The 127,826-nt window shown below is 45.6% G+C and overlaps 5 protein-coding genes and 2 long non-coding RNA genes across 14 annotated transcripts; 3 read left to right on the top strand and 4 right to left on the bottom strand.

Annotated features, from left to right (window-relative positions):
- Positions 1-24,079: 24,079 nt before the first annotated feature.
- On the bottom strand, positions 24,080-48,814 carry Gckr (glucokinase regulator). 2 transcript variants are annotated; one of them, XM_021162281.3, is made up of 19 exons: positions 48,410-48,814; positions 47,723-47,878; positions 47,267-47,335; positions 46,421-46,489; positions 45,975-46,048; positions 45,421-45,487; positions 45,207-45,260; positions 43,988-44,082; positions 41,149-41,254; positions 39,613-39,731; positions 38,943-39,041; positions 38,689-38,786; positions 38,279-38,355; positions 37,829-37,925; positions 37,155-37,252; positions 36,986-37,069; positions 26,648-26,797; positions 24,903-25,037; positions 24,080-24,455 (listed from the first exon to the last, which is right to left on the bottom strand). In XM_021162281.3, exons 1-19 carry the CDS (start codon positions 48,467-48,469, stop codon positions 24,291-24,293), a joined length of 1,872 nt encoding a protein of 623 aa, XP_021017940.1. In that variant the 5' UTR covers positions 48,470-48,814; the 3' UTR covers positions 24,080-24,290. The 2 variants fall into 2 exon arrangements, with proteins under 2 accessions (XP_021017940.1, XP_029333276.1); XM_029477416.2 differs by lacking the exon at positions 45,207-45,260.
- A 1,392-nt stretch (positions 48,815-50,206) lies between these two features.
- Positions 50,207-53,171, top strand: Fndc4 (fibronectin type III domain containing 4). 2 transcript variants are annotated; one of them, XM_085836582.1, is made up of 8 exons: positions 50,207-50,587; positions 50,762-50,906; positions 50,997-51,112; positions 51,281-51,485; positions 51,880-51,969; positions 52,252-52,390; positions 52,564-52,636; positions 52,890-53,171. In XM_085836582.1, exons 2-8 carry the CDS (start codon positions 50,786-50,788, stop codon positions 53,121-53,123), a joined length of 978 nt encoding a protein of 325 aa, XP_085692708.1. In that variant the 5' UTR covers positions 50,207-50,587; positions 50,762-50,785; the 3' UTR covers positions 53,124-53,171. The 2 variants fall into 2 exon arrangements, with proteins under 2 accessions (XP_085692708.1, XP_021019451.1); XM_021163792.3 differs by lacking the exon at positions 52,890-53,171 and having other exon boundaries at positions 50,211-50,587; positions 52,252-52,376; positions 52,564-52,642.
- On the bottom strand, positions 52,235-54,872 carry LOC115031097 (uncharacterized). 2 transcript variants are annotated; one of them, XR_003836679.1, is made up of 2 exons: positions 54,590-54,872; positions 52,235-53,242 (listed from the first exon to the last, which is right to left on the bottom strand). It is a non-coding gene; the product is annotated as an uncharacterized LOC115031097 (long non-coding RNA). The 2 variants fall into 2 exon arrangements; XR_003836680.1 differs by having other exon boundaries at positions 54,622-54,872.
- Positions 54,873-54,914: 42 nt separating this feature from the next.
- Positions 54,915-95,263, top strand: LOC110294057 (intraflagellar transport protein 172 homolog). Of its 3 annotated transcripts, none has more exons than XM_085836581.1 (48): positions 54,915-55,086; positions 59,095-59,238; positions 59,436-59,548; positions 59,999-60,038; positions 60,288-60,353; positions 60,581-60,660; positions 60,781-60,868; positions 61,902-62,116; positions 63,025-63,148; positions 63,530-63,625; positions 64,669-64,830; positions 65,161-65,214; positions 65,425-65,528; positions 65,690-65,775; positions 69,432-69,544; positions 70,332-70,499; positions 76,092-76,228; positions 76,467-76,574; positions 80,114-80,198; positions 80,466-80,558; positions 81,107-81,184; positions 81,377-81,625; positions 81,808-81,886; positions 82,039-82,159; positions 82,341-82,485; positions 83,223-83,312; positions 83,800-83,897; positions 83,968-84,103; positions 84,192-84,308; positions 84,613-84,755; positions 85,794-85,887; positions 86,214-86,278; positions 86,600-86,780; positions 87,915-88,024; positions 88,115-88,244; positions 90,818-90,916; positions 91,104-91,213; positions 91,336-91,399; positions 91,599-91,685; positions 91,903-92,019; positions 92,889-92,999; positions 93,185-93,304; positions 93,806-93,901; positions 94,096-94,155; positions 94,240-94,308; positions 94,575-94,728; positions 94,899-94,990; positions 95,120-95,263. In XM_085836581.1, the coding sequence occupies exons 1-48, from the start codon at positions 55,048-55,050 to the stop codon at positions 95,207-95,209; spliced, it is 5,220 nt and encodes a 1,739-aa protein (XP_085692707.1). In that variant the 5' UTR covers positions 54,915-55,047; the 3' UTR covers positions 95,210-95,263. The 3 variants fall into 3 exon arrangements, 2 of the variants coding, with proteins under 2 accessions (XP_085692707.1, XP_085692706.1); XM_085836580.1 differs by having other exon boundaries at positions 94,240-94,338; XR_015046909.1 differs by lacking the exon at positions 94,575-94,728 and having other exon boundaries at positions 94,240-94,338.
- Positions 95,264-95,335: 72 nt separating this feature from the next.
- Krtcap3 (keratinocyte associated protein 3) lies at positions 95,336-96,889 on the bottom strand. Of its 2 annotated transcripts, none has more exons than XM_021162059.3 (7): positions 96,727-96,889; positions 96,438-96,622; positions 96,290-96,349; positions 95,969-96,175; positions 95,751-95,885; positions 95,538-95,645; positions 95,336-95,445 (listed from the first exon to the last, which is right to left on the bottom strand). In XM_021162059.3, exons 1-6 carry the CDS (start codon positions 96,842-96,844, stop codon positions 95,538-95,540), a joined length of 813 nt encoding a protein of 270 aa, XP_021017718.2. In that variant the 5' UTR covers positions 96,845-96,889; the 3' UTR covers positions 95,336-95,445. The 2 variants fall into 2 exon arrangements, with proteins under 2 accessions (XP_021017718.2, XP_021017719.2); XM_021162060.3 differs by having other exon boundaries at positions 95,336-95,441; positions 96,727-96,888.
- A 93-nt stretch (positions 96,890-96,982) lies between these two features.
- Positions 96,983-107,948, bottom strand: Nrbp1 (nuclear receptor binding protein 1). Of its 2 annotated transcripts, XM_029477104.2 has the most exons (19): positions 107,834-107,948; positions 104,855-105,083; positions 104,558-104,680; positions 104,286-104,387; positions 103,842-103,931; positions 103,392-103,432; positions 102,951-103,045; positions 102,451-102,474; positions 101,367-101,450; positions 100,958-101,016; positions 100,706-100,804; positions 98,847-98,979; positions 98,535-98,640; positions 98,389-98,439; positions 98,164-98,299; positions 97,932-97,985; positions 97,787-97,850; positions 97,596-97,651; positions 96,983-97,520 (listed from the first exon to the last, which is right to left on the bottom strand). In XM_029477104.2, exons 2-19 carry the CDS (start codon positions 105,062-105,064, stop codon positions 97,416-97,418), a joined length of 1,632 nt encoding a protein of 543 aa, XP_029332964.1. In that variant the 5' UTR covers positions 105,065-105,083; positions 107,834-107,948; the 3' UTR covers positions 96,983-97,415. The 2 variants fall into 2 exon arrangements, with proteins under 2 accessions (XP_029332964.1, XP_021018038.1); XM_021162379.3 differs by lacking the exon at positions 102,451-102,474 and having other exon boundaries at positions 107,834-107,947.
- Positions 107,949-108,150: 202 nt separating this feature from the next.
- Positions 108,151-125,820, top strand: LOC147005120 (uncharacterized). The gene is made up of 3 exons (XR_015046910.1): positions 108,151-108,634; positions 125,560-125,635; positions 125,761-125,820. It is a non-coding gene; the product is annotated as an uncharacterized LOC147005120 (long non-coding RNA).
- Positions 125,821-127,826: the final 2,006 nt, after the last annotated feature.

The raw sequence follows: 127,826 nt of genomic DNA, 5'->3' as shown, positions 1-127,826 counted from the left end.
ACATACCTCTGTCTTGGCTGCCACCTGTGTCCAGCTCCAATACCAAGAAAAAAAAAAAAAAAAACAGATGCTACCAACCAAGAAAGTAAGTAGAATAAGGCTGAAATTGTCTAGCAGTGGGATATATAATACACAAAATGGCTCCATTACTCAAGCCCAACTAAACTAACTGAGCTCAACTCAACTCAACTCAACTCAACTCAAGAGTCTCTGTCTCCAGTTTCTCCACATGACATCACCATAGGTACTTCAAGTTAAGGCCTGTCATTGGACATTGCAGCCAATGACCTTCCCTGGGGCTGCCCCTGACTCTCAGAGCCCTTATATCCCAAATCTCACAGAAGAATCTATCTATGAATCTCCTGAGGTCCAGCTTGACAAAGTGTCATTAAGGAAGAAGTGATGAGGCAAAGTTTCAAAGTCCTACAAAGTGGCTTGTTGAGAGTCACACCTTCTCTGGAGCTGGCCACTGTCCTAAATTTGGATTAGGTCCCGTACCATACATTTCAAACTGCAGGGTAGAAAGCAAAGTCAGAGAGAGTTAGAACAGTTGGAGTCGGAGTCCTCATGCACTATGAGGTGCCCGGTTTTCTTAGTTCACAGGTCTCCATTTTCCCTAGTTGCTGTTGATCTGGGATGAATCAAATCGATTAGTGTCCTTAGAGAAACACCTTAGCCTAGGAACTACTGATTTAATGCCAAGTTTATCTATACTTTTTATTTTGGAGTGACCACAGAAGCTGCAATAATATAACAGTAAATACCACTTAACCTTTCTCACCTAACCTGAACATCTTTTTTAAAAATGTATTTTATGTGTAAGTTTTGCCTGCATGTTTGTATATGTACCACATGCATTCCCAAGAGAGTCAGAAGACAGCATCAGATGCTCTGGAACTGGGGTTAGGGACAGTTGTGAGAGGCTATGTGGGTGCTGGAACTCAACTCAAGTCCTCTGCAAGAGCAGCCAGTGATCTAACCATTGAGCCATCTCCCCAGCCCCACTCTTCACATCTTGTATGAATCCAGTACACTTGTCAAGATCATGAGATTAAAATGGGAGGTGGAGGATCCAGAATCAAAGGGTATTCTTGGCTACATTGCAAATTCAAAGCCAGCTTGAGCTACATAAACATTCAATAAAATGAAAACATTGGTACATTAACTCCAGCTTTCCCTTGCATCTCATATTTTCCCTCCAGTGTTCAGGATCCAACCTGGAGCACCATGTTCCTGGAGACCCAACCCAGAGCCCTCTGACTCTTAAGCAAATGTTCTATCACTGCAACAACAAAGAAAAGAAATCCCTACATCTGAGTCTCTGTGGCGTTCTCTTTATGTTTAGACTGAGATTCTGTGTTTAGGGAGGAGTAGGAATGGAGAACTCACAGCAGTGGTCCACCCTCCTTATGCCAGCAGATCAAGAGGGACATCTTATCAGCTTGTAACACTAGTGTCAAGCCATTTACAGAGTCTGCATGCTGCATCTGTCTACCTGATGTTACTATATTTCTTTGTCATACTTTGCTTCTAGAGTGTCCTATAAATCTAACTCCTATTGGAGGTACGGGGTTAGCCTGATTAAGCCCCACCTTCTGAAGGAATAATAAATCACATACTACTTTAAATTCTTGAGTAAGAAAGATTTGCCACCCCCTTCACCACTTTCTATTTATTCATTTATATTTATTGGTATAGATGCATGTATATTTCTTCTGTACTTGGTGTTATGGCTCAATACTGTCTTTCATTTGTCTTGCACCATTTTTCCAGCTTTATCTGTGGGAAGCTCTTCTTACCTACTTGCTTTTGATAGACCTCATCATTGTAGGTATAAATTTTTTATGGACTGCAATTTTTATTAGATATTTTCTTCATTTACACTTCAAATGCTATCCCCAAAGTCCCCTATACCGTGCCTGTACCCTGCTCCCCTACTAAACCACACCTGCTTCCTGGCACGGGCATTCCCCTGTACTGGGGCATATGATCTTCACAACACCAAGGGCCTCTCCTCCCATTGATGGCCAACTGGGCCATCCTCTGCTACATATGCAACTAGAGACACAGCTCTGGGGGATACTGCTTAGGTCATATTGTTGATCCTCCTAAAGGGTTGCAGAGCCCTTTAGCTCCTTGGGTACTTTCTCTAGCTCCTTTAATTAGGGGCCCTGTGTTCCATCCAATAGATGACTGCGAGCATCCACTTCTGTATTTGCCAGGCACTGGCATAGCCTCACAAGAGAGAGCTATATCAGGGTCCTGTCAGCAAAATCTTCCTGGCATATGCAATAGTATTGGGGTTTGGTGGTTGTATATGGGATAGATCCCTGGGTGGGGCAGTCTCTGGATGGTCCTTCCTTTTGTCTCTGTAATTCCTTCCATGGGTATTTTGTTCCCTGTTCTAAGAAGGAATGAAGTATCCACACTTTGGTATTCCTTCTTGAGTTTCATGAGTCTTGCAAATTGTATCTTGTGTATTCTAAGTTTCTGGGCTAATATCCGCTAATCAGTGAGTGCAAATCATGTGTGTTCTTTTGTGATTGGGTTACCTCACTCAGGATGATATCCTCCAAATCCATTCATTTGGATCTCTAAAAAGTCTTTAATTTCTTTCTTTATTCCTTCCTTGACCAAGGTATCATTGATAAGAGTGTTGTTCAGTTTCCACGTGAATGTTGGCTTTCTATTATTTATGTTGTTATGGAAGATCAGCCTTAGTCCATGGTGATCTGATAGGATGCATGGGACAATTTCAATATTTTTGTTATCTGTTGAGGCCTCTTTCGTGACCAACTATATGGTCAATTTTGGAGAAGGTACCATGAGGTGCTGAGAAGAAGGTATATCCTTTTGTTTTAGGATAAAATGTTCTGTAGATATCTGTTAAATCCATTTGTTTCATAACTTCTGTTAGTTTCAATGTGTCCCTGTTTAGTTTCTGTTTCCACGATCTGTCCATTGATGAAAGTGGTGTGTTGAAGTCTCCTACTATTATTGTGTGAGGTACAATGTGTGCTTTGAGCTTTACTAAAGTTTCTTTAATAAATGTGGCTGCCCTTGCATTTGGAGCATAGATATTCAGAATTGATAGTTCCTCTTGGAGGATTTTACCTTTGATGGTATGAAGTGTACCTTCTTGTCTTTTTTGATAACTTTGGGGTGGAAGTCAATTTTATTCGATATTAGAATGGCTACTCCAGCTTGTTTCTTCAGACCATTTGATTGGAAAATTGTTTTCCAGTCTTTCATTCTGAGGTAGTGTCTGTCTTTTCCCTGAGATAGGTTTCCTGTAAGGAGCAAAATGTTGGGTCCTGTTTGTGTAGCTAGTCTGTTAGTCTATGTCTTTTTACTGGGGAATTGAGTCCATTGATATTAAGAGATATTAAGGAGAAGTAATGTTGTTGCTTCCTATTATTTTTGTTGTTAGAGTTGGCATTCTGTTCTTATGGCTGTCTTCTTTTAGGTTTGTTGAAGGATTACTTTCTTGCTTTTTCTAGGGCATGGATTCCGTCCTTGTATTGGTTTTTTTGGTTTTTTGTTTTTTTCTGTTACTATCCTTTGAAGGGCGGGATTCATGGAAAGATAATGTGTGAATTTGGTTTTGTCATGATACTTTGGTTTCTCCATCTATGGTAATTGAAAGTTTGGCTGGGTATAGTAGCCTGGGCTGGCATTTGTGTTCTCTTAGTGTCTGTATAACATTTGTCCAGGATCTTTTGGCTTTAGTAGTCTCTGGTGAAAAGTCTGGTGTAATTCTGAAAGGCCTGCCTCTATATGTTACTTGACCCTTACTGCTTTTAATATTCTATCTTTATTTAGTGTATTTGTTATTCTGATTATTATGTGTCGGGAGGAATTCCTTTTCTGGTCCAGTCTATTTGAGTTCTGTAGACTTCTTTTATGTTCATGGGTATCTCTTTCTTGAGGTTTGGGATGTTTTCTTCTATAATTTTGTTGAAGATATTTGCTGGCCCTTTAAGTTGAAAATCTTCATTCTCATCTACTCCTATATCCGTAGGTTTGGTCTTCTCATTGTGTCCTGGATTTCCTGGATGTTTTGAGTTAGGATATTTTTACATTTTTCATTTTCTTTGATTGTTGTGCTGATGTTCTCTATGGAATCTTCTGTACCTGAGATTCTCTGTTCCATCTCTTGTATTCTGTTGCTGATGCTGGCATCTATGGTTCCAGATTTCTTTCCTAGGGTTTCTATCTCCAGCGTTACCTCACTTTGGGTTTTCTTTATTATGTCTACTTCCCTTTTTAGGTCTAGTATGGTTTTGTTCATTTCCATCGCCTGTTTGGATGTGCTTTCCTGTTTTTCTTTAAGGACTTCTACCTGTTTGGTTGTGTTTTCCTGTTTTTCTTTAAGGACTTGTAACTCTTTAGCAGTGTTCTCCTGTATTTCTTTGAGTATTGAAGTCCTTCTTGATGTCCTCTACCATCATCATGAGATACGCTTTTAAATCCGTGTCTAGTTTTTCGGGTATGTTGGGATGTCCAGGACTTGGTGAGATGGGAGTGCTGCATTCTGATGATGGTGAGTGGTCTTGGTTTCTGTTAGTAAGATTCTTACGTTTGCCTTTTGCCATCTGGTAATCCCTGGAGTTAGTTGTTATAGTTGTCTCTGGTTAGAGCTTGTTCCTCTCGTGATTCTCTTAGCCTCTATCAGCACACCTGGGAGACTAGCTCTCTCCTGAGTTTCAGTGTTCAGAGTACTCTCTGCAGGCAAGCTCTCCTCTTGCAGGGAAGGTGCACAGATATCTGGTGTTTGGACCTGCCTCCGGTGGTCCTAAGATCGTGTGGAGAGTCTTCATGGGACCTTGTGGGTGTCCACCAACTCCACGCCCAAAGTAACCCAGTGCTGGCGCCGACCGGAAGGGACCTAATGTTGTTTATTTCTTCCGTGATCAAGGTATCATTGAGTAGAGAGTTGTTCAGCTTCCACGTGAATGTTGGCCTTCTATTATTTATGTTGTTGTTGAAGATCAGCCTTAGTTCATGGTGATCTGATAGGATGCATGGGATAATTTCAATATTTTTTAATTAGATGGTCAGTTTTGGAGAAGGTACCATGAGGTGCTGAGAAGAAGGTATATCCTTTTGTTTTAGGATAAAATGTTCTGTAGATATCTGTTAAATCCATTTGTTTCATAACTTCTGTTAATTTCAATGTGTCCCTGTTTAGTTTCTGTTTCCACGATCTGTCCATTGATGAAAGTGGTGTGTTGAAGTCTCCCACTATTATTGTGTGAGGTGCAGTGTGTGCTTTGAGCTTTACTAAAGTTTCTTTAATGAATGTGGCTGCCCTTGCATTTGGAGCATAGATATTCAGAATTGAGAGTTCATCTTGGAAAATTTTACCTTTGATGGTATGAAGTGCCCCTCTTTGTCTTTTTTGATAACTTTGAGTTGGAAGTCAATTTTATTTGATATTAGAATGGCTACTCCAGCTTGTTTCTTTGTACCATTTGCTTGGAAAATTGTTTTCCAGCCTTTCCCTCTGAAGTACTGTCTTTTTCCCTGATGTGGATTTCCTGTAAGCAGCAAAAAGTCGGGTCCTGTTTATGTAGCCAGTCTGTTAGTCTATGTCTTTTTATTGGGTAATTGAGTCCATTGATATTAAGAGATATTAAGGAAAAGTATTTGTTGCTTCCTGGTATTTTTGTTGTTAGAGTTTAGATTCTGTTCTTATGGCTGTCTTCTTTTAGGTTTGTTGAAGGATTACTTTCTTGCTTTTTCTAGTGCGTCATTTCCATCCTTGTGTTGGAGTTTTCCCTTTATTATCCTTTAAAGGGCTGGATTCGTGGAAAGATATTGTGTAAATTGGTTTTGTCATGGAATACTTTGGTTTCTCCATCTATGGCAATTGAGAGTTTTGCTGGGTATAGTAGCCTGGGCTGGCATTTGTGGTCTCTTAGGGTCTGTATAACATCTGTCCAGGATCTTCTGGCTTTAGTAGTCTCTGGTGAGAAGTCTGATGTAATTCTAATAGGTCTGCCTTTATATGTTACTTGACCTTTTTCCCTTACTGCTTTTAATATTCTATCTTTATTTAGTGCATTTGTTGTTCTGATTATTATGTGTCAGGAGGAATTTCTTTTCTGGTCCAGTCTATTTGGAGTTCTGTAGACTTCTTGTATGTTTATGGGCATCTCTTTCTTTAGGTTAGGGAAGTTTTCTTCTATAATTTTGTTGAAGATATTTACTGGCTCTTTAAATCGACAATCTTCATTCTCATCTATATCTATTATCCTTAGCTTTGGAATTCTCACTGTGTCCTGGATTTCCTGGATATTTTGGGTCAAGATCTTTTTCCATTTTGCATTTTCTTTGATTGTCTATGTTTTCTATGGAATCTTCTGCACCTGAGATTCTCTCTTCCATCTCTTGTATTCTGTTGCTGATGCTTGCATATATGGTTCCTGATTTCTTTTCTTGGGTTTCTATCTCCAGATTTGTCTCCTTTTGGGTTTTCTTCATTGTTTCTACTTCCATTTTTAGATCTTGGATGGTTTTGTTCAATTCCATCACCTGTTTAGTTGTGTTTTCCTGTAATTGTTTAAGAGGTTTTTGTGTTTCCTTTTTAAGGCCTTCTACCTGTTTAGCCATGTTCTTCTGTATTTCTTTGAGTTATTAATGCCCTTCTTAAAATCCTCTACCAGCATCATGAGATATTATTTTAAATCCAAATCTTGATTTTCAGGTGTGTTGGGGGTATCTAGGACTCGGCTGTGGTTGGTGTACTACGTTCTGATGGTGCCGAATGGTCTTGGTTTCTGTTAGTAAGATTCTTAGGTTTGCCTTTCACCATCTGGTAATCTCTGGTGTTAGATGTTTTAGCTGTCTCTGGTTGGAGCTTGTTCCTCCTGTGATTCTGTTAGCCTCTGTCAGCACTCCTGGGAGTCCAACTCTCTCCTGAGTACCAGTGGTCAGAACACTCTGCAGGCAAGCTCTCCTCTTGCAGGGAAGGTACACAGAAGTCTGGATCTCAGGTCCACCTCGTGAGTCCCAGGGTCAGAGCCCTCCCTGGAGGCCAACTCTACTCTGGCAGGGAAGGTTCCCAGGGGTCTAGGTCACAGCTCTGCCACTTGGCTGAGGATGAAGGCCCAAACAGACCCTGTCCAAGAAGCTCTATTGCTTCTGTGGCCCACTTGCTCTCCTATGCAGCCTGGTCTCATTGATCCCAAGATCCTGGGTGTGCTAGGGCCCACCGAGTTCATGCCCAAGATGGCGCAGGGCTGGCGCTGACCAGAAAGAACCCTAGATGCTGCTTGGGCAGATTTTCTTTGTCCCTGTTCCTGCTGGCACAAGACCCTCTGGGTTTTTTAGAACAGATGTTGCGTTCCACTCACCTGTGATCCCAAGATCCTGGGTTTTAGGGCACCGGCATCGTGGAGAGTCCTCTGGGAACCTTGGGACCCTCTGCATCCAAGATGGCGTGGGGCTTGCAGGTATAAATTTTTGCAGCCTATTTTAATAAGAGTTCAACCCCTCCTCTTGCCGACCACCCACCAGAAGTAGTGGAAGAGAAGATTAGAGATGGGGATGTGGACCTGTTTAGCAATAGTTCTTTGTGGGTGAGCTGAATCTTCTTTGTCAGCAGGTCAGTCCCATAGCAAACACCAGATACAAACCAGAAGCTTCAGTCCAGTCCTTTCAGCAGGCTGACACCAAACATGGACCAGCATCTGTAGTTCAATCCTGAAGAAACTGCAAGCTTTGCCAACTGGCCCATGGCAAGGCTGCAGAAGCAGCAAGAAGCCACAGGAACTTCAGGAGAAGTTCTTTGGCAAGTTTCTCTCTATGGCAGTATTACCACAAGGTGGGCTCAACAATGCTATGTGTACTGGCTGGTTTTGTGTTTCAACTTGACACAAGCTGGAGTTATCACAGAGAAAGGAGCCTCCCTTGAGGAAATGACTCTATGAGATCCAGCTGTAAGGCATTTTCTCAATTAGTGATCAAGGGGGAGGGCCCATTGTGGGTGGTGGCATCCCTTGGCTGGTAGTCTTAGGGTCTATAAGAGAGCAAGCTGAGCAAGCCAGGGAAAGCAAGCCAGTAAGTAGCATCCCTCTATGGCCTCTGCATCAGCTTCTGCTTCCTGTTCCACTTGAGTTCCAGTCCTGACTTCCTTTGGTGATGAACAACAAAGTGGAAGTGGAAGCTGAATAAACCCTTTCCTCCCCAACTTGCTTCTTGATCATGATGGTTGTACAGCAATAGAAACCCTGACTAAGATACTATGTAAGGCAAAAAAATATATGCCTATCGTTAGCAAAGAATAGTGAAGCAGAGCAAAACAAACCAATGCTCAATGCTCCTCTCCAACTCTCTGTGGGGGTCATATTTATACTCCATTATCCCGAGCTTTTGTCCCCACCGGCAAGAACACACTCAGGACAACCGGAATCTTCTGCAGCAAAGCTTTATTGCTTACTTCTCAGGAAGATCTCGACCCCAGAAAATGGAGTCCGTTATATAGCACTCAGCCATGACGTTTCAGCACCTGATGTGGCGTGACAGCTCTTGATTCGTTGCTCGCTCATCACACCACTATTACACCCCGAGAATGGGCAGTGACTAGGAGTGAGTTCACTCTCGCACTTGCGCACAAGGCTTGTTTACTAGTTTGTCACAGCGGAGGCCAGCGCCATCTTATAATGGTGATTGCTCGCGGCATGCGCACGGCTCTCCACAGCGATTGCTCGCTGCACGCTGCACGCTGCACGGCTTTCCACATCTCCCCCTTTTTATTTTATTAAATTGAGGCTGGACTAGGTCTGTGTAATTATGCCCATCCGCTGTGGCTCCTGTCTTAGGTCGTTCCTCCAATGTCACAGCCTTTTCCTGTCATAGGGTAACCCTATCGCCACTGGGCCCCGTGTCTTAGGATGATCTGTGCATGAGGAAAGTTGCCCGTCCCTGGATACCGCAGTGCTATGTGACAGTAACTACTAAATGACCTAGGGCGAACTCTACAAAAGAGGCCAGCCACCAATGTCAACTAATTTTTGAGCATAGATAGCCAGATTTCGGGGGAGGCGCCTTGCTCAATGGCAGCAAGTGCTTGAGCTATCACAACCTTGTCACGTGTTTGTTGGGTTCTGAGCTTGCAAACCAACCAGAGCATGAACACAAGTCCACAGCAGGTGGCAACGCCAAATAAACCCACCCCCACCCATTCCTTAAAATAAGAAAATGCAGATGAAATCCAGGAGGAGAGGCCCTCTGTCAATGACAGGTCCACTCGCGTTGAGTTGATCTTTAAAACTGCCACCCTCAGAGCCTCAAGAGTCTCATCGAATCCCTCAGACCAATTTCCTGCAAGATACAAGGAAAGCTGTCTAGACAGATTAGCTGCATAAGTAAAATTTTCATATTGGACACTGGTAATACACAGAGCTTCCAGTTTTCTTTCACAACCCAACTGGGCCATCTGGTATAGAACTCCTATCTGTTCTTCTGCCAAGTCAAGGCGCTGATTCAATATCATCAGCCCTCCCTTTAACTTGGTACTAGCAGAAGTTTGGACAGTGATGGCATCAGCCAGATCTGCTGAAAGCTGATTTAATTTTGTGCCTGATTGAACCTTACTAACCATAGCATACCCTGCAGCTGTAGCAGCAGCTGCACTGGCTGAAATTGCTATGATCATGGCAGCAGTAATTCCAAAATCTCTTTTTTGTCGAAACAGGGATAAGGTGGAGGGTGTTTCCACCGGAACCGGGATCCAACGTGGGATCCGTGCTACCATGGCACGGGTGTTCTTTGTTATGTCCCAACATTGAGAAATCCAACAAGAATCATTGGAACAGACTTCAAATGAATCATTTGAAAGAATAAACAAGAAAGGGGGGTAAACACAGACTGGGGTAGATGGATAATTAATCTGGTTTACCAAAGTTTTATTGAACCCAGTGATCTCTACACTGGTATTAGTATATCCATAAGAATCCTGGGAGGCAGCATGTATTCCCCAATACTGAGCAAATCTTGAGATGCCAGTAAAAGAAGCCTTTCCAACTGCTCCTCCCTGGATAAAGATCAAAGGATTGAGTTCTGTACAACTGCCATTGACTCCACAAAGCACCCACTTGTGAAAGGGATGCATTCTAAAGTCCTGTATGAAAAGTCCCTTTTTCATAACAAATTCCTTCTCTGGATCATCTATCATGTTGGGAGAAAAGGAAAAGGTTTTACTCTGATCTGCCCAACGAGTGATGGAGGATTGACAATCAGACCAAGGCAATATCAGCCCTTCATCTTCCAAGCTACAATGAGGGGCTATTTTTGGTTGGTGGGGACGTTCTTTGTCTGAAAAGTTAGGTGGTAGAAATGTACCATTAACCCAAATTGCCTCCTGCCAAAAGGTCCGATTTGTAAAGGTTATATCTGCATTGGAAGTATCTTGGGTTGTGCTTACCCAACCTCCTCGGTGCTCATTAAACTTCCCCAAAGCTCGAGCTGTGAGGTTGATACATTTTCCTGGTCCATTCATTTGAAAACATAAAGAACCCTGTTCTAATAAAGAGCGATTTTCCCCTAATGGTGCTCGGGTGGGATCATAGGGTAGATATGGCAAATCTAATGTTTTATTAGTAGTAAAGAATTTTGGAAAAACTATAGCATTATGGCGAACTGGCATTGGTTTAGGGAAAGTCGAAAGAATGGCCCATCTCTGTTCGCCCCTCATACTAGGAACCTGAGACAAGATCAGGAGCAGTCCTCGGGAGGTCAGCATCTTCTGCACCATCTTTGATGAATATCTTGCGGGTGAGTCGTTCTGGCAGCCAAAATGGGTTGTCTTCACTCTGTGGAAAAACACAAACAGCTCCCCTGGATCTTATCAAAATAGGATCCGGGCCTTTCCACAGACCAGTTAAGACATCCTTCCATTTGACCATTTCTTTTGGTCTATCAGGGTCTGAGCTATGTCGATCAGCTGCAGAGCAACCTTGCTCATCAAGATTCAAAAAATTGAGTGTAAAGAGTGCCATAGATACAGCTACTCTTGGCACTGAGGGCAGAGTCTCATCAACTCCCCTTTTTTGTTTTATGAGATAAGACTTAAGTGTACGGTGAGCACGTTCCACAATGCCTTGTCCTTGAGGATTATAAGGAAGGCCAGTCAAGTGAGTGACATCCATTTGATGACAAAATTGCTGAAATTTAGTAGAGGTATATGCTGGCCCATTATCAGTTTTAAGAATTGTGGGCTTGCCCCAAGCACTCCATGCTTCTAAACAGTGCTGTATAACATGAGAGGCTTTCTCACTTGTTAAAGGTGTAGCAAACATAACACCAGAGCAGGTGTCAATGGAAACATGTAAATATTGATTTCTTCCAAAGGAGGAAATATGAGTGACATCCATTTGCCAGACCTGTAATGGTCTGATGCCTCGGGGGTTTACCCCTACATGAGGAGTAGGCAGAAATTGACAACAGTTTTGACATTGGGTGACAATGTCACGAGCTTCTTTCCTAGTTAAAGTGAAACGGCGGCGTAATGTTTCAGCCGTCACGTGGAAGCGTTTATGAAACTCCCTTGCAGCCTCTGACTGCGAGGACAGAGCAGCAGCCACGATTCTAGTAGCTTTGTCTGCCAAGTCATTTCCATGAGACATGGGGCCAGGAAGGCCAGAATGAGCCCTAACATGAGTAATATACACAAGATGTCTTCTATGTAACAAGGCTGACTGAATTTGCTGAAAAATGTGAGCAAGCTTGCTAGAGGGTCTAATTAAGCCAGCAACTTCAAGCATATTAACTGCATTGACCACATATGAAGAATCAGATACAATATTGAGCGGTCCCGGAAAAGTTTCAAGGACTTCTAGAACTACCAAACACTCTACAATCTGGGGTGATGTCTCATTATATTGTTTAGATGTTACTTGGCCATTTACTACATATGCACCTATGCCAGATTTGGATCCATCTGTATACACTACTACCCCATCCGGAAGTGGGTGTTTGGCTGTTATTACTGGAAACACTATGGCTTGACTTAAGGCAAATTGTAAAATTGGATGTTTTGGATAATGATTATCAATTTGTCCTGAATAAGAGGCAACCAAGACTGCCCAATCATTAGTTGTTGCTGCCAGGGTTTGAACTTGAGCAGAAGTATAAGGTACAATTAGCATATGAGGTTCTTTCCCAAAATAAGTAATAGCTGCTTTTATCCTCCTAAGTGCAAGTTGAGCAATTGCATTAGGATACCACTCAATGATTTTTGCAGGGGAAGCATTAGGATGGACCCACAATAAGGGTCCTTTTTGCCATAAGACTGCTGTTGGTAACTGTGCAGTTTTTAATATGCACAATTCAAATGATTTTGACTCCTCAATGCGTTGTAATTGAGCATCTTGTAAGGCCTTTTCTATCATTTGTAAAGCTTGACATGCAGCTGGGGTAAGTGCTCTGTGGGAGGAGATGTGGGTATCTCCCTCTAATATGTCAAATAAGGGCTTTAATTCTGCTGATGGAATTTTCAAAAATGGTCTTAGCCAATTAATATCTCCTAGCAATTTTTGGAAATCATTCAAGGTATGTAGTTGATCTTTGCGAATCTCTAATTTTTGAGGAACAATTTTGTCAGGATAAATGAGTGACCCTAGGAAGGCTCCCATTCGAGCAACTTGCACCTTTTCAGTGGCCACCTGCAATCCCCATTGCCCTAACGTTTTTATTAATATAGGGTATGCATCTTGCAATAATTGTGAATTTTTATGGCAAATCAAAATGTCATCCATATAAATTATCACCTGTAATGATGGAAAATGCTCTCTAACTGACTTAAGTGCCAATTGCACATACAGTTGACACATGGTGGGGCTATTCGCCATCCCCTGAGGTAGGACCTTCCATTGGTATCTTTGATCCGGTTCTAAATGATTAATGGCTGGGATGGTAAATGCAAATCTTTGCCTATCTTGAGGGCATAAAGGTATAGAGAAAAAGCAATCTTTAATATCTATAATTATAATTTCCCAATTTTTGGGTAAGGCAGAAAGCAATGGTAGCCCTCGCTGAACTGGTCCAAATAGACGCATTTGTGCATTAATAGCTCTAAGATCATGTAATAAGCGCCATTTGCCAGATTTTTTCTTAATTACGAAAATAGGTGTATTCCAGGGTGAGGTAGAGGGCTCTAAATGACCCAAGCGTAGCTGTTCAGAAATTAGTTTTGTAGCTGCTTCTAACTTTTCAGAGGAGAGAGGCCATTGAGGAACCCATACAACTTCCTCTGTAAGCCATGGTATGGGCATGGAGCCCTCAACGGCCCCTAGAAAAAACCCAAACCTTGTCTCCCATTATTACCTTTTTGAGGGATAGGTTCAAGTTTACCCTGCTCTCCTTTCCCTAATCCCCTTCCTTCTTTATAGCCCATTTTCTTCATTATTTGAACAGCTTGTGGCGAGTATTCATTAGTCAAGGTCAATCCTAGTGCCTGTAAGATGTCTCTCCCCCAGAGATTTACTGGGAGTGGTAAAACATAGGGAGTGAATCGTCCTGTTTGACCTTCAGGAGCTGTCCAGCTCAAATAACAGGAACTAATAGTGGGACAGGACTGATAACCTAAACCTTGCAAAGAACGTGATGACTGAGTAACGGGCCAAGTTTTTGGCCACCATTGGGAAGACAGGATACTTTTATCTGCTCCTGTGTCTAAAATCCCTTTAAATTGTTTTCCTTCTATAACTAATTCTAAGAATGGCCTGGAGTCAAGAGGCATCACTAAGTAAGCAGAATCATTTCCAGTAGAACCAATCCCTCTGGTAGCTCGAGGGACACCAGAGGAAGGAAAACAGCCATGTAGGCTTGGCAAAATTATTAACTGAGCTATTCTATCCCCTTGTGAAATAGAAAAGACACCCTGAGGACAGGAACAGAGAACTTGAAGTTCCCCTTCATAGTCTTGATCTATGACTCCAGGGTGAACAATAAGACCTTGTAAGGTAAGGGAGGCCCGGCCCAATATTAGGCCAACACTCCCGGATGGCAGAGGTCCTTTATAGTCAGTAGGAATAGGCTGTACCCCCATTTGGGGCATTAGCATGAATCGGGTGGTGGTACGGAGGTCCAACCCAGCTGATCTTTCTGTTGCCCTGCCGACTATGGGGTCCACCTTTTGCCTGTCGAGGTCCCATATGTTTTCGGGCCCTGAGACCTGAGGGCCCTGTACTGGTTTTTTGGAATGGTCTCATTATCTACTGCTTGAGGGAATCCTGGCTGCAGGGGCCTGCCTCGAATGTCCCTGACTGAACGACAATCTCTAGCCCAATGATATCCTTTTCCACACTTAGTACACAGTCCTGGTGCTCTCCTTTTGACAAGGGCTCTACAGTCCTTTTTTAAGTGTCCCGGTTTGCCACAATTATAGCAGAGTTTGAGCTCAGCCATGTCAGGGTGTTTTTGCCCTTGTAGAATGGCAGCTGCTAAACCTGCATTAGTGAGTGGCCCTCCAAGCTCACGGCAAACCTTCAACCAATCCTGCAGTCCCTTGCTCTTTCTAGGTGTAATAGCCGCCCTGCATTCCTGGGTAGCCTGTTCATAGATCAACTGTTCAATTAAAGGCATAGCTGTTTCTGGATCCCCAAAAATTCTCCCTGCCGCTTCTGTCATTCTAGCCACAAAATCTGAGAATGACTCCTGTGCACCCTGGGTGATCTTGGTCAAATGCCCACTTGCCTCTCCCTTCTTAGAGAGTGCCTTCCATGCCTTAACTGCAGCAGCTGAGATCTGAGCATAAGCTCCCCAATGGTAATTTGTCTGGTTATTAGCGTGTTGTCCCTGACCTGTAAGCAACTCAAAAGTCCATGTTCCTTGGTCCCCTTCAACATTGGCATTGGCCCTTGCCTGTGCTTGGCAGGAGTCTTGCCACAAAGCTTTCCATTCTAAATACATTCCCATGTTAGGAGATGCGGCTTTTACTACGGTCATCCAATCGCCAGGGGTCATTGCCAGAGTCGCAAGCCTTTCGACTTGGGCTACAGTAAAGTTGGCATTGACTCCATAGTTACGAACTGACTCTGCTAATTCTTTAATCTGTATATACTCCACTGGGGCATGAACGCGTCCACCCTCTGCACCTTCGAAGACTGGGAACGCTTGCTGCACTTTTCTCTGTTCCTCTTTTGAAATGAATGAGTCTGATTGATACCTCTGCACGTAGGGCGGAGGTGTACTAGGACCCAGAGGTTGCGGATCTGAAGATCGCATAGTGATTTGACATTTGTCTCTAGCTACTTTTGCTTTCTTTATGTTATTCTGTGACTGATTAGTTCGTCTTTCATCTGGCTGGTATCTTTCTTCCTCTAAGTCTGTCTCCTCAGAGGAGCTAAGTTCCTTATCCAATTCTGAGCTACTGACAGCTAGTGCCTTAAACTCATCTAATGGCGGGTAGAGGCTCCTTTCCTTATGTGCCTCTCCAGTTCTTTCTCTCTTCTTCTCTCCCTTTCCATCCCTTTTTCTAATCTCTCCCAAGGCATTCTTTCCTTTATATCTCTTTTCCTCGGGCTCAAGGCCCGTGGAAAGGCCTAAATTCTTCGGTGCACCTTGTTTCGTCCCAACTTTCAGTCTCTCTCCCCACTCTGCCTCTGATAGACTGTCTTGAATTTCGTCCAAAATCTTCTGCCCTGCTTCTACCATCTGCTCACAATCCTCATCTGTTAAGCACGATCTGACCAATTTCCATAACGGCATGATCCCTGCTTTAAGTTTGCCGTTCTGCTGTTCCCTAACTAGATCTCCTTTCAGTTTATCCCAAGAAGTGACAGTTAACGAACCTGAGCAAGCATACCATGGTGCCACACGGTCTACCTCCCTGACAAATGCCTCTATACTCTTAGTGGCGATTTTTAGGCCACACTGCTTCAGGACCGACCTTAACGCCACTACTACAGAGTGAGAAATTCCCATACTGCCGCTATCCAGTCCTGACCGTGACTGAAACTAATCGCTGTCCAGGCACTGTCCAGGTGCTGTCCGAGCCTGACTGCGACTGGGAACCAGTCAGCAGTTCCATCGGTGGAAGCAAAACGAAACTGAAAGGGAAAGTGCGATCGCCGTGCAAACAATCAAAAGGGCATCTAACTCTGGAGAAATTTCAAGACAATACTTACCTTGCAGAGCTGTAGTGTCCCGCAGTTCTGATTCCGCCCCGCGAACGAGGGATCTTCCTTGCGCCAGTGTGATGGTAGTTCCCGGGTCTTCGGCGCCACTTATCCCGAGCTTTTGTCCCCACCGGCAAGAACACACTCAGGACAACCGGAATCTTCTGCAGCAAAGCTTTATTGCTTACTTCTCAGGAAGATCTCGACCCCAGAAAATGGAGTCCGTTATATAGCACTCAGCCATGACGTTTCAGCACCTGATGTGGCGTGACAGCTCTTGATTCGTTGCTCGCTCATCACACCACTATTACACCCCGAGAATGGGCAGTGACTAGGAGTGAGTTCACTCTCGCACTTGCGCACAAGGCTTGTTTACTAGTTTGTCACAGCGGAGGCCAGCGCCATCTTATAATGGTGATTGCTCGCGGCATGCGCACGGCTCTCCACAGCGATTGCTCGCTGCATGCTGCACGGCTTTCCACACTCCATCACGGGTCCTTTCACATCTCTGCTTCAAGAAAACATCCTCTCACCTGTCCACTTTAGCAAGACATCCTTGCACCTGTGTGGCTCAGGAAAACATTTGACAAAACTGACTTTCTAAATAGACCAGAGGTTTCCACCTCACGTCACTGTGGAGTCTGGGCACCCTATAAAAAAGAGCTTACCTTCTATGTCTCTCACTCTGTAGCCCTCAGTCACCATCTGAACAGAGAAACAATTCTTACCTCTATTGCAAAGGGAGTGTTTTATAATATATTCTATATGCAAAGTTTGTTCTTGAAACACTAAGATTTAATCCCTGTGTACAAACCTTTCCTTGAGTTTATATGGGACACTAGGCATTTTGCTGTGTTTGTTGAGTCCATGTATGGAATCCAGTTGATAACTTTCATGCTCTGTAACAGGCCAGAGCTCTCGCTGCTCAGCAGAACTTCTGCCATGCCCGTTATCTGTGCTGGCTGAGAGTGGTAGAACTAACGGCATCCCAGCCCTCAGCTTGTTGCTACAGGAATCTCAGGCTTCCACATGTGAACTGCTTCTGCCACGGGACATACGAACGAACCTCTACTATGTGAGCTGTGCCACCCTAGCCCATCTTGTGGGGCTGGCTTCTGCCAAGCCCACACCTAATCCACTCAGTTCCACTTTTCTATTTACCAGTTCGCTAGAATTCTCGCACAGACACCAGCATATTAATTGATAGGGTTGGTCAGCTAGAAGACCTCTAATTTCCCAGATAGGGCCTGGCCAGCTTTTTCAGGGGGCTAAGGGGTTGGCATTTTACAGCCACACCTCACAGCTGACATACAAATTAGGACATCAACCCTTTGGGTGATCATTCCCTCAGAAGTAGCTCTTGCTCCCCTCCCTTTCCTAGCTCTTGCAGCCATGTTAAGAAGCCTCTAGATCCAGGGTAGACCCCTTTCTACAGTAAGTCCATAACTTATTGGGTAGCCTGTAGGAGGCCCTCATGACAACTTGGGCCTCTAGACTGACTGATTTTTTTTTTTTTTTTGGTTGTTGAATTGTTCTCAGGACATCAGTACAATAATCCAATAACCCCACAATGGGTGCTGCGATGTCTTCGAACTTACCTCCAGTCACCCTACTGGGCTGTCTCCTGGAAAATCTCAAATCTTTGAAGTTAATGCCTGACTTGAAGACATCAAAATTAATATACCTCTGCAATAAGGAAAATCCATCTCAATTTTTAGAACACCTCACAAAGGCTTTGTTATACCTGGGACCCTGAAGACCCAGAAGGTAAGCAACTTCTGATGACCTTTTTCCCAGAGCTACTCCGACATAAGAGCTAAACATAAAAAGCTGGGGAGGGGACCCCTAACTCCACAGGCTGGCCTTCAAAGTGTACCATGAATGAGATGAGAAATTCCACAAACAAAAATACCATATGCTGGTGAAGGCTTTCCGACCAGCCCCAGTCACTGACCTGGAATCCTGGTCTCTAAAACTCAGAGACCACCAGGTACCTGTTACAAATGTGGTCAACAAGGCCACTGGACAAATGCCTGCCCTGACTTCTGTAAGCCAAGGGGGCCATGCCCTAGGTGCCATCAAGAGGGAAGTTGGGTTGTCGATTGCCCTCATGTTACACAGAACAGAGAGATATCACCCCCAGATAACCCTCCAACTGATCTCTTAGGCTTGGCTATGGCTGACTGAGGAGGCCCGACCTCCTCTGACCACTCCATTGCCATCACTAGCAGGAAGTCTTGGGTAGGAGGCCCAACTCCTTCCTCTTGGACACTGGGGCCACTTACTCAGTCTTGAAGGAGTTTTGGGGACCCAGTTCTCATTTTCCTATTGTCAAGATAGGAAGACTGCCTTACTTCCCTCACAAGTTGCATTTTTAGGGGTATAGCCCTCACCCATTCCTTTTTGGTAGTGCCTACATGTCCTGTCCTCTTATTGGGAAGGGATCTTCTAGCCAGACTGGGAGCCTCTATTTCCTTTGCTCCCCTCATTTGCCTAAACCCAAGCTAGCCAGCAGCTCCTCTGCTCCTTCTAGCCAGCCAACCTACTAATACTACCATGCTATTTCCTTTACCAGCTTCTGGGACAAGGTAGATCCCCAAGTCTGGGACGTCCAGAATCTGACTGTTACTAAACACCATTCTCCTTTTGTCATCTAATTACTTGACTCTACCAGGTACATCACCCAAGCTCAATACTTACTCTCTCTCTCTCTCTCTCTCTCTCTCTCTCTCTCTCTCTCTCTCTCTCTCTCTCTCTCTCCAGAGCCTCAGGGGACTTAAGCATATCATTTCTGATCTCTTGAGAAGAAAAACTCCTTCACCCCACCTCTCCCCCCTTTAACACCCCTATAATAGCAGTTAAGAAACCTAATGGTACCTATCGCCTGGTTCAAGACCTGAGGTGTATTAATTCTGCAGTGGTTCCTCTCCATCCTGCTGTGGCTAACCCTTACACACTTCGTTCCACTATCCCCTCAGGGACCTCCCATTTCTCAGTCCTAGATCTCAAGGATGCATTTTTCTCTATCCCTCCAGATGCCCAATCACAGAACATATTTGCCTTTACCTGGACAGATCCTGATACCCACTATTCTACCCAACTTACCTGGACTGTTCCTACTCAGGGATTCAGGGACAGCCCACACCTATTTGGTAAGACCCTGGCTTCTGACTCCTATCCCTATCCCCCCCTAAATCTAAGATTGTGCTTTATGTAGATAATGTCCTTCTCTGTAGCCCCGCTCTAGAGATTAGCCAAGCAGACACCTCTGCTCTTCTAACTTTCCTCTCCAGTTGAGGCTACAGGGCCTCACCTTCTAAAGCCCAACTGTCTGCCCATCAGGTCACCTATTTGGGACTAACAATTACCCTAACCCACAAGGGATAGAAAGAATCTGATTCAGTCTCTAACTGTTCCTTCTAAAAAGGAAGAGATGTTATCATTCCTAGGAATACTAATTTTTTACATTCATGAGTTCCTTCCTTTTCCCTCCTTTCTTGCGCCTTATATGAAGCAGTGTTAGGCCTCACCCACAAACCTCTCCTCAGTCCTGTTTCCAAGCCCATTCAGAGGCTCCAACAGGCTCTCCTTAAGGCCCCAGCCTTACATCTCCCTGACCTGACTTGTCCTTTTTCCCTCTACGTAACTGAAAAGGAGGGATTTGCCCTTGGAGTCTTAGGTCATCAACTGGGACCCTCTTTTGCACCTGTAGCACACTTGTTGAAAAAACTGGATCTAACCATCCAGGGATGGGCACCTTGTCTCTGTACCTTAGCAGCCACTGAACTCCTCATTTGAGAATCAATAAAACTAAACTTTTAGTCACCTATAATGGTCTTCTCCTCCCATAACTTGTCACAGCTCCTAACTTATAAAGGCTTACAGACTCTACCTCCCTCCAGGGTTCTGTCTCTTCAGGTAGTGCTAATAGAAGATGCCACACTCACCTTCCAATCATGCCTGTCTGTTAATATTTCCAATCTTCTACCTTGACCTAATACTGACCACTCCATATCTCACTCCTGATACTTCACAGGAACTATTTCCTTATCCTTCACACATACAGGAAGGCACATCGCCTCAAGCCATGTACACATGGTATGCAGATGGAAGCTCCATTTTACATGAAGGGGCCAGAAGAGCTTGGCTCTGCTATAGTGTCAGATACTGAGGTGGTGGAGGCACATACCACTAATCAACAGGCTGAACTAATAGCCCTTACCTGTGCCTTTCAACTGGCACAGAGACAATCCCTCAACATCTACACATTCCAAATATGCTTTCCATATCCTCCTGTCCTCCTGGAAGGAGCGTGGGTTACTTACCACAAAAGGAGGATCAGTAACTAATGCAAATCACATTATGGCCATGCTAAAGGCCTCCCATCTCCCCACAGCTATTGGGATTGTCCACTGTAGATCCCACCAGATGGATGACTCTATTGTCTCCAAGGAATACAACTGAGCTGACAAGGCAGCTAGAGCTGTGGTCCTTGGGGGCCTGGACTTGTCTTATCCTCCCCAGGACATTCTCACACTACAACCTACATCTCCACCTTCAGCCCCTGACACCTGCCAAACTCTGTCCTATCTTTACCAACTCTTTCATCCTAACAGCCAAGAGTTGTCTTCTTTTGTCAAAACCCACCTACAGCCCACTCCTGAGGACTTAAGTTTATTAAAATCTATCACTGCTTCTTGCAAAATCTGTCAGATTTCTGACTCCAACTCAAAGTATCATAGCATCCCTTTTTCTGCCCATCAGGCTAGAGGTTCTCTTCCTGGAACTGACTAGCACCTTGACTTTACCCACATGCACACTGTCAAACATGCCAAGTACCTCCTGGTCTTGGTGGACACCTTCTTGGTGTGGGTAGAGGCATTTCCCACAACTATCAAATGGGCTCAGACAATCTCTGATCTCCTCCTCCAGAGATCATCCCCCGTTTGGTGTCCCAGCCTCTCTGCAATCAGACCATGGTGCTGAATTTACTTCCCAAGGTTCTCAGATTCTATCTAAGGTCCTAGACATCCCCTGGCATTTTCACATTCCCTATACCCTCAGTCTTCATGTAAGGTAGAAAGAACTAACTGCTCTTTAAAAACTACTCTTGCTAAGCTGTTACAAGAACTTCACCTTAATTGGGTGAAACTCCTCCCTCTGGCTCTTTTCAGGCTACGAGCTCTTCCCGAGCAACCTCTACTCATCTCGCCCTTTGAACTCATGTATGGCATCCAGTCCTAACTCCTGGTCTTTCACCTAAGTGCTCTCCCCTCCCAGACCATCTACTCACCCCATTCATTACTTTGCCACCTCTGTTCTCTCCTATAGATCGTTGCTGGCCACCACCTACCATGGCCACACACTCTCTCCTGTCCACTGCCTGTCAACATTGGAGACCAAGGCCTTCTATCCCCTCCAGATCATCTGCCCTCACCACTCTCTCCCAATGGCAGGGCCCTTTTAAGGTAATTCTCATAGCCCCTACAGCTGCTAAACTTGAAGGACTCTCTCATTGGGTCCACCTGTTTCACCTTAAACCTTTCATACCTACACCTAAAAATGACTCTTCTTCATACGTGTAGACCCTAACAGGACCATGCTGTTAAGCTCCAGAGGACATCGAGACCACCCACCTTTTCCCCCATCCCAGAAAATGAGACTCTACTCCGGAAGCCGAGCTCGACCTCACTGGATTAGACATGGGTTTCTCGTCCTCCCCCTACTGTTCATTTCCATCCAGGGTAGCCCTTACATCTGGAAATTTGAGGCTCAAAAAACCCCATAGATAACAAACAGTCTTTCCAAATAGGGTCAGGAAACTGCTCCATAGCCGGATGCTAGGAACTGATTCAAATTGCTATCATCCCTGTATCTGTTGCCCCATCTAAATAATATGATCTCTATATTTCCTGTCTCTTTGACCAGACAAAATATTTTTGTAGAAAATGGTCAGATGAATTTGGGGACAGCCCATATTGGTCTTGTCAGATACATATACTAGGATCACGGACCAATCATTTCTTCTATCAACACCACAAGACACTCTTTTTCTACATACAAGATACATAGGATTCCAAGTGGGAGACAGTTGTTGATCGATTCTTTGGCAGCCATAGTGCTTCAAAACTAATGGAGGTTAGAGGTCCTGACAGCTAAAAAAGGTGGTCTTTGCCTGTTCCTTCAAAAATAATGTTTCTACATCAACCAATCCAGGATAGTGAGAAATAAAATCCAGGAGCTACAGTCAGGCATAAAGAACTTCGGAAGACTGTGAGACCTCCAGTTCTCGGATTTCTGAAAACCCTATGGAAGTGGATACTCCCTTTCATAACAGCTTTCCTAGTCATCCTCCTGGCGTTAGTATTTGCTCCCTGCCTCATTAATCTTGTTTCTACAGTCCTTCAACGACAAACACAACCAATGTCTAACCAAACTATTAATCAGCTCCTGTTACAGGATTACCAGCCACTGTCCGCAGAAGAGCCGCTGTCCACAAAGGAACCTGATGGGAATGCTTACCAAGTAGACCCCGAGGGTGAAAGCCAGCTACCCCCCAAAAGTAACAACGCCCCTAGACAACAGTAAGCAGCTTAAGAGACACAACGCCCTCATTCCCTTTCCGCTATCAGCTTCTCCCTTCCTTTTTCTTTCCTTCTCTTTATAATAACAAGAAAGGAGGTATGTTGGCATCAGGACCTTCCATACCTATGACATGACATAGGCGACAGCTTGACCTGCAGACCTCTTGCTAAGACAACAGGCACCATATTCCCAGAATCCACCTGGATCACCTCCCAACTTTACCTGTGTTATGTCATTTTTCCATATAAATAAGAGGAACGCCCCTCCCTCTCTCTCTCTTTCTCTCTCTCTCTCTCTTTCTCTCTCTCTCTCTTTCTCTCTCTCTCTCTTCCCCTCTTCTCTTTCTACTGTCACGTTCCCTCCCCCCAACAAACCTCTTACACACGGAACTCTTTGGGCCCAGTGTGCTGTGTTCAGATGCAAGCCACCATTTTAGCACATCAAGCACCAACACAGCCTATTCTCCAGTTGTTCTCATCCCCTCCTATCTTTGCTTTCTCCAAATAGTGCTAGCTATTTGCGAACTGTAGCCCATTTGTCTCTGAATAACTTTTTGAGAGGGAGACGATCTTGCTATGTAGCTTCCAATGCACATCCTGCTCCACAGCACACCTGCCGCGTCCTCCCACGTGAAGGAATTGCAGACATGCACTCCTCCCCTTGCTCAATTCTAACATGTTTCTCAACTTCTTTAGCTCTGCCTAGAGCCCAGAATCCCGGACAAAGCCCTAATTCTCTGTTACTCACCCTATGTAACACCCCTGCAAGCCTGAAGGAAGACATTCTCAGATTTCATTTGTCGCAGTTTAACTTCTTTTTTCCACAACCCTCCTTGATTCTTGACCTCCCCTGTCATATCCCAAAATAACTCTAGCCACTAAAAGTTCCCAGAACCTTATCCATGGAGGAGCTCCTGAGGGCAGCTATTAATTGGCTATTTCTCTGCCACAAGGGGGAGCCAGATCTCAACAGTGAGATCCTTGGCTGAAGGCACCTGGAGACCGGACCTGGGATGAATCCCGGTCCCTTTGATTTATCAAAACCGGTGACAGCTTCAGCCTAAAGCAGTGCAGCCAACTTTCTACTATTGGTTGGGTTCTACCACCAAAGGGTGCCCAGTCCCCCCTCCCCCCCCGAGTTCCTTATACTCTTTCTTGCAAGCATGGGGAGAGGATGTAGCCAACTTCCCTGCTCACTGGTCTCTGGGTGGGTGTAGCATTCATCCTAGTCCCCAAGGATCTTGTCTAATTTGCCTTGTCTTTCTCTCTCGAATGACGTCTGGAACACCGCTTCTCTCTAGCTGGGAGTACCTGAAGCCCCTGCTTTCCTTGATTGTGTGTAGTGAGTCTGATTAATGATTTTTTGCAAGGTTGGGTTCAAAACAAGACATTTAGTTTTATTCCTAAGATCAGAAGATGCCAGTAAAAATGGAAATGATCCAGCTGAGAACAGGACTCTTCCTCAATTCTGGGCTGTTAGTGCCCCACCCACCAGAACTGAGTCTGTCCTGCAACGTGTATTACTGGCACAAGTCCCCTCAGAAGTGGATGGAGACTTTTCCATGGTCACAGAAACATGAATTCAGGACACCACAGGGTCTCCAAAGGCTTGGATGCTGCGTTTCTGACCCGGCCCAGAGAGGGCACTCCTAACAACCTCACAGACTGAAGAAGCTGCAGCCAGGCGTTCCTTAGCCTCAGTGATGGAGCACCTGAGTAGGAGACTCAGCAAGGCTGTGGGGATCACCTGTGGGAAGGAGCAGGGAGAGCTGAAGAAAAGATTCGGATATTCCAGGAAGAACCCTGGAGTGGCTAGAGAATTGGGCACAGGGGTTAGGTTGGAAGCAAGTATAGGTGGTTGTTACCCAGACTAGAAAGAGGTGGGGGTCAAGAGCTGAGAAAAGCCTCCACCGAAGTTGGAAAACTCCTGTGCAAAGAGCCCTTCTCTTGCTCTTTCTTGATACCTCTCAGAAGCACAACAGAAGGCCCCTTGTTGGTATCTTTTTTGCTTCTGTAGCTTCTGTCACAGTCGTGCCTCCTCACCCCACCCCTACTCCGTCCAAACAAGCCTCCAAATGGGAGCTCCGAGTAGCAGGGTATCTCTGAGCTTTGTAAACTCGGTGTCACACAAAGTTCCGAAGATGCTTAAGATTCTCAGAAAGAGTTTGTTGACCAGCCAGCCGGGGAAGGGTACCTTTTCCTTCTCGTGGGCAACCTGGACATGGCAGGAGATGGGGGCCGCAAGGACATCATTCGACAGCGGTTGAGGGAAATGTATCACTTGAAGAAGGCTCTCAATGCAGCGAGCCTTGGACTGTCCTGAGAACCTCTGAGGAAGAAGCAATGAGGTAGATGCCTAGGAGAACTGAACATAGTGTCACAGGAAAGGACAGGGCATGAGAGAGTGGGGGCTGCAATCCTGAACACTGGCTGAAGACACTGTTCCTTCTGGCAGTATCAAAATCACGAGTTGTAAAGAAAAACTGGGTTTTAAGGAGTTGGAGGTAAACCATCACCTGCCCATAATGAATGGGAAATTGGTGAGATTTACAACTGAGTCCCAACAACCCCACAGGTCAATGATCAAGGAATAGCAACCTTCAAGGCCATCCACCATGCTCTCTGGCCAGCAGCCGTTCTCGCCCCTCTCTGGCATTAGCCCCTTTCTTTTCCTCTGGATAACTGTTAGTCTCCATTCTGGGGGCCATAAGATATAATCAAGCCCAACTCACATCCCATCCCAAAGTCAATTTGACAACACTCAAAGCAGGTGGACAGAGCACCCTTTCCCATGAAGGACAGTGATTGGGTCAAGGTTGTGCACATGACCCAAGACAAGCCAATAGGAGCCCTCTGCCAGGCACTCCTTAAGTCACGAGGGACAGAGAGACTCCTTCCCACTGGGGATGCTAATTGCCAGAATGTTAGACTAGCTAACTTTAACTTAGAGAGATACAAGTTGGGTTTCTTTTTTGCTTTATTTATTTTTTTTTTCTTTGTTTTGAGACAGATTTTCTCTGTGTAGTTCTGGCTGTCCTGGAGTTCAGAGATCTGCCTGTCTCTGCCTCTGGAGTTGAGATTAAAGGTGTGCACCACCACCACTTCTGTTGTATCCTTGAAACTTAAAGAAATCACCTGGCAGTTATAGTTTCACAGTCATGTATGGGTCAGGGGCATAGAGGTCCTTGTACTCACCCAAAGGCACTCAGGAAACCAGGATTGTTAACCATGCATCTTTATCTCCTCAATGAGGAAATAAAGATCAAATTCCTGCATTCCATCCAGAAAGTAGATAGTGGATTTTTTTAACAACCTGGTGACCATTTGCTGTCTGTGGAGGTTGACCTCCCTCACCATTTGATATAGAGACAGACCTCACCCAAATTCCCCAGAATGTTTATCCCAGACTCCTCCCTCCCTAGACTATTACCATCCTTAGGGAAGATGTCACATGTAGGTAATAGCCTACTGACCTCTGTGCTCAGAGACCACACTAGATTCTAGGCCCTTTAGCTATAGAACCCAGCCTCGTAGTCACAAGCACTTTGTAGAAGAGTTTCTATGTAGTCACACCTTAAGTTTTGTTGTGGACCTGGAATTGGACTGATTGGATTGATTATTGCCTGGAAACCTTTTCCAAAACTGTACTGTGTTTTAAATGTGCCCACAGTGAACCACTTGGCTTTAGACTCCCTGAAGTCTGACCCAGTTTGATACTGTCAACATACACTGGGTTTGCATTCTCATCTATTCCCATGGTCTGCTTCCCTATATGACCCCTGCAGGGACCCCTCAGTGTACCTGTGTGTGAATGCATGCAGACCAGAGGTTATGCCCGAGAAAGATGTGAGAAAATAGCCCTGGGCCTAAACCCTCCCTGAGTTTGCAAAAATACTTTCTGTGGCCATCTAGGTTTGGGGCCTCCCATCACACTCTGACCTGCAACATGGCCAGTGCCCGCCAGAAGAGTTTGGAGTTGGCGATGCGGAGGTCCAGCATGTGGTTCTGTAGGATCTTCCCCAGCAGCACATGGGCCCCAGTACTCACTGTATTCAACACCCACTTGGTGCTTAACTCACGCTGGAACTTCTAAAATGCAAACACACAGGAACATGGGAAGTTAGAGGCTGGGAAAAGACTCGGGATGAGAGAGTCGCCTGTGGTAATAAATCAGACACCAAAATGCAGATCATTTTTTGTTTGATGTGACCAGGCTTTAACAATCTTTTTGACTTTTTGTTCTATTCTTGTGAGGGCTAAACTTAACCCAGAAGCCCCAGTTGCCCAAGGTCAGATTACTTCTGAAATGCTAGAGCTGTTTTTGTAAGATAACAAGACACCTGTTTTCACTTCAGTAAACAAGACTGCTTGCCACAACTGCTTAGGATGTGCTTGATCACAGGTAGGTGGCAGGTGTGTAGGCAGGAAGTACATCAGAACGTGTGCTTGCCCCTGATTGGAAGAAGGCAGGATGTACAGAGCCACATGAGTTTGGCCTTTATAAGCACCGATTAATGTAACTCCAGGACACCTCTGGCAGCCCAGGGTATAGACAGAGCTAGAGTCCACCCTCCTGGCCGGTATTTAATAACTATTGCTTTGCTTAGACAGTCGTGGCCTTGATCTTTCTCCTAGACATTTTCAGGTTTAACATTCTACTTTATTTTTAAAAACAAGCTATTGTGTTTTAACACGGATGCGTGTATGTGTCTTTGTACCACATGCATGTTGTGAACTTGGAGGCCAGAAGAGGGCGCCAGATTATTTGGAGGTGGGTACTGACAGTTGTCCTCTGCCATGTGCACGCTTGCAGTTAAACCTGGGTCTTCTGGAAGAGCAAGAAGTGCTCATAACTGCTAGGGCATCACTCCAGCCCCCAGATTCTTATTTGACTCTTGGGGGATCCATAGATCCTATGATGTGGGAGGAGGAAATTACTGGGCACTTATCTACTAGTCACTCTGAAGGCAGAAGTGGTGCCTGATTCTCTTCCAGAGTCTCAGTCCTTCTGACAGTATGAAATTGTCATGAAAACCCTTAGAAGAGTATACGCTAGAAACGTGTTTGTTCATCTTTAAATGATTGTCTTTCTATTGTGTTTGTGTGTGTGTGCCTGTGGGACACAGAATGGCCGTGGACATAAGAGGACAACCAATCCGTTCAGTCTCTCCTTCTACCACTTAGGTCCTAGGGATTGAACTCAGATCATCATAAGATTTGGTAGCAAGCACCTTTACTCACTGAACCATTTTACCTCCCCGGCCTTTTGTTGTTGGTTTTTTTTTTTTTTTTGTTTTTGTTTTGTTTTGTTTTGTTTTCTGTTTGGTTTTGGGGTTTTGGGTTTTTTTGAGACAGAGGCTCACTGTGTGATCCAGTCTGGTCTCAGCCTCCCAAGTGCTGGGATTATAAGTATGCAGCAACACACCTAGATATACAAAGTCTATTAATATCATCATTATCATCATCATTACATGAATGGCAGGGATTGAACTTGATTTCCAGGCTCCTGCAGCAAGCGTTTTACCACTGAGCCATCTCACTGGCCCTTTACTGAAATGTTTAACAAGTACAAGACATGGATTGTTTGGTGCTTTGTCATCTAGGACAAAGGAGTGCCAGTTGAGGAATCGTTTTTCATCAGATTGAACTGTAGGCATGTCTGTGGGGCATGTTCTTGATTAATGATTGACATGAAAGGCTCCTCCTGTGTCAAGTGCCATCCCTGAGCAGGCAGTTCTGGGGCATAGAAGAAAGCAAATTTTGCAGACCATGGAGAGCAAGCCAGTGACCTGAATTCTCTTTGGCTTCTGCTTTAGTTTCTGTCCTGGCATCCTCACTGATGGAGTTTGAACTGTGAGTTGTGAGATTTGGTAAACACTTCTCTCTGATGCTGCTATGGTTATGGTGTTTTATCACAGCAATAGAAACCCTAACAGACAGATGCTACATGCCATTTATCACACTGCCTGTACGAAAGAAGTCAATTAAATCTGAATACTATTATTAGCCATTTATCCCATTAAGTATCACTAACAAAGTTGAAGTTTACATGATTGAATTTAAAGTTCAGGTAAAAAAAAATACATCTGCAATTATAGCTAAGAAAGTCCTTAATATTTAATGGAGGGCTGCACTTTCCAAATATTACCATGCCATAGTGCTCTATAATTAAGCTCATAGCAATAGCACATCAACAGATGAGTGGAACTAAACAGAAGATCCAGAATGTGTCCAGTGGCAATGGCACACACCTTTAATACCAGCATTTTGGAGGAAGCAGTAAGCAGATCTCTGAGTTCAAACCCAGCCTGGTTTACAGAGCAAATTCCAAGACAGCCAGGGCTACAAAGTTGTGGTGAAAGAAAGAAAGAAAGAAAGAAAGAAAGAAAGAAAGAAAGAAAGGAAGGAAGAAAGAAAGAGCCAGAATGCTTCTCACATTACAAAAATACATGCAAATTCACTGTATTATTATGAACCAGTGCACACAGATCTTGAGTATATGGCACACATAACATCTCAAGTCACTCAAGCTAGACTTAAAAATGAAACGGAGGCAACTGTTGTGGCTGTTTGAAGAGAATGACCCCAGAGACGCATATATCTGAATGTGGAACTGTTTGGGAAGGATTAGAAGGCGTGGCTTTGTTGGAGGAGATGTGTCCCTGTGAGTAGTATGGGCTTTGAGGTTTCAAAAGTCCACACCATTCCTAGTTAACTCTCTCTGTTTTTTAGTTGTTTCAACGTGTAATCTCTCAGCTACTTGTCCAACACCATGCCAGCCTGCCTGTTGCCATGCTCCATACTGTGATGGTCATGGACTCACCCTCTGAAACTGTAAACAGGCCTCCAATTGAATGCTGTCTTTTATAAGTTGCCTCAGTCAGAGCAATAGTAAATTAAATAAGGAAATTAGATAGCTGCTTGGGAAAATATAAATGGGTTCATGCCTTACTGCATACACAAGAGTAAACAAAATTCCTAAGAAACACACAGGTGCCATACCAGCCTCGGTGTGGGCAGTGTTCTGTACTTCAAACCCAAATGGTAACAAAGACTTAACAAATTCAACCTCAGACAAATTAAAGCAGACTTTGTTTTTTGCAGATTAAAGCCAAAAGAATATATTTACAACATATATGAGAAGTAGAACACTAATAGGTTTATAAAGAACTGAAGGTCAAGGTTCAGAAAAGATTTAAAAATCTGTTAGACAAAGGAGCAAAAGCTCGATGGTGGCTGACATAAGTATCCCAGCACTCTGGAGGCAGAAAGGATCATCATGGATTTGACACTCGTGGATTTACACAGGAAGTTGCTGGACAAGTGAGAGAAGGAGTGAAGCAGGAGGGGACGCAAAAGAGAGCAGGGAGGGGGTATAGGAGAGCAGAGGGACAGAGGGGAACTCTGCTTCTCACATAATAGAGATAGAGGCTGGGGTGTGGCTCAGTAGCAGAGCATTTGCCTAGTGTATGCGAAGACCTGGGTGCTATTCCACTGCTTCAAAATGTCAATATATACTGTAACATCCGTGAAAATTACACAGGAATTGAATGGCTCACTGATCAAAGTGAAAAAATCCAGAAGCTAGACAAAAGTCTCAGGGAGGCCACCTGATCAGAGGAGAAGGGGAGGGAGAAGGATTGGAGGAAGGGGAATGGGGGGGGGGCAGTGAGGGGATGTAAAGTGAATAAGGTAAAAAAAAATAAATTAAATTAAATTTTTTTTTTTTTTTTTTGGTTTTTCGAGACAGGGTTTCTCTGTGTAGTCCTGGCTGTCCTGGAACTCACTCTGTAGACCAGGCTGGCCTCGAACTCAGAAATCCGCCTGCCTCTGCCTCCCAAGTGCTGGGATTAAAGGCGTGCGCCACCACGCCCGGCTAAATTAAATTTTTAAAAAAGGAAATAAAAAACCTTTACTTTCCTGACATAGTAGCAGCGACACACATAAAAGAAAAATCAATAGATACAGCTTCACATTATTATCAATATGTCATTAATTTAAACCTCTGAGATACATTTAATATAGTTATACATTTTAGGATTTTAGAGTTATTACAAAAAACGTGAGAATTATTGATTTTCCAGCAATCTTAATGGCTTTAACAGACATCTTCATCTGCTAGGGGCGTATTCGTCATTAGGACCTTATTGCTTATGAAGTGCTTGATCTAAGTAATTTTTGTTTGAATTGGAGTAAATATGTACAATGTTGCAATTTCTATGCTCTGTAACCTTCCCCCCTCAGCCTGAAATCAGGCTGATCAGGCTTGACTGTTATCACCAGGAGATCATCGGGGGTGGAGCCTGCCACCCTATCGTTCTGCCACTCCCACTGCTGCTACCTGCCACCTAGCTGTTCCAGAGTATTCACGGAGTCATCTGCAGCTGGACTCCGAAGATGATTTGGCGGGAATGGGCCCCTCCCCCTTCTTTATAACCCCGTGTTTCCGAATATTAATATTGAGCTTTGATCAGGACCTTGTCTTAGCTCCATTCTTTCTCTCGTCTGTCTAGTTCCCTCTCTTTCAGCCCGAGTCTGCCACTTCAGCCATATCCCGTTCCTTTCAAGCTGCTGGACTGCCCGCTACAATGCTCTTTAAAATAAATTAGCACCTGCTAAAACCTGAAGGATAAGGGTTGCTTTGAATTTACAATGGAAAAAAAAAAAAGTCCTTGGGAAGCTGCATGGAGCCAGCAGCCTCTAAACTGCAGCTACGACAAAGGAAAGCGGGGCAGAGCCTATGGAAGAAAACTGAACAGGGACAGTGGCATTGCCCTTTGACAAGGATCTAACATTTCTCAGTATTTATCTCAAAGAAACACGTGGATGCATACATTCACATTGCATCTCTATTGCCAATAGCAAAAATGTTGAAAATAAGCCAATGTCCCAAATAAGAGAAGGTAAACTAGCACACTGGTGCATGCACAGTGAAGAAGAGATCTGGGCTCTGCCGTGATCTTAGTGATATTCAGAAGATGCTAAGCAAAGCACATGAGATGTAAATTGTCTGCCACCCTTTGCCCAGAAATAAGGAGTAGTTTTTCTTTGTTTGTTTATTTTTTCTGTTTTTTTATTTTGTTTTTTGTTTTTTTGTTTTTTTTAAAAAAAAGCCCAACACTGGAAGTATGTTTAAGTATGGCTATAACCAGGCCCGAGGAAGCCAACTTGAACAAGCTCTGATTCTGAGACTTACAATGAAAAATAAGTAGTAAGAGAATATATTCAACTCCATCCAGTAGGGGTGGGGCTGTCTCTGACTCTTTTCCTCTACTGAGCTGCCTTGTCTGGCTTTAATATGAGGACATGTGCCTAGTCTTATTGTAACTTGCTGTGCTGTGTTTGGTTCACACCCCTGGATGGCCTGCCCTTTTCTGAAGGGAAACAGACGAGGAATGGATCTGGTGGAGGGGGGAGGAACTGGATGGAGAAGAGGAAGGGGAAACTAAGGTTGGGATGCAATATATAAGGAAAGAATTTTTTAAATGTTAGCTTAAAAGAGAGAAGAGAGAGAGAGAGAGAGAGAAAGAGAGAGAGAAGAGAGAGAATGTATTATGGGAAACTGTGCATGTTGGAACAAGCCTTTGGTTCCAGCCTTCAGGAGGCAGAGGTGGACAGATCTCTGTGAGTCTGAGGCCAGCATGATCTACAAAGTGAATTCCAGGGCCGCCAAGGTGACCTAGAGAATCCCTGTCTCAAAAAAAGTTGGTGTCAAGGGACAGGGAATAAAGGGTAAGTAAAGAGGGGCTGAAGAGATGGCTGAGTGTGAAGAGCTCCTGCCCCTCCCCTCTGCCTCTAGATCTGAGCTAGAGTCCCAGCACCCACACTGGGAGGTCCACAATCACCTGCAACTTCAGTTCCAGGAGATCCAATGCCCTCCGCTGGCCCACAGCACTGCACACGCATGGTGTACATTCAGACAAGCAGGCACACACATGCATACATATAAAAAATAAAATGAAAATGAAATAAAAATGTAAAAATATATTAGAATACATCTAAGCCATGCACAGTGGTGAATGTCTGTTATCCCAGTATTATGGAGGCCAAGGTAGGAGGGTTATGAGTTCAAGGCCAGTCTGGGCTTTATAATAATTCTAGTCCAGCTATGCTATATTGAAACCCTGTCTAAAAAACATAAAACTAAGCATTTAACCACAAAAGAAAATTCATGAGTCCATAATGACATTAAACAAATACGGTTGGAGTGGGGAGTGAATCAGAAGCTCCTTAGCGGGGAGGGAACGCCAGTTAATGAATGTTTAAGAGGAAGAGAGCTAGAAATAGAAAACCACCAGTTGAGAGTCACCGAGGGGGAAACTGAGTCAAGCAGAAATCAGCAGCACGTGCAGAAACAGTGGGTATGGACCACTGGGTGACAGGATGTGGAGAGACATCAGCCATCACCAAAACTGAATGCCCCCCACTTCCCGTAGCCTCGCGAAGAAAGAGACACACATGGCAGGTGACTCCTGATGTGACATACTAGTCTCCTCCAAAAGGAATAAAAACCTTAAACTTGAACATGAGGAAAAGATAACACAGCACCTTTATACATTCTGGAACTGTGAGGTACATTCCGGGGAAAGATTTGCCTGAACTTCTAAAAATGTCCGTGTCATGAGAGACAAGGAAAAAAGAAAAAGACTGAAGATAAGGAAGAGGGCAGAGACCTGGTGACTATGGTTGGTAGGTTCTCCTTGATTGGGTTCAAGATCTGGAAAATAAAAACAACTTCCCAGGGATAACTCAGGAAATTTAGGTAATGGTATCAGGTTTACTGTCAGTCCCAGAGTGGATAATTATATCATACTTATAGTGGCAAATGTCTTTGCCCTTAAGGGACATATTCTAAAGTAATTGGTGTGAAGTTTTGGTTTTGGGTTTTTTGTTTGGTTCTTTTTTGGGGGAACAGGATCTCATGTAACCCAGAGTGACCTTGGATTCCTTATGTAGCTAGGGATGGCCTTGAACTCTTCCTGATCCTGCTTTTGCCTCTAGATGTTGGGATTACAGGATGTGCCACTCTGCCTGGCATAGTGTGAAGTATAAGACAGCCTCACTTATCAGTCCTGTGCTCTAGGGAAAAGAAAGGGATGAAGGAAATGTGACAGAGAAGGACCAATGAATAGGACACAATGTTTCAAATGAAGAGTGAAGACCATTATGGTATCAAAAATATTCTACAATTAAAGTAACAAGTCTGAGCTGGGTGTTGTCAACTTGACACAAACCAGAGTTGTGTGGGAACAGCCTCCATCACACTGTCAGTAGAACATTTTCCTAGTTGGTGATTGATGTGTGGGGCCTAGCCCACTCTGGGTGGTACCATCCCTGAGCAAGCGGTCGTGGGTTGTATAAGAAAGCAAGCTGAGGGCTAGTGAGATTGTTCAGTGGGTAGAGGTGCTGACAACTTAAAGTCAATCCCCTGGGTCCACAAGGTAGAAGAGAGCCCACTCCTTCAATACACACACACACACACACACACACACACACACTAAGAAAATGTAAAGAGCCAGGCGTGGTGGCACAGGCCTTTAATCCCAGCACTCGAGAGGTAGAGGCAGGCAGATTTCTGAGTTCAAGGCCAGCCTGGTCTAGGTCTACAAAGTGAGTTCCAGGACATCCAGGGCTATACAGAGAAACCCTGTCTTGAAAAACCAAAAAAAGAAAGAAAGAAAGAAAGAAAGAAAGAAAGAAAGAAAGAAAGAAAGAAAGAAAGAAAGAAAGAAAGAAAGAAAGAAAGAAAGAAAATGTAAAAAGAAGGGAAACTAAGCAAGCCGTGGAGAATAAGCCAGGAAGCAGCTTTCCTCCATGGTCCCTGCTTCTGCACCTGCTTCCTGCTTCAGCTCCTGTCCTGACTCTCTGAAATGATGGACTGTAAAGTGTCAGATGGAATAAACTTTCCTTTCCAAGCTGGTTATGGTCAGGGTTTTATCTCGGCAGCAGACGACAAAATAGGACAAAGTCCAATGGAAATTTTGTCGACCACTGCTGCTTGACAAAGTTCCAGCATGTGGGTATCACAAATCACAGATCCCCAGCATCCTTTAACTTTCATTTTGATGATTCTTGCTATGCATTATGGGAGTTTCCTTATGCCTTTTCCTTTGGGAAATTTTGTATGGGCTTTGGTAAAAGATATGAATGGATACAATAGCAGTCTTGTGAAACAAAGTAAATCTTTGGAAACAAATCTCTGCCACCGTGAACTCATATAGCATAACTCTGTCTACTCCGGCACAAGAATCACCTTTGTGTCCCCCTGTTTGCACCAAGAACAGAGAAGCTGCAGATTCGTTAACTGAAAGATGGTGCCAGAAACTCTTACATACATCTGGTCCTAACGATGAAAGCACAAAGACTAGAGAAACAATGTGCCCAGGTTCACAGGATGAGTGGCAAGACCAGGTACGACCCACAAGAAGCAGATTCTGTTAAGAAGCTAGACTGTCTTGATCCCACTCTGACATACACAGCAGCACACATTGAAGGAATTAGTATGTTAAGGCACAATGGAAAAAGTGTAAGATGTCAGACCTTCCCTTTGGGGAGCTCATGAGGAGAACAGACCTATACTGTAAGACCAAGGCACATAGGAACACAATTAGAAAAAGGCTCAATGCTTATTATGCTTCCTGGTGCAAACACTGCTTCATGCCCCTGGAGGGATGCAAATTGCTCTCATGGATTTGTTTCCCAGGACTGGATGTCTGGTGCCTGCTGACCACAAAGCAGGAGGAGGTGCAAAGGGCACATGCTGGGGTTGCTGAACCTTAGAGAACAATGGGGACTTAGATGCTTGCTGAACTTATTGCCTTTGCTACAAAGAAAAATAAAGTTGATAACTTCATTCATTCTGGATATTAAAAAATAGGAGTAAATTAGGTTAACAACAATCTGTGAAAAGATCATATATTTCTTGTTATCATTAAGTCTGCTTTCAAGATAGCTAGTGGCTAAGCGATTATCCAATCATAGACTGAAAAAGGTGTGTTAATTTGTTCAATAAACACCAGCTCTCCTGATTCATCCTCAGATAATGTCAGTCCCTTCTCTCCCCGACTCCACACCTCTTCTTTGGGACCTGAACCCCATTGGAGCCAGACTCCAGCAGAAACCTTCTTTCAGACAATTTCATGTGGAGAGATGAAACCAGTTCCAAGTGAAAGATTAAAAAACACCAAGGAAAAAAACCTAATAGATTGGACAAAAATCTAAATAACATGTCACTAAATTAAAAGCCGAAGTAGGGGCCAAGGAAATGGCAAAACTGAACAAAGACACTTTATGAGATTGCTATGAGAACTGAGATAAAAGACATAGAATATTCACCAGGCTATAAAGGGCTGTATTTGTAATAGAGATCATGATTGTATAAGTGTGGAGAAGAATGTAATATGGAGAGCCAAGACAATATAAAGTTAATCAGAAGATTTCTCAAAAAACAGGCATGGTCAGAGGAAACTGTGAATGTGAGAAGCATGCCAAAAGTAGAGACGTAACATTGAAACACAGAAACAGTATGTAGAACAAAAGTCAAAGGAGAGTGGACCTCCCACTGGGGAGAGACATTTCTGTAAGAGCTCTAGGTTCCATGAGACCTTGTGTTAGCTCTGTCTGGTTAAGTCTAGAAGCTTCCAAAAAGAAGCAGTTTGAATAAGGATGAAAGACCACACCTCTCCCAGACCCCTTCTGGCCCCTGCTTCTGCCCTGTAGAGGGTAGACAGGTTGTGTGTGAGAACAGTAAAGCACAGAGATATAAGTTTGTTTTCTTTCTTGGGCCACACAGCAGAGCTAGGCTGACACCTAGATTTCCCAGTGTGCTTTCCACACCAAACTGCAAAGTAGATACAAACTGCTCAGCATTTATGTGATTCCTATCAGTGTGACTCCTGGATTATAATTTCACTATTGAGGGAGAACTCCATCGGGGTAATACCTGAATTATGTTCAGCACAGTGTACCATGCAAAAGAAAGGGTCTCAAAATCTTTTGGGTGGTGATAACGACTTCAGTGTCAACAATAAACCTATCCCCCAAAACCCAATGAGTGTGTAACCACAGGTGGCCTGTCTTGCCCTTCCTGTATATTCCTAGACAGAACTGAACCCTGTTGCCTTGGCAACTCTCTTTAGAGACCTGACAAATCCAGTATTTGCCAGCTTGGGGAAGGAAGAAGACTAAACAAATGTTCAGGCTTTCCCCATCCATTAGATTTGGGGGCTTTGGACTCCTCCCCTTCTTAGGAAACATTTCCTTCTCATCCCCACCTACCTGAACGTAGCTCCCTTCATAATCGAAGAAAAGAAGTGGCCACGTGATGCTGATGAGCGAGGGAAAGAGCTTCTTTAGAGGAGCCTGAGGAGAACGAGATGAACAGTGTGGTTTGTTCAAGAAGGCCTGGCTGCACCACACCAGGTCTGCTCCCCAGTGCCAGACTCACTGGCAAGGACTGCCCCACTGTGCTGTGCACCAGGGCCTGGATGTTCCGACTCTTCTCCCTCACCCTTTCTGCCAGGGCCTGTACTTCTGTGAGGTTATCTGGATAGGATAGGAGACATGGTAGTTAAAAGACTGGGCTAGGAAATGGTTCTTCCTGTCACCCTGGGGTCCTGCCAGGACACTCATTTAGTCTCTCTGTGCTGGATAGTTAGTTTTATGTCAACTTGACACAAGCAAGAATCACTTGGGGAAAAGAAACTTCTAGTGAGAAAATGCCCCCACTAGACCAGTCTGTGGTCAAGCCTGTGGTGTGGTCAAGCCTGTGGTGCACTTTATTGATTAACTGATGGACCCTGCTCACAGTGGGTTGGTGCCACCCCTGGGCTGGTGGTCCTGAGTGACATAAGAGAGTAGACTGGCAAGCCATGGAGAATAACAGTAAGTTGCACTTGCCCATGGCTTCTGCTTAGGTTCATGCCCTAACTTCCTTCAGTGATAGACTTACACACTGTAAGATGAAAGAAACCCCTTCTTCCCCAAATTGCTTTTGGTTATGGTGTCTTTATCATGACAGTAGAATACCCTAAGATATCCTCCCTCTGACAAGGCACCCTGAGACTAGGAAAAATGGCAGTTCCTCTAAACCAACCCCACTGTTCCTATCCTCCTACTCACCATCCAGGGTAAAAATGAAGACCACAGTGTCAATTTCCGTAAGGGATGGCAGAACAGAAGTCAGGAAGTCATCCTGAGAGAAGGTGAACTGGGGACCCTGGGACAGGAGAAGATGGGAGAGTTCCTCCCAGCAGGATATTCAAGAGCAGATATTTGAAGACTAAAGGGGACCTTAGGGGACAGCTAATACAGCCCTTCTGGTTTTAGTTGAAGAGAATTGAGGTTCAAAATGGTAGCATTTTGCCAAAGATGATGTGGCAGGTGAGTGAATTAAAGCCATGCAAACCCAGAGCCTTCCATACCCCACTGCTTCCGATCTCCATATCCTCTGACCAGTCCTTCCTGGGATTGATTATCCCCTCATGTTCCCCCACCTCCCTGCCCCACTCCCCTACTGCCCTCTCCACATCAGTGAATTCCACAACTTCCCAAGTCCCATCCTCTTCCAACCTGATTGCTGAGCTCGTTCTTCTGGTTAAACATGTCATTGTGGTCACCAATAAGAAAGCCACGGATATCTCGGAAATCTGAGAAATTTAAGATCAGAGAGAAAAGAATGGGGGACTTTAGAAGAAAGAAAGGCTCTAGACTTCAAGGGCTGTGATGATGTCAGAAAGTGGGATATGGGGTGAGTGACAATCTATGAGAGAGACTATTATAAGCACTGGAATGGGAACAGAGAGCTCAAGGACCCACATGAAATTTGATGCTTCGAATGAAAGAAGTATTCGATGGAAGCGCCTCCTTATGTAGGACGGATAGACACTGGGGAATCTCAGGGGTCTGCAGAAAAATGTTTTAATAGTGGACCAATTGGCTGGGTACTTGGAATCGGGAGCACATAAGGACTCAGGACTCACCAGCACCAAAAGTGTGGATACACTCTACTCCATCCATAATGGCGATGATACCGAGGGTCTGCCAGCCAACCAAGTGCACGTGGCCTTTCTTCTCCAGGCTGAGAATGAGTCAGAGACAGGGCCATGATCACCATGAAAGAAGGTGACAGAGAAACACAGAAGTAAACAACCAAGACCTCCCATCACGTGGCCCCATCTTACTCCTGCCATGTTAACACACTCTCGATGTCCCCTACAAATGCACAGCCACATACCTGATGCCAACTTGCTTCGTCAGAGTGGCAATTTTGGAACTTTGACTGTAGGTTACCTGATGAGCCCGCTCGAATGTCCTCAGGATTTCCAGAAGGCATCTAGAAGAAAACTCATTAGCTCCCAGAGAGGATCTGCTGCTTCGCCCAAAAAAAGCCTAGGTCCTCCTACTCACACCTAAGACAAGTCAAAACTCCCATTCAAAAAAAAAAAAAAAAAAAAAAAAAAAAAAAAGCTTTGCTAGTCCCTGTTAGAGAGACATGGGGAAAGAAAGAGGGATAAAGATACCCAGACTGCCTTTCATAAGAGCAGAAAGGGTTCTATTTTAAAATGGCTTCATTGGGAAATAAAGAAAAGCCAAAAAGAGGGTGGGTCTGAGCATTCTGAAGCTAGGCTGAAAGCCCCAGTAAGGGAAGGAAGTTACAGCAAGACAGGTTCTAACCTGCATGAATGACCTAGGCCATTCTCAAGTCAAAGAACTCTTAAAAGCTTGCCTCTGAAATCAGAGCCTGCCACCTCATCTATGGAAGGCTCTGGGTTTGCATGGCTTTAATTCACTCACCTGCCACATCATCTTTGGCAAAATGCTACCATTTTGAACCTCAATTCTCTTCAACTAAAACCTCATCCTCTGCTTGGATCTGATTCCCCACTTGTCTGTTTCCTCCTTACCTTTGAGAGGACACAACACCCTGGTCCACAGTCTTATGGGCTGCTAGTAGCAGGGTTTCCAGTAGAATCTTGGTGGCGCTTCCACCTTTCATTCGGGAAGAGCCACTGAGTCCCTCGGGCTAAGGAGGCAACAACACTAGGAGGAATTGGTAGAAAGAGGACAACCCAGGACTCTACCAGTTCACCAGTTCATGACCCCCCCCTAAGCATAGAGTGGTGCTAGTAATCTTTGGGTGTGGAGTGTGATTGGTGATTCCTAGGTATGAGTGTGCTTGGTGGCCCCCACTAGATGTTCACTGTGGTTAATGATCTCTGAGTACATCTTTTACTGGTGGTCTTGAAGGTGTTGCTAGAGTGTGCTTAACTGAAAGGAGAAGAGAAAGAAAGGGCAACCCCTGACCATCTTCATGGCGTACTCAAGACTCTCTAGGAGGAAGCCAGTGACAAGGTCTCATCTCAGTTGGGTCAAAGGTTTTCAGAGAATACTCTTCTTTCTGAGAACCTTCTCCGCCATGTGTTATGGTAGTTTGTTGTTCCTAAATGCCAAGTTTCCCATGCTTTATATAGACACATGGAGCAGACACAAAATGGTACAGATTTATAACACAGTACATCAAACAAAGACTGCAGCAAAGATAATGGCATGACCAGTTATTAAAAACAGCAGACTGGGAGCTGGAGAGATGGCTCAGTGGTTAGCAATGCTTTACTGCTCTGGCAGAGGATCTGAGTTCTGTTCCCAGCACCCACATCTGGAAGCTCACAGTTGCCTGTAACTCAACTCCAGAGGAATTGATGCCCACTTCTGGCCTCTATGGGTACCTGAACTCACATGTACACATACGCACTCACCTAAGAATAACTTTAAAATAAATCTTTAAAGAAACAAACAAACCTGAAAGCCAACCAGTACATGAGGAGGAGAGAGACAGGAAACAAAAACAAGCTATACACTACAGAATTTCCCTTCCTCTCTCATATGAAGATCAAGAGGAAGGTCTCAGATGTATCCACTACTGACAAAGGGAGGCAAGAGGCAAAAGTTTTGGTTAGGGAAAAAGTAGGGCTAGATGGTTCTAGTGAGATGTGTGCAGAAGACTCAGATGAGAATAGAGAATAGGGATTTTGAAGCTAAGAAGGCCTGCAGTGGTGTGCAGAGGATATCATAAAGCATAGGAGTGAGACTTTTTAGGAACAGTTCCTAAAACCCTAGTTGGCATTTGAATCTCTAAAAGACTGAATGGGACCTAGCCGTGGCTAGTCAAGGCTGTCTATGCATACCTGGTAAAAGAGCTCCTCTAAACAAGACTGTTCTAGATCACAGAAGTGCTTCCTAGTTACTGATCTGAGAAACAAGGTTGAAATAAAGATTAAAGAAAAACATCCTGAGATGAGAAAGTAAAAGAAAAAATAGGACTTCTTTGAAAATGCTCGAGCTGACATGAAACACCTTGCGGATTTTCAAAGGTTCCCTGTATGTGACAAGCGGTTCCTATACGCTTGAAGAGGTGGGTAGAGAAAGGAGTCTGGCCCTACCCCAATGGCAGGATTAAGCACAAAGGCTTCCTGTTTCTCCTGCATCTTCTGCATCCGCTCTGCCACTTGTCGGAATGTTGATCTCCAGTCTTCAATGGGATCATTTCTGAGGTCCAGAGAAAGACAGAGGAAGAAGGACTGTGTGAATCTGAAGAAAAGACCTCAGCTAGTGGTTAGGTTCAGTGAGCGAGTGGAGTCAGTGGTCAACTACATCACAGAGAAATGTGCTTTGAGCACATGGGGATTGTGTGTCCCTGAACTCTAAGGATTGGGTTAATAATACCTTCAGCAAAGAAAGCCCACATCAAAGCCAACATCCAAGCTTAATGTTCTAGCTAGAAGTCAAACATCAAAACTACTGTGGTGGTGCACGCCTTTGATCCCAGCACTTGGGAAGCAGAGGCAGGCAGATTTCTGAGTTTGAGGCCAACCTGATCTGCAGAGTGAGTTACAGGACAGCCAGGGCTACACAGAGAAACCCTGTCTCAAAAAGTAAAACAAAGCCCTACCATCTTATATTCCATCTTAGAGTCCTTTGGAACCCCCTTCCCACTCTTGGAAACACATCTAAAACTCTCTCCAAACAGTGACCCTCACTACCTGAGGGAAGCATAGTGGCCCCTAATAAGGTATAAACTTTATACTATTAGCTGTAGCATCTGTTGATAAATAATCCACAATAAATTAACCATATTAAAGCCAGTAGTTAATGAGACAAGAGAGCCGGTACGAGCTTACTTGCATAGCTACAAATTGTGGAATCTCAGAAAATGAGAATCTTCTCAAGTGGGTGAATATGTGAATTTCTCAATGTGGCAGGACTTCGAAGACTGAGCTCACACATTCACTGCCCTTTAACATCCCACCCCTGACAGGATTTCATTCCTTTTGAAGTATTTGTTTTATTTTATTTACTTTGTTTTATTTTACTTGTGTGTGTATGTGTACGAGTTAATGTGTGTGTGCGTGCATGTATGCAGCTCTACACGCATATGTGTGTGGAAGTCAGAGGCCAACCCCAGTTATATTCTTTAGTTGCTCTCCACCTTGTTTTTTGAGGCAAGGCCACTCCCTAACCTTATCCTGACTGGCCAGCAAGCCCAAGGATCCAGCTGCCTCTGCTTCCCAGCTCTGAGACAACAGGCACATGGCTACCCCTTCTTGAATAGTTTTTATAGAATATTTTAAAAATATTATGTATTTATTATTATTTAGACGAGTACACTGTAGCTGTCTTCAGACACACCAGAAGAGGGAGTCAGATCTCATTACGGATGGTTGTGAGCCACCATGTGGTTGCTGGGAACTGAATTTAAGACCTTTCAGAAGAGCAATCAGTGCTCTTAACTGCTGAGCCATCTCTCCAGCCCTTTATAGAATATTTTACTGAAATTTTTATATGAATCCTGAGGCATTTTATATGAATCCTTTTACCTATTTCATACCTATTGTGTAAAGTGCCTCCCATGCCTATTGTCACGCTAATTTCCAATGCTTCCTAGAGACCAGAGAGGGAGGGAAAACACTGTGCAGTAAAATCAGAATTCCCAGACTTGACTTCGTTGAACATCAAAACCTCCCCGGGGAGTTCTGTTTTGCAGCAAACACCCACTTCTGGAAGCACACACACTCTGAGGTTCAGCCTCTGCAGGTGTGCATCAGAACCCCAAACTGCATTTTTATAAAGCTTCCAAGACAGTTTTGAAGATGAGCCAAGACAGGGAGCCACCACTTTAAGGAACAACTGGAAGATCTCCACGCCCACATTGTTTGAAAGTCTTCATTTCACTTAGTCACAGGGCCTGAAATTAGCACGCGCTGCTGCAGCTATATTTTGGGTGAAGAAGAGTCCTCCATGAAAAACATCAGGGTTAAGAGTATCGCAGACTCATTTACACATTAGTATGAGTTACACTACAAGCCTGGAATCTGGGACTTGGAAGAGTATCTCCAAAAGAACCAAGCTCCTTCGCTGCAATCCCCCATGGACAGGGTGCCATCAGGTGATCCAACCCAATGGCTTATTTAGCAGAGTTCCTCAAACCTAGCTGTGCATCACAATCGCCAGGGACACTTTAACAAAATAGACATCTCATGGTCTTATCCCAAATGGAACTATACCTGCACACTACTCGTCAGCTATGTGAAGTGTTAAGATCAGACCAAGTGGCCATTTGGATAGGGAATAAGAAGGAGGTTTGGAATATGGTGATTCATGCCTAAAATCTCAGCAAAGGCAGAAAAAGGAAGGTTACAGTTTGAGGCTAGCCTGGGCTACCTAGCAAGACTTTGTCTCTCTCCCCACAAAAGAAGGTGGTTCTGTAGCACAGGGCTTCAGGGTGGGAAGAGGGGCAGATGTGAGGAGCCAGAGAGAAGCCTAAGGGAGCCTGGAATGATGAAGGAAAGAACATGAAATAGGAGGCAGGGAAGGGGAGCGGGTGGTTTCTTGGGACCCACTACTTCTCTGAAAAGATGCTCAGAGCTCACCCCAGATAAAATAGACTCTCCTGACAGTTATTTTTTTCTTTTCTTTCTTTCTCTTTTTATTTTTTCTAGTTCTTGTCTCTCTACCTCTCCGATCCCTGTTTGAATCTGTGCAAGCTTGTGTTTTATGTGGCTTTTGAGGCTTGTTTTTGTACTTTTTTTTTTAAGGTGGGTTTTTTTTTTTTTTTTTGGTTTTTGTTTTTTTTTTTAAGACAGGGTTTCTTTATGTAGCCCTGGCTGTCCTTGAACTTGCTCTGTTGACCAGGCTAGCCTCAATCTCAGAGATTATACTACGGACTTTAACATGTCCCTTTCCCAGTCTTCCTAGGCCTAGTCAGTCTTAGAGAAGCCTCACCTGGCCATGCTCACCGGATTGAAGCCAACCAGGACCGGCAAGAAGACAGCTGTGTTATCCATGCAGTAGTCCATCTGGCCTGCCACAAAGGGCGCCTGAGAGTAGCAAGAAAGGAAGGGAGCTCCTCTGAGTGTTTCCCAAGACCCGCACGGAACCTGCCTCAGCTTGCTTGCTTGCTAGACATAGATTCCTCAACCAAGACTTAGTTAATCCACCACCAGCTGGTGGTGCAAACCTTTAATCCCAGCACTTGGGAGGCAGAGACAGATGGTTTTCCGTGAGTTCAAGGCCAGTCTGGTCTACAGAGCAAGTTCCAGGACAGCCAGGATCACAGAGAGAAACCCTATCTCAAACAAACAAACAAAACAAATTTGAAAATTTTTTTCAAACAAAATGCAAATTTGAAAAGCAGAGAGTACTTTAACAAGTTCTCCCCCACAAAAAAACTACTTTTTCTTTGAGCTACGACTTCCTTATATAGTCCATGCTGGCCTTGGACACACAGCCATCCTCCTGCCTCTCCCTCCTGGGTGCTGATATTATAACTATCACCAAGCTAGTGCTACATTTTTCTTCTGTTCTCTCACAGAAATCTCCCAAATGGTAAGGTTTGAGAACTACTGACTCAATTGTAAGCTCCTTGTGGTCAGTCTCCTGTTTTATCTCATGGTACAACTGGTGGGATCTAATTCTCTGCACCCTAAACTCTAAGAATGAAAACTGCTGTGAGTGATAGGAACCCCAGCCAAGTGGTTCTCATACAAACATGCTGAGGATCTTGTTAAAATGCAGACTGACACACTGGCACCTGAGATCCTATACTCCCAACCAGGCAGAATTGATGCGGATATTGCTGGTGGGGACGAGAGAAGTCAGGGGCCAGACTCTTGTCTGAAGAGCCAGAGAGAAAATACTTCAGGCTTTGTGGGCCCTGTGATCTCTGTTCAACTACTTAAGCCCAGCACAAAAGAGGCCATGAGTTCTGAGTAAGCACAAAGGTTGCATGCCAGTAAAACTACCCACAAATTCAGGCAGCTGGCTACACGGACTGCCAGAGTAGCTTGCTGACTCCTGGACTGGTCTGTCCATCTTGACTGTTGACATTGAATTACACAGCAGTCACCCACCTCATCACCTAGCATCCACCATCCATTGACAGCCTAGTCCTACCCGCTTCATCCTAGTAAACCCGACCCACTCCTCCTGACCTCACACTTACAGAGAGTCCCACGGAAATGCCTATAACGACCACTCTCTTTTTCCCAGCAGCCACCTAGGAATGAAGGGGGTGCATTAGGGTCTCCAGGGTACAAATCTAGTGTGTGAGAAAATCAGGACCAGAGCAGGAGCCAGCAGGCCTTGGCTGAAGGTTGGGGGTTTTCTAACCCTATGTAAAGGGTATCTCCAGGTAAGTAGTAACAGGAGACACAGACCTTCTTCAGCTCCTCGATTCCGTGTAGGGCGCTATCTTCTGTCCGTTCCCGAGAGGCTACAACAGACCTAAGGGTGCAAACTCAGCCGAGGTCAGTGGTATTAGGTAAGGAGCAGATACCTACTGGTGGTTAGGAAACGCACACTAAGAGAAAGGAATGGAGGAAAGCTATCATTGAACAGTACCTACTGTTTATCAGGCACTGTGATAGGCATGACACACAATAAACATCTGTGACAGGGCCAGATACAATACCACAAGGGATGATGGAGACTAAGGCAGGTTCAATATAATCCTTGACTAAATTCATTCAAATTAAGCCTCTAAAGACATTTGGGGGCTGGAGAGATGGCTCAGCAGTTAAGAGCACTGATTGTTCCTCCAAAGGTACTGAGTTCAATTTCCAGCAACCACATGGTGGCTCACAATCATCTGTAATGGGATCCAATGCCCTTTTCTGGTATGTCTGAAGACAGCTACAGTATACTTATATACAATTAAAAACAAAACAAAACAAAAACATTCAGGCCATGAGTACAGGTCGGGGTAACTTACCTGTCACCCCCTGCAATGAGGTATGTGTAAAGAGGTTTTTGTCCCAGACCTTTCATCAGCTGGTTGAAAGACACCTGTCCAGGAGGAGAGAATATGCCGACAGAGTGATTAAAAAGGACATAACACGGGTTCTCCGTTCCTAGAGGATCAAGGTGCATAATGGTCTTCTTAGGCCAATGCTTAACCCTAACTTATTTGGAGTCTACCACTTAAAGATGCGACTTGGAAATGATTACGTAGTGATGCACAAGATGTGAGGATGTTAACAAGAGAGTGCCGGGGCTCTAGTGGGGCCAGAGAAATCTGACTCCATCCTGGGCTCCAGGTTTTGGAGAGGAAGTGGGGAGAGAATACATCTATTGAGTGACCTTATTTCAGATGAGCCTTTTAGTTCTGGAGGCTATCCCCAGGCGGAGACGGGAGAAGCCGGGAATTAAGGTACTCACAGACATGAGGAATGCCATACGACCAGAGGTGCCCCCTCCACTCAGCACTACCAGGCCCCCATCTGGCTCCTGAGGATGGAAAGAAGCCCAGGTCAGAGGAAGACTTGGAACGCCTTCTTCTTCTCCTCATCATAACATAGGCCATGTGAGGTAGCAAAAAGAAGAGAGATCTGGAGGAAGAAACCCTCTTGACCATCTTCTCTGACTAAGCTACTCATCAAAATTCCAGAAGGGATTTGAGAGCAGCTTTGTCAATTAACTAAAAGTAAATAAGCAAAGCAGTGGTGCCAGCCAGCAGTTATTAGCTGGGTACATCCAAGCAAGTGACTACAATCAGCCTCTCTTTGTGTTCTGGTCTGGAAAGAGAATTAAAAAAAAAAAAGATAATAATGCCAACTTTACCAGGTTTTGTGGATGTATAGAGTGTGGAAGTGCATTGCTGAGGATGGAGAGATGGCTCCACCATTAACACACTGACTGCCCTTTCAGAGGACCCTTGTTTGATTCCCAGAACCCCATGGCAGCTCACACTGTAATCCTCTCCTGCCTTCCAAGGGCACCAGGTACACATGTGGTACACAGACATACATGCAGCCAAAGCAGCCATAAACATTTAAAAAATAATAATATTTTCCAAAGGAAATGCACTGCTGCTGATAAAGTATTATCCGTCTGGTAGCTGTCATAACTATTATCAGTGACTGAAACAACAAAAAAATATCCAAAGGGAAGACTGAAAGAATAAAGAACTGAGATTTATACAAACAAGAAGTGGAGACCCGGGAAGGAGGAAGTCGGAGGGAACAGAAGTGTTTGATGGATGAGAAGCAGGTGGAGAAATTGTACCTTCAGAACTTCCTGGACCTTGCCAGCCACTTGCAGCATGGTGCTCAGAACCGACTCACTGTACAGTCGCTGTAAAGAGTGGGCAGGAATCAGGATGGAGAAAGGGGGTAGAGGTGAGAGAAAGGCAGTGAGATGACTCAGTGAGTTAAGAGGATTGTGGCCAAGTCTGATGATCTGAGTTTAATCCCAGGGACCCACATGGTGGAAGGACAGACTGATCCCCAAAAGTTGTCCTCTGACTTCCACACATCTCCTCATGGAACAAATCCTTCCACATCACAAAACAGATAAATAAATTTTAAAAATGGGAATGGGGAAGGGAGGAAGAAATGGAAGATGATGGATTGAGATTGAAGGAGAGGGATCAGGATTTCCTGTATCAGGAGGGTAGAGGTGGAAGTGGGTGGCCTGCTTGACATCTTTGTTTGCAGTGTCTGGGATTTGACTGTGGGTCACCTGGTAGGTGGGCATGATTTGCCCCTCCTCCTGGAATATCTCAGCATCACACTGCCCCAGCAGTTGAACAATTTTCTCTGCATCTGCTTTGTCCAAGTTCCGGGTCAGTGGGTTGGACTTCTCTGTGATTGGCACAGCTGCTTCATACCCTGACAACTAGAGAGACGGGGACACAAGGGTAGGGACAGAAAGCCAAAGTCTGCCTTATGCCTGCTGGACTGGAGGTGGGAGTGGCAGTAGGCCCAGTGTTTGGCTTAGATTCACAAACTTCACACACACCGACTTGTGCACATACATGCACACATACAGGCACACACCATTCACATACTAAAAACTTAGTCTTCATGTGATGTCCTTAGCCTTCCTGTCCGATTCCACAGAAAGGAAGATCATAAGGGAAGATAAGGGGAAAGGGGCCTATCACGGTAAGTGTGCCTGCAATTCAGGCATTTGGACAGTGAAGCTGCAACAAAGGGATCAGGAGTTCAAGGCTATCCTCAGATACATAGCAAGTTTGAGGTCAGCCTGGGCTAGACCATGTAGCAAAAGAGAAGAAAAAAAAAAAAAAAAAAAAAACAAAAAAACAGAAGAAGAGGAAGGGAGTAGAAGTCCAGAGCTGAGGCCAGTCCAAACTTAACAGTATTTTAGGAATCAGAAGAGAAGGCTGAAATTGAGAAAGAACCTTACCTCCCATTCCCCAGGCTCAGGGGTCTCGATCACATGCTGATACCGCTTGGTGCTTGGCATGGTCCCACACTGCAGACTCTCCAACCCGCCTGCCTCTGCACTCACACAATCTCTTCTGGCCCCAATAATTTGCTTCCAGTTGGCAGGGTCTTATCTGAGCCATGGAGATGATTAACCTAAGAACCCTGCCTCTCAAAACACCACCCCCTACGCCCCTCTCTTCAACACCCGTTCTTGTCACCGGGCCTTCCAGCCCTCACAGGAGCTCTTTTGAGGGTCCTCTTTGCGTATACTCTGGCTTGCCAGCCTCTGGCCCTTGGAGAAGAGGACCAGAAGTTCTTTGCTTTTGCCCTTCAGGCACAGTGCCCTTAGGAAGGCTGGAAACCTGGATGTGCAGAACACCCAGGTCAGAAAGAATCCCTGAACAAATCTGTGGCCCAAATGCCTCCAAAGGCCAGAGATCAGGGTCAGTAGAAGTCAGAGGACTCAGGTCATGGCTTGATCACATGTCAGCGTGCAGTCCTTCCCTGCCCCACTGGCTCATTTTATCTGCTCCTCTCTGAAAGAAAAGCAATAGAAGCTTCTAGAGCCCAGGTGTGCGAACACTGAACTGGATATCACAGAGGGGATTTCACAGAAATAGAAATACGGCCAAGAACAACGAGGACCAAGAAATTGCCCTAAATACAGCAGTCCCTATTTCTCCTGACCCACTTTCTCCCAAATGGCAGACATCATTGGATACATGGACACATGGACACATAGATACATAGAAGCCATCGTTGGCATTGTTTTTAGATGAGGAAACAGCCTCAGGCAAGTGGTTGGCTATTTAGGATCACACAGATTTCATACTCAGCTAACATATGAAATAATTTAAGGACCTACCATGTTTACATGTTTACTGAATGAATGCAACAACTAACAAGTTGTTGAGTAATACTTATTCATACAGTGACAGAAGGTTTTTAAAGACCCTTGTTGCTGGGCAGTGGTGATGCACCCCTTTAATCCCAGCACTTGGGAGGCAGAAACAGGTGAATTTCTGAGTTTGAGGCCAGCCTGGTCTACAGAGTGAGTTCCAGGACAGCCAGGGCTTCACAGAGAAACCCTGGGGGGGGGGGGAGGGGAAGACCCTTGTCCAGTGGTTGACACTATTGATATTCTAACAATTGTTTCATGTTTCTATGCTTTAAGGATAGAAAACCTGAGGTGTGAGTTAACCGATTTCTCTCAAAGGAATGAGTTACACACACACCCACGGGGGGGGGGGGAGGGGGGGAGGGAGAGAGAGAGAGATCTGCTTTTAAATTGTTCTTATATGCCCAGCCCTCTTTTTAATCCTTTCTAGTTCTTATAATGATGCCAGGCACATAGAAGATGATCAGTAAATATTTGCTGAATAAACGAAAGAGTGAATGAGAAAACGAATGGAATCAAATCAGATCATGAATGGAAAAGAGACTTAAAAGCTGACGCAGTCTCCAAGAGGTTGTTAAAACAATAATTATCTCCATCATCCTCTGCTCGTGGCCCCCTCCTGCATTTGGGGATGGAATGCCTCTTTCTAACTTGGCTAATTTCATGCGGGGAAGGAGGTGCTTTCTCAGGTGCACAAGACCCTCACACCTGAGCCTGTCCTGGTGGCTCTAGTCAGTTAATCCGCTAGAGCAAGGAGGGTGAAGGAAGAGATAGGGGCCCCGGCAGGCCGCCATAGGGAGGGTCGTGGGAGGAGCCCAGGGAGAACGTGGCTGGGGGGAAGAGGGGGAGGGATGACGACGGCGAGACGGGCCAGCGCGTCCCAGCCCGGCTGCAGCGGAGCGCGCGGGGCCAGCTCTGCAGAAGGCGGCGGCTGGCTCGCCGGGACGGTCACATCCCGCTGCAGGAGACCAGCTTTGGCCGCCGCACTGTCCTCTGCACCGGGGACGCAGGCCAGCTGCCAGGCCTCGCTGGCAACGCCCCCCGCTCAGAGTCAGACCACGCGGGGCCCTTGGGAAGGCCGGGGGCCCCGCAGACCCGCCGCCCGCGGCCACTCCGCCTCTGCCCTCTCTGCCTGCCGCTGCCCGCCTTGGCGGGCCCGTGTCAGGATGGGGTAGGACCAGCGCCAGTCTGGCGATGGGCCGCCCTCTGGGCACCGCGCGGCCCCCCGAGGCCTGACCGACCACGAGGACCCGGGAGGTGGGTGTGGGCTGATGAGACCGCGCGGGTGGGGGCAGGGGTGGGCACCGGGGTTATGCGGAGGCGGGAAAGGCGTGGGGGAAATGGGCTGTGGCCCTGAGAAGCCTGGGAGAGCTGCTGCATCCCACTTGCGTGATGGGCAGCTCCTGACCCCTCAACTCCTGTCTCCTCTAGGATCCTCGTCTGGATGTCAAGCGAATGCCTCTGGCCCCTCCAGCGAACTCGGTGGAAACCATGGCTTCTTTGATGCCTCTTTCCCCATATCTGAGTCCCACGGTCCTCCTGCTGGTCAGCTGTGACCTGGGTTTTGTGCGAGCAGGTAAGTGAAGAGGATGCCCGCAGTGAGGGGTCCGTCAGAGCTAGTGTGGAGGTGAAACCTCTTAACCTGTTAACACTCGGGCACCCCCAGACCGACCTCCCTCTCCTGTGAATGTGACGGTCACTCATCTCAGAGCCAACTCAGCCACTGTGTCCTGGGACGTTCCAGAAGGCAACATCGTCATTGGCTACTCCATTTCCCAGCAAGTATGAATCACCCTGTTTCCCCAACCTGTGCCCTTGGATCTCTGAACATCCCTCCAGCTTCCTCTACACCATTCCTTTTGAGTTCTTGGATGTTACAGAGTCCTGAGTTAAGCCTGATGGCGAGGGACTGGGTCTAGGCTGTCCTCTTTTCTCTACATCTCCTTGCAGCGACAGAATGGCCCCGGGCAGCGCGTAATCAGAGAAGTGAACACCACCACCAGGGCCTGCGCTCTCTGGGGTCTGGCTGAAGACAGTGACTACACAGTGCAGGTCAGGAGCATCGGCCTCCGGGGAGAGAGCCCCCCAGGGCCCCGTGTGCACTTCCGCACACTCAAGGGTTCTGACAGGCTGCCCTCCAACAGCTCCAGTCCAGGTAAGAGCCTGTGTGAGTGGCCTTTTACCTGGCTTTAAACCTCTCATTTACTTGCTTAAGGCTAACAACTGTCTAGCTCACATGAATTGGATGATTTAATTCCTTCTACTGCCAGGGAAGGAAAGAAAAACAGGTGGGCAGGGGACCAGCATTAGAGACACTGCTAATGAATCCTTTGGGGGAAGGGCTTTGAAACATCCTTTTACACAAAGTCCCATCACATCAGCCATATCCTGATTTAAGCAAGTTCTATAATCACCCTTTGATCTCTAAATGCTCCAGGCTCGGTGCAATGATGGACCCAGCCTGACTTCAACCTCCAGCATTTCCCTTCTGTATGTGACAGAGCTCTCCAATGGGTCCTTTGTAACCCAGAGAATGGCTGTCTTCTTAGGTGATATTACAGTGGAGGGTCTGGATGGAGAGCGGCCATTGCAGACAGGGGAAGTCGTCATCATTGTAGTGGTATTGCTCATGTGGGCTGGTAAGTACTGGATGGGAAAGCAGGGACTTGGGTCTGATATAGTGGCAAGTGGTGAGGCGCCTGAGAAAGGGGAGAAAAAAGCAATGGTGAGGGTGGGTGGCTGGAGGGAGGTAATCGGGACAACTTTGAGGGGGAGAGAGGCTTCTGCAAGCCCAGAGATGAGGGTTGCATGGGCACCAGGAAGTCAAGGATTCTCTAGTTTCATTGATATCTCAGTACCCTGCAAGGCTTCAAGAACCCTGAATCAAGATCAAGGCTCAGATGGTATTGTTGTGTTTCCAGCTGTAATCGGGCTATTCTGCCGTCAGTATGACATCATCAAGGACAACGACTCCAACAACAACCCCAAGGAGAAGGGGAAGGGGCCTGAACAGAGTCCTCAGGGAAGGCCAGTGGGGACAAGACAGGTGATGTGGGACCAGTGAGTGTGAGAAGGGGGATTTGGGTGCAGAGGGATCATCACTGAAAGACAGAATAGGCGGTGTGTCTGTGTGTACACTGTGTGCATGGAATGTCTGGGATGAAGGAGTCCAGAAGGCAAGGGTGGCACATTTACCTTTCTGGAATTCAGGATGGGTAATTTTTCTCTTACAGAAAAAGTCTCCATCAATCAACACCATTGATGTTTGATCGGATGAAGAACCAGAACCAGAAGAGAGGATGCACTGTGAGGATGCACTGTATGAGTAAGGGGGGGGGGGGGCAGGGAAAGCCTAAGATGGTGACCTGCTTGAGACTCCCACAAGGCAGTATGCTCCCAGAATCCCAGGCTGCTACCCATCCTCTTTCCACTGTAAGCAGGGCCAGAATGTAGGTCTGGTAGATTCTGTATCCTGGACTTGGGAGTGGATATCAAATGGAACATCTCTCCCATCCCCCAGGTCCAGGGGAGAATCACTTATTCAACCCTATCCCACTAGGTCCTCGATAGGGGCCCCATGTCAACTGCATCAGGACTATTGGCACCCACTAGCTGCCCCTACAGCTTGCCTCTGGGCCTCAGAGAGGGGTGTTTCTGCCCGGGTTGCCCTCCTTCAGTGAGTCAGAAGAACCATGTGGGCCTAGAGGCAGACGCTGCATTGCACTATTCCAGTGTCTTCCACGGAGCCTCCGGTGCTCCTCCCGCATCTGGCAGCCCCTCCAGCTGCTGGTGATCTCACCCCTGGGACATTTTTCCAATAAAGGTTCTGGACAAACTGGAACTGACTGGTTCCTGTATGGTATGCTGAAGACATCTCTACACCTTTTCAGTTCTTCTCAGGCCTCCACCAACCTGAAAGGACAGAGTCATTATAAGATGTTTGCGTCAGTGTAACAATGTATTCATCTAAGATGGGCGGAGAAAGACAAAAGGGGAGGGGATGGAAAGCCGGAGGCCTCCCTTCGTTGTCTTTGCTGAATGAGAAGAGAGAAAATGAGAAGTCACAGTTTTCATACCAACAGAAACCAGGCCATGTCATATAAAAGGGCCAGTAGATTTTTTTTTTTTAATCTTTGTTCAGGACCTTGTGCATACTAAGCAAATGTTCTACAGTTGAGCTATCTAACCAATCCCTTCCCTGCACTTTTGACTCCAGCACTCACTTTGGGGAAATGGTCAGAAGGGCTGAGCTGTCTTAGGAGCTGACAGGAGAGCAGCCACCACTAATGTACCCTTGGTGCCATGTGTCCTCACCCCGGGGCACACCAGTGCCTCATCTTTGTTTTCTTTTTCATCTATGTCTTTGTTCATTCAAAGTTAATAATAATTGTAATCCATAAATGAGTTTATATTTATACTCTAACATATCCAGAGGATTCTAGAAATAAAGCTGAGGGGTCTGGATGCCCCTGTCGAAAAAAGTATAATTTGAGTTCTGGGACCTATTTGTTACCTGTGAAAAAAGGGAATCTGTCCCCCTACTGATTCTTAATTTTCAAGAGGGATGTGGTGGCAGGAAGAGAAATACTCGTTACCATTGGCAACTGCTGTGCATCAAGGCTTTGGGCCCAGCATTTGCGGGGGGGGGGGCGGGGGGGGCAATATGCTATGGTTTTAGGGGGTTATAGGGCTTGCCAACCTTGGGTCGTTTAGAGAAGGCCTATGACTAACGTTTCTGCATTTCATTCTGTCTCTTGATCTGTTGGGAGAAACGAGACCAAAAATTGTTGAAAGGATCCCAAAGAAGATGGTATCTTTTTTTTGCTTAACTAATCACAACCCCAGGTGTCATGCAGCTCTAAACTAGGAGGGAAACCAAGCTCTGGTCTGCCTCCTGCACTGACCCATAGAGTCATCAGGGTTTCAGGAATCTGGCTTGAACTCAGTGACCAAACAGGGTGCCTTTTCTTTCCCTAGCCAGTGCTTCCAATATATCCACCAAATCCTGGATAATTTCCTGAGGCTGTGTTTCAGAGTAGAGAAGTTGGGCATGGAAGACAATGAGATGAGGAGAGTTGAGCCTTCTTATGGGAATTAAAAAGTTATTAGCTGTGGGTTGAATCCCGGTTCCACCCTTTACTAGCTGTTTGAACTTTGGCGAGTAACTCCTTTAATCTGCCTCCTGTTGAGTAAAATGGGTCTGTACCGCTGCTGAATTCAAACACAGTGCCAAGTATATCCTTGAGCTTTCACTGTTACCTATCAGTATTGAGTGGCCTCCCGCAAGTCACCTAAGTTTTGGGAAGACGTGAAGGTTTCAGCTCCGCGAATTGTCTTTTGCCTCTCGTAGCACCTGCCTTGCTCTCCTCCAGAGTTTAAGCAACTAAAGCCCATCTGGCCGGGTAGGACAATAAGAAAACGTAAGGATATGGTGACGTAGAATCCGGAGAGGAATGAAGACTTGCGGGCGGAGGTTTGCGTTAGGTTTGCATGCAGCCACGGGATTGGTCGCGGAGAGAATTCCACAACCCCTCTTATGGGCCCGCCCTAGGACTCACTGCGCTTGCGTACGTCGCGAACCCACTACGTGACCTTATGACGTACCTCGCACTCACGTTGCCTGTGCGTCAGCGGTTAGCGCCGCCGATGCTTGGCGGGTTGTCCAGGTAACCGCGGGAGTTGTCTCGGTCAGCGAGCATCCGAGACTGGTGTACGTCATGCAGTTGAAGCACCTGAGGACCCTGCTGAGCCCTCAGGTGAGGAATCGCATGCCTCTTCCATTCCCCGGCCACCAGGGGTTCAAAAAAAAAAAAAGTAAGGGAACATAAGTTCATACTTTTTGAGCGTCTACTTTGTTCAGAAGACTGTGAAAGCTCTTTCAGCAGGCGACTTGCATCGCTAACGACTCTAAGCTTTCTTTGCATGACATTACATCAGTTGAGTGCCAGGCCCCAAGCTTAGGCTCCACGGGATCACCCGCATTACGCGTCAAGGCTCTTTTTGGAAGGAGAGACGCATATATAGGCAACCATCATAACTCTACACAGGATGAAATGAGCACTTTAGATATAAATCCTAAAAAAAAAAGGTAGAGCAGAAGCTGAACCCTCTTTTGGATTGTGAAAGTGTGTCACCTCAGAAGCAGAAGAGGCTGGGTGGGCGCTGGAGGAGGAGCCCAGAAACATAAACGAAGATTATGTTTGGTTTGGGCGTGAAGAGGACAGAGTCTCTGTCTTAGCTTAGCTCCAACACTGACTTGACCAAATGGAATTTCTGCCTTTAACCATCACCATACGCAATCATTCTCTCACTAGCTTCTTCATCTGGTAAAGAAAAGGCGCAGGGAGAGTAAGCGACTTAGGAGAATGTTAAAGTTCTACACAGAACAGAATCTTATAAGCCTTGGTGGCCCAGGCTAGTAATCTCGCAATTGTGGAGGTAGGGGAATCAGGAATGCAAGGCCATTCTTAGCTACCTGGAGAGTTCAAGGCCAGCCTGGGCTACTTGAGACTCTTAGGAGAGAGAGGGGGTAGGGGAAGAGAGAGAAGGGAAGGAAAGGGGAGGGGAGGGGAGGGAAGGGAAGGGAAGGGAAGAAGAGAAGAGGGAAGGGAAGGGAGGGGAGGAGAGAGGGGGAGAGGGGGGAGGGGAGAGGAAGAGGAAAAGGAAGAGGAAGAGGAAAGGCCGGTAAGCTGGCTCACTGACTAAGGTACTTGCCACTAAGCCCTGTGACCCACACAGAGGAAGGAAAGAGCCAGCTTGTGCAAGTTGTCCCACCCCACCCAAAATGTAAGGAAAAAGTTTTAAAGAGCATAAGAAAACTGGAAAGCCATAAGAAGGATGATTGACAAGAGAGAAAGACATTCCAAACTGAGGACAGGCTAACACAACACAGATAAGAAGGTTGGCTATGGGGGAAATGACTCATCACCAGCGTGGGAGACTGAGTTCAGATCTCCAGCATCCTCTTCAGAGCCAGGTGCACCTGTAATCTCAGTGTTGCAAAGGTAGGCAGGTGGTCCCTAGAGTTCTAGTCCTAGAACTGGAATTATGAGCTTTCAGTGCAATTAAAAAAGTAAGATGGAGAATGACTGTGAAAGCACTTGATGTTGACCTCTGGTCTCTACATGCACACATAGACAGGCCCACATAGCAACACCCCCACCCCAACACAGACAGACAGACAGACAGACAGACCTATATACAAAACAAGGATGCAGTTTCCAGGAGATGTTGCTAGTGGTAGAACACACACTTAGCATGTGTGAGTCCTTGCATTCATCCCTAGCACTAAAAAGACAACTCCCTTACCTGATTGTGCTGTTACAAGCCTGTAGTCTTAGAACTTAGGAGGCTGAGGCAGGAGGATGGCTGTGAGCTCAAAGCCAGTCTGAATACATAGCAAGAACTTCTTTTTAAAAAGTAAGAGTAGCGAGCATAATGGCTCATGCCTGTAGTATGAACACTCAGGAGCAGGAGGTGGATTTCTGTAAGTTCAATGCCAGTCTGCTCTACACAGCGAGTTCTAGGGCTACACAGAGAGATCCTGTCTCAAAAATTAATTCTAAGAATAATATATGGCAGAATTAAGTCATCAATACATATACCATTAAAGACGTTAGAATTACAGCTTATGTAGTCAGACATACATGGATTCAAATATTGCATCTGCCATCTAAAAACTGTCTATATAAACCTGAGCAAGTTTCTTAATTTTCAATGCCTCAGTTTCTCCGTATGTAAAATGGGAATAATAATAGCTTGTACTTCAGAGATATGAGATGTGGTACTTAATGGGTGTCGAGCATTTATGAAGATGCCTGCCTGGCTCCATTTCACTTAATCCACAAGGCAGATAGTCAGGGCACTTACTGTAGAGAGAGGAGAACTCACTGATTGTGGTACTCAGGAATGTTTGCAGACAGTAGCAGATAGAGCCCTAGCTCAGGGGTTGAATAATAGAGTTGTGCTCCTTGTGGGATGAACTGGTACTGTAAGCTGTAATTTCAAAATACCCTAATGGGAAAATTGGCAATAGAACCCTTTGGTCTCTTAAAAAAATAAAATAAAAAGGATGCTGTCACGGTGCAGCTGGGACGGATGCCCAGGATGGACTCAGCCCAGGAGGGAGGGTGAGCTGCCAAAGCTGACGAAGCACCTGCTCCCCCTTCTACCCTACTGTAGTGAGTGCTTGGAGCTTGACTGTGGTGATGGTGTGGCTGTTTTCTGGCTCTGGTTTGGGGCCTTGGGTGTGATGATCCTTTTCCATATGGGCTTTGGGGGGATTTGGGTTAGGTGTGGCAAGTAAAAGTGTGTTAAGCCAGGCCTCCAGTAGCCCAAGTAGCTAATCGGACATTTGGAATAGGAGCTAAGTTTTATTTCAAGAACAGAAACCTTTAGTGGGCGAGCCTAAGGTGACCACAGCTGGTGCCACCGGTGAGGAACAAACAGGAAGAATGATGTCACTGGGTAGTGGTCACTTATTTTCTCCTTTGATTTTTTTTTTAAGACAGGATCTCATATAGCCCAGGCTAGCTCCAAGCTTGCTGTGTAGCTGAGGAAAGACCTTACACATCTGATCCTCCTGCCTTCAGCTCCCGGGTGCTAGAATTATAGGCGTGTGCCACCACACCTGTCACTCCCATATTCTTTTGCCTGTTTACTTACTTAGCTTTTTAAGGTGCCGGGTATCAAACTCAGGGATTCACAAATGCAAACCGAGCACATCTCCAACTGAGCTGTCAGCCTTTGCAGAAGGCACTTTTAACTCCAGACTCTCAAACTGTGGGCATTTAAGCAGGGAAAGAGGCCTTGTTTCCATTATCAATTGAACAAGTCTCAGTTCTAGTTATGTCACTCCTTGTTCAGGACCCCCACTGTCTCTCCTCTCCCTCCCCCCCTCCCTTCAAAGACTCTCCCTGCAGCGGGCGGCCCCCTCCATGCTTCCCCTTCCCGCCCACCCTTCCTCTGCTCTTGTGTACAAACGCTCCCTTAAACTGCAGTTCCTTGACTTCCCTGTGCTCTCCACTGCGTCCAAAGTGATTCATCATTCACCAGTACTCATCCTTCAGAGTTTAGTTTTCATCATTTAAGCATAAAATTGTCTTGGGCTTCTCTAAATCATTACTGCACTCAGTACATTTTCTTCTTATGGGGCCTTTCCAATTTTGTAGCATCTTATTAGGTCCCAGGGTAGGTTCCATGGTTTGCTCGTTGTCTCTCTGTCAGCTCCTGGCCAAGTGCCTTTCTTGATGAAATGCTTGAAAACATTAATTGAATGAGTAGCTATAAAGATAAACATTTATCAGCTGAATTGATTTTTTTTTTCAGTAGCAGGCTTTAGAGCTGAGGGACAAGGAGGCCACTGCTTTTGGAACAGCTGATGCCTTACATGTGTGTCATGAGTCTCAGAAAGCTCATTAGGGGCTCAGGAGATGGGTTGGTAGGTAAAGTGTTTGGTTAGCTTGAGTTAAGCCCTGGGTTCCTTCCCCAGCATGCCTTGAATCCTAGCACTCAGAAGAGGAGGTCCTGGGGGTCAGAAGTTCATGTCACCCTTAGCTATAGAGTGAACCTAGCCAGTCTGGGTTACACAAAGTCCTAGAGAATATTGCTCATACATTCCAGGTATACAAACCATTTCTTCTATTTTGTTTAACCTGAGGAAAACACTATGTGCAGAAGAATGTAAAACCCACACTAGGGGCTGATGAGATTGGAGATGCTTCGTGTACCAGCACCGTGATAACATTAGCTCTTTATCTCTGCAGGATGGAGCTGCGAAGGTGACATGCATGGCCTGGTCCCAGAACAATGCTAAATTTGCTGTCTGCACAGTGGACCGAGTGGTACTTCTGTATGATGAACATGGGGAGCGGAGAGACAAGTTCTCCACCAAGCCAGCTGACATGAAGGTGGAGAGGACTCCCACATGGCACATGCACTGTGCCCTAAACTGTTACCCTAGGAAACTTTGTAGTCTGCCTTCTAGCCCTGGGCTTGGAAAATGGCTTACCCATTTTCTCAGTATGAATCTTCTGGGTCTGTCGGGACATGCGTATGTCTTCTTTTTTCTTTCATTTGTACTCATTAATTTTCTTTTGATTCCCAGTACGGCAGGAAAAGCTACATGGTGAAAGGCATGGCTTTCTCTCCTGATTCCACAAAAATTGCCATAGGACAGACTGACAACATCATCTATGTCTACAAGATTGGAGAAGATTGGTGAGGACAGATGTGGGAGTGGGTGGCCTGCAAAAGGAGTGAGAAATGCCTGGCTGGGGTAGGGATGGGGAATTGGTGCCAGGCATGAGAAATGCCTCACTGGGGTGGCAATAGGTGTCAGGGGGAGAGGCTTGATGCCAGGATCAGGTGTGGGAGGCAGAGACTTTCTAGAGTCTGCTGTATCCGTACCTTTGCCCACCCCACGTGTCCATCAGTCTCATCCCTGGAAAAATGAGTGGAAGGCCAATGGCAGGTCCTGAGAGCCAGTGTGGGGCTGTCTTTGATGTAGCTTCAGGGCTTCTTGGGCACCCACTCACATCTCCATTAGACCTCCCACAGAAGGATAGGAAATACCAGTGGGCCAGGAAAGGTGTCCTGTCTTGCCTGTCTCCATCACCATCAATGTGGGGCAGTGATTTTAAGCATGCTTCCTTTCCTTTTGTTTGGCAGGGGAGACAAGAAGGTCATCTGCAATAAGTTCATCCAGACGGTAAAGCTCAGAGTCTGTCTGCCTGTGACTGTAACCAGGAGCTACCTTTGCTAATGTCGAAAGCTGGTTTGACCTGCTAAAGGATGGCATTGCCTGGATGCTCATTGTCACCTACTAAAGAGAGCCTAGTTGTATTCCCTCCTCGCAGACCTCCCCTGTAGGAGACTAGGATGGCTGTGGTGGGTGTGGGGTTGGCCTAGAGCTGCTAATCCACACAGGTGGGTTGTCCCTTTACCCTTCTGCATACAGAGTGCTGTGACTTGTCTGCAGTGGCCTGCGGAATACATCATTGTCTTTGGACTGGCTGAAGGCAAGGTAAAGGCGGGGAGGAAGAAGGAAGGGAAGGTGTTAGGTGGAGATACTGGTCCTGGGTGGGGGTGGGAACAGCAGGGTTCCTCCTTTCCCCTGGAGCCCGAGTGGGCACTGCAGAGGACCAGCTTTGTTCATCTTGGGGTTTTGCCTTTGTTTCTCAGGGCCTGGGTGAGATTGAACGGAATCTAGCACGACTTGTGTGGATTCTTTCTTTTTTTTTTTTTTTTCAGGTTCGCTTAGCAAACACTAAAACTAACAAGTCATCTACTATCTATGGGACAGAGTCTTATGTGGTAGCACTGACAACCAAGTGAGTTCCAAAAGTAACACTTGGAACTGTCAGGCACAAATGCATCTGACAGAAAGCAGCCTTGGTCAGCGAGGTGATGGTCTCCCCCTCTGTGTCTCCCTTTCTGCCTTTGCTCTTCAGCTGCTCTGGAAAGGGGATCCTCTCAGGTCACGCAGACGGCACCATCGTCAGGTACTTCTTCGATGATGAAGGCTCTGGAGAGTCACAGGTATGCTTAAAGTATCCTGTGGGGCAGGGTGAACATTCCAGGACCCCCTCCGCCCAGGGGGAAGCTGTATGCCTAAGCACCTTGATGGAGCTATTGGGGGAGGAGGCTGGAAGAGTGTGATCTTAGAGAGAAGCATTTGGATGCCACCAGAGAGATGTATTTAGGAGTTTAGAGCTTACTATTTATAGCCAGGAGTAGGTGGAAGGGACCTTGAGAGAGGGGGAAATAAAGACTCAAAGGGGAACAAAAAGTGAAAATTATTTCCGTTTATGTAAATACATACATATACACAAATATGTGCGTGTATATATCCATATTTATATAACACATGTACATACAAATGCATAGGGAAAAAAACAGGCCAGCAAGAGAGGTCAGCAAATAAAGGTGCCTGGTGCCAAACCTGACAGGACCCACGGAGTGTAAGGAGAGAACAGACTTGTGCAAGCTATCCTTGTCCTTCACCCATGTATACACATGTGCAGTGCACACACACAATGCAGTCAGGCATGAATATACATACAAACACATACAAACAAATACAACAAAGAGTTAACTCTTTTCTTTGAAAAAGGAAAGATAGGCGTGAAGGGGAACGTTGATGTTTCCTCTGTATAACTCAGTACTGTATAAATAAATCATTTACATTGTAAGTCACCTGTATAACTAATTAGACAGCCCTCCTTGAAAAAGAAGCCATATGCTCTCTTGGACATAGTGTTGGTTACTGTGTGCTGTCTCACTAGAATAGACCCAAGATCGCTAACACACCACTATGTTGCAATTTCTTTAGAGTACAATGTCAACAAGTGTGTATAAATGGTATGTGTGTGTGTTCATGCTATGTACAAGGCATAATTTGCTAAGTCCTTAGGATTAGGGTGTGTTTGTGTGGGAAAATGTTGACAGGAAGATTGAAGATTTTTTTTTCTGTAGAGTGCTATGGTCAGTCAAGAATGTGTGGATCAGCCCCTAGGGCTGAAGAATTTCTAAGGTGGCATCCTCAAAGTAAAACTGAAATGTTGTGTCTCAGGGAAAGTTGGTTAACCATCCATGCCCACCCTATGCCTTGGCCTGGGCCACCAACAGCATTGTGGCCGCTGGCTGTGACCGGAGGATTGTGGCCTATGGAAAGGAAGGCCATGTGCTGCAGACTTTTGACTATAGCCGCGATCCTCAGGAGCGGGAGTTCACCACAGCTGCTGCAAGTCCTGGAGGCCAGTCTGTTGTGCTGGGAAGTTATGACAGGTAGGTCTCCTGTCTAGTCGCATCTTGTACCTTCCTTCTCTGTGAATTGTGCCAGGCAAGTCATTCTAAACTGTAATGGGAGCCTGGATCTGTGAATTGTGCCAGGCAAGTCATTCTAAACTGTAATGGGAGCCTGGACGGAGGCAATGTCTGTTGAAAAGGATTCGCAGATTGGCACGCATTGGCACGTTGGCAGCTTCAAAGTGCAGGATGCTTCCTCGGCCTGCGATTCCTGGCAGAATTCATCGCATTCTTCATGTCCCCATGAAGCCTCCTGCAGACTTTAAGTTTATCCTGCAGTACCATAGTTGTTGCTTCTGTGTTGAGGGGACCTTGAGGAGAAGGCTGAGCAGTCATCTTTTTTCCCTCCGGTGCCTATGTTGGCATCTGCTTTGTGATTGTAACCACTGTTTGGTGAGTGAATAAAGAATGAATGGGCAGATGAGCAACTAGGATCTCGTCCCCTGTGTGACGGTGCTTTGTGTCTCAGCCTTGTGCATCTGTTTGTTCCTCTCTGGGTTGTCCCGCTCTTCACTTGTCTCGCTTTCTCTACTTCTGTCCTTTTGTGTCGTTTTTATTTTTTGAGATGGAATCTCACTCTATAGCCCTGAAGAGCCTGGAACTCACTAGGTAGACCAGGCTGGCCTCAAACTTGGCAGTGATCCTCCTGCCTCTGTTCCCAAATGTTTGCATTACAGGTGTGCTCTGTTTTCTTTTGCCTTGACTTTCCAAACTCCCTTTGAACCATCTAGCTCTCTCCTGCTGGGCTACCTTTGAGGCCTGCCTCGATGGATTGTTGGGTGGCATTAGCTTCCCTTTCTTGTAGAATGAGACTGCTCTCCTTTAGTTACTTATCTTCACCCTTTTGCTCCGCCCCCATCTCGTCTAAAAGCCACAAACCTTTCTAGACTTCGGGTGTTCAACTGGAGTCCTCGAAGAAGCATCTGGGAAGAGGCGAAACCCAAGGAGATTGCTAACTTATACACCGTCACCGCCTTGGCCTGGAAGCGGGATGGCTCACGACTCTGTGCGGTGTGTTTGTAACCCCTTTCTGTATTGGTGATGGTCTCCAAACTAGAATACTGTGACACTAGAGCAGTCCAAACTGCCTTGTGACTTCAACCTAAAAATCTGCTGTCAAAGGCAAGAAAGAGAAATGCACACCATTGGAGGCCCCAAGGGACAGTTTTTCAATCCAGCCTGATGTCTCCCTCTTTGTCCAATCCACATGTGATACCTATAAGTCCTAGGGTCGCCACCTTTTGGATTCTGATAGGTCCAAAACCTGCCTGCCCTTCTGCTGGCCACTTGTCACTAGACTGTGTCACTGAGGTTTGGGGTCTTGAGGGCATATGATACCTTCCCTATGCCAGTGCACCATGTGTTGCCTCTCATGCTGTCCCTCTCCCTCAGGGAACACTCTGTGGTGGGGTGGAACAGTTTGACTGCTGCCTCCGAAGGAGCATTTACAAGAACAAGTTCGAGCTGACGTACGTGGGCCCTAGCCAGGTGAGCAGCGGAGATCTCCTGGGCTCATTCATCTGTGTAACATTTTCCCACCTGCTGGCTGCAGCCAGTCTCAACTTTAGCCTTCATCCCGGTGGCAGAGCTGTTTTGGGGAACAGAATGTATCAGGGGAACTCCCTGGCAACTTTGTTGCTACTCAGCTGTTCCAGCACTAGGTTCTTTCTTCCAGGGACTGGGTTATCTTTCTGGTGTAAAACTGTCTACCCAGTGCTGACCACAAGAAGCATTGATCAGCAGGTTTACAAATGAGCCACAAAGGCCTAGGTGCGCTTCTCACACTCCCTCTGCCCTTCCCTTCCTTTCCTGTTGATTTGTTCCTTTATCTTTGCATGCTCTCACCTTTATCCATATCCATACACATAATTAACAATCTTAAACAAATAAACAAAAAAAGACAATGTGACCCATGAGTCTCAGGCCAGCCTGATCTACATATAGCAAGTTCCAGGCCAATCGGAGTTACATAGTAACACCTTGTATCAAAAACAAAAACAAAGCAGAAGTTGAATGTTGTAGGTTGCTCTGCAACTTACTTCAACAGTTGAAGAAAAAGAAAATCTTAGGAGGCTGAGGCAGGAGAATGGCCAGTTGGAGGTCATCTTTGGCACATAGGGAGACTCTCTTAAAACCCAAAATAATAATAAATAATAACTATTTATTATTATGTTTACTTACATTACCAATTAATATTGTAAAATATTATTATTTATTATTACTATATAGTAGTCTTAATAGATAGAGAGACTTGTACTAAGAACTGGAAACAATGTGAGAGATTGGTGTGATTCAGTAGAACTTTTAGAATCAAATGTATCGTGAACAGCAGAAGCAGGACTGTGGAAGTATTTCCTAAGCAGCAAATCCCATGTGAGTGTAAGGCATGGCCAGCAGCAGCAGCATCCCAGGCCAAGTGTGGATGCAGGCATTAGCCGTGTTCAGCATCCTGGAGTTGTGTGAAAGGCAAGCACCTTCGCTCCTCTTCTGTGCTGGGAAAGGCTGAAGGGCTCAGACTTGTCCCTTACCAGGTGATTGTGAAGAACCTGTCTTCAGGGACCAGGGTGGTGCTCAAGTCACACTATGGCTATGAAGTAGAAGAGGTGAAAATCCTGGGAAAGGAACGTTACTTGGTGGCTCACACATCAGACACGCTGCTGCTGGGAGACCTGAACACGAACCGCCTCAGCGAGGTAGGGACCAAGGATGCAAGATTGGGTAACGGGATGTCTCGGCTAATTCTGGGGACCAGGACCCCAAGAAGTAAGATTCCCCAAAAGAGGCCCTGACATTCTGATGTTGGTGACTTTGTTTCAAGAAATGAGAGGTGTAAAATCCTAGAGTATGAATTTCTTTAGTCAGGCTGTTTTTACACAGCCATCTCTTGAAAGTGTAGGAAGCAAGGCAAGGATCTGATACAGAGCATCTTCTGTGTAGTACTGAAACCTCCCCGATTGAGGTCTCCCAGCCTTGTCTTGGGTAATTCTCTACATTGTCTCTGGTGTTTTCTCCTTACTTTGCAGATAGCCTGGCAGGGATCTGGTGGCAATGAGAAATATTTCTTTGAAAATGAGAATGTAAGTAGAACTCAGCCCCTGCCAGCATGTCCGTAAACCTCATTCCAGCTCCTAGTCAGAAGGCTGAGTGGGAGGGCCAGGAGCCAGCAGGTAGACGGGGGTGTGGGGGGGAGATCAGGGTGTCGAGCAGGAAAAGAGAAGAAGTAGTCACCCTAAACTGCACTACCCCTCCCACTGTTTTTCTCCTCGCCCCTCTCCCATTCTCCCCAGGTGTGCATGATCTTCAATGCTGGAGAGCTGACCCTGGTGGAATATGGGAGTAACGACTCCTTGGGTTCTGTGCGCACTGAATTCATGAACCCTCACCTCATCAGGTAACCTTACAAGGTTCTCTGAACCCTTGAAGGCCAGGAGAATTCCTTTTGAACTTCTAAACCATGCTCAGATTGCCCCCAGATCAGTCTGAAACTTCATCCCTACGGTACTCAGAACCTTCAATACAAGCCTTTACCTTACCAAGTCCTTTATATTTCAGCGTCCGTATCAATGAGCGCTGCCAGCGAGGAATGGAAGATAATAAGAAATTGGCTTATCTTGTTGATATTAAGACGATTGCTATAGGTAAGACACTCTTGTAACTTTAATATCAGAGCAGATACCTGTGCTGCACTCTGTATCACAGGATTGTGTCAGTGAAGAATCTGAGAAACTGAAAGACACCAGGTACCATAACCATTTTTACAGTGGTTATCCAAAGTGTCCCTGTGGGCCATGCCTCCAGGTAACTACCTAGCTGTGGATGCAGATATACAGGCCTGTCCATATAATTACCATGTTCTCTGGGCATAGAGCTCGGGGCCAGCCAGTCGTGAACAGGAGAGAACTGTGAGCATTTGCAGGAATTTTCCTGCTTAGACATCATCAAGTCGTAGACTTTTTAGAACTAGAAGGGCCATCATTTTTAAAGATCCTTTACTAGTGACTAATATCAATAAAAATTTAATTTACATTCCATAAGGATTCCATTTATAAATCTTTATCATTTTTACCACCAAATGTTGCAGGCATCAAGAATAGCATAGCACCCTCCAGAAAGTATAGCCATGCGAATACAGCATGGCTGTAAGAGCGGGACTGTGGTCAGCCAGCCACCCCGCCTGCACTTGCTGCGTGTGAGTCTACCAAACTTCCTTAGTCTTTCTCACACAGCGGGAACAAAGTCAGTACCTGCGTCAGATGGAAGCACGGAGATCCTCGCCTGACGCAGAGTCGTTCAGTAAATTCCGACTGTTGATAGTCATGACATACTATCAAAACTTGCTTACCCATGCCTAGTTCTGCTGAATCGTAACAGTTTGTCATATTTACACGGAGTCTATTGCTTCATATCTTACTCATGACATTTAAAGTGTTAAGTTTTAAAAGATTTACTTTTATTTGATTATGTATGGCTATTTTTGCCTGCACGTGAGTGTGTGTGTACCATGTGCGTGTCAGGTGTTCTTGGAGGTAATGACACTCTCTGAGTCTGTCCTTAGAGTAGAATCTCTGTATTTTCACCTTCACTAAGTATTTCCCGCTGCTCTCCACAGAGGCTGACCAGCTTCCTTCCGTTTCTCTCACACTCTCTCGAGTCGTGATTGCCTGGTGTGTGTGAAAGCTCCTGCATTTCATATTGTCACTCAGATGCCTTCTTCTGTGAATTGCAGTTCTCATCCCGGACACATTGTAAAAGTCAAGTCGTCTCTGTTAGAGATGTGAAGGCCTTCACATATATATGTGTATGAGCATGTGTGTGTGCATGTGTGTGCATGTGTATGTTTGTAGCCTCTGATGGTTACTTACATTGCAGATTTTTAGTGTCTTTAGTATTCCAACATTTAAAAATGTTCCTATACTTACTTGTACACTGGGCTTGGGGGAGGGAGGCGTGTACGCATAGCACTCAAGTGGGGGTAAAAGGGCAACCTGAAGCAGTGGGTTCTTTCCTTCCTCCATGTGGACCTGAGGGGTCAAACCTCAGCCCTACATCGGCACCTTTAAAAACTAGATAGGGGGGCTGGTGAGATGGCTCAGTGGGTAAGAGCACCCGACTGCTCTTCCGAAGGTCCAGAGTTCAAATCCCAGCAACCACATGGTGGCTCACAACCATCCGTAACGAGATCTGGCGCCCTCTTCTGGAGTGTCTGAAGACAGCTACAGTGTACTTACATATAATAAATAAATCTTTAAAAAAAAAAAAAAAAAAAAAAAAAAAACCCTAGATAGGGGCCAGCAAGGTGACTCACATCTGCAGGTGCTCAACTCCATGCCTGATTTGAGAGGGAGAGAACTGACTCCTGCAAGCTGTCTTCCGACTCCCAAATGTGCTCCTCAAAAATTAAAAAAAAAAAAAAGTAAATAACGGTAATTAGATGTTGTTCTTGTTTTTGTTTTTTGAGACAGCATTTCTCTGTGTAACCTTGGCTGTCCTAGAACTCATTCTGTTGACTAGGCTGGAAAAAACTTTTTTAATTAAAAGACAATTGAGGTTGGGATGTAGCTTGGTGGTAGAGAGTGGGGCAGGCCCTGGGTTCAGGCACCAGTACTGCCAATATGACAGTAACACGGTTGCTGATTCTGAGGTCTTGTTTAAGAATGTTTCCCCTATGCCCTCCTATATTTTAACATTCTTAACTTCTGCTTTCCACCTGGTCTTTATTTTTGTATTTGATGTGGGTTTTAACTTTATTTCTTCCATCTGTTTAACCATTTACCCACTGGTTTGTTATGCCATCCCTGTCATAAATGATGCTTTCATACACATATGGGCCTCTTCTTAAGATAGTTTCATATTTCATGAATATCCATTTCACATCTGAGCTCAGAAATCCTGGTATCTGCAGTGAAAATTATATATAGGCCAAGAAGCCTAAGACTCGAGTGGCAATGACAAACTATGAGACTTCAGACTAGTCCATTCAGTACAGACACACACAGACACACACACACAGAGTTTGTCAATTTTCCAAGTCACTAGTCCCTTAAGTATAATGAAAATTATTGACATTCCCCCCCAAAAGTGCATATACATAAAATTTTGTGTGTAATTTCAGGGTTCACGAAGCCCTTACTTTTTTTTTTTTTTTTTTTTTGGTTTTGGTTTTTTGAGACAGGGTTTCTCTGTGTAGCCCTGGCTAACCTGTAACTCACTCTGTAGACCAAACTGACCTCAAACTCAGAAATCCACCTGCCTTTGCCTCCCAAGTCCTGGGACTAAAGGCGTGCCCCACCACGCCTGACACCCATGCTATTATAACATGGCTTGGTTTGGCTTAGTTTGGTTGTTGTTTTGTTTTGTGGTTTGGTGTTTTAAGACAGGGTCTCATGTAGCCCAGATTTACTTTGAATTCCTGATCCTCCTGCCTCAGAGCCTTGAGTATTGGGATTACAGATAGAAGTCGCAATGCCCAGTGTCATAATCTCTATGTCTCCAAAGTTAAGACTAGCATAACTAGCTTGCACACTGGCTGGCCTCCAGTTGGTCGCCTTCCTGACTCGGCCTTTCTGCCTTTGTCCAAAGTCTGATTGTGAGCCACTGAGCTCGCTGACCCTGGCTGACTCCAGGCTTCCTTCTCCTGCTCTGTCTGTGTGCCCCTCCACTCTTCGCTGCTAATTTCACCTTGAGCACTCCATCACTCAGGTGGTTCCTTGGAGTATGACATCACCAAGGCCATTTCAGTCATCAGTTATCTCTGGAACTCAGGACCATTGAGTTTTCAACTGATTGTTTCAAGTCAGGGTCAGATGAGGTAGCTGGAGCTGACCTACATAGAAGGGGCTGACTACAAACTCCCTCTCTTTGTGCCTTAGCTTTCTGGGGGCTGGGATGATAGCCATGTACCTCCATAAGACCTTTTAGTTAGCTGCAAAGTCAAGTAAAACTATCTGTAATTCTAGATAAGTTTCTAACTTTCTTGTATGTGTCTTTGTGTCTGCGGCTGCATCTAGCCTGGGCTAGACTCAAACTTGCTCTGTGACTGACTTTGAACTGATCTTCCAGCCTTCACCTCCTAAGTTCTGGGACTATAGACATGGAATAAATACCATGTGGCAAGACCTAGTTTTTGAAGCATTCTAGAAAAATTGTTCTGTATCGGTTTTTCGAAGTCCTCACTGATACCCCTGGACTGATGAAATGTTCTTAAAGTCCAGCCTGATTTAAGACCAGAGTTGTACAGACCAACTGTAGCCTTCTACATGGCTGGAGTCACCTTCTTACCCTGTCTTCTTTGCAGTGGATCTGATTGGTGGCTACAACATTGGTACTATCAGTCACGAAAGCCGGGTGGATTGGCTAGAACTTAACGAGACTGGACACAAGCTTCTCTTTAGAGACCGGAAACTTCGGGTGAGAAGGGTTACTCGGGCCTTAGGCATAGGATGGTTTTTGGTTCTGTGTGCCATTAGCATAGCAGAGGAACAAAGGACAGTCTGTATTCTATCACCACCTGTCCTGTGTACTGAACAAGGGTAAGGAGATCGTCTTATGATGTGAACAGAGTCAAGAAGGGCGTTTGAGAATTGGCTTCTCTCTTATTGTACACAAGTCTGTGTCCTCATGAAGCTATGTCCCCCTTCCTCAGGTCTGGCTGACCTTTGCCCAGCCCCTCTCCACCAGTGCAGTTCAGCCACACTTAGCTCAAAGCATGGAGGCTGGCTTGAGTAGTCCCTTGAGTAACCCTTACATAGTCTTTTCTCAGTATGGCATCACTGAAGAGGTTAGCCTTTCTTGTGATTGTCTGTGGGACATTAGGCTATGCACAGAGAGAGCATAGGTGGAACTCTGGCAGGACGTGGGCTGTTCTCCCTACCCCCTTCCCCTAGGCCCTTTTTAGTTTCCTCAATTGTCCATTGCAGTGAATGAACCTCTGTGAATTGTCCACTCATTTAGTTTTGTTTGGCAGCCTCTTTAGTCTGGTCCAGGCTTACTCTAAGAATGAAAGTCTGACCTTCACCTACCAATGCCTTGACTGTAGGTCTTAGCTCATTTGGTCTTCTCATCCTTGACCAAAGTTAGGATATACCAATCTAGAGTAAACTCCAGGGGCTGCAAACTCATTTTGCCACTGGGGAATGGGCAAAATCAGATGATGTCATCACACCCCCTTTAAACTGCTGTCTCTCTCCTCTTCCAGCTGCATCTATATGATATTGAAAGCTGCTCTAAGACAATGATCCTCAACTTCTGCTCCTACGTGCAGTGGGTTCCAGGGAGTGATGTGCTGGTAGCTCAGAACCGAAACAGCTTATGTGTATGGTACAATATTGAGGCCCCTGAGAGAGTCACCATGTCCTCTATCAGGGTATGTTGATACCAGGAGACCCCAGACATGTGTCAGTCTAATTAATTAGAACCCTGAGGAGAAGACTGTGCAGGCTGCTTTGTTTTCTCTGTGTACCACCCCTAATCTCTTTGAGAAAACTACAAGCACAGCCTGTCTCCCCTCCCCACTGGTGGCCCAGCCTCCACAGTCATCTTTGCTTAGGTTTCCTGACCTTGTATTAGATTCCTAGAGGGAAGCCCACATTGCAGTGACCCGGAGACTGTATGAAGTCACCATGTGCAGTTCTCTCTAATCTAAATGAGAGATCCAGTGGGAGGGGATGGTTCCATGTATTCACCCTTGTACCTGTTCACTGTTATAGGCCATTCAAATTCTTCCTTCCTCAAATTACACATAAAACACTCCACTGTTCCATCCCAACATCACACTGTTACACATAAAACACTCCACTGTCCCATCCCAACATCACACTGTCACACACACACACACACATCCTCCTCCTCCTCCTCATCATCATCCTGTTAGGGATATCCTTGAAAGCTTAACAAGTACTTTAAAGGCTCAAGTTAGCCAACCTGTAACCGTCTCTCCCCTGTTGTGTCCGGCCAGTAGATCACAGTCTGGGTTTTAGCCTGGAAAGGCATTTTGGAAACCTGGAAGAGAAGAGGGGCTAGGCGGCGAGAGAAAGAAATGTAGCTAAGACAACATTCTGATCAAAGCTCAATTTTACTATTTCCAGACACTCAGTTATAAAGGAAGGGGGAGGAAACCCGATTTCCCGCCAAACAATCTCGGGGTCCAGTAGCAGGACGAACACGTGTGTGCCTCCAAGCAGCAAAGCGACAGGGTTCAGCAGTAGGCGTGCCAGGACGAATGAGCAGGAAGCTCCACCCTTGAGCAAGCAGGTTCAAGCAGGTGGGGGAAGGGAGACCACATCTCCTCCCATTAGTTAACAAAAAAATAAAATAAATAAAAAAAGAAAAGGCTGGCCTGAGGCAGAAAAATTATCTATGTTTAATAGTTCTGCCTGAGTTCTTAGGGCTAAAGAAAAAAAACCTGTTTTCGTGGGATTCCCTAACTTTTTTAATGGTAAACTGTATCTGGCTAAGACTGTCTTTATTATCCTAGTAAACCACTAACAGAATAGTGCTGAGCTGTAGGCTCTGACTTTATAATGTTAATTAGTGCTGAATAGGTAACTTCCTGGTTGCATTTTAAGTAGGGCGTTGGAACCCTGGCTAAGTTTGACTGAACAAATTTGAAATACGCTTTATTAAGAATAACACTGAGTTGATATTCCTCCGCAATTTTGGATGACAGGCAGGGAAACAGGGAGAAGGGGTAAGACCAGCTCCTTAGTACAAGTCCAATTGGCTTTTTTATTCGGGTGGGAGGCAGTGAAGGGCTTGCCCTTTCGACAGTACAGGTCTCCAACCTCTCTCCCCCGTATTAATTAAGTTTAAATAAGGCAACGCTTAACTGAGGTGATCAAATGATGTTTTCATCCGTAGATGAGTGGGCCTTTAACCTTGGCTTGGGTGGACATTGACCCAATTTCTCCCGTGGGTGTTGTCATGACCCACATTTGTGGCTCTTGGTAAGAAACTAAGAGGCTGTGCACTCGCTGCTTTTTCTTAAAACGAACATTTTTTCCAGCAGGGGCCCTCCTGCCACGTGTCTGGTTCTTGGCTGAAACACGTGGCAGCTCTTGGCTTTGCAGATAAAGTTTTTTCTTTTTATACCATCTTTATTATCTAACATAAAACATATAACATTTATTCATACAGACTGGACACGAACATACATGAATTGAACACGAGAACAGATTGGTGCACCAGACATTAAACAAGACACAAAAAGGGGACAGAGTACTCCTGCTTTTTGGGACAATTTCCTCCCTCATGATGCAGTTTTTATAACTGCGGCAATCCGTCTGATTATTAATTTCCTTTTAATAAACCCTTTTTTTTTCTCACACCTAACAATGTAGCTTTTGCGAGCCACGGCCTACCGCCTGTGCCTAGCTCTTTTTAAGCTTTACTATTGAACCTAAGTGAACCAGCGCTCGGGTTTAACGCTGTCTCAGCTTAGCCCATACCTTCTCTGGTATGAATTTCCTTTATTTTTTAATTATTCCATGGAGCTCTAAACCAGCAGTGTTTCTTTTAAAAATCTTTTGTCGTTTTTTTTTTTTTTCAGCCCCACGTTGGGCGCCAAATGTTGTGTCCGGCCAGTAGATCACAGTCTGAGTTTTAGCCTGGAAAGGCATTTTGGAAACCTGGAAGAGAAGAGGGGCTAGGCGGCGAGAGAAAAAAATATAGCTAAGACAACATTCTGATCAAAGCTCAATTTTACTATTTCCAGACACTCAGTTATAAAGGAAGGGAGAGGGAACCCGATTTCCCGCCAAACAATCTCGGGGTCCAGTAGCAGGATGAACACGTGTGTGCCTCCAAGCAGCAAAGCGACAAGGTTCAGCAGTAGGCATGCCAGGACAAATGAGCAAGAAGCTCCACCCTTGAGCAAACAGGTTCAAGCAGGTGGGAGAAGGGAGACCACACTCCCCTACAATAATAGGCCTTGGAAGTCTTTAATTTTGACTACCTCCCTTTTTCATTTATTGTCCGGTATTTTAATTCTAACTTTAAAAATTTTTAATTACATTTATTTACTTGTGTGTATGTACACACACACACACATTCACAGATACCATGGCATGCATGTGGAGGTCAGAAGACAACTTATGTGATTTGACTCTCTCCTTCCACCATGTGGGTACTGGCATTGAGTACAGGCCATTAAGTGCCTTTACCCCTTGAGCCATCTCTCTAGCTTTTAGTTCTAATCGTTGCTGCTGCTGCTGCTGTGCTGGGACCAAACCCACGGCACTAGGCATAATGTGCAAGCAAGCATTTACCACTGTGCTTTTAAATTACATGCAGTGGGGTTCTAGAAGTAAGCCTTTAGTTTAGTTTTGTTTTTTTTTTTTAAGAAAAGATTTATTTATCTTATGTGTATGTTTGTTTTACCTACATGTATGTCTGTGTACCACATGCATGCCTGGTACCTGTGGAAACCAGAAAAAGGTTGGGTCCCCTGGAACTAGAGTTACAGATAGTTATGAGCTGCTGTGTGAGGGCTGATAACCAAACCCAAGTCCTTTGTAAGAGCTAACCAGTGAGCTCTCTCTCCAGCTTCAGCTTTGAGTCTTTCAGTCTATAGTCCAGCTGCAAGCCCTTGATAGTCTTGAACTGTCTACACTCCTGCCTTTGCTAAGTGCCTCCATGCTGAAATTACAGCCACCATGCCTGGCTCATACACTTTTTTTTTTAATTCCCAAAATAAGCATCATTCATGTTCGTTTTCTTGCTCTTTCTCCCCGCCTCCACCCAATAACCTAGAACTGGGACTTGTTATGTAGCTCAGGCTAACCTCCTGCCTCTCTCTCCCTCCCTAAGTGCTGGTATCACAAGCCTGGGCCACCAGACATGGCTTGTGCATTGCATTGTTATTTTTTATGGACAGAACTTGGATTCATCACCAGCATGTTTGCTTCCTACCTTTCCTTCCTACGCTGTCGTCTCCCCTCGGAAATGACTTTTCTTCTTGAGAAATCAATTAGCAATCCCTTAGGTGAGAGTCTCATTAGCAGAAAATGAAAACCTTTCAGTTTTTGATGATCTGAACATGCTTTTGTTCTAAAAACAGTTTTAGACTCAGTACCTAAGTTTAGACCAACAGCTAACTTTTCCTAGTGTTTTGTAACATGTTATCCCAATAATTCATGGGCTTGTTCTGAGAGACTTATTAGCAGCTTTTTTCTCTTTACCTGCTTTGAAGATTTTTTTTTTAAATTTCTAATTGTGTGTGTGTGTGTGTGTGTGTGTGCATATACATGCACACAAATGAGGGCAGGTACCTGCTGAGACCAGAGGAAAGCATCAGATCTCCTAAGCTAGAATTACAGGAAGCCCTGAGCTGCCCGTCTTAGGTTCAGGGAACCAAACTCAGGTCCTCTGCCAGAACGGTGCACACTCTGAGCCCTCTTCTCAAGCCCTCTTTGGTTGCTTTTAAAACTAGTTTTCTTAGGTGTTTTGACACTATACTATATCTTTTCTACATAGTATTTTTTCCTTGTGATGGCTTCTTGCTATATAGGACAGAGTGGCCTCAAATTCCTGGGCTCAGGCAATCCCTGCCCTGGCCATCTGAGCGTCAGGGACTGTAGGCACAGGCCACTTCATCAGATTAGAGGTTTGGGGTCTATCTAGTGGATGGCTAGCAACTGCTCCTATGCATTGGAAGTAAAATCTCTAGTGCTGAGATGTACCTCTTGCCTTTATATATACATTTAAATGTTATTCCATTCGCCATATGCTGTGTTTCCTGTAACTGTGAACACAAATAGCCTCCACAGTCTTGGGAACTTGTCAGCCATCCTCTCCCAGCATTCTAACCAGGCGTATGGAGCACTTCTCCTTCTGTCTCGTTTGCCTTTTCAACCTCTTTTGTGTTTCTTTCTTCTTGCCCGTGAACATTCTGGGTGATATCTTTAGCTCCATCCTTCAGTCAGTTCAGTCTTTACACTTGTGTGCTACTCCAGCCACCACTGAGGCTTTACTCCAGGAGCTAAAGCTAGGCTGGGAACTTGTCCATGCTCAACACCACAGGTTTCACTTTATAAAATTTCGTTTGATTCTTTTCCCAATATGCCCAGCCACTCCACAGTGTTTCCTTACTTAATTTCCCATGTCATCTCCATATCTTTAAACACGTAATATGTAATCTTACAGCAACACATTGCTTATTCTTTTTTTAAAAAGATTTATTATTTAAATTTAGATATTTATTTTATGTATACGATAGGTGCTCTGTCTTCATGCACACCAGAAGAATTAGATCCCATTACATATGATTGTGAGCTAACATGTGCTTGCTGGGAATTGAACTCAGGACCTCTGGAAAAGCAGTCAAGTGCTTTTAACTGAGCCATCTCTCCAAACCCCATAACTGCTATTCTTAATACCTAAAATTCTTAAAACTCTAAAATTGCTTATAGTTAAAATTTATCCTTTCATACTGGTTGTAGTGTGTGTGTGTGTGGGCGCACATGCATGTTCACACTCCTGTTACTCTGACTGCATCTTCTGATATGATTTTAGAGCCCCTGAGAAATGACACTCAAGCTTGTCTTCTGGCCTTCTCATGTGGACATGCAGTCACCTGTGTACATATGCAGTCCACAGTCACACGAGTGTACACACACACACACATACATACACACACACACACACACATACACACACACACACACACACACACACACACACACACACACACACACATCTTAGTCATGTAGTACTGCTGAAGAGCTGGATGCCACTCTGTTAGTATCCCTCCAGGCACTAGAGCTGACATCCATTAACTTTAGCCCAAGGATACTGCACAGCTCAGGCATTTTTATCAGCCTGGGAGACATACAGTGATAGGACACACTGTCACTGTCATTCCCTCGGTATGAAACCCAGGCTAGGTGAGAGCAGGCCTGCTCAGTAGCTGGGGGCATGGAAGTGCTAATCTGGAATTGGGTGGTGGGGTGGCCTGTTTCAGGGTGATGTTGTCGGTCTGGAGCGAGGTGGTGGGAAGACAGAGGTCATGGTGACAGAAGGCGTGACTACTGTGGCCTACACCCTGGACGAGGGCCTGATTGAGTTTGGAACAGCCATCGATGATGGCAACTACACCCGGTGAGAAGCTGCTGACAGCCAAATGGTGGTGAGCGAGTGTGGGTCTAGGGGACACCTGCAGTGACCCCTTAAACTGCCATGGCTCATGGGGTCATGTGATTCTAGGAAGACCCTAGACAAGAAGGGCAAATACCTGTGGCCTTTGTTCCTCCCCTCTTCCTACCCAGCACCAGTGTGCCCTGGCTTCTCTCTGTCAGATCCACCTTCACCCCTGCACTTTGCTTGCCTTCTTCTCCAGGGCTACAGCCTTCTTGGAGACCCTGGAGATGACTCCCGAAACAGAGGCAATGTGGAAAACCTTGAGCAAACTGGCCCTGGAGGCAAGGCAGCTTCACACTGCTGAGAGGTAAGAGCGGTGTGCATCTGAGATGCTGATAGCTAGGAGGCTTCTGAGTGCTCATCTGTGGGCTGTTCCTGCCCCGTGTGCAGGCACTGCCCCACCCCACCCCACCCCACCCCAGCCCCACTGCAATGCTATGAGCCCTCCTTGGTGTGCCCACCCTAGATTTGAAGACTATATCTTTTAAAAAATAGTTTTAAATTTTGTGTATAAGAATGTCAGGGTGTTGGTCTGTGCACAGGAGTGCAGGTGCCCACCAAGGTCAGAAGAGACTGTTGGATCCCCTGGAGCTGGAGGCTCAGGAGGTTGTGAGCTGCCTTGATGAGGTCCTGGGAATCAAACACCAGTCCTCTACAAGAGCTCCACACTTTGTTATCTGCAGAGCCATCCGTCTAGCTTTGAATATGCCTTAATATTTTTTCTTACTTTTCTTTGCAAGGTTCCCCTTTAAGAGGTTGGTTGTTAGCTGGGCAGTGGTGATGCACACCTTTAATCTCAGCACTCAGGAGGCAGAGGCTGAAGAATCTCTGAGTTCAAGGCCAACCTGGTCTACACAACCAGGGCTATACAGAGAAACCTTGTCTCCCAAACAAACAAACAATCCCAAGTACTGAGACTAAAGCCCTGTGCTGCCACTACCACCTAGCTAGTTACTCTTAATTGGGTCTGCATTAGTCACTTTTGTATTGCTATGATAAAACATCATGACCAAGGCAGCTTATAAAAGATAGCATAAAATATGCTTATAGTTCCAGGGGGTTAGACTCCATGATGGTAGAGTGAAATCCTGGTGGAACCAGCAAGCAGAGAGCACTGGAGTTGGCTAAAAGCTTTTGAAACTTCAAAGCTTCACCCCTAGTGACAACACCTCCTAATCCTTCCCAAACAGTTCCACCAACTGGGGACCAAGTCTTCAAGCCTCTGAACCTGTGGGAGGCATTCTCATCCAAAGCACCACAGTGTGTGTGAGGGCCTGTGTGTACGTCTTTCCACATGAGTGCTGGTTCCTGCAAAGGTCTGAGGTATAGGTTCTCCTAGAGCTAGAGTTAAGGGCAGTTGTGAGCCTCCTGATGTAGGTAGTGAGAATTGAACTTAGGTCATTGAAAAAGCAGTATACCCTCCTAACCAACTATTAAGCCATCTCTCCAGCCTGCCCAAGAATTCCTATCATGCCTTCCATGTCTGTCCTGGTTGTGGTACACAGGTAATAGACAGGTTTATGACTTCAGAGTCCTTCAGACAGACCTTGGCTCCACTTCCCAGCAGTGATGATGTCATTACCATGTAGCATGTAGCATAAGGAAGTGTGGCAGTGGTGATGGTGATGAAGAACAATAAGAGAATTAGTCCAAACAGCTTATGGGGATGTAAGTGCTCAGCACATATCAGCTGCTTCTAGAAAGTGACCTCCAGCTTTCCCATCCTCTCCCGTCCCCCCTTGCAACCACACAGGCCATCAGCAAGTCCTAAGGGCCCCATCTTATCTGTTCACTTTTTACTTTTTAAGGTGTATTTATTTTTATGTGTATGTCTGGTTTGCTTGCATATATATATATATATATATATATATATATATATAATGTGCCTGGTACACATGGAGGCGGCATCAGGTCTCCTAAAACTGGATTTACAGATGGTCGTGAACCTCCTTATGGGTCCTGGGAACCAAACCCTAGTCCTATACAAGAGCAACAAGTGCTCTTAACTGCCAAACCATTGTTCCAGCCCTGATTTTGTTTTTATAGCTCAGGCTAGCCTAAATTGCATATGTAGCCATGAGTGACCATAGAATTCTGATCCTCCTGCCTCTACCTCTTAGAGCTAAGATTACAGGCTTGCACCACCACACCCTGTTTATGCAGTACTGGGTGATGTGTGCCACCAACACCTGGCAAAAACTTTCTTAAGATCATCAGTTAGAAGGCTAGAGATGTCCCTCAGCCAGTAGAGTACTTGCCTAGCATGCCTAAAGCCCAGGATTTGATTTCGAGTCCCACCTGTACCAGTCATTGTAGCACATGCCTATAATTTCAGCACTTGGGAGGTGGAGGCAGGAGGATCAGAAGTTCAAAGTTATCCTTTGACTATATAATGAGTTCAAGACCAGCCTGGGTTCCATGAGACCCTGTTTATAAAACAACAACAACAAAACATTGGTTTTTTTGCCCAGAATTTTCCAATAGCTTACTGTTATATTCAATATAAAATCCAGACTGCTTGCCATGGCCAGTGGCCCTGCAGGTATTTGCCTCAGCTTCTTTCTTAGTCCCGTTATCTGCTTGGTCTCTAGCCACACTGTAACCTTTGGCTCTGAGCATGCCCTACTCATCCTTGCTGGGAGTACTGCATGACCATCCCTTCCATCCCATCTTGCCAAGACTAATTCTCTTAAAAATGTTTCTATTTGCGTATATTAACCATGCGTGCTGATGGGTTTCCTTATGGTGCTGTAATGTGCTTTTTCATAGTCACCCCATCCCCGTCTTGTCTCTCCCTCGCACTCTGTCTGATCCCCTTCTTCTGAGATAGTCCCTCTTCTACCTTAATCTCTCTTTTTAATGATTCAGTGAGTTTCACTAGTGTCTCTTACAGGAGCACAGGCACCTTACCAGTGGCTAAAACCATGAAGAAATTGTCTCCTCCCCTAACCCCCACCCCCACCATTAACGGCCCAAAGATCCTGAGGGAGGGGCAGGGTCTTTTGAGTGTCTATATCCCCATAACAGGATATTAATGGTCCCCACATGCCACAGCCATGTGGCCTGGAAGACAGCATCCCACAGCACACTGCGCTTTCCTCCAACTTTTGCATTCTTTCCAGTCCCTCCCCCAAGATGTTCCCTGACCTTAGTGGGGTGCGTGTGTCCCATTCAGCGCCACACAGCAGCAGTCCCATCCTCGGCACCCTGCCCAGTTCTGCTTCCGCACTTATGTCTGCCCACTTCACGAAGCTGCTTCCCGACTAACGCTGATGGCAAGTGCTGATTGGTGGGCATAGCCTCAAGTATTTAGAAAGAGATCGAATGATAAATCATATCCATTTTGCAAAAATAACAGCAGTGGCTTCCCCACTAGGGCCTGTGACTTCCCCAGTCAAGGACTTGGCCAGGTTTGCAGCCCCTGATGTGGATTCCCTGTTGTGGAGCAGGCCTGAAATCTAGTGAGAAAGTTCCTGGCCACCCCCTTAACAGAGTTCCACTTTGTAGCAATGGCCATATTTTTGTCTGGCCAGGGAGGAGCTTCTCTTTGTGGTCAGATGCCAGCCAATGTCAGGGGCCTCCTCAGCCACTGGTGGCAGTGTCACCATTGCTCGTTTCACTTTTCATTCTCCCCCTCTTTGTCCGTTTACAATTATCTATCTCAACTGGAGTGGAAAATCCCAGAGAACAAGGCTTTCCTCTCCCTTGTCCCTCTCTGGGCTTTCTGTGACTGTAGCAGTGCGGGTGATGGTGACACACGAGATGCTCCTTACATGTTTGTCCAACGATGTTGCAATGGCAGTCCTGTGATACTATAACTGCTGTATTATTGCCTCCCTGCTGTAGGTGCTTCTCTGCTTTAGGTCATGTGGCCAAAGCACGGTTCCTGCATGAGACCAATGAGATTGCAGATCAGGTGTCCAGGGAATATGCAAGTATCATTTCTTGACTCCTTCAGTCTCCCAAGTTGTAACTTTGTTAGTTTTAGTCCCATGAGTTCTTGGTTTGTAGCCTCCCTACCTTCTTCTGCCCTGCCCACCCCTCATCCCTAAAGTTGGACCACTTTGGAATTGCGTGAAACCTCAGGCTGCTAAGTCCCTTAAAATCTTTAGCTTCCCAAGTCTGTTAGCCTCCATGTCCTCCTGGCCTTCCTGTGTCTGCCTGTACTGAGTGAACAAACCTCGTTTTTTCCCTGCAGGGTGGAGAAGGAACGGACTTCTATCAGGTCCGAGCTCGTCTCGCCATGCTGGAGAAGAACTACAAACTTGCTGAAATGATCTTCTTGGAACAGGTAATGGGAGAAAGGGGACCAGATGGAGGAGGGGCTCCTGGGAGGAAAAAACAAAGAAAGACTGCTAGTCTGTGAGTCTAGGGAGAACTTTTAAGCTTAGAGAGTTTATCCCATGCCTTTCTTAGGTTCCTCCTCTGTGTTATCTTTATCTAGGCAAACATCTTCCTTTGGACTTCAATTTTTTTCTTCTTTTCAGAATGATGTCTCAGCTTCTCTCTACTCCAGAATCTGTCTTTGCAATCCTTGTACATAGGGTAGATCCAAGTTTTTATGAAACTCCAAACTTATATAGTCTGAGGAGCCTTTAAGCTTCTTATAGTTTATAGTAAATCCATCACTGGAGCCAGGAGTGTAGCTCAGTGGTTGAGCATGGGCTTAACATGTGCAAGGCACTCAATGCAAGCATGAGTGCGCATACGCACACACATATACGCGCGCACACACACACACACGCATGCACACACATCTTAGCCAGGCTGAGCAGGCTAAGACTATTATTATTGACCCTCTGCCTTCCTGGTCTCCTTCCTGCTGCGTGGCACCCCTAGAATGCTGTTGAGGAGGCCATGGACATGTACCAGGAGTTGCACCGCTGGGAGGAATGCATCGCTGTGGCTGAGGCCAAGGTGCTGTTTGTGTCCTCTCATCATAAGGGTTCAGAATTAGGCCTCACCAATCCCAGAAATCTTCCCAAGGAAGCCATGGGATCTGGAATGGGGTTGGGGCTGGCTGATATGGTGCCATCAGAGGAACCAGGAGAAATGAAAGTGGGAGAGCTAGGCAGGATGGGATTCCTAGCTCTCTCTGCTTATGTTCAGGGACACCCAGCCCTGGAGAAGCTACGCAGAGACTACTATCAATGGTTAATGGACACACAGCAAGAGGAACGAGCAGGTGAACTGCAGGAGAGCCAAGGGGATGGGCTGGCAGCCATCAGCCTCTACCTCAAAGCTGGGCTCCCTGCCAAAGCTGCGCGGCTGGTGCTGACCCGAGAGGAGCTGCTGGCCAACACAGAACTAGTAGAACACATCACCACAGCCCTCATCAAGGGAGAGCTCTATGAAAGGGTATGCTGACTGCCTTGTCCTGGCTCTGGTCTCCAGGACCTGAACCCCTCTCCCACCCAAAGGAAGCGTGGGGAGGGACACATAACTGTGACTGACTGCAAGCATTCCTTCCTTGGGGAGCTGATTCTTGATTGTTTGTGTTCTGTGGGTTTCACTCATTGTAGCCATATATGTATCGACAGGCAGGTGACCTCTTTGAGAAGATTCGAAATCCACAGCGGGCCCTTGAGTGCTACTGTAAAGGCAATGCATTCATGAAAGGTACCAGCCACTCATGACCCTGTACACTGTTGCCTGTCCAGCACCCAGCATCTCCCTGGGGACATCTTGCTTTTTTTTTATGCCTCGCCTATTGCCCATGCTTCATCCCTGCCCTGTTTTCCTGAGCCAAGTGCCTCTTCTATCCCTGGTAGCCGTTGAGCTGGCTCGACTGGCCTTCCCAGTGGAGGTGGTGAGGCTAGAAGAGGCCTGGGGGGACCACTTGGTACAGCAAAAGCAGCTGGATGCGGCCATCAACCACTATATTGAAGCCAGGTATGGTGGCACAGGGACAGAATGAAGATTTGGGCATGAAGTGAGATTCTGAACCAAGGAGGAGGCCACAGTCTGAGAGGAATCTCGGAGCGTGGGTTAGAATGTGCCCGGGGGGTCTCTTTGCTTCCTCTCACCCTCCTCTTTCCTCATACATATTTAATGCTCTTCCTGACTGTGCCAGGTGCTCCATCAAAGCAATTGAGGCTGCCCTGGGTGCCCGCCAGTGGAAGAAGGCAATTTATATATTAGATCTCCAGGATCGAAACACTGCATCTAAATACTATCCTCGTGTGGCTCAACACTATGCGTCTCTGCAGGAGTATGAGGTAAGGAAAAGTCCCTTTCTGCAGCATTGAAGCAGTGCAGTGCAAGGGAGTAAGAGGTCTCCTAGAACAAGATGTGGGGGCAGCCCACCCAGCCCTTCTTGCATCACAGTGAATGAGGAGGTGCACTCCCAGCTGCCATCCCAGCCAGCTCAAGTGATTCTTCATGAATGGCTTCAGCATAGCAAGTGTAGACCACCCTCCATGGCAGCAGCGAGGCCCTTAAATCCCACCAGATTAGATAGATGCCCCCAGTGGTTAAGACAACTAGCTATGCACCTAGGGGAGCTAAGTTTAGATCCCAGCACCCACATGGTCTTGCACACACCTGTCCACAGAGCTGTGGGGTAAAAGCAAGAGGATTCCCTGCCTGGGCCTTCCTGGGTGCCAGCCCAGCTAAACATTACAAGCTCCAACTTCAGAGAACGAGACCCTGCCTCAAAGAAATAAGGCAGAGGGTGATAGAATAACACTCTCTTCTAACACACACTCACACGGACTCACACACATGAACACAGACACAGCATACACACACACAGACATACCACATATACCATACACAACCCATATACACCACACACACACACACTATACAACACAGACATGTGCGCACGCACATGCCCTGCCTTGATCTAGTCTGTCTCCTGGGGACGCATTCCACTTGTTCTCACCTTTCCTTCAGCACACTACAAGGTGCTGTGTCAGGCTCTGACATCCCAGCTGAATCTTTTCCATTTCAGATTGCCGAGGAGCTCTACACCAAAGGAGACCGGACGAAAGATGCCATAGACATGTACACCCAGGCCGGCCGCTGGGAGCAAGCCCACAAGGTAGAACATGGGCAGTATCCACGAGGAAAGAACTCTGCGTCCGTGGCCATGTTGCCACAGTCCTTGATCTCCAATACCTCTCCTTTACTGGTTCCCTGGAAGCTAAGAAAGACTACTGAAATACACCCAAGACAATGTGGAGCCCTAGCAACAGGCAAAAAATGAGGAGAGGTCCCTGTTCCTTAGCCTGCAGCTCTGAAGAGAGCTGAGGGACTTGGGATCCAGGCATTCTAAACGACTGCTCCAGAGCCCCTGGTCACTTGATCACTGTCCTCTCCCCTGCATTGAAGAGCTCAGTGAGTAGGGGGGTGGGGGTGATGCAGCCTGTGCGGCCTCACAGTCTAGATCATGCCTTAGCAGAATATAGTTTTTTGTCGGCTCCCAGTGGGCTGGCTCAGTAGAGCGGCAGTAACTAAATACCAGTGGCTGCTGGGAGAACTGGGGAGTCCACAAGCTGACAAGTTCCCTTGTGCTTCCATGTTCACAGCTGGCCATGAAATGCATGCGACCCGAGGACGTGTCCGTGCTTTACATCACACAAGCCCAGGAGATGGAGAAGCAGGGCAAGTACCGAGAGGCTGAGAGGTGAGTGCCGGAGAAGGGGTGGCCTCGAGGGTGTGAAGCAGTAGCCGCAGGGCACCTTTCCTGTCTGCAGGCTGTACGTGACGGTGGAGGAGCCTGATCTCGCCATCACCATGTTCAAAAAGCACAAGTTGTATGACGACATGATTCGCCTGGTGGGGAAGCACCATCCAGACCTCCTCAGTGACACACACCTTCACCTGGGCAAGGTGAGCCCTTTCCAGCCCTGCCCACCCCACCCTGCCCATCCCAGCCATTGCCCAGCCACTCCTTCCATCCTGACACCCCACCCTACAGGAGCTGGAGGCAGAAGGCCGACTGCAGGAGGCTGAGTATCACTACCTTGAGGCCCAGGAATGGAAGGCAACTGTGAACATGTACCGCTCCAACGGGCTTTGGGAGGAGGCCTACAGGGTACGGAGTTCATGCATCCCTTGTCCGTTCCCACAGGACTAATTTTAACTAAAGAGTATTTTTGTCAGAAGCATGGCCACACTTGTATAGACAAATTTTTACTTAAAATTGTAAGGGCTTAATGGATTTTCTGAAAGCCATCCTCTGTCCTTAAACACTGACCTAAGTTTAGAGACCTGACACTTGGCCCTCTCCAGTGATGATTTGGAGCACGGTCCTGACCTCGTCATGGTTGAGGCAGGAGGCCAGAGTTGACAAGGGGCAGCTCTGCTGTGGGCGATGCTCAATCAGCTTTGCTTTACAGGTGGCCAAAGCCCATGGAGGAGCCAATGCCCACAAACACGTGGCCTATCTGTGGGCCAAGAGCCTGGGAGGAGAGGCTGCAGTTAGACTGCTTAACAAGCTGGGACTTCTGGAGGCCGCCATTGACCATGCTGCTGACAACTGGTGGGTCTTGGATGGAGTTTCCTCTCCACTGGCTCCATCCCTCCCAGAGCATCCCATATACAGAGAAAGAAAACTGACATGATGCAAATGAAAAATAATCCAAAAGCTGAGGCAAAAGTAAAGACATGTGAGCCAGGCACGGTGGGGCAGCCTATAATCCTGGCATTTTGGGGTGGAGACAGAAGGATCAGAGTTCAAGGCCAGCTTTACCTACATAGTGAGTTTGAAGCCAGCCTAGGCTACATGATACCATGCACCAACTAAACAAAGATAGAGTGAAAAGTTGGCCAGGCATGACAGTGCACACTTTAATCCCAGCATGGGAAACATAGGCAGGCAGATCTCTGTAAATTCAAGGCAGCAATGGTCTACTCAGCATGTCCCAGGTGAGCCAGAGGAGTTAAATAGCAAAACCCCATCTCAAAAAAAGGGGAGGGGGGAGAATATAGTAGAAGGAAGGTGTTTGTCGATGGTTCTGAAGAGAAGGGTTGAGCAGGGGCAGCTTGGAAAGCTAGGACTGTGCTAAGTCAGTGACCCTTCTGGTCCATCATTTATACACAGTGTGCCAAGATCATGTCGCCCCAGCACCCTGTTTTATCTTCCGCTTCTGCTGCCCCCTTCTTATTCACAGCTAGTCTCTCCCTACTGAGATAGCGATTGTTTGTCTATGGCCCAGTGTGTTTACTTAGGATGCCTGTATGAATGTGGGGAGGGGTTATTTACTGCAGCACAGGTCAGCAGCCCATCAGTGAACTGTCAGCACAACCCAGCAGCCCATCAGTGAACTGCCTGCATTTCTTGAGCTTATGTCACAAAGACCAGGAGCAGAATTGGAGGCTGGGGCTCTGTAGTGCTTGGGGAGCAGGGATGGGAGCTCAGGAGCTTTTGATCGCCTCAGGAAAGCACAGGGTTGCCCTGCCCCTTCTGTCTGCCATCTTTAAATCTGCCTTCTTCTTCCCCCAGGGACTGTCTTCCCTCTATTTTCTCTTGCCTTCTGTTAAGTATGAAGTACAAACTAATCCAAATCGTCCATTTCAGCTCCTTTGAGTTTGCCTTTGAACTCTCTCGGCTAGCCCTCAAGCACAAAACCCCAGAGATTCATCTCAAATACGCCATGTACCTGGAAGATGAGGTGCGGATGTGATTTTGTCCAGCTCTATCCCTAACATGGTGGTTCTCAACCTATGGCTCATGAGCCCTTTAGGGGTGGTATTAAATGTCTGTAGATCAGATATTTACATTAGGAACCATAACAGTAGCAAAATAATAATTAGGAAGTAGCAATGAGAATAACTTTATGGTTGGGGGTCATCACAACATGAGGAACTGTATTAAAGGGCTACAACATGAGAGGGTTGAGAACTGCTGCAGACCACAGTGACCAGTTCAAACCCCTGTCTCCTACTTGCTTGGAATACTAGGCTCCTTCTCACCATATGTGACTGTCCTTCTGTCTAGGGCAAATTTGAAGAGGCTGAAGCTGAATTCATCCGAGCTGGTAAACCCAAAGAGGCAGTCCTCATGTGAGTTTCCCCGTATCCTTTTTTTTTTTTTCAATTATTTATGCATATGGAACTCAGATGACAACCTACAGGAGTTGGTTCTCTCCTATCATGTGGTTCTAGGATTTGAATGAGGTCATCAATTTTTGTGGCAAGCACCTCTACCCACTGAGCTGTCCATCTCTCCAGCCTGTCCTAAGACAGGATAGAGATACTGCCCTGGGATCTTTCATGGTCATTTACTTTCAAACCTAGTAACTCCTCAGTTATACGACTATTTGCTTCCACTATTAAGGCTTCAGTCCTGGACTCAACAGCTCCTATGTCCCCCATCTTGGGCAGGTTTGTCCACAACCAGGACTGGGAGGCAGCTCAGCGCGTGGCTGAGGCCCACGATCCTGACAGCGTTGCTGAGGTACTTGTAGGTCAAGCCCGTGGCGCCTTGGAGGAGAAGGACTTTCAGAAGGCAGAAGGGTTACTACTTCGGGCCCAGAGACCAGGTCTGGCTCTCAATTATTATAAGGTGAGTAATACTATAAGGTATAGTGATACTATAAGGTATAGTGATACTATAAGGTATAGTGATACTATAAGGTGAGTGATACTATAAGGTATAGTGATACTATAAGGTATAGTGATACTATAAGGTATAGTGATACTATAAGGTATAGTGATACTATAAGGTATAGTGATACTATAAGGTATAGTGATACTATAAGGTATAGTGATACTATAAGGTATAGTGATACTATAAGGTATAGTGATACTATAAGGTATAATGATACTATAAGGTATAGTAATACTATAAGGTGAGTGATACTATAAGGTATAGTGATACTATAAGGTATAGTGATACTATAAGGTATAGTGATACTATAAGGTATAGTGATACTATAAGGTATAGTGATACTATAAGGTATAGTGATACTATAAGGTGAGTGATACTATAAGGTATAGTGATACTATAAGGTATAGTGATACTATAAGGTATAATGATACTATAAGGTATAGTGATACTATAAGGTATAGTGATACTATAAGGTGAGTGATACTATAAGGTATAGTGATACTATAAGGTATAGTGATACTATAAGGTATAATGATACTATAAGGTATAGTGATACTATAAGGTATAATGATACTATAAGGTGAGTGATACTATAAGATGAGTAATACTATAAGGTATAGTGATACTATAAGGTATAGTGATACTATAAGGTATAGTGATACTATAAGGTATAGTGATACTATAAGGTATAATGATACTATAAGGTGAGTGATACTATAAGATGAGTAATACTATAAGGTATAGTGATACTATAAGGTATAGTGATACTATAAGGTATAGTGATACTATAAGGTATAGTGATACTATAAGGTATAGTAATACTATAAGGTGAGTGATACTATAAGATGAGTGATACTATAAGGTATAGTGATACTATAAGGTATAATGATATTTGGGCCACAAAGGATGAGAGGCCACAGAGCTCCACACTGATTCCTGGTGATGTAAAAGGCAGGAGAGGGGAAGGACAGGCAAGAAGAGGGACAGGGAGGTCTAAGAAGTCTGTAGTCAGGCCAGAGGAACCTGTGTAGTAGTAGGAAGCTTTCGAGCCCCCACCTCTGCCCTTCTGATACCTGAAAATCTGAGCAGGAGGCTGGACTCTGGAGCGACGCTCTGAGAATCTGCAAGGACTATGTGCCTGGCCAGCTAGAGGCCCTACAGGAAGAGTATGAGCGAGAAGCTACCAAGAAGGGAGGCAGGTAAGAATCCTTATGCCCAGGCAGTGTAATCAGGAGTCGGTGGGATGGACTCTCCCCAGTCCTGATCATTAAACATTCTCCTCCTCACAGAGGGGTGGAGGGACTTGTAGAGCAAGCACGGCAGTGGGAACAGGCTGGAGAGTATAGCCGTGCAGTGGACTGCTACCTCAAAGTTCGCGACTCAGGAAGCAGTGGCCTGATGGAGAAGTGCTGGATGAAGGTGAGGAGTCGTGCATCCCAACTCCTGTCCCCAATTCCCTGAAGTCCATTCCCACATGGCTGCCTCTACAAACCCTCATCCTGCTCTTCCAGTGACTTTACTTCAAGTAGCAGATGTCTACTAAGTACCTGCAGTGTACGCTAGAGCCCAGACATCTGAAGGCTAGACGAGATGTAAGATACACAGCCTGCAGCCAGGGTTAGGGACTAATTACTACCAAATCCGAGTAAAGACTGCGGTGTATGAAGTGCAGCACAGAGATGCCTGAGCGCTCTGTGGGCTGGAGTAGTCCAGGAAGTTCTCTGAAGAAGGAAGGAGAGCTTGAACAGTCGCTAGAAGGGCAGCTCCAGACCCAGGGCATAGGTGAAGGCCGTGACAAACATGGGCTCCTCTTCACACCTCCACATAACAGCCAGCTCCTGCAAAGAAGCCTCCCCTACAGTGGACTAAGCAAACCCAGTCCTCTTCATCAATCCTAACACAGGTTATCAGTCAAGGACACAAAACTGATAGTGTGTGTATATGCCTGAGATGAGAAATCGGCTCAAACAGTTACCAAAGTAGGCAAGTCCCAGGATTTGCATGGAGACTGGGAAGCAGGAAGCCCTGGGGCAGAAAGTGATGTCTTTCCTGTGTGAAGGCCAGAGCCCCAAGAAGAGCTACCATTTCAGTTCCAGAGTGAGGGCAGGAAAAAGCCAGTGTCCTAGTTTAGACAGCATTTGGGCAGGAAGAGGTTTCCTTTACTCAGGGTAAGATAAGCCTTGTGTTCAGTTCAAAGTCTTAGCTGATTGGACAAAGCCCATCTGCATTGGGAAGGTCCATCTGCCTTACCGTGTAAACACCTCAACCAGATACATCCACAGAAACACCCAAAGTGTTTGACCACTTCCTGCATTCCAGGTATTTCGGCCATGACGAAGAACTAAGCGGTAGGTCAGCCCATCTATTACCTTTGCACTTGGCTGTGCACGTGCGGTGTAAATGATGGACCTTGGGTACCTAAGGGGCTGGGCAGCAGGCTGGCTTTCTAAGCTAAACATTGTTGTATTGCTGCCCTTACACTTCTGGGATCGTTGAATGGGTCCCAGGAAGTGAAGCAAAAGAAGTAGAGGGGCTGAGGGTTTGTTGTGAGATCTGAGACTTTAATCAGCAACCACTAAGCATCCGATACTTTTTATGCTGTTTACTGACATCTGGATGGGGCTGTACTTTCAGATTGGTCATAGGATGGCTCTCAGGATGGGGAGAAAGCATGCTTTAAGCCTTGCAGAGTTTGGCAGGCCAAGAAAGGAAAGGGGAATTAATCTAGACTATAGATAAACTGGGTCACATGGAAATGAAAATCAGTGAAGATGTGGACATCCCAGTGGAAACAGTTAAGCAAAGCTGTTGAAACTGTCCAGGTCAGCCCTGCCTGCTGGGAACATAAAGTACAAATGTGTTATTTCAGGTCAGGTTTTGTTTTTTTTTTGTGGGTTTTTTTTTGGGGGGGAGTATTTATATATGTGAGTATACTGTAGCTATCTTCAGACACACCAGAAGAGGGCATCAGACCCCATTACAGATGGTTGTGAGCCACCATGTGGTTGCTGGAAATTGAACTCGGGACCTCTGGAAGAGCAGTCAGTGCTCTTAACCACTGAGCCATCTCTCCAGCCCATTATTTCAGCTTTTTAATACCTGTTTTTGATTAAGATTAAAAAGAGACAGAGAGTTGGGCTGGAGGTCCTAAGTTCGATTCCCAGCAACCACATGGTGGCTCACAACCATCTGCAATGGGAACTGGTGCCCTTTGTTGGTGTGCAGGTGTGCATGTAGGCAGAACACTGTACACAGTAAATAAATCTTAAGAGAGAGATTGTGTGAGAGTGAGTCAGAGTTAAAGTAATTGCAATACACCTAACTGAACATTTAAAACTTGACATCTTGGGCTGGAGAGATGGCTCTGCGGTTACGAGCACGTGCTGGTCCCCCAGAGGACTCAGACCATGTCCCCAGCATCCATATGGCAGCTCAAGCCATATGAAACCCCAGTTCTAGAGGATCCGTCGCCCACCCACTTCTAGCCTCCATGGGCACCAGATACACAGACAAAAATAGTCAAAACACCCATACACATAACATAAAAATAAATAAAATCTTTAAAACCTAGACATTTCAACCTAATACTCATTGAACTTAATATTATTGGTATTTGCCATTTTTTTTTTGTACTGTTTTCAAAACCCAGTGAACATGAACAGTCTTAGGCTCACAAATAGCTGCAGGTTCTCTGCAGTTCTCATTCCTGTTTTCTCTATACTTTGGTACTGAGATTTTATCTTTGACAAAGAAAATGCAGTGACCTCAGATGGCAAGCGAAGCATCTGAAGAGCTGTGTGAGCCAGATGGAAGGAACGTCGGCTAGGTCCAGGGTGCTCAGCCAAACGACCACGAGCCAGGCTTCCATAGGGAAGCAGGGAGATGAGGAAGGAGCCCAAGGAAGGGAACTGGAGGAGAGCAACAGGAAGGTCATGCAGCCTTGACACACTTTGTTTCTTCCACCCATTTCCAATCTCTGTTCATCCACTCAGGCGGCTGAACTGTCCATCAAGTTCCTGCCTCCCCAGCGCAGTCTGGAAGTCGTCCGGGTTGTAGGGCCCCAGATGATTGGGATTGGAAAGCACAGTGCTGTAAGTAGGCCCTGACCGGATCCCACATGCACGGGTGGAACGATGACGCATCACTCAGGTGTGGGACTGGGCCCGGTGGCAGCTGTTGCAGTGTTCTGGGCAGAGGGAGGGTGGGAGTTCACCAAGTGGGGGAAGACCACTGCATCACATGGAAAGATCATTTTTACTCTGATATCCCACTGTGCAGGCTGCAGAACTCTATCTGAACCTGGACCTTGTCAAAGAAGCAATCGATGCTTTCATTGAGGGTGAAGAGTGGAACAAGGCCAAGCGCGTGGCCAAAGAGCTAGATCCCCGGTAACCGTTAGGAGCTTCACTTTTTAGTTCCTTTTATAAACACCGGAGTTGAGGGAGAAAGTTCTGGGGAGGGTGTGGCGTCCCAAGACCATGAAGTTAACAGTCTCTGTATATCTTCCCAGGTATGAGGACTATGTGGACCAGCACTATAAGGAGTTCCTCAAGAACCAGGGCAAAGTGGATTCGGTAAGGCTCTCAAATTAGGAGGCTGAGCTCTGCCTAGCATATATATGGCACTGGGTTCAGCCCCAGCAGCACAAGAACTGAAACAAGAAGAGTAAATGCCAAATTCCTGAAGAGGTACTAGAGATCCTCTGTCCCCTCAGCTCACCATTTTTTTTTTTGTTTTTTGTTTTTTGTTTTTTTTTTTTTTTTTGCTCTACAGCTGGTGGGTGTGGACGTAGTAGCTGCCTTGGACCTGTATGTGGAGCAGGGCCAGTGGGATAAATGCATTGAAACAGCTACCAAGCAGGTACTGCGTTCCCTCCCTGCTTCTGAGCTTCCCACCTCTTAACTCCACCAGTGGCCAATCTGCAAAGGCCCCTACTGAAGATCAGTCTTTGGTAACTCCGATACCATGGTCAGAACTATACGTGCCCTTTACTCCCTGAACAAATCCCTGGTCGCTTGCCCCCAGTTCTTATTGATCTGAACCTTGTCCATGCCCTCCCTCCCAAACTCCCAAACAGAACTACAAGATTCTGCACAAGTATGTGGCTCTGTATGCAACTCATCTGATCCGAGAAGGTGGCTATGCCCAGGCACTGGCCCTCTACGTGCAACACGGAGCCCCTGCAAACCCACAGGTACAGCCTTCTTGGGAATTCATTCTGCAACCATCCTTTCAGTCATCTCTAAGACTCCTGTCCTGGAACACACAGGCTCCTTGGAGGATTTATCCCTTGAAGAAGTTACTCAGTAGCCGTCCATGCTCTTATTAAAAACACACTGCGCCAGGCGTAGTGGCGCACGCCTTTAATCCCAGCACTTGGGAGGCAGAGGCAGGTGGATTTCTGAGTTCGAGGCAAGCCTGGTCTACAGAGTGAGTTCCAGGATAGCCAGGGCTACACAGAGAAACCCTGTCTCGAAAAAAACTAAAAGCTAAAACACACTGACTTGTCTGTCCAAGAGGAAGTGTGGATACCCTTTAAGGGTCATTACTCTCTTTGTTCTCCTATGGAGAATCAGTGTTCTCTAAACTATCAGCCTGGTAACACGGTGGCTGTTCTCACATTTATAGATCCACCCACACTGACTTTATTTTTTGTTGTGGGTTTTGTCTGTTATTCTAAGTCATAACTCATTTAGGCCAGGCCAGCCTGGAACTCACTATGGAGCCTAGGATAACCTTGAGATCCTGGTCTTCCTGCCAAAAAAAAAAAAATTCTGTTTAAAAAAAAAAAAAAAGATTTATTTATTTTAAGTATATGAGTCCGCTGTAGCTTTCTTCAGACACACCAGAAGAGGGCATCAGATCCTATTACAGATGGTTGTGAGCCACCATGTGGTTGCTGGAAATTGAACTCAAGACCTCTGGAAGGGCAGCCTTTACTGTTGAGCCATCTCTCCAGCCCTAAAATAGTTTTCTTAACACCTCTGCCTTCTCCATCAATCTAGGCTCAGCTCCTATACACACAGCTCGCTCACTCAGGTGCCCTTCCCCCTTAACCTCTAGAATTTCAACATCTACAAAAGGATCTTCACTGACATGGTTAGCTCTCCTGGGACCAACAATGCTGAGGCCTACCATAGCTGGGCTGATCTTCGGGATGTCCTCTTCAACCTGGTAAGGAAGAAGGGTCAGCAATGAAATAACAGGGTTCCTTCTTCTGTCCCTGTCCTGGTCTCAGTCCAAATGGGCAGCAGTGACCACTGTACAACCCTCCATGGCTTTGCCCTCACCCCACAGCAGCCTAGCTGTGCTCTCATGCTGTCTCTCCTCCCCCCCCCCCACGCCCCCTTCTCTCTCAGTGTGAAAACCTGGTGAAGTCCAGCGAGGCAAACTCTGCAGCGCATGAGGAGTTTGAGATGATGCTGCTGATCTCTCATTACTACGCTACACGATCTGCAGCCCAGAGTATCAAACAGCTGGTAAGATACAGCCAGGGAGATTCATAGAGCCCTCAGTCACAAGGACACACATTCACAGCTATGAAGCTACACAAGTCTCAGTTCTGGATCTACGAGCCTAGGCCCTTAAACTGCCACATCTCCCTCTGTGCTTCTCAGTCTAATCAGTCTTGAACACTTGCCAGTCTCTTCCCATACTGCTCTGACCCTAGGGCTCTATGCCCACACAGCCTTACCACCCTCATCTACTGAAACATTCAGATGTCTTGATAGTTTTTATGTACCTCCTAGAAGCACACACAGTTTGACTTATTTGATTGTAGCTATGTATACATTTCCTGTACTTGGTCAAATTCTAGAAGGGGAAGGAACCTGTACATAATCTGGAGCCAGTTACACTGTGCTGATGAAAGACTGGAATAGCCTGAGATCTAGAGTGCTTCAGAACTGGTTCTGCCTTAGTTACAGGCTCACTGGTCTGCTCACTCAGTCAGGAGCATAAACTTCGCCTTAAATCCACAGGAAACCGTAGCTGCCAGGCTTTCTGTTTCGCTCTTGCGCCACACCCAGTTACTCCCTGCAGACAAGGCCTTTTATGAAGCAGGCACTGCTGCCAAGGTGAGCTGGAACAAGGGAAGGGTGGGGCTGAAGAAACAAGGAAATCTAAAGTGGGAAGAAGGAGACTCCCTTGAGCAAAGCTGAGTATGGGACCGACATTGAGGAGGACACAGTCTCTGTCTCTTCCTGGAGTGTCCTAACACCCGGACAAGTAGTACCCACGCTCACAGCCATCTGCAACTTTTCTGTTACAGGAAGTTGGCTGGGAGAACATGGCTTTCATTTTCCTCAACCGATTTTTGGATCTGACTGATGTAAGTGGGGAAACTGCCCAGAGATGAGGAGCCTTTGCTTGTCACACGCTGTGCCTATCTCATGGGTGGCTGCTCTGCCCACAGGCAATCGAAGAAGGGACCCTGGATGCCCTGGACCATTCAGATTTTCAGGATACGGACATTCCCTTTGAGGTGCCACTCCCAGCCAAGCAGCACGTCCCGGTAAGGGGGCAGGACAGGAGAAGAGAAAGGCGTCACCAGTGGGTTGGCACTGAGAAGGATGGCTCCGGGCTGCTATCCTCCAGTGACACCAGCCCTCACTACTACTCAGGAAAAGCAGAGGCAGTGACTGTGCCCCTCAGATCCCAGGGGGACTATTTATAGCTGGTGTGTGGCCAAAGGCTTAGGAAGGCCCTGTCCTCACCCCATATAAAGCTAGCACTAGCTCTCTTCCCCAGGAGGCCCAGAGAGAAGAGGTTCGAGACTGGGTGCTCACAGTCTCGATGGACCAGAGGCTGGAGCAGGTTCTGCCCCGGGATGAGCGAGGGGTCTATGAGGCTTCCCTAGTTGCAGCGAGCACTGGAGTTCGGGCACTGCCCTGCCTCATCACAGGTACAGAACCCCACATCGCCCCAGAATCCCATGGCAAGGAGAAAGGCGGGAAAAGCAGAAGTGTCAAAATTTCCTTTTGGTGCCAGAGCTACCCCTCCCCACCCTACTCTCAGCTGCCTAGTCCCCCGTCCGCTCTCTTACAAATGCTGCCTTTTCACCTTCTACCACAGGTTACCCCATTTTGAGGAACAAAATTGAGTTTAAGCGGCCTGGGAAGGCTGCTAACAAAGACAACTGGAACAAGTTTCTTATGGCCATCAAGGTTAGAGAAGGAGTCTTAAAGACAAAGGAGGCAGTCGGGGTGGGGTAGGGGGCGCTGCAAATAGGAATCTCAGAACACTGCTCAGCCAGGAGCTGACTGCTCCTCTCCTGTTCTCCACTTTGCTCACAGACCTCCCACAGCCCAGTGTGCCAGGACGTGCTCAAGTTCATCAGCCAGTGGTGCGGCGGCCTCCCTAGCACCAGCTTTTCCTTCCAGTGATTGCGCAGCCAGACGCTGACATCTGTCCCTCATTAAAGTTCTCTGAGTAGTGCAGACTGCTGCATGCTTTGCTCAACGTCTCTCCACCACAGCACACTGCCCTCTACAAGTAACTGTAATCAGGCAGAAAACAAAATACAAGTTCTTTTATTACAATTGTTTATACCACCCTAAGGTCAGGGCCCCGTGCGTGCGTAGTAGAAAACACCTGGACTGCGCCTCAGAAGAACACCTGCCTGACAAAGAAAAGAGCCAACCTGAGTCAGAAAGCAAGCAGCATAGCCCCCAGTCCCCAAGAATGCATCCCACCCCAGAGCCTTCACCTGACCTAAACCCAGGTCTTCTGTAAGGCCTGGAAGTCCTGACGGCCATGGAGCAGCTGCACGTTCTCCTGCCTTTTACACTCAGGAAGTTCAAGCTCTGTCAGTTCCTGCAGCTGCCGAAAGGAGGGAGTTCAGTAATTGGGACTTAAATTGACACACCAGCTCCTTTTCAACACAACCGGGGTATGGAACGAGCCCTCCCTGTTCCTCTTCCTTACCTGTTCCTGCAACCCTTCCTTCCTGCAGGGCCCAATTCCCCGTAGCGTGAGTGCAGCCACACAACAGTAACCAGAAAGAGCAGCCTCAGCTGCAGACATGAACACAGAAGGGATCCAGAGAGCCAAAGCTGTATCCTAAAACCCAAAGTAACAAAGAGGACTAGACCTTGGAGCAAAGGTGAGGACCAGAGTTTCTCGAATAGCAAGAATAAGCTCACATAAATTCTTGTGGGATCAAAGGAGCAGTCAGTGTGTCCAGGCCCCTGGTCTAGCGGTATGGAAGGATCCATCAGTCCTGGGTGGCAATCAGCAATAAGACGGCGGCCACCATTGGCAACAGTGAGCGATACAGCCAGGAGGAGGCCCATGGAGCAGGCAGCAGATAAGAGCAGGTTCACCAAGGCCAGCGTCAGCAGGGCCCAGTGCTAGTGGGGTAGAAGACCTGGGTAAACAGCCTGTTTGTTTCTCCGTGATACTTCTCTATTTGAGGCTCCTGTCCATTGGTAGTGTGCTTGAGACACCTCCTCCACCCCTCTCACCAGTCGTGGGCGAAGAAGGTTCCTGGATGCCAAGAGGGCCACAAGTCCCACGGAAACGCTCTGCGGAAGCAACAAGCCTAATAGGGCTTACTGGCTCTCAGCGCCCAGCCCAACCCGCCTTGCCTGTCCACCCTCCCGCGACGCTCACCAGTAGTCCCGAACCCACAGAAATGACATTGGCTGTGGTGTACTCAGGAGTGACCGCGCCACGGGGGTTGGCCACGTGCCGCAGGACAGTACCATGCAACACAGCTCCCACCAGGAGGTTCACGTGGCCCACCAGGATCAGCGCGAGTCCCACGCGCATCAGCCGCCTGGGCCCTCGGGTGGCATCTGCAAGGTAGGGGGAGGGGCGGACAGTAGCCGTGCAGGGCGGGGCCCCAGGCCCAGCGTCGGCCTGTGGGACCACAGGTGCGGATGAAAGCCGTACAACTTACCGAAGGCGCAGACGCCACAGCACCTCATCGTGGCCGCTCTACTCCCTCCGCCCATGGGCTCTACCTGGACCTGGCTTTGTCCCGACGCTGACCTGAAGCGCGGCTTCCGCGCCGCCATAGGCGGCTCCACCTGGCCCCGCCCCGCCCCGCCCCTGACCTAAGGCCCTGCCTCCAAAGGGCCACCCTACCTGGGCCCGCCCCGCCCCAACCGAAGCGGCGGTGCCACCCACTGAGCCGCAAGCACAACACAAGATGCTTTAGCAAAAAGTAGACTTTATTACAGCAGCAACTGAGGTGATTCGAATGCCCCCCCGGGGGCCCACCCCTGCAGCACCACCTTTCTCTCCTGCCCATGCGCCCCAGCGGGATTGTAGAACTCAGCTTCCCCAGTGCCCGTGGGCCTCCTGTCCACACAAGTAGGGCAGGAGCCAGCAGGTCAGATACTAGCCCCCAGCTAGAAGGTGGCTGCTGAGAAGGCCCAGGCCCACATCTGTGCAAAACAAGTAAACAAAGTGCAGAGGGGAGGAAGAGAGGGGAAGGGGCAGGGTGATACTCAACCAGGGAGCCCCTAAAGCCCTCCTGAATAATACGGGCACGAAGGGTAATACTGAATGGGGAGAAGGGACAGGAGGACTGCAGCATGCCCAGGGACAGCCACAGCCTGGCTAGGGGCCTGGCTCAAGTGAGCTCTACGAGGAGACGGTGACAGTGGCTGTGTTGAGTGTGCTGTTCCTGGCGAAGTTGAACTTGTTGAGCGTCTCCTCCAGCAGAGAAGTCAGGCGGCTCTGATCAGCCTGGGGAAGCAGCTCAGTAAGGCAGGGCTGAGAGAGAGGACAGGGAGGCACCCAGAACACAGGCAGGACCCTCACCTCACTAATGAAGCCCAGCTGCACCAGCTCAGCTGCCAAGTCCGGGATGCTCTCATCTGACAGAGAGACAGGAGAGGTGCTTGAGTACAGTCTGGGAGGATCAGAGCCCTGTCAAGTACTGTCCCTGACATGTCCCCTCAAGGGATATGGCTCATAGATCCTCCCTCCTCCAAAAGAAAGGAGAGGCTCACTTGGCATCAGGTCACAGCTCAGGTGCCGGTTCAATTTGTCCTCCAGCTTCAGCAGAAGTGTTAGCTAGAAAAAGGACAAGGAATGAGGCTCCTTCTCCCCAGCAGGCCGAGTGGTCAGCCCTCTGAAGCCCCGCCCTGAGCTTACATGGTGTTTGACTCCCTCCTCCACAGATTCGATGTTGCACTGCATCAGCACCACCTGAACAGGACAGACATGGAGGACAGTCTAGAGACTGCTCAGTGACACCCCTGAGACTTTCCGGCCCACGGAAGAAAACGGTGGCCAGCAGGCACAAATGCATTCCATACAGGACAGTGCCTTAGTTAAGATGTCTCTATTCCCATGGCCAAAAATATAATCATACCAGAGTCCCCACCTTTCGTGTCTCCACTTCAGCTGGCTCAGGAGTTGGAGTCTTGACAGAGGGGGGCACAACAGGTGATGTCACCTCCTCCTGCTGTGGCTGCTGAGGTCGAGGTAGCCCAAAGGCTGTCAGAGGGTAGATCCCATTCCTGGTGGGAGATGATATAAGTCACACAGACTCTGTGAAAGCTTCAAGACACGGGTCCCTACTTCCTCCCAGAAGCCCACCCTCTCTCACCTGACATCTTCAAGGAATTTGTCTAATTCCAGGGCTGGTGACTGAGAGTACCTGGAAGAAAAAGTAAATAACATGAGACTCACTCTACAGAGCCTTGGATGGTAGTGACCAATCTATCCCTTTCAGACCCTCAGCTGGTTACTCACAAAGTCTGAACTGGTTCTCGTCCTGGCCCTGCAGGGATTTCAGCTAGTACAGCACTGGTATCCATGTTTTTGGTGATCTCCTCTAGAGCGTTCTCTGGGATCATGTCTGGTGGGTATAATGGGGTGAAATATTATGTGAAGACACACCTGTTTCACACTAGGCAGAGGACAGGAGTAAAAGAATCCCTTTGGTAACAGAAAACTAAAGACACCATGCCAGTGATGCCCCACACTGAATGGAAACTCCTGGTAATTTTGTATAGCATGGACTCAGTCCCAGGACCAATTCCTAGCAGTATCAAGGCGACTCACGTTGGTGCCCCACGATACAGTGAGCAGCAAGAAGCTTGAGTGAGGGCACTTCAAACAGTGCTGGGTGGAACAGAAGTTCTCTGGCTGTTGGTCTCCGAGCAGGCTCAGACTGCAGGCACTTTTGAATAAACTCCTGTTAAGAGAACAAGAAACTGGAACAGGCATCTGGCAAGACTATTACATCTGTATGACTTACATTAGATCTAGCAAAATGTTCCCTACATGCTTGGAATTCAAATTTATTGGGGAAACATTGATGTATTTCCTGATAGGGCTTTATATCTATATGGTAATGTATAAACTTATCTTAAGTCTTTCTGGTTTTTCTTTCTAGACATTTTGTTCCTCTAAGACAGAGTCTCATTCCAAGCCTTAAGCTGGCTTGGAACTCACTATATAGCCCAGGTTGTCTCTGAACTTGCAATCCTCCTGTATTAGCCTCTGAAGTGCTGAGATTACAGGCATGTGCTGCCTTGCCTGGCTTTGGTATTACTTTTCTACTCTCTAACCACATTGTGTTTGTTTTTGGAGACAAGGTCTGTCTATGTAGCCCTGGCTGTCCTGGCCCTCACTCTGTAGACCAGGCTGGCCTTGAACTCACAGAGCTCTGCCTTCCAAGTGCTGGGATTAAGAGGTACACAATTGGGGCTGGTGAGATGGCTCAGTGGGTAAGAGCACCCGACTGCTCTTCCAAAGGTCCAGAGTTCAAATCCCAGCAACCACATGGTGGCTCACAACCATCCTTAACGAGATCTGGTACCCTCTTCTGGAGTGTCTGAAGACAGCTACAGTGTACTTACATATAATAAATAAATAAATCTTTAAAAAAAAAAAAAAAAAAAAAAGAGGTACACAATTACTGCCCACATTATTTTTTTTTCTTTAATGTTGAAACTTAAATTTCTTTTGTTTTTGTTTTTACTAGCTCATTCATGGTCAACTTTTCTTGGATCTTTGCCAAATTTAGTTTTTCCTTTCCCAGACTTTTACCAAATTATTATGGTCAGTGCTATTCACCATCTTGTCTCCAAGCCTATTATCACAACTTCCTTTGTCTACAACTCCTGCTTGCCCACGTTTCCTCTAATCATTCCACCTCCCTTTCTGCCTCTGGTCAAATCCCATGCCAGACAGGGTTTCTCTGTGTAGCCCTGACAGTCCTGGAACTCACTTTGTAGGCCAGGCTGGCCTCGAACTCTTACTTTCAGTTTTAAAAGACAAGAAAGTTACACACCTTATCTTTCACCTAATAATCCCACCCTAGTGTGAACTGGAACCTGGATTGTTCCTCACTACTGTCTCTGACTAACATTAACTGTTTTTGAGACAGGGTCTAATATAGCCCAGGCTAGCCTTGAACCCTCTATGTAGGGGAGGATTACCTTAAACTCAGATCCTTCTATCTCTACCTCTTAAGTGCTAGGCTTATAGATGAATTGCCTCCATGCCTGACCTGAGTTAACTGTTCTTGTTCAGACTGTCCTGTTCACTATAGTTAAGCTACATAGTGATTCATAATTCCTTCATCCTTTAAACCTAAGCTCATTAAACATAAAATCCCAAATGACTACTTTGATATTTAAATGCCAAGATATTGTATAAGAGTGTATAGCAACTGCCTGAGGTAACCACCCAATCAGCTCACCTTTATGTAGAGACACTGAACTAGCAAATAATTTTTAACTTCTATACTACCTACCTGTGTGCCTAGAATCAAAAGTTTCTCAGAGGAAAAGTGTAGTTTAGTCTTTTCTATTTTGATTCTCTTCTTTTGCTCTTACACCATTTGGGACCTCTTAGAAAGTACAATAAACCTGAAAGTCAGTTAAGGAGGAACACTGGTCCTGATTGAGTCTTACCCTCTGTAATGAGTCTTCTAGTAGCTGGATGGCACTGCTGATGGCTTCCTGTGGCACATATGAGGACTCACCATTGCCCTGAATCTCCAGCACTGCCATCTATAGTGAGGAATATCCCAAAGGAACAACTGAGATCTAAGACACAAACCCACAGACCCAGTGCTCCCACAGTCCCTTCCCCACGAACAGCATTTCCCTTTCCATGTTCTGATCCCATGCTCTCTCTCTCCCTTCCCTCACAGGTCTCCTCACCTCCAGTGCACACATGCCAAAGGAGTAGATGTCCACTGCTGTTGTCACGTTTGTGACTTCTAGAGAAAACAGATGGTTATTAGGAGGGAGAATGGACTGGGGGAACAAGTGGCAGGGATACTTTTTAAAAAAACACAATGTATGCAAGTCCAGAGAGCTGACCTTTTTGTTGTATTATCCCTGCATTTCACTCATGAGCTATCACTTTCCCAATCCTCAGCTATAGACGACATATAAACACCACCTAGATTCCCTTTCTGCAGCCTCCATTTTCATCTAAGGTCCCTTAACTCAGGTTATAAAGTATAAAACCAAGATTTGGGGTGGCTCTGGCAAGGGTTGATCTTTCAGTGAGGGAGTAGGTGGAGGGGTACAATCTGAATGGGACAGAGAGACAAGGCTACCTCACCTCCATACTCTGGTGCAAAAAAGTGTAGGTTCTTCTGTTCTTCCCGGCAAGTCTTCACGTGATTGTTGATAGTGTCAGGAGCCACTAGGAATAGGGAGACACCCACAATCTAACCACCACCACCACCAAAGCATGATTTCACTCTACAGAGTCTCCAAAAGCCATTTTTCTCTTGAAGCCTCCTTTCTAATACTCAATAGACATGAACTATCACATTCCCAATCCTCAGCTATAGACGACATATAAACACCACCTAGATTCCCTTTCTGCAGCCTCTATTTTCACCTAAGGTCCCTTAACTCAGAAACAACAAAGTCTATGCACTCTACAAACAGACACTGAAGGCTGTAGGCGTATCAGGTAACACAGTCAAAGGACAACCTTTCATTTGGAACATGCTCATCTCAAAGTCCCAGATCTAGGAAATCCACAGCCCCACAAAAATGCTAGTTTTAACTCACTCATCCACCTGCAATTAACATAATACAGGCAACCCTTTCCTACTATGAGACAACTGGAGACCTCATGAACCAGGATAAGAAAGGCGAAGTTGTATTAACATAGATCCAAGGAGCTAGCCTCTTCCTTACTCATCTGTGATGAATGAAACTTAAAACAAAAAACCCAAAAAGCTCTAAAGTGAACCAATACCCTAAAATCAGTTTTACTTTTTAATCTACCAAAACGTTTAGACCCTTGTCTAAAACCTTATCATTCCTCAACAACACCTACTGCAAGGCTGAATGAGGAACCAGGGCCAGGCCCAAGCTGGACTCACTCTGATCGTAACAATGACTACAAATCACAGAGAATCTAGGAGCACAGTGTGATTTAGGAGCCAGCCTGATGATGAGGGGATATGATTCTTAAGAGGAAGTGTCCAGCCAGGCAGAATCCACAGGAAACAAGCAGGTTACAAAGGGGCAAGCAGGTGGAGGGCTGGCAGGGCAAAAGCTAAGCAGGAATAGTTAGGCACAGGAAGCAGGGAACAGGCCTTGCTCCCACGACTGCATGCACTGGGCAGCCGCAGAGGGAGCAAAGGGAGCACAAACAGAGCCCCAAATGGGGCAGAGGGAGCTCTCACCATTAGCAAAAATCCTATGAAAGACTGTTGGGAACAGAGCAGCCCGTAAGCGGGAGGGAGGAAAACAGAGAAAAGTTGTGAGCGATGGAGCAGCCAAGCCCCAGACAAATGGTAACCACACACAGACACGGCACACAGAAATGTCACTGCACACAAATACACAGCAAATGAAAACACTCACAGCAGGCAGAGTCTGGGACCTCTTTGGTAGGGTTTGGCCCGAAGGGCTAGAGTCAGACCTCATATCCATCTCTTGCCCTTTCCCAGCCTCTTATCAACTTCTCTGTATTATTCCAATGTTCTCTCCAACAAGTACAAGATTGTATACCCTAACCCATTTCCACTAATTGGTCTCTCCCTATGAATTACCTCTACTAAAAGCCTCTCTGTTATTACCAGCTCATACCTCAAAATTTGCTGTTCTCCCATGCCTTTTATCTTACCCCCATGGTTCCCAAATTCCCGAGGCTCCCCTGCCCAGAATCTCTCCCTCCCCTCACCAGAGCCAATCTTGATGAGTCCGTTGTGCTGGATGAAGATGGTGTCACAGGTCAGGTTCCCATGGATGATGGGAGGGTCACAGGAGTGCAGGTAGCTGTGGGGGCACTGGGCTGTTAGAGGGGCCACTAGGAAATTAAGGGCAGGGGGAACCCAAGGGTTAAGAGGAGTAAGGGCCAGCTCTCCTCATCATCATAAAAATAATCCCTATACTCTGACTCTCCATTATGCCAGATATCTTAAGTAGGATAAGCACTTGGAAAAAAGGCTGGGATACTGGTGGTTAGGACATCAGGAGGACCCCATAAGGGGGCCTAATCTTGTCAGCATGTGACTCAAAGAAACTGGGGATAACAGAATAGAAAAGCAGAGTAGTGCCTTACAATGTGTGTAAGGAACTAAACCAGGAGAGACTGGGAAAAAAACTAACCGATATTACCTACCTTAGGGCAGAGAGGATCTGTGTACACCAGCGTTTCCAAGCCTGGAAAAGTTTGGTCCCAGGATCAACAGTCAGTCAGTCTGTGTCTGTCTGTCTGTCTATCTATCTATCTCTCTCTGTCCCTCTTCCTCCTCCCCTCTCTACCCACCCTCCTTCTCCATGGTTTCACCATACATACACACACACACACACACACACACACACACACACACACACACACACACACACAGTGTGCCTTAGGTGTCCTGAAACTATGTAGACCACACTGGCCTCAAACTCTCTACCTTCTGAACTAAAGGCTTGCAACAAACACCACACCACAACTCATGATACTTTCTCTCTTAGCCTTCCCACTAGTCCTTGCTATCCCTCCCTAATTGGCTTCATAATTTGCACCATCTTTTTAAACCCCTAAACAAAGCCTAAAACTATGTCTAGCTTCTCTAGGTACCTTTTCATTCATAGTCTTGTGGTTCTTTTTGGTCTTCTTCAGAAACTGCTTAAGGCTCCCAGAGGACATGTATTCTGTGATGAAAATCACCTAGGGAAGGAAGCAGAGCAGTTACTATTAAGGCTTTATAACAGAAAGACCTCTAACCTGGTGATGTTTTTACCAGATACATACTAAATTGTGTTTTTCAACTTTCCTTTCTTTAGTATCACTTTCTTAGGCTTAAGAGCACAGTGAGAACAAAGAAGCAAGCAAATGTCCACTTACTTCCCCCATCTTTACTGGGAAACGCTACAAATATCAGATGAAACCCTACTCTCCCTGTCACAGCAGATTTCAGATCTTGTGTCAAAATTACCTAGTTTCAACCTCTGAATGCGAAATGGACAATATATGCACCTGCTCTCTGGAAAATTCAAGAAACACTAAGCAAAAAAATCTTACCCTAGCCTTGTTCTCTTTAACATCAGCCCAATATTTGTGAAACTTAACAATGTTAAGATGTTCCAGCTGAATCAGATTATCAAACACTGCACGGACCTTTTCCTGGAGCAAGGGAGGCAGAGGGACAACAGAGTTCACAAATCACTGTAATAATATGAAAAGCCATTCCCTACCCATCCCCATGGATGATCTAATCATGAAGCTTTCTTCACAGTCACATTCCCAACAACAACAACAGCTGCTTAAATAGGCCCCCAGGCCTCATCACCTACCTCCTGCAGTTTGTAGTTCTTGCGTTCAGAGAACTGTACCTCATTCCACACAACCTCCACACCTTCCTCTGTATCCATGGCCAGGTATGCACTGTCAATGCCTGGTACATTACGCTGATTCACCTGAGAAGCAGTTCAAGTGGAATTAAGGCACTTCAAGAAGCTGCCATTGTAGTATTCCATATGATCATCTTCCAGTCCTGCCCCACTCATGTCTGTTCTGCTCTTCTGGACAGCTACTCTAGGTCTCACCGCTTACAATTTACTCTCCCAGGAACTCCATCACCACCACCTCACCTCTTCTCGCCTCTTCTGCCAGCGCCCACAGGGTGACTCTTCCAAGATCTCAGACTCATCTTCACTTTCTTCTTCTTCCTCGGGAGAAGCAGCTGAAGTTGTAGAGGTCACAGGAGGTGACACAGAAGTCAGGCCAGGAGCTAAAGATGAGGATTCTACCTTTGGGTCTGAGCCACTGCTGACTACTGTTTGGGACTCCCCTTCCGACATGCTGGAATAAACACTCAGCCTGCATTTGTTGGGCAGAGTCAGAAAACAAAGGTCAAAAACAGATGTATAAAACTTTAATAGTCTTAACTTCTTCATCTTCATCCTTAAAAATACATCTTCCTTGTTTCCTTTAAATCTAAAATCAAATTTACTCTTACCTAAATACTGATGTGAATGACTCTCTGGCTTCTAGAAGATGAGTTACTTTGGTTGAAGACCACCCAGAAGTACCATACCCGAGAATAATGACGATATAGTCCACTTTAGTCAAACTCAAATATACAGTAAAATCTGGTGCCCCATAGCCTCTCAGCCAATAGTGTTACAATTAATATACTTCCCATTGGCTCTCAGTGAGCCTCAATTCTAACTGTGCTCAAGAACTAGGGCGTACATTACAGACAAATGACTCTACACTCTAAAATGTCCCACTGAGACAGACAGCCCTATGAGTCTATACCATCTTTTTTTTTTTTTTTTTTTGGTTTTTTGAGACAGGGTTTCTCTGTATAGCCCTGGCTGTCCTGGAACTCACTTTGTACACCAGGCTGGCTTCGAACTCAGAAATCGGCCTGCCTCTGCCTCCGGAGTGCTGGGATTAAAGTCGTAAAACATCCTTGCCTGGCTTGGTCTATACACATCCTTAACCAACTAGCCAAAACTCCCAAGGGTGACTTATCCTACTAGACCAACAGTGGCATTATTCATCTTTCCTATACATAGGTAGAAGCTGCCTTTGGGCCAAGTGACCGACAGGCGTGACTTCCATCTGTAAGTGTGGCAAGCGGGTATTGTTTAACAACATTTCTTTTCATTTACTCACTGAAATGTTTAGTAACATTTGTAGGTTATTGTACGCCACACACTGGGAGGGAGCTTGAGATAGATCAGTGAATTAAAATAAATGAAATGCCTACACTTACCTAAGCACAAATTAAAAAAAAAAAAAATCAAAGACCTTGTTTCCAGCTTTCCTTTCATTTACATTGCTCAAAGGCTCTGACTTTTCCAATCTCTGAGGCACTAGATCTGATACCAGTTACCTCCTTCAGAAACAAATAATTCAAGCTATAGTTTTTATAGGAAAAGTATTAAAAATAACATTTCTATAGGCGCAGAGTTGCTTTAAGAAAAACCTAAGTTTCTAATTAACCCATACCAAAAAAAAAAAAAAGGAAAATCAAATGAACACAGACTGTAAAAAAAACTGAAACCTGTGTGTGATTAACTCAAGGAAGTGCAGTCTAGTAAGAAAGCGATACCCTGGAAAGTAAACTTGCACTCCAGAGTCAGTTCAGAATACCTAAGACCTGCAATCAACACCAGCATGGCCATACAACTGTCTTGCGACCCTTTCTATGCATCTCTCTCCAGCCTATACTGTTTGATCTGAATCGGGGGACTTGTATTAACGCTCTAGTAATCGCAAAGAACAACACAGCACTAGGCGGGGGAGGGGAATCTGGTAGGATACTTCCCCACTTTAATTTCTAAGGAAAGTCCTTGAAAGCCTCCTCAGTCTGCCAAGACAGGTATTAGTTGCGTGCATGTCTTAATAAACCACTAAAAAAGATGAGTTAAGGATCACTTTTTCCTCCGTCCCCTATCAAAGAGCTAAGAAAATAATAAAGTCTGTTTCAGCTACATTCACACAATGTGCATCCAATCTGAACGGATAAGTGAAATTCTAGCGAGATACAGAAGATACTCTAGAATGTCAAAGCCCATGGAATCTAAAACTACAGGACCAGGAAACAGGCAGCCCCTCCACGGGGCAGTTGGACAGAAGATGAACTGTCATCAGAGACAAACATCCAGAAGGTACATTGCCCTCCCCAATCATGTCCCAGAAGGTAAAATAAGAGCAGTGCCTAAAGATCTCCAAGCACTCCCGCCAGAGACGCAGAAACGTGTGCAATACTGGGGGTTCTGCCTCCAAGCTGCTGGCAGTTTTAACAGGGATCACTGTGGAAAAGCTCATTTGCATCGGTGAGGGTATCTCCTCGAAGCCTCTAGCTACCCTGAGGACACACAGTACATTCACTACAGGGCATTGTCTGTCATCTCGCAAAGTTGTTCTCCCGGCTTCCATTATTAGTTGAAAGCCCTCTGCACATCATCCCGCATAGCTCGCAGCCACAGGCCGCTCTGAGGAAACCCAGAAAGCCTCTGAGGTCAACAGAACTGCTCAGTCGGAGAGAATGCAAGCTCGGAGGGAGGAGGCCCTCAGCTTGTCAACACTCCAACAGGTCGCCCGGCCAGTATCTGGAAGGAAGCGGAGGCGGACAGACAGTGGCCCGCCAGGAGACCGAGCACCACAGCCACCTCATCAAAGGCCAGCCCTGCCCCGCCGTCAGGCCGCAGACCACGCCCCCGCGCTCGGCGCGCCGCCCCGCGAGCAGGCCTGGCCCGGACGCCGCGCTTCCTTCCGCAGGCCCTCGGGCCCGGGCCCCCGCCCCGCCCCCGCCCGCGCCGCCTGCCCCGCCTCTCGCGGCCAGAGTTCCAAGAGAACGCCGGGGCCCCCCGACCCGCGCCCGCAGAATTCCGGGCCGCCGCGGCCACGCCGGAGACACCAGGAGGGCGGGCGGCGCCCTGGGGCCAAGGTGGCCCCTCAGCTGCGACGGGCCGGGCTAGGTCGGGCCTGACTCCCGAGAGAGCAGGGCCGCCCGACAGCACCCGCCGGCCGCGGCCCGCCGGCCCGCGGCTCGGGGTGATCCTGCCGCCCTTCCGCGAGCCCCTCCCTCCAGAGCCTCTTTCTCCGGAGCTCACCTCCCGACTCCGCGCCCGCAGCCTGCGCTTCAGCTCCAGCTCGGGTTCCGGGGCCTCGGATCCCAGCGACTCCCTCACAGCTGCGCTCCGCAGCGCAACCGAACTGCGGGCCCCGCCCTCGCGGCGTCCGGACCAACAGTGGGCGGTGCCGCACCGCCGCCAGGTTTCCATTGGACAGGGTAGCGGGGGGCGGTTCCCACAGACCGGCGCTCTCAAGACAGTCTACTGCCGCGTCTCCTCCCCTTGCGGGGATCCGACAGACAGCCTGCCAGCGTTGTCTTCTTGTCTCTCTGTCCATCCTCCTCCCCAGTCGAGGTGCCCCCAAGTAATTCTGCCGGACGAAAGGAAGGCCTTCTCTCTATTCTTGAAAGCGCCATGACAGTCCTAATCCTCTGAGAAGACAAAAGGAACGGAAGACGCAGCCTCTCAATCTGAGGGACGAACCCACCCACATTCCCCATTTGGGAAAGAGACAGTGCTGGTCATCAAATTTTCAGAAAGCTTTTTTTAAATCGCTTAACATGAAAACTAATAGTTGCTGATTTGCATAACATTATTTACCCAAACATAACCTGATTCGACCCACATAAGGGAGAACTCATTGAAATTATCCAGTGATAGTTGGCAAATTTGAAAAAGAAACAAAACAAAACAAAAAAAAAAAAGTTACTCAAATTTAAGTTGACATGAGTCCAAAATAGAATCTGAAGTAAGAAGATCCATCAAAACTGTCTTTGTAAAGGTATTATTTGGAAAGAATTTACATTGGCTGTGAGTGTAAAGAATTACAATAGATTCTGGGTAAGCCATTGATCTTAGAAACTTAAAGGCAGAATTTAAGAGATGTATAATACCATTATACATGTATTATCAAGGAAGAAGGATGAATCATCTAAATCTAAGAATGTCACAATCACCAATTTTACTCTCCTTAAAGGGACTAGTTAATCCTAGTTCACGGGTTCACACAGAAATCCTATAGAGACTCATTTTTTTCTCATCTCTTCACTTTAAAATGCTTGCTTTAAAAACTGAAATTTCAACAAGCATGCCAGACAGATCTCTGTGAATTCAGGCCAACCAGGGCTACATAGTCTCAAAAACAAACTTTTTTTTTTCACCCAGCATAATAATGCATACCTGTAATCCTATCACTCAGTAGGCTAATGCCATGAGTTCAAGGTCAGCATAAGCAATAGAGCAACAACACTGCGTCAAGACAAAATAGAATTCTGATGTTGGATTAAAAGATGCACTTACCTAAAATGTATAGCACACCATTTCAAAGTTTGTTCTAGTCTCAAAAAGAAGGGGCCGGCAGCACTCCGGAGGCAGAGGCAGGGGGATTTCTGAGTTGGAGGCCAGCCTGGTCTACAAAGTGAGTTCCAGGACAGCCAGGACCATACAGAGAAACCCTGTCTCAAACCTCCCCCCCCCAAAAAAAAGGTGTTCATCCTCTCCAGATTAGCCTTTCTGCCAAAGCCATTGGAACTCCTAAGCCATGGCAAGCATTCATTACATATCTGTTCATGCTACTTTAGTTCCTATTATTTTCTGTCAGTACTATTTCAAATGTCCACAGAGGATATTTTGGCAACCTCATTTTCAGTTATTTTCTCATGTATACCTAAAATGATCAACTGCTGCCAACATTTTTACCACTTCACTTATGTTTCCTGATTACAAAAGTAATAAATACTAGACAGGTTAAATACTAGATGGTTGTGCATGCCTTTAACCCCAGCACTCTAGAGGCAGAGGCAGGTGGATATCTGTGCACTTGTAGCCAGCCCGGTCTACAAAACAAGTTCCAGGACAGCCAGGGCTACAAAAAGAAATCCTGTCTTGGAAAACCAAAAGCAAATAAAAATAATGAATGCTTATTATAAAAACTCAGAAATTAGCTTGACGGTGGCCCAAGCCTTTAACCTCAGGACTCAGGAGGCAGAGGCAGGAGGATCTCTGAGTTCAAGGCCAGCTGGTCAATAGAGTGAGTTCTAAGACAGCCAGGTCTACACAGAGAAACCATATCTGGGAAAAACAAAACAAAAACAAAAAAGAAATTGATATGGAGACAGAGCCTAGCAATTAAGAGCACTCCCTGCTTTCATAGATAACCCTGGTTTGGTATATATACATGGCAGCTCACAATTATCTGTAGCTCCAGTCTGAAAAAATCTGGCACCCTCTTTTGACCTCCATGGAACCTAGGCATGCATACAGTATACGTAAGCAAACACTCATAAGCATCATAAGCATTAAAATAAATCTTTTCAGCTGGGTGTAGTGGCTCTTGCTGATAATCTCAGCATCAGGAGCCAGAGACAGGAGGATCTCTGAGTTAGAGGCCAACCTAGTGCTCAGAGGGAGCTCCAGAACTGTCAGGGCTTCCAGGGAAACACTGCCTCAGTAGTATAATAACCAAATAAACCTTTGTTTAAAGCCACTAAAAACCAAGAATCTCAAAAACATTTCAGTATAATATATATACATACATGGTGACTTCTATGAACCAGGCATTTTTTTTAAGTTTTATTTATTGTGTGTCCAATAAGCATGTTGCTGGTCCCCAGACAGTTTTAATGGGCTTGTGTTAATTTAATACCCATAGCAATCACATACTTATTAACAATTATTTTAACAGCCCCTTATAATCCTACTACCTTCAAATAATTAAGATATTCCTTTTGAGCTGGACATGGTAACATGTCTTTAATGCCAGCACTTGGTAAGCAGAGTCAGACAGACCTCTGTGAGTTTAGAACAGCCAGGGCTGTTACACAGAGAAGCCTTGTCTCCAAAACAAAAACAAAACAAAAAATATTTTAATTTTGTTCCTTTGTTTTTGAGACAGGACTCTCTATGTAGCCCTGGAAGTCCCAAAAATCACTGTATAGGCAAGGCTGGTCATAACCTCAGAGATCCACCTGCTTCTGCCTCCTGAGAGCTGGGAAGATTTACACCATCACACCTGGCTGCAGGATGCAGTCTTGATCACTAAACCATCCTATACCATCCTTCCTATAACACTTTTATTTCACCTCATCAATAAAATATTACATTTCTCAAATGTACCCATTGGACAATGGAATGAATTCCAGTATTCACTATTATATTATTTAATAGTTAGTATTCTGTTGTATCTTGCCTGTTTATAAAATGATTAATTGGAGAAATAGATACAGGTATAGCATTGATGTGTTAGATTTTTTTTTTAAAGATTTATTTATTTATTATATGTAAGTTCACTGTAGCTATCTTCAGACACTCCAGAAGAGGGCGCCAGATCTCGTTACGGATGGTTGTGAGCCACCATGTGGTTGCTGGGATTTGAACTCTGGACCTTCGGAAGAGCAGTCAGGTGCTCTTACCCACTGAGCCATCTCACCAGCCCTGATGTGTTAGATTTTATAAAGAAGCTTTATCAGGACTTGAGGTTCTGCTGGCTGGGCACAGACACTAGATGGCTGGGTAAGAAAGTGGAAGAACATGGACTACATATCCACTTATGCCTGTGTGAACGTTATACTATTTATATATTTGTATTTATGAAATGGAATAGGACGAGCTCACTAGTAAAATGCTTGCCCAACGTGTGTAAAACTGTGTGATTGATCTCTATAGGAGAAAAAAATGAGAGGAAGGAGGGAGGGAGGGAGGGAGGGTGAAAAGAAAGGGAGGAATAAACAATTGGAGGGGAGAAAGGAGCTAGTTAACAAAGGGGCACTTTACTGAATGACTAGAGTAGATCAGAGATAGAGTGTTTTGCATACTCAACACCCTGGGTTCAATTCCCAGCACAAAAAGAAAAACTTGATATGTACAACACATTGGTTTTTGTTTGTTAGACAGAGGCTCACCATGTAGACCTCCAGCACTCCGGAGGCAGAGGCAGGCGGATTTCTGAGTTTGAGGCCAGCCTGGTCTACAAAGTGAGTGCCAAGACAGCCAGGGCTACACAGAGAAACCCTGTCTTGAAAAACCAAAAAAAAAAAACCAAAAAAAAAAACAAAAAACTACTCTTATTAGGTGGGTAGGGAGGTGAAGAGGATCTAGGAGAAGTTGGTGGAAGAAAAAGAATATGATCAAAATATATATAAAAAATTTCAAATAATCAAACATGATAAAATATATAAGATGAAATAAAAACTATCATATTGAAGTTGGACATAGCAACCCAACAGAAAAAAAGAGTCCCAAGAGCAGGCACAAGAGTCAAAGACCACGGATCCTCACAGTCAAGAGTCCTATAGAAATACCAAGACAATAGCTGTAATATATATGCAGAGGACCTGGTGCAGAACTACACAGGCCCTGTGCTTTGGTCACTGTGAGCTTTGCATAATTGATTTGGAGGGACTTACTCTCCTGATACCTCCAGCCCCTCTGGCTCTTGTAATCTCTAAAGGGAAAGATTTCCTGGAGACCTCTTATAATTTTGACACTCTCTGTCTGATGTGGTTCCCTGCTTCTGTTTCTAGATGCTACTGGAGGAAGCCTCTCTGACGATGACTTGACAAGGCACTGATCTATGAGTATAAGAATATCATTAGGAGTAGGGTAATTTTTTTTTCGAGACAGGGTTTCCCTGTATAGCCCTGGCTGTCTGGAACTCACTTAGTAGACCAGGCTGGCCTCGAACTCAGAAATCCGCCTGCCTTTGCCTCCCAAGTGCTGGGATTAAAGGCATGCGCCACCATCGCCCAGCGGGTAATTTTTTTTTAAACAGTATTTCTCTGTTTAACAGCCCTGGCTGTCCCGGAACTTGCTTTGTCGACAGGCTGGCCTCAAACTCCCAGAGACCCTCCTGCCTCTACCTCCTGAATGTGAGGACTAAAGGCCTGCACCACCATGCTTGGTGAATCTCGGGTTCCTGGTTACCCAAGTAGTATCAGATGTGGATCCCCTCTTGTGGAGGGGACTTAGGTCAAATCAGACATTGGTTGGCTACTCACAGTGCTCCCATTGCCCTAGCATGGTTTGCAGGAAGGACAGACTCTAGGTCAAGGTTCTGCAGTTCAGTTGGTGTCTACATGTTTTTTACAGTAGCCTGCAACGTACTTTCTGCAGTCCTCCTGAAGTATACCAAAGACACTTCATTAGGGTGCTGGCTCCATGGAGGTCCCAGCTTGACTTCTCTGTGTTCAAGGAATTCAATGAGGCCCCACTATCAGTTTGTAGAGAGCAACCCTTTGTCTTAGCAAAAGCCTGGGTTCTTTGGGAATTTTCATGGGACCTCCTTTGCCAATGACTCAGCTGAATGCAAATCAGTCCTTGCAGTGTTGGCCTTTCTTGGCCACGAGAGATGGCCCGTTGAGAGTTCCTATCCTCATTACTAGGGGTCTTCACTGGGATTGTCTTCATAGATTTCAGACAGTTTTCCATACACTAGGTTTCCGCCCCACCCAACCCCACCCCACCAGCCTACCAATTCCAACTTACTTTGCCTGCACTCATCTCCCTTCATCTTGATCCCTGTGTCCCTCCCCCTCCAGTCCATACCCACTCCCAGGCTGCCCATAAAATCTATTCTATTTCTCCCTCTCAGGGAGATACAGGTATAATCTGTCCACTTCACCTAACCTCTCTGGGTCTACAAATTGTCTGTAAACCAAGATAACAGCTTGGTTATCTTTTACTTAAGGGTTAATATTTACATGATATATTTATCTTTCTGGGTCTGGATACCTCACTCAGGAGGTTTCTTTCTAGTTCCATACAATCAGATGCCTGCAAGACTCATAATGTCATTTTTTTTTAACAACCGAGTTATACTCTATTGTGGAAATGTACCACATTTTCTTTATCCATTTTTCTGTTGAGGGATATCTAGATTTTTTTTCCAGTTTCTGGATATTTTGAATATAGCCACAGTGAAGATGGTTGAGCACCTGTCCTTGTGGTAGGACAGAGTATCCTTTGGGTATATGCCTAAGAGAGATATAAATGGGTCCTAAGGTAGATGAATTCCCAACTTTCTGAGGAACCTCCATATTGCTTTTCATAGTGGCTGTACAAGTTTGCACTCCCACCAGCAATTAAAGAGTGTTCCCCGCTGGGCAGTGGTGGAGCATGCCTTTAATCCCAGCACTTGGGAGCCAGAGGCAGGAGGATTTCTGAGTTCAAGGCCAGGCTGGTCTACAGAGTGAGCTCCAGGACAGCCATGGCTACACAGAGAAACCCTGTCTCGAAAAACCAAAAAAAAAAAAAAAAAAAAAAAAAAAGAGTGTTCCCCTTGCTCTCCATCCTGGCCAGCATGAGCTGTCACTTATTAATCATTCTGATAGGTATAAGATGGATTCTCAAAGTAGTTTTGATTTGCATTTCCCTGATGGCTAATAATGTTGAACACTAAATGTTTCTTAGGCATTTGAGTTTTCTCTGTTGAGAATTCTCTATTTCGATCTGTACCTCATTTTAAAATTGGATTATTTGAGTTTTTGATATCTCGTTTCTTGAGTTCTTTATATATTTTGGATATCAGTCCTCTAGGATGTGTAGTGGTAAAAATCTTTTCCCATTCTGAAGACTGCCTCTTTGTCTGATTGACATGTCCTTTTGTCTTACAGAGCTGTTTAGTTCCATGAGGTCCCATGTATTAATTGTTGATCTCAGTGTCAGCATTATTGGTGTTCTTTCTGTTCAGAAAGCTGTCTCCTGTGCCAATGTATCCAAGACTAATCCCCACTTTCTCTTCCACCAGGTTCAATGTGTCAGGTTTTATGTTGAGGTCTTGGACTTGTGTTTTGTGCAGGGTGATAAGTATGGATCTATTTGCATTCATCTACATTCAAACATCCAGTTTGACCAGCACCATTTGTTAAAGATACTGTCTTTTTTTCTAGTGCATATTTTGGCTTCTTCATCAAAAATCAGGTGTCAATATGTGTGTGAATATATGTTTGGGTCTTTAATTACATTCCATTAATCAATGTGTTTGAGGTTTTTTGTTTGTTTGTTTGGGTTTTTGTTTGTTTGTTTGTTTGGATTTTTGTTTGTTTGTTTGTTTTGTTTTTCAAGTCAGGGTTTCTCTGTATAGCCCTGGCTGTCCTGGAACTCACTCTGTAGACCAGGCTGGCCTTGAACTCAGAAATCTGCCTGCCTCTGCCTCCTAAGTGCTGGGATTAAAGGCATGCACAACCATTGCCCGGCCCAATGTGTTTGTTCTTATGCCAATACCATGAGGGTTTTGTTTTTTTTAAATACTATAGCTCTATAGTACAACTTGACATTGGGAATGGTGCGTTCTTTTATTGTTCAGGATTGTTTTAGCTATTCTAGATTCTTTTTGCTTTTCCATATGAAGTTGAGAATTATTCTTTCAAGGTCTGTAAAGAATTGTATTGGAATTTTGATGTGGATTACATTGAATCTGTAGAGTGCTTTGGTAGGATAGCCATCTTTTCAAAAAATATTTATTTTTATGTATATGAGTGATTTGTCTTCAAATAGACCCAGAAGAGGATATCAGATTCCATTATAGATGGTTGTGAACCACTACATTGTTGCTGGAAATTGCACTCAGTACCTTTGGAAGAGCATCTAGGCTGGGCAGTGGTGGTGCATGCCTTTAATCCCAGCACTTGGGAGACAGGGGCAGGTGGATTTCTGAGTTCAAGGCCAGCTTGGTCTACAGAGTGAGTTCCAGAACATCCAGGGCAATACAGAGAAACCCTGTCTTGGGGAAAAGAAAAGAAAAAAAGCATCCAGTACTCTTAACTGCTAAGTCATCCCCCACCCCAGGATGGCCATTGTTACTATGCTGATGCTACTGATCCATGAGCATGGGAGGTCTTTCCATCCTCTGGTATCTTCAATTTCTTTCTTCAGAGATTTGAAGTTTTTATTATATAAGTCTTTACTTGCTTGGTGTAAGTTACCCTAAAATATTCTATATTATTTGAGGCTATTTTGAAAAGTGTTGTTTCCTTAACTTCATTCTCACTCCATTTAACATTAATATATAAGAGAAGGGTTAATGATTTTTTTTAGTTAGTCTTGTATCCAGCTACTTTGCTGAAAGTGTTCATCAGCTGTAGGAGTTCCCTGGTGGAATTTAGGGCCATATGTGTACATATATAATATATATTATTATATATCATGTGCAAATAACAATACTTTGACTTCTTCCTTTCCAGTTTGTATCTCCTTGATCTCTTTCAATTACCTTATTGCTCTAGTTAAAATTGCAAGTACTACTATGTTGAATAGATATGGATTGAGTGAACAGCCTTGTCTTGTTCCTGCTTTTAGCGGAACTGCTCTGAGTAGGTCTCCATTTAATTCGATGTTGTCTATAGGCTAGCTGTAAATTGCTTTTACTGTGATGAGGTATGTCCCTTGTAACCCTATCTCTGCAGAACTTTTATCATCAAAGCATGCTAGATCTTGTCAAAGGCCTTTTCTGCATCTGATGAGATGATCATGTGGGGTTTTTTTAATCTTTCAGCTTGTTTATGCAGTGTATTACTTTTACTGGTTTTCGCATATTGAACCATCCCTGCATCTCTAGGATGACGCCTGATTGATCACGGTGGATGATCTTTTTGATGTGATGTTAGATTTGGTTTGCAATCATTTTATTATTTTTGCGTCTATGTTCATAAGGGAAATTGGTCTATAATTCTCTTTCTTTGTTGAACCTTTATGTGGTGTGGTAATCAGGGTAACTATGACCTCATAAAATGAACTGGGCAATGTTCCTTTTGCTTCTATTTTGTGGAATAACTTGAGGAGTGTGGTGTTAACTCTTCTTGGAAGGTCTGTTGGGATTCTTCACTAAACCATTTAGCACTGGGGCTTTTTGTTGTTGTTGTTGTTGGGAGCCTTTTAATGACTATTTCTATTTCACTGGGGTTATATGTCTATTTAAATTGTTTATCTGATCTTGATTTAACTTTGGTAAGTTGGTACCTATTGAGAAAATGATCCACTTCTTTTAGTTTTTCCAATTTGGTGTGGAATACAGGTTTTTAAAGTATGTACTTATGATTCTCTGGGATTCCTCAGTGTCTGTTGTTATGTCCTCATTTACATTTCTGATTTTCTTAATATGGATATTCCTTCTCTGTCTTTTAGTTAATTTGCTTTATAAAATCTGTTAGCTCCAGGATTTCTCTGTTTAGTTTTTGTCTGGTATTACCTGTTCATTTGGGAGATTGGGGTACTGACGTCTCTCACTGTCATTGTGTGTGCATCGATGTGTGTAGTAGCATTGGTGCCCTTGTATTTGGGCATCGATGTGTGTAGTAGCATTGGTACCCTTGTATTTGGGTCATGGATGTGTGTAGTAGCATTGGTGCCCTTGTATTTGAGCCATGGATGTGTGTAGTAGCATTGGTGCCCTTGTATTTGGGCATTGATGTGTGTGGTAGCATTGGTGCCCTTGTATTTGGGCACTGATGTGTGTGGTAGCATTGGTGTCCTTGTATTTGGGTCATAGATGTGAAGAACTGAACTGTCATCTTGGTGGATTTTCCATTTGATGAGTAGGTAGTGTCCTTCCCCATCTTTTTTGATTAGCTTTGGTTTGAAGTTTATTTTGTTATATATTAAAATGGCTACATAACAGCGTGCTTCTTAGGTCCATTTGCATAGAATATCTTTTTCTAACCCTTTACTCTGAAGTTATAATGTTGAGTTGTGTTTCTTGGATTCAGCAGGATGGATCCTTTTCTTTTCTTCTTCCATTCTGTTAGTCTGTGTCTTTTTATTGGGACATGGAGACCATTGATGTTGAGAGGTATCAATTAATGGTGCTTATTGATTCCTATTGTTTTGTTGTTTTGGCGGTGGTGGTCTGTGTGTGTATGTGTCCTTACCTTCTTTTGATTTTGTTCATGTAAGATTATTAATTTCGCCGGGCGTGGTGGCGCACGCCTTTAATCCCAGCACTCGGGAGGCAGAGGCAGGTGGATTTCTGAGTTCGAGGCCAGCCTGCTCTACAAAGTGAGTTCCAGGACAACCAGGGCTATACAGAGAAACCCTGTCTCAAGCCCCCCCCAAAAAAAAAGATTATTAATTTCTTTCATTTTCATGGGTATAGTTTACCTTCTTGGATTGGAGTTTTTTAACCCCCCCCCCCACACACAAAAAGATTATTTCTTTCATTTTCATGGGTATAGTTTACCTTCTTAGATTGGAGTTTTTCTTCTACCACCTTCTTTTAGGCCAGATTTGTAGATATTGTTTAAATTTGATTTTATCATGGATTATCTCATTTTCTCTATCTATGGTGATTGAAAGTTTTGCTAGGTATGGTAGTCTGAGCTGACATCTGTGGGGTTTCTTAGAGTCTGTAGTACATCTGTCCAGACCCTTCTGGCTTCTAGAGTCTCCATTGAGAGGTCAGGTGTAATTCTAATAGGTCTGCCTTTATATGTTACTTGGTCTTTTTCCCTAGAAATTGTTAATATTCTTTCTTTATTGTGTATGTTGAGTGTTTGATTATTATGTGCTGGGGGAATTTCTTTTCTGATCCAATCTATGTGGTGTTCTGTAAGCTTCTTGTACCTTTATAGGCATCTCCTTTAGGCTAGGAAAATTTTCTTCTCTGATTTTATTGAAAGGGTTTTTTTTTTTTTTTTTCTGGGTCTTTGAGCTGGAACTCTTCTCCTTCCTCTATCCCTATTATTCGTAGCTTTGCTCTTTTCATAGTGTCCCAGATTTCCTGGATGTTTTCTGTTGGGAATTTTTTAGTTTTAACATTTTCTTTGACCAATGTAACCATTTCTTCTGTAGTATCTTCAACACCTGAGATTCTCACCTCCATCCCTTGTATTCTGTTAATGAAACTTCCCTCTGTAGTTTCTATTCAAATTCCTACATTTTTCATTTCCATATTTCTGTTTTTATTTTCTTTATTGATTCTATTTCCATTTCAGGTCTTGAACAGTTTGGTTTCCTTCAGCTGTTTGTGGTTTCGGTTTGTTTGTTTGTTTGTTTGTTTAAGGGATTTATTCACTTCCTCTTCAAGAACCTCTATTATCTTCATATAGTTTCTTTTAAGGTCTTTTTTCTGTGCTTCATCTATTTTGGTATATTCAGGGTCTGCTGTGGTAGGATAGCTGGACTCTAATGGATACATATTTCTGTTGGTTATTGTGTTTTTATGCTGATATATAAGCACCTAAGCTTGGGAGGATTACAGGTCTAGGTGCTGATTTTTTGATTTGTCTTTGTTGAGTGGGTGTTTTGTTCCTTGGTTTCTGAGTCTTCCCTGGATTTCCAGAGTCTGATAGCTGTATGTTGCCTGTTTTCCTGGCAATGCAGCTGGTGTGTTCACAGGGAATGCCTGCTGGTGTTGAAAGCTGGGATACTTCGATGAGTTGACAGAAGGAAGGTTGGAAAAGGTCTTTGTGATTCCTTGGTGATGGTGTCAGAGAGGAAAGAGAAACCACAACAAATCCCCTGCTACAGAGTTTGGGATGAAACTGGGGGGCTAGATCTAAGAAGCAAGAGCCGTAGTGTTGGTTTGCCTTCGGCCTGCTTGGTGTCCTGAGAGAGCAGCCCTTGGATTAGCAGCAGATGCCTGCTTGAGTTGGGGTAGGGGACAAAGCAACAAGTGGAGGGAGAAAGATTAGAAGGGGGAAGATATGTGGGATCCATAGGAGATGGAGGGATGCCAGGGTGTTCTTCAGCAGAGCTGGGGATGAGCTGGGTGGCTAGAGGAACAGAGAAGAGATGGTGCCTTCGGGGGTGAGGGCTGGGAAAGGGCAAGCCCTGGAGGCAGAGGGTAGAAGGGCAAGGTCTGTGGGAGCCATAGGAGATGGGACCAGAGAGACACAGCATATTGCCAAGGGTGTTCTGCTGCAGAACTGGGAATGAGACTAAGGAATTGGATCTCGGGGAACAGGGAGAGAAGAAAAAGTCTGCAGGCAGCCTACCTGGATTTATGACAGACATGGCTTGTGGTTAGCTGTGTCTGCTGGAGTTGAGGGCTATTTCTGTGTTCTGTTGGGCTGGTGTGTTCCCAGTGATTGGATTGCCTGCTGGTGTACATGGGATAATGAATCTACATCTATTGGTTCTTCCTCTCTTCCTCCTCGCTTCCCTTTTTTGGCTGCTGTTACTTCTTCTTCCTCTTCCCAACACAATAAAGGAGCCCTCTGTTCTCATCAGCGAGCAGAGTATAGGAGTCCTCTACTACCCCCCGCCCGCCCCGATTTACTCTCATTTTTGCCTCTATTTTTGCTCTAGACCACTGCTGTCCTGCACTCTACCCAACCCTTCTTCCAAGTTCTTCACATGTCTCATCCCAGTGAACATAAATTTATTTCTTTTGGGTGTGGGATATAAGAGATTGAATTGGGGTTTTGCATATGCTAGTCATACACACTCTATCACTGAGCCCCATCTTCTTACTTTATTATCAAGACTACAACCTTTGTCCAGGTTCTTCAGTTTAACAAGACACAGCTGCCACTAGAAATGGCTCCTTGGATTCTTGATATTTCAGGCTCATCCTCCCAGGAATCTCCAAAATGTCCATACCTTAAAACCCTAATGCCAGTGACAAGCAAGGGTACTGAAAGATCATTTCTTTTTCTGCTCTAGAATGTCTTCAGAAAAAGTATACTTTTCCTTTAGGGAGAGAAACACTCACCTCTTCCAATGGCAATATCAGGAGCCTCCAGTGATATCCAGAATTTGTATGATCTGTCTTTAAATGGTACAACCTGTGAGATACCGGTGGTTCAGGCCTGTCTGACTTCCTGAATGAAGTGTGAGATTGAGGTTCATATCTTCTCTGTGTGGCCCCAGTTTTGTGATTCCTGTGAGCAAAGGCTTGGAAAAAATATAGAGTAGGAACCAAGGAATGAATAAGGATTTTACAAAATGCTTCCATGCATATTCTTATTTGGTAGGGAGAAAATTATCTTTTCTCCCTTCAAGGGTACAATCTTGCTACAGCATCTTTTATACTACTAATAAATAGAATATCCCCAGCATCTCAAGGTAACACATTTAAAATTTGATAAATGGTCAGTTCATGATTCTATTTAGGACAAATTAATTTCCAGCATGGATGTTTAGGGGACCCATTGTAGAATGGATTGTTACTAGTGATTGCCTTGAGTAAAACCAGATTGGTGTCTCACCTTTTAGAAACAAAAATACAACTGTAAATATGATACCTCTCTGGCTTCAAAGGTCCATGGTGGGAAGCTGAGTTTGGTGGGACATGCTTGTAATTCTTTTGCTTGGGATGCTGAGGCGAGAGGATTGAGAGTTTGAAGCTAGTATGGGCTACACGACAAGAAGATGTCTCAAAAACCAAAACAGGCCAGATGTGGTAGCACTCAGGAGATAGGAGCAGATGTATCTCTAACATGATCTACAGAACGAGTTCTAGGACAGCCAGGACTACACAGAGAAACCTTATCTCAAACACACACACACACAGAGTTTCATTTTGGGGTATCTGTCTTGCGTTTTTAGGTTGGTAGCCAGGTGTAGCCATAAGAGAAGACCAAGATAAGGCATGAGAAGACAAAATCTATACTAAATGTAGTGGTACACACTTGTAACCCCAGCACTTGGGAGGAAGGAGGGTCAGGCTTTTAAGGTCAGTCTCAGATATGTTGTAAGTCCTACTAAGGGTAGATGAGACCTGCAAACAAACAAAAGAAAAAGAAAAATAGAACATTGTACTCACAGGCTCAGAGAAGCAGTCCTACGTGCCTTGCAGTCTTGTGGGACAAGAAAGCACCCATTTAGGCCAGGAGAGAACACTATCAACACTAAGTATGGACCCAAAGCTTTATTGGCATTGCAAAGGAAAGACAAGGCACAGCAGAGCTTGTAGGATGGGCCCTTTGAGTGGGCCTTTTGAGTCCCTGGTGACTGGGATGACAAAGGAAGAGGAATATTGCCTACCACTTCCAAAAGGAACTGACAGAGGTTTAGCTCCAGGTTGGTCACTTTATACAAATTTAATACACATTAAAGAACATGCTGAATGATGCCTGAGTTCTTTTGCTATCTCTAAGAATTTGCTAGGTCCTGGGTGGGGTTGTCTATTTTAACAGAAAGTCTTTGAAGCTTCAGAAACACCATAATGCACAGAAATTTGAAACACACACACACACACACACACACACACACACACACACATTTTGAGTTCAAAGAGGAAAACAGACCTAGCCCAGAGGCTCAGATACAAACTCTTCTCTAGCTCTTCTAGTATCTTCAAAATTCTGTATTCCTTCTTAGCTCTAAATCTATAATCTATCTCTGGTCTCTGGCTTTCAATGTCTATCTCTCTGTCTCTCACTTTCTCTCTCTCCCTGTGTGTGTGTGTGTGTGTGTGTACATGACCAAGTAAACCCGGCTAGGTAGTCAGCAAACCTTCAGTGATCCGTCTATCTCTACCTCTTATCCCTCCATGGCTGGCACATGTCTAAACCCTCCACCACTGTGTCTGGTTTTGTTTTGTTTTGTTTTTCATTTTAATTAGGTAGATTCTGCATATCTGTACTTAGGTCCTAATGCGTGTGGCACAGGGACTTCACTCCTCAGGCCCAAGTTCTTTTCTCAGATAGATTGCTTGCATGTTAGACTAGACTTGTTATAGCTAGCCAAGGAGGACTTGAACTTCTGACCATTCTACTTCTACCTTCCTAGTGCCCAGCATGCCCAGGTTTATGTTTGCCAAGGCTTTGTGTATCTTACAGAAGCACTCTACCAGTATCCAGTCACTGAGGTCCTCCTCCCCGAATACTCTCTCACCTTATTCACTCCAGGAAGGAACATACTAATAACACTGCTATTCCCTTGAGAAAGAAGTATTCATTTTTTTAACTAATCGTGTCTTGACACCTAACAGACAGAGTGCTTTGCATGTATAGCCATCAGTTCAATCCCCAGCGCTGGTCACAATGCTGTTAAGCTTCCATACTAACATTTTGTATGAGTACTGTTATGACTTCAGTGTGAGATACACAAAGAAGGGTCAAAGCTGGATTTCGGAGCCCCCTCAAAAGCCGAAATATGAGAGGCTTGGAAGGCCTGCTTGCTGCTGTTTGCCCTTCCCCACAACACACTCCCTTAGCATCTTTCCTGTTCAAATTGTTTTCTCAATCTGCAGTGTGTTGCCTTTTTGGTGATCTTGAGTTTCCAAGGCACCTTTTAAAAAATATATTTTTAGGCTGGGTGTAGTGGCGCACGCCTGTAATCCCAGCACTTGGGAGGCAGAGGCAGGCGGATTTCTGAGTTCAAGGCCAGTCTGGTCTACAAAGTGAGTTCCAGGACAGCCAGGGCTATACAGAGAAACCCTAGTCTCGAAAAACCAAAAAAAAAAAAAAAATCTTTTTAAAAAATAGTGAATATATAAAATACAATCATAGCATATCTTGCATCATATGGACTAACATTTTTGAGTGGTCTTGTGTTTACATTTACAACTGGTCTCATAAAATAAAGCATTTGGCTTTTGAATATTGTCTGCACTGAGGTCCCTTGAATTCCAAAGATCTGCAAGTTTATGTAAGGAGTTTACAATTACTCCCTCCCCACATGGGTTCTTTTGTCTTCTTGTCAGTGCGGAGCATTGAGCCGGGCCCTCATGTTCCTTAGGCAAGCACTCTTCCTCTTAGCTGCACTCCTAGGCCCTGTTTCTTGTGTTTGAAAAAACATGGCCTAAAGCCCCTCTGACCTTTCAAGCACTTTCTTCTCTCAGGGGAGCCAAATGGAAATAAACTGTTTTTAAAATGATACTTGGCAGCTTTCTTACTAATCTAATTTCTAATCTAATCTGATTACTAATTTCAACCAATCTGAAGTGAATGGCCACAAGAAAATCTTAAGCAACCTAGCGATCCTTGGATATGTTGTTGAAGGAGCTGTCAAGTACAAGCTCCACTCACCACCATATCCCATGTCTTTATTCTTTGCTGTTTCTCTTCTTACTCCTTTGCTTTTAAGCAAGTATGCTGTATATTGTTGAGACCTCTTTATCATTCAGGCGAGTCCCTCAAGTGCACATGTAGGAACTGGTTCTATCACTATGATAAGCCAAGTTTTTGCAGTTTGGTCTTTTACACTTGATCTTAGCCAAAAGGCTGAGAAGCGATTCAGTTTATACTTTTAAAAAGAGTGAAAGGGGGCTGGTGAGATGGCTCAGTGGGTAAGAGCACCCGACTGCTCTTCCGAAGGTCCAGAGTTCAAATCCCAGCAACCACATGGTGGCTCACAACCATCCATAACAAGATCTGGCGCCCTCTTCTGGAGTGTCTGAAGACAGCTACAGTGTACTTACATATAGTAAATAAATAAATCTTTAAAAAAAAAAAAAGAGTGAAAGTCCAGGGGCTGGAGACATGGCTCAGAAGAACATTGACTGTCTTGAGTTCAATCCCCAGCAATCACTTGGTGGCTCACAACCATCTGTAATGGGATCTATTGCCCTAGTCTGGGCAATCATAGACAATTAAAAAAAAAAAAGTGAAAATCAGAGTTGATGATAGAAGCCAGCACTTGGGAGCCCGAACACAGGCATTCAAAGTCCCTGATACACAGAATGTTCAAGGCCTGCCATGAGACTCTCAAAAACAAGAGAGTCAAAAGGAGCGTATTATGGTTAGGAAGGAATGGGGATTAACATGATAGGTTATATATTAATATAAGGACCTGATAATATCCTTATTGTCCCCAGTTTACATGTGCCCCTTTAGTGTCTCTATTTCGTCATGACTTTGTTCCTGGTGCCTCATTTCTGCTCCCATCCTTTCTCTTGTTTTGTTTCAGGCCATCCAACAATGGGATTCTATCCCATACGTAGCATTTATGTGGTAATAGATACGGGGGTTTGCCTTTAATTTCTGTGCAGAGAAGCTGGAACTTTCCTTCTAGAATTTTGTTTTGTTTTGTAGACAGTCTTTCTATAGAGCTCGGGTTTGGTCTGGAACTCCGGAAGTCCTATGTAAGCAATCAGGCTGGCCTTGTAACCCTCTACCCCCATCTCAGGAGTACCTGGGGTACCTTTAGTTTTTCTTATTTTAAAATCAAACTTGAGCTGAGTGGTGGTGGCACACACTTTAATACCAAGAGGCAGAGGCAGGTAGATCTGAGTTCCAGGACAGCCAAGGCTATACAGAGAAATTCTGTCTTAAAAAATAATCTTAGGCGGGGCAGTGGTGGTGCACACCTTTAATCCCAGCATTTGGGAGGCAGAGGCAGGTGGATTTCTGAGTTCGAGGCCAGCCTGGTCTACAGAGTGAGTTCCAGGACAGCCAGGGCTATACAGAGAAACCCTGTCTCAAAAAACCCAAAAATAATAAAATAATAAATAATAATAATCTTGAGGGACCCATGGCTCCAGCCACATATGGAGCAGAGAATGGCCTTATTTGGTATCAATGGGAGGAGAGCCCACTGGTCCTGTGAAAGCTCGATGCCTCAGTATAGGGGAATGCCAGGGTAGGGAGGCAGAGTGGGTGGGTAGGTGTGTATGCGGGGACACCTCACAGAAGCAGGGGGAGGGGGCATAGGTGGTTTCCGGGGAGGGGGTAGGAAAGGGGATAACATTTGAAATGTAAATAAAGAAAATATCCAAAAAAAAGAAAAAAAGAATCTTGAAGACTAAATTCTTGTTTCTATCAGATGAAGAAACCAACCTGAATAAGTTGTAAGAAAAAAAAAATCGTAGATAACACAAATAGACAATCCATGGCAAAATCCATGTTCCTCTCACAATGTCTTTTTGTCTTGTGTTTATTTTTATACAGAATTTAACGCAGGCCTCACAAGACTAGAACTTGCTACGTAGCTGAAAGATCCTGAGAGAGAAGAGTTAAAAATTATGTAAGCCCCTAGACTTGTGTCCAAAATAGACCCCACTAATGGCAGGGAGTAAAAGTTTAACTCGCCCCATTGTTCCAGGATGTACTAACCACAAAGTAGAAGTTTAACTTGCTCCATTGTTTCAGGAAACGTTCGTACAGAATATTCCAACCGTTCCTTGAACCCGTTATGCTTGCCAAATGCTATAGCCCATGCCAGGTGTTTGCGGTTTCTGCCTTTATAAACCCCTTACCCCTTGAGCTCTGGGTCGACTCCTCTACCCCTTGGTGGGATACGAGTCGTCCCCAGTGCACTGGCCATTCCTGATTAAACCTCTTGCTGTTTGCATCAAGACCGGTCTCTCGTGAGTTCTTGGGCGTCGCGTCATCCCAGGGCTTGAGTGAGGGTCCCTCCCGGTTCGGGGGACTTTCATAGCCAAGGATGACTTTGATCTCCTGATCCTATCTTTACCATCCAAGTGCTGGGATTATAAGTTGTACCACTCTCTCTAGTGTCATGTGTTAGGGAACAAATTAAAACGCAAGAATAAATAGCAACAGTAGCAGCAGAGTAATTGCATGCTCCCCCCAGCACCCCCTTTTCCAGAGATCTCATTGAGGTTCATGACAACTTGCAAGCCTCATTCAAATCTACCCTCATGGCCTAGCTCCAACCCAGAATTTTCATTATTTTTTATAGGAAACTCTCACCTTAAATGGGACAGCTTCTTCCCAACTGGTGCACATACCAAACAACGTCTTGTGTGTGTGCGTGTGTGTGTGAGTGTGTGTATGCACCCATCTAATTTTGCCATCCAAAGTCAAAGCCTTGGTACCATTTATGCATTTATGAATTCAACAGGCATTTAAGATTTAGCACACACAGTATGCGAGGAACAATGGGGACACAGGAAAGATTAATGGGGATCCAAACTTCTGCAGGGGATAGCGAGATCCTGAAGCAGCCTGGAGAAGTTCCCACCAAGTAAGGTAGGTGGAGAGTTGTATTTGGTGGGTGAAAGCATGCCTTTGGGGGCACAAGAAGGCTGGCTGATAAACTGAGTTATTAGGGAAATACAGGAGAGACTTGTGGAGAGGATCAATTTTAGTGATTTCTGATAATTAAGAAATTTGAGCTGGAGAGAGATGGTTCAGTGGTTAAGAGCACAAACTGCTCTTCCAGAGGTCCTGAGTTCAATACCTAGCAACCACATGGAGGCTCACAACCATTTGTAAAGAGATCGGATGCCCTCTTCTGGTGTGTCTGAAGACTGCGACAGTGTACTCATATACAGTATACATATAAAGTATACATACAAAATACATATAAAAATAAATCTTTAAAAAATATTGGCTCGAAGAACTGTAACTAATTCTGGGATTTGCTTATGAGTTGAGGGTCTAATTCTATAGCCCAAGTTGTCCTGAAACCTGGAATTTGTGATCTTGCCTCAGCCTCTTAAGTGCTGGAATTACTGGCAATGAGCTATAATGCTGGGCTTAGTTTTTTGTTGTTTATTTAAAATTTATGTATGTGTGTTTTGCCTGCATGTATTATGTCTGTGCACCACTTGGACGCCTAGTGCCAGAAGAGGGCGTCTGGTTCCTTGGAACCAGAGTTAAAGACAGCCAGCCATGTTGGTGCTGGAATTGAACCCTGCTAATGTGGAAGAGCTACCAGTGTTCTTAACCTCTGAGCCAGCTCTCTAGTCCCCAGTTCTTTCCAATGAGTTGATTTTCTTTTACTTTCAGGAAATTATTCCTTTCCGTTATATATAATCCATATAATGAAAAGAACCTGCTGGATTGTCCCTCCAACCCTAACTACCCGTGGCCAGCACCCCAGTCCTTAGTTCATCACGTTCAGATTAAGAGCATTCTAATCAGTTACAGTACCCCCCAGACTCTTCCTCTGGTGTACAGTGCACACAGAATCAGACTAACCAACGCAAAACAGGCACCACCACAATGACGACCACATTACCCATCTTGATGCTAGGCCATCCATCGCTAGATCTACTCCTGTTTAGAAACTCTCTCCACAAAGAGGCCAGCCAGCTTCCTCAGTAAGCCAGCCCAATGTCGTTTACACTTCCCTCAGTCCTCCAGCCTTGTATCCGTATTCCCATCTCCCGTGGCTAAACGCCACCCTCAGGCACCTTCTCCGAGGGTCTTAAATCTACCATTGGCGATAAGCAGCTCGTTCCCGCCTC

Source organism: Mus caroli, unplaced genomic scaffold, assembly GCF_978045245.1.
Source record: "Mus caroli unplaced genomic scaffold, Mus_caroli_1 scaffold_4, whole genome shotgun sequence".
Taxonomy (NCBI): Eukaryota; Metazoa; Chordata; class Mammalia; order Rodentia; family Muridae; genus Mus; species Mus caroli.
The sequence above is the reverse complement of the archived record's forward strand: the minus strand, read 5'-3'. Positions and strand labels throughout refer to the sequence as shown.

Bases quoted from the DNA above. Each gene is read 5' to 3' on its own strand.
- Gckr (XM_021162281.3), bottom strand. From the start codon at position 48,469: ATGCCAAGCACCAAGCGGTATCAGCATGTGATCGAGACCCCTGAGCCT. The intron at 41,255-43,987 runs GTGAGGCTTCTC...TCTGGACCTCAG, and splicing joins AATCCGGTGAGCATGGCCAG to AAATGATCCCATTGAAGACT. The intron at 37,926-38,278 runs GTTGGAAGAGGA...CTCCTGTCCCAG, and splicing joins AGAACGAGCTCAGCAATCAG to GGTCCCCAGTTCACCTTCTC.
- Fndc4 (XM_085836582.1), top strand. From the start codon at position 50,786: ATGCCTCTGGCCCCTCCAGCGAACTCGGTGGAAACCATGGCTTCTTTG. The intron at 51,970-52,251 runs GTAAGTACTGGA...TTGTGTTTCCAG, and splicing joins GGTATTGCTCATGTGGGCTG to CTGTAATCGGGCTATTCTGC. The intron at 52,637-52,889 runs GTGAGGATGCAC...CTATCCCACTAG, and splicing joins ACCAGAAGAGAGGATGCACT to GTCCTCGATAGGGGCCCCAT.
- LOC110294057 (XM_085836580.1), top strand. From the start codon at position 55,048: ATGCAGTTGAAGCACCTGAGGACCCTGCTGAGCCCTCAG. The intron at 81,887-82,038 runs GTACCAGCCACT...TATCCCTGGTAG, and splicing joins AGGCAATGCATTCATGAAAG to CCGTTGAGCTGGCTCGACTG. The intron at 90,917-91,103 runs GTAAGTAGGCCC...CCCACTGTGCAG, and splicing joins GGATTGGAAAGCACAGTGCT to GCTGCAGAACTCTATCTGAA.
- Krtcap3 (XM_021162059.3), bottom strand. From the start codon at position 96,844: ATGGCGGCGCGGAAGCCGCGCTTCAGGTCAGCGTCGGGACAAAGCCAG. The intron at 96,623-96,726 runs GTAAGTTGTACG...CCTACCTTGCAG, and splicing joins CTGTGGCGTCTGCGCCTTCG to ATGCCACCCGAGGGCCCAGG. The intron at 95,646-95,750 runs GTAAGGAAGAGG...TCCTTTCGGCAG, and splicing joins AGGAAGGGTTGCAGGAACAG to CTGCAGGAACTGACAGAGCT.
- Nrbp1 (XM_029477104.2), bottom strand. From the start codon at position 105,064: ATGTCGGAAGGGGAGTCCCAAACAGTAGTCAGCAGTGGCTCAGACCCA. The intron at 101,451-102,450 runs GTGAGAGCTCCC...CCCTATTCCTAG, and splicing joins TCATAGGATTTTTGCTAATG to TGGCTCCTGACACTATCAAC. The intron at 98,641-98,846 runs GTGAGTCGCCTT...TATACCCACCAG, and splicing joins CTGTATCGTGGGGCACCAAC to ACATGATCCCAGAGAACGCT.